At 52.3% G+C, this 125,576-nt stretch overlaps 2 protein-coding genes across 3 annotated transcripts; both read left to right on the top strand.

Moving 5' to 3' along the window:
* Positions 1-4,407: 4,407 nt before the first annotated feature.
* On the top strand, positions 4,408-19,350 carry Pdcd6 (programmed cell death 6). 2 transcript variants are annotated; one of them, XM_027943875.2, is made up of 6 exons: positions 4,408-4,573; positions 5,221-5,282; positions 8,933-8,977; positions 11,349-11,501; positions 16,037-16,146; positions 18,790-19,350. In XM_027943875.2, the coding sequence occupies exons 1-6, from the start codon at positions 4,473-4,475 to the stop codon at positions 18,886-18,888; spliced, it is 570 nt and encodes a 189-aa protein (XP_027799676.1). In that variant the 5' UTR covers positions 4,408-4,472; the 3' UTR covers positions 18,889-19,350. The 2 variants fall into 2 exon arrangements, with proteins under 2 accessions (XP_027799676.1, XP_027799675.1); XM_027943874.2 differs by having other exon boundaries at positions 4,409-4,573; positions 11,349-11,507.
* Positions 19,351-36,394: 17,044 nt separating this feature from the next.
* On the top strand, positions 36,395-117,467 carry Ahrr (aryl hydrocarbon receptor repressor). The gene is made up of 10 exons (XM_027943920.2): positions 36,395-36,462; positions 47,695-47,876; positions 67,621-67,718; positions 103,749-103,838; positions 109,132-109,258; positions 110,390-110,526; positions 111,870-112,069; positions 115,136-115,197; positions 115,437-115,578; positions 116,311-117,467. The coding sequence occupies exons 1-10, from the start codon at positions 36,398-36,400 to the stop codon at positions 117,296-117,298; spliced, it is 2,091 nt and encodes a 696-aa protein (XP_027799721.2). The 5' UTR covers positions 36,395-36,397; the 3' UTR covers positions 117,299-117,467.
* Positions 117,468-125,576: the final 8,109 nt, after the last annotated feature.

Raw genomic sequence — 125,576 nt, 5'->3', positions numbered from 1 at the left:
TAAGAAGTGAGCTGTTGGTATGCACGGCAGTGTGGATGAGTCCCAGTCATCTCTCCTGGGAGGAGCAGCTGGGAGAGTACACACTGTGTGATTCCATGGGCAGAAGTCTGGAGAATGCAAACTAGTATCTTGGCAGGAAGCAGTCCAGTGGTTGCCTGTAGACGTGGGATGGGCAAAGGAAACGTGAGTGGTGAATATGTTCATTATCTTCTGCTAATTATACCTCAATAAAGCTGATAAAAAGGCTGACCAAAAATAAAAGGCTATATTGAGGTAAAATTTCTCATCTCTGTGAATGGCAAACACCCAGATGTTTGCCTTCTTAATGTTTCCTGTGAAGTGGTGGGATGCAAGGATCCATGCATTGCTGGTGGGAAGGCAGAACCTTACAGTCATGGAAGAGAATAAAACTGCATGTATGTTTACTTGCTGAGTCAGTGACACAGCAGTTCTACTTAAAGGAGAAATGAAATGAAAAGACTGCACAATCCTTCATGGTGGCATTCTTAAAACTAGAAACAGCAAAATGCCCATTTCTAATGGAAGGTATATTTATCCCAGAGTGCAGCAGGTGCTGCAGCTGTGAGAAGGAAAGGAAAGGGAGCCCTGTTTAATAGGAAGCAAATACAGATCTGCTCACCTCTTTTTTATTTTTTTTTCCCTTAAGATACCTTAAAAGTAAAGTGAAGGATGAGGCCATGCAGGGGCAGGGCTAGAAGTGGGACCAAATAATGTTTTACATATTTCCAAATATGTAAATGTTTGAACACAGTGTTAGAACACGATGTTAGAATACAGCACGCTATACAGATTTAATGAACTATAGCACTATAGTTTAAAAACAAGTGAAGCCACTAAGTAATCCTAAATTCCATTCAGTAATCTCATTACTAGTTTTATCGGTATTAATCCTTTGAAATTATGTGCAGTGTGGATTAAAGCTAATAACTATCTTAATGTTAAAACTAAAGACAAGAATTAATTTATAAAAATCTGTAATCCAAAGTATATACAGATAATTGTTTAGACTGAGATGAATGAACTGAACTGCCTTGAATTGGATTCACAGAAGCCATGCCAAAGACAAGAATTTGGAGGGGCTGGGGTTTGGCTTAGCAGCTGAGTGCTTGCCTAGCACGTGCAAAAGCCCTGGGTTCAATCCTCACTAAAACTAAAAAATAAATACTAAAAAAAAATTTAGAAGTGATCTGGAGAAGCAGTTGAAAAGTAGGAGGTATGAGGCAGGGGAAGCACTGGTGTGTTGCAGAGCTGGTTCTCACTTTGGGCACCAGGTTTCAGGGGTCCAGCCTGTACCCAGGTGCTGCCACCCCAGAGCCTGTCCTCAAGCAGCTGCAGCGCTGGGCCTGGCTGACCTCATGGCATTAGCAGTGTGCAGCCCTCCCGCATCTTGACAGCGATGTTAGAACATGGCACGCTGTATAGATTTAATGAACTACAGCGCTATAGTTTAAAAACAAGTGAAGCCGCTAAGTAATCCTAAATTCCATTCAGTAATCTTATTACTAGTTTTATCGGAATGAATCCTTTGAAATTATGTGCAGTGTGGATTAAAGCTAATAACTATCTTAATGTTAAAACTAATTTTTTCCTGAGAAAAAGACAATAAAATCCAAGAATTAATTTATAAAAATCTGTAGTTCAAAGTATAGGAAATCTAGGTATGAATTCATCCTTATTCATTTAAAGAAATCCACATTTCCTAGTTATGCCCCAGGAGCAGTGGACAGTATCTGGATTGTGGTCTCTATTATCATTCGCCACTAAAAGGAACCAGCGCCGCTTCCTGAGTAAGGGCTAGAAATGGTGCCAGATGAACCCAGAACCGTATTCCAAGACAGAGCAAGGAAGTGCACGGGAGCCTTTGTGGAACAGGTTAAGCCTAAGTAAAATAAAGTGCTAGGTAGTTCTCTTTCATACTGAATTCTGAAAGAATAATGACTGAAGCCATGGGAGAAAGTGTCATCCTGAGAGAGGAAGGGGGTACTGGGCACATTCAGTTCTATCCCTAGAATCTACAGCCAGAGGCTATAAGGGGGGCAAGGGGAGTATCATCAGTATGCAGTGTCACAATCCAGCTATTAGAGAACCTGAGTAAGAAAATGAGCTAAAGTGGCTTAGAGCCACTTGTTAAATGTACATAAATGTGTGTGCATGGATGTCCTCAGGTATAAAGACAAAGGGCACATAACTACTTGGTGTCCACTCATTTGAGGGCCCGCTGTGCCAAAGCCAAGGTGAACAAGCAGGTGCACTGTAGAAAGCCTCAGAAACCCAGAACCTTAAGGAAAATGAGGCATGTTCTAACCAGCTTACAGAAATTAGGTCAGCCAGCTGTGGGGGGTGTGCACCTGTAAACATAGTGACTGAGGAGGCTGAATCAGTACCACAAGATCCAGCCAGCCTCGGCAACTTAGCATGACCGTGTCTCAATAAATAGGACTGGGGATGTGGTAAAGGGCCCTTGGGTTCAGTCTCCAGTACCAAAAAAGAAAAATTAGGCCAAAGACCCAAAATATCTGGGTACATGACATGATTATCATTAATGTAAGGAGAGTGTTATCTCTCGTTTAATTTCTTGACTTCTGGAAAGTTTAGACCAGACCTGGTTAGGAGGAATTGAATCCGAGATAGGTGAGGAGTTAGGTGTCTGCACCTGAGGAAATGGCCTGCCTCTTACTGTTGCAGAGGGCTTGGGTAGTGCCCAACCTTTATGGCAACACCCCACCTCCAAGTCACAGGGACTGTGGAGAGGACTTGTAAGGCATAGTAGCTTAGAGCAGCTCAGCCCAAGGGCTGGTGTGACTCAGCACAGTTCCTTTGTGAATGTGTCAGGGCAACATCTCTGTCCTGAACGATGCATCCTTTGTGCATTTATATGGGAACATGTCTTTAATCCTTAATTTCTTCCTGGTTAACTTCCCTTCTCAGTCAGCCTTGCCTTGCTGCTGCTGAGAGATACCAGAAAAGTACAGAGAATCTGGCCTTGAACCTCCTCTTTTGCTTGTTTGGCCTTGGGCAAGCCAGTAACTTCTCAGCCATACTTTTCTCAGGTGAAGTGTGGGCCAGGGTGAAGACAAAGTGATGTGAGCCTCTTCTCAGCATCTGCTTTCCCTTGAATGGATGAACTACCCAGACTGCAGAACAGCACTCCTTTGTGCCTCTTAGGATGGAAGACTGTAGTTGTGGCACTCCAGGCTGGTGAAGCCAGGAACCTGCTGGGTGGGGCTGAGGATTGCTGCTGGAAAACACATTCAGCCACAAAATTTTAGTTGTTAGTGTTTCGAGAAGAGAAAGGGAGGCCGAGATATGGGGGAGAGGATAAATATATATATTTCAGAAGAGAAAATTAGAAGCCACTTGAATTCAGTAAATGATGGGAAAAAAAAAAAAAAAAAAACTCACTTGCCGGTTAAGGTGAATGCCAAAGCCACAGGATAGGCTAATTTATTTTAAGTATTTGAAAAAATGTCTCAATAGATGCCTTGTAAACAAGCGAGAAAGGCAAAAGGCAAACAGGACAGGACGACAGTGTGGAAGCTGATGGGATCTATACCTGTGCCCTGTGTGCTGAATAATGGATCAAGGTCCACAGGGAATAAGTCTCAGGTGACAATAAAAGGCCTTGTCCTTGCAAGTGAGGTAAAAGCCCACGAGGAAAGCTTACCATCTCCGAGGGACGAATGCTCCCATTCGCTGGATCAGGAATTGAAGAGCTGGGTGGTCCTATGAAAGGAGTTCATTTAGACCCTGAACTGCATAAGACACAGGCCTGGGTGGGAGGTTCGTCTGACGGCATAAGCAGGAAGGACCCAGGAGAGTGACCCCCAAACTGCGCATTTCCCAATATGGAAATTCATGCTAAAGGCACACTTTAAGCTGCACTGCAGAGTTAGTACCCAGAGAGAAGGCCCCTTGTCTTGTGTTTAAGGACGCCGTCTAGGAGGCGCGGGTCAAGGGAGACCTTGATGCTCTTCCCTCCGAGACCCCGGACTCCTCCGCTGCCTTTCCGGCTAGCTGAAGTCACCTGTGCAAAGGCGGAGGCTCACGCTTCACCAACCTCCGGAAGGGGGCGGTGGAACTGAAAAGCGCGAGTACGTGGAAATTTGTATCCTTCCCTCCTGAGCTTTCAGCGTTGGCGTCCTTGGTTTTCGCGTTCACCCTTTTCTCTCTATCAACGTGATGTCATCAACTCAACAGAAGCCCTTGGGCATCACTTCCCATCCCGGGTCCGAGCGCGCTCCGGAAGCCCGGGTCCGGCTGGGCGGACGCCCCGGCGTTGCCTGGCAACGGGGTCGCGAAGGATTGGTCGCGTTGGGACACAGGACCCGAGGAACGACACTTCCGGCACTCCCGGAAGTGTCGTGCGCGGCGTGGGCGCCAGGCTCCGCCCCCAGCAGAGGCGGAAGTGGAGCCGCCCGAGTCTTGCCGCGTTGCCGCGGGTTCCAGGGTCCATGGCCGCCTACTCCTATCGCCCTGGCCCGGGTTCCGGCCCGGGCCCAGCTGCGGGCGCGGCGTTGCCGGACCAGAGCTTCCTGTGGAACGTCTTCCAGAGGTGAGACGGGGCCGCCCGGGCTTCGTTCTTCAGCCTCCTCCCTCACCTTCCTCGCCCTCCTCCCTCGACCTACCCGGGCTCCTCTCCTGTCACCCCCTCCTCCTTCGCCTCCTCCCCGGCCCCGCTCCCTCCTCGCCCCTCCGGGTGCGCTGGGCCCGTCACGAGATGCAGAGCAGAGGGCGCAGGGCGGCTCCTGCTCGGTTCAAGGAAGGCAGTAACAGGCCAGACCCTGCGCTGTGGAAGAGGGTAGCAGCCCAGCAAGGGCAGGTAGACCTGCGTCCCTGGAGCAGGTGACGGTTGGCAGCGTCCTAAGTCCCAGCTGTCCTTTTGAACAAATGACCGTAATTCGAGTGACTCATTGCCTAGGAATGATTTGACTGCCCCAGAGAATCTTTCAGCGTTTGTGAAAGACAAACTGGTGCAGGTGTGAATTCAGACCCGGAGGCCTGACACTTAGGGTCTTGGGGAAAATTTCTTAATCCCCCGCGGGCATGTGGTATGTGACATTCTGACAGCCAAGTGAAAGGTCTACCTGAGGAATGTCCCAGAACTGATGTAAAGTAATGGGACAGATAGTTTGTTTCTGCCATATTTTGCTTTTCCTGCACATTTCATCACCAACTTTCCTGGTCTTCTTGATTTTGTAGAGTTGATAAAGACAGGAGTGGGGTGATATCGGACAGTGAGCTTCAGCAGGCGCTATCCAATGGTGAGTCGAAGCCTGATCCTCTCACAGTAAGCAATTTCCCTTCTGGAATTTATTTTTCCAAGTACAGAGGAGTCATTCAGACTAAATTACTATAACCTATACATGGAAGAGGTGTTTCTGACTTGCCGGTTGGTGGCTTCCTGGTTTTCATCACTGCTTCTGCTCCGCACACCATCGAGTTGATGCAGGGGAGCATAGAGACAGGGTTTCTGGAAACAGCAGCCAGGGTGTTGCTTCTGAGTGAGGGGTGGGAAGTGTAGCTTTGTGCAACAGAAATCCTTCAGGTGTCTTGAAGGTCCTTGAATGTTCTCAGAATCTTAGTGACTCCTCTGGAAAGGGTCATCGAGAGTACTAGGTAATTATTGAAGAATTTGGAGATGGTCTACATAGCACTGTTGCTTAGGAATTGCTGAAACTCTAGGCCCAAATTGGGAAGTGAAGAAATTGGAGGCATTGGCAGCAGAATCATGACAGATGTTCTTAACTGTGTGGGGAATACTATGCATTTAGGGGCTGGGAGGATGGTGGCCCTTGTATAGGGTGTGTTGGGAACTCTGTGGAGTCATTCTTGATGGCTGAAGTGTGGTAGCTTTGGAGGCATTTTTCTTTGTTAACTGCCTTTCATAATTCCTCAGATACGGCCAACTTTTCTGATTAATATAGTTAAGGCTTGCTGTTATGGTTTAGATTTGGAATGTCCCCCAAAAGCTCATGTGTTAGTGCAGCAAATGTTCAGAGGTGCAATGATTGGATCATGAAGGCTGTGACCTCATCAATGCATTAATCCATGTGATGAATTAATAATTGGAATGGATTCCTGGGTGATGGTAAAAACTATAGGCAGGTGGGGGTAGCTGAAGGAAATAGGGTGCTGGTGTTGTGCCCTTCCCCACATCTGTCCCTGACCCTTTCCTCTCTCTCTTTGCTTCCCCTCTGCTATGAGCTGAGCGGCTTTCCTCCACCATGCATTTTCACATGATACTCTGCCTCATCTCAGACCCATAGCAATGGAGTCAGTCAACCATGGATTATAAACCTCTGAAACTTTCAGCTAAAATAAACCTTTCCTCCCCTAAGTTGTTCTTCCTGGTAGGTGTTTTGGTCACTGGTAACTAACACACTTGTCTTTCCAGAGGCATATAATTTAAGCTGGGTAAAGGGACAGTTTTAAGGTGTGACAAAAATGTCAAAAGGTCTGGCTTTGTTAGTAGGAAGCACTTCAGTGTTGTAGTTGGTTGGATGAGGGAGTGGGCAACACTAGGCTGCTGGACACTGCCTGGCAGCATTGAGGAGAAGCTCTTGCCACTGGCATGTGTCCGGTATTTAGTGTTCATTTCTGAGAACATGGGTTTCAGCGTGACACACTTACCTCAGAATGGCAGATGCCATAGACACCATTCCCCTGCATCCAGCCTATGTGGACCTCAGGCACTAGGTTATCATTTCACACACGTTTATTTAGATTGTTTGGGCAGCCGGATTGCATTATCTCTGCCCTGACTATTGTGCTTATTGATTTTTCTCTTCTCTGGTCATCATTAACCCCTTTCAACTGTGTTTGATGTCTCCAGTGCTCCTTCTACTCTGAGGAGAAGCAAGGCAGGGTTACTACTAGAAAGGCCTCAAGAGCATCTGCTATCTAGCAGGCCACACTTTAGCACATCTTGGCCTCAGACTTTCCAAGTGAGGAATGGATGGTTTTCTTCACAACATGCTGTGCATGTGTGGTGGAAGGCCATATGAGCCCTATTGAGGCGTGCATCAGAGACGACACTTTTTGTGGCCTCTTTACCAGGACTGGTAAAGGTTTATGGTCTCTTTTGTGTCTCTTTGTTTGTCTGTTCCAGAATACTGACCAAGATACAAGATCACTTTAGATCTTGTGTCTTGTGTGAACCTTTCACAGGTGTTGTTCACCCTCACTAGCAGGACAGCCTGTCTACCCTGGAGGGCTCAGTTGGGCCCTGGTGCTGCCTGGATCCACATCCTGCTCTCCCTGTTTCAGTAGTGTGAAGTTGAACAAGTATTTAACCTGCCAGCGTCAGTGTCCTCACAGCCTCTGGGAGAGCAAATCGAGGAAATACAGTCAAAGTGCCTCCCTCATGCTTGGAGACAAGAGCCAGCTAGAGTGTCGATGGGTGCCACCGCAGGACAGTGGCTGTGTCTCTGCTGCCACTATTGGCTTAGGAGCCAGCTCCAGTGGTGATAGACAACAGAGCTGCTGCAAGGGCTACCGCAGGGAGGGCTGTGGCCATGGGGCATGCAGCAGCACAGAGCAGGTGTTCTCTGGCCCTGTGAAACAGCTTGCCGCAGACTGTCCTGAGGGTAGTATGTGTTTTTTATTTCCACATTATTTCTTGGGATAATGAGAAATGAATTTTTCTCAAGCCCATTTTTTTGTGCTTTTGAAGTAAGTTTGTCTTAATATGACATTGTTATAATTTGAAGGAGCACTTTTTAACTGCTTGAAAGAAAAAAAAAAAACTTACCTTCTTTTAAGGACATTTTACCAAATAGCTTTCTAGTTCATCCTAAGAGAATTGAGATAATTTAGACCATACAAGCAGCAATTTCCTATAGAATAATTATCCATTCACATCACCGTTCTTCTCCAACAGAGGTCCCATTTCATGGGTGATGGAACAGAGGTCTACCTGTGCTTTGATCCCTGGGTAGGTAGGGTCAGCTCAGCAGACAGGCTACCCATGTTCCTAAGAAGAGCCTGTTGGGTGACTGGCCCTCATCTGTCTCCTGGGAACTGAGCTCCTAGAATGTTTGGGAAGAGTGCTTTGTCTCGCCAAGATCTGTGAACTGAGCTGTGCCTCTTGGCCTGGGTGGTTTGTACCAGGTTGCGATTTGTGGCAAACACCTGCTTTTGTCTCTAGGCAAATGGAGCTCAGTGACTGGCCCCAGGTAAGCCCTGAACCCCCAGGAGTATGTTCTGTTCATGTTGAACAGAATTTTCATGTTTTTTACCACCAGTTTTTCTACTCAAATATTTACCCAAGGACCTTATTCTGTAACCCAATGTGTGGAGGCCTATTCATGTATTCAAATATATCTGATCTGGGTATAAAATTTTTTAATGGGATTTTCTCTTTTAGACTCATCCAGGATGGTCAGAATTAATTATTGTCGTATATTTAAGACAATCTCTTTGCAGACTTCCAAGTAGATCATAATGGAACTACTTGTTAATTCTGTCTCCTTGGAGAAAGATGAAGTGCCCTGGACAGTGTCCTTGACAGTGGCCCTGTGGCAGCTCTCACAGGTGCAGTTGAGCAGGCTCTGGCTAGACTCTGGAGGCTCACATCTGGTTTCCCATCCACTTTTCCCTTGCTGCTTTTACTGTGTCTCCTCTGCGTAAGAAGCTGTGACCATGTGTCTTGTCTTAGAGAGTTGGTCAGCTGTGTCTATGAGCCCCAGAAACACTCTCAGCCAGAACTTCAGAGAGTTAGCGTCCAGCTTGGTGGTCATAAATAGCTTGCATGTCTGGCAGGACATGGGATATTGCCCACTCAGGGCTTGGGCTCCTCCTAGTTGTGACAACGGGAAGATCTTATGGTGCTCCTGAAGCCAGGCTCCTGCTGAGAGCTTCTTTAGGGGTAGGGGGAAGGCACTGGTTTAATTGTTGCTATGTTTGTTTGCAGGCACATGGACCCCGTTTAACCCAGTGACTGTCAGGTCAATCATTTGTAAGTATTACAGACAAGCTCCCCTGGGAACTGCCTAGATAAGCTTGTGCTTTCTGGAGTCTACTCAGGAGGTGCTGGCCCTTGTATGCCACATCCTGCCTCTGGACTTCTCACCTCTGTGTATACAGCTTTCGCAGTTTTTGGTTTTAATTTACGGTTTAACTGGCATTTTCAATTTTTGAATTCTAAAAGTAGTATGTGTATAAAATTTTTAAAGTTATTGGGCTGGGGATGTGGCTCAAGCGGTAGCGCACTTGCCTGGCATGCGTGCAGCCCAGGTTCGATCCTCAGCACCACATACAAACAAAGATGTTGTGTCCACCGAAAAACTAAAAAATAAATAAAAATTCTCTCTCTCTCTCTTAAAAAAATTTAAAGTTATTATATAGTTAATTTTTTATTATAATGAATTTTTAAAGTTATTATATAGTTATTAATAGTTAATTTTGATAGTCTCTTATTGCTGGTTTTTATGATTCTCTCTTTTATTTCTTTGAATATTGTATGTTATGGTCTCTTACATTTTAAATAAATGTTTTTATTGGAGAATTAAGTATTTGCCAGGCATGGTAGCACACATCTATAACTCCAGCTGCTCAAGAGACTGAAGCAGGAGGATTGCAAGTTTTGAGGCCAGCCTGGACAAGTTTGCAAGACTTGGCTTAACTATAAAAAGGGTTGGGGGTGAAGCCCAGTGGTAGAATACTTACTTGGCATGCTCAAAGCCCTGGGTTCAGTCCCCAGCACTGTGAGAGGGGGTTACTTGTTAAACTTGTCTACTTCACCATGTGTTCCTGACACTCCTGAATCCTTGAGAAGGTGATCCATGTCTGACTGTTATTCCTGCTGAACCTCATGCATGGCTAATTTCCTTAGTATTTTAGTATTTTTATTTGCTTTGTGGGTTCGTATGTGGCTGAACTCAATGTGTGTAAACCAAGCTTGATCTGGGAATACATCCTCCAGAAAAAAATTCATATTTCTGCAGCCAGGGTGTGGGTTTCTCAGTTTGAGTCTCCCTTGCTACAGAAGTAGCAGGAACTTGAGCTCCAGATCCAAGAGGGAAGGGTTCACTGTCACACAGTCTCAGGGAAAGTTCACTGTTCCACCAGTTTCTGGAGAAGATTTCCTGTTCTGAGAGATGATTTTTTTCTCTATTCTACTCTTCCAAAGATGTAGTTCCCTTTCTGGTTGCCTTTGACATGGAACCTTGGGTCCTGTGCCTCTCCTTCTGGGTTCCTCTCTGTCTGTGAGCTTAGTGCTGTATTGCAGGGTGCGTGGTGTAAGCCACAGGCACTGCATCTTGCTGTGGGTAAAGACATTGAGGTAACGCACGGGTGTGCTGGCAGGGATGCAGCCTTCCGCACGAGGAGAGATGGCGATGGAGCAGGGATGGGCATGTGCACCTCCCTGCCAGAGGCCGGCCTGGAAGCTGCTATTCTGCTCAGCCTCCGCTGGGTGGCTTTCGTTGGCATTGCCAGGTACAGAAGCAGGCTGCAGTGGCACGCACCAGCATGTCGCTACCACACCTCTGTGCAGTCCACGCTTGAGGCGGTGATGTTGAAAACAGCCCATCGTTACAAACATGCTCCTGCGCTGTGTGGAGGAATCTGAATGCTCAGTCCTCACATGTTCTTTGATGATGGGATGTGCTACTGACCTGAATGGACTTCTATATGATCCCGGAGCATTCTTCCTATAGTCTGGCCTTAGTCTCCTAAAACAACAGGCAATTTTATCATCTTCTCTATAGCAGCACTTCAGACTGACTTGTTTTATTTGTTAGCCATTTTGCAGTAACATGTAATTGTATTCAATGATTCTTATTATCTGGACCTGGAATTACACTGATTTTTTTTTTTTAATGAAAAATGTGGACTTATTTTTTTAAAAAATTAAATCCTAATGGGAGAGTAGGCTAGGTCTCTTTTTAACTAGAATAGATTCCCCTTGTCCCTGGAGGACTGTTTCTAGCTCCTGAGGGGTGCAGAGTTCACCGTCTTTTGGGACTGGGAGTCAGGAGCAGGGGCTCTTGGACCGCTGCACCTTGGTGCCCTCAGGTGAGGCGAGCACAAGCAGAAAGTCTGCTTTCCAGAGCCTACTTCAGTGGAAAGTGTCGTTTTGACTTTTACTGTGATTCCACCCACTGTCTGCCACACAGCTGTGTCTGCGTATTATTATTCTGGGACCAGGGCTGGGTGACTGTCCCCTAGGCCTCCACCAGGCAGGGCCCCATTCAGCCAAGTCCTGTTTGTGAGCTAGCACACAGTGATCTGCAGGCTGGCCCCACGCTGGCGTTCTGAAGGACAGCTCAGAGACCTGCCTGACACTGTTCCTGTCTCAGCACTGATACTCTGTCCCTCTGCCGTAGCTATGTTTGACCGGGAGAACAAGGCTGGCGTGAACTTCAGCGAGTTCACAGGCGTGTGGAAGTACATCACAGACTGGCAGAATGTCTTCCGCACCTATGACAGGGACAACTCTGGAATGATCGACAAGAACGAGCTCAAGCAAGCACTCTCAGGTTTTGGTAATTCACTTGTCTTGATTGTGTAGCATATTTCATTTTGGAACCTAGGAGCCCCTGAATTTTATTTTACTTTGTTCAACTTACAGATTTTTAACCCAGTCCATGTGAAATTTCTGTTTATGTTACATTGTACAGTGTCATATTTTGATAGTATTTATTGTATATATTTGACGTGTAGTCTTTTGTTCAGTTTTTCATCCAAAATGAGATAAGGGCTATGCAAACCTTCAGTTTTTTTTCCTATGGGGTGATTTGATGAACAAAATTGAGAATGGGGCTTTTGAAACAATTTCAAGTGGAAGTGATAAAGTGGTGTGGGACAGTTTATGCTTCCTGATGCATCAAAACACACAGTGATAAAATGACCCTAAGAGGCAATTCTGTAAGTTATCAGCTCTAACTCTCAGTCCTTCCAAACTGTGCCTCAATGGAGAGTTAGAGCACATGCCCATTCTCAAACGCGCTGTGTGTCTATGTGGCATGTGTCCACATGTGCACACATGTTGTGTGCAGGTATGTGACAGCATGCCATGCTTCTCTTGAGTGTTCAGAGTACTTGTCCAGAGCTCACCCAAGGGTTCCAGAACTGATCTTGGGCCTGAAAGGAAGCTGCGATTTTTACTTACAAAGAAAACACCAAGCTGTTTGGGACCAGCCCACAGCTGCTCATAGTTCCACCTAGAATTATCTAGAGCAATTTTGCTTAGTGCTGTCATCATCTGGTCTGTGTTACCAAACTCTTCTGTGCTCACTTACAAGTGCTCTTTAGGAAAAATGTGAAAGATTAGACCACAGTCCACAGTGCTGTGCTGTTGGAGTCTTGTGATGCTCAAGTTCGGTATTTCCTGTGGTTGCTAACATAGCTCTTGCACCTCTCCCCACTTCTTCTCCCAGCATGTGGCTCATGGCCATCTCCTCCCCCTCTCCCTTCTCACCTCATGAACTTGTCCACAGGGCTGATTTTAGGAAAGATTGAGAACTCACGGGTTGTGAGGCAGGATTTGGACAGGACAGCTCTGGGTTAGAATTTGGGATACACACAATCTTGTTGCATCTTTGTGTGGGGGCCTGGTGAAGTCCTGGCTGGCCTGTCTCCTGGCGTGGTGGAAGAAGGGTCTCCAGGCAGAGTGGCCGCATGGCTTAGAGAGCGCCACTGAAGGCACAGGAGGCCCAGCACAGCCCAGTGGGGCAAGTGCCGTATGGCGCTGGGGACAAAGCTGGCCCATGTGCAGTCTCAGTACCACAGAATGTCAGCCTGCCCCACATCTAGAGGCCTTGGAGCTTGTGCTCAGCACAGTGACCACTGGGTCATTGGAACTCAGTGGAAAAATTGATGTGAATGGTGCTCCTCAGCCTCTCAGACTCGCTGTGACCTGTTCAAGCCAAGGATGCTTTAGAACCTCTGTTTCTGTAGTCGTGGTGAGGGTGTGGCTGGTCAGGAGCACAGGCTGCCTCAGAGGCAGACCCAGAGTCCTCTGGCTTCCCGGGTGCTTTCTGGAGGAGCAGTGTCTTGTGTAGTACCTTTCTGGTGGTCCTGCCAGATTTCTTCTTGAGTTTGGTTTCTGGTTTTCCAGGGTTGTCCCCCCTTGTCTTCCATGAAAAGGAACATGGTCATCTTGTTTGCACAAGTCTGAGGCTCGTGTCCCCTGCATCCCTCGTTCTGCAGCTGGAGTAGGTGGATACCTGCCTAGGAGGTCAGTTACTTTGGAAGATTTTTGGTTGTAACTGTTAAGATTTGGCCTTAGAAGCAAAAATTCCTGCTCTGTTTTGACTCCTGAGAATGGGTGTGTTGCTCTCAGGTAACAGAGCAGCTCAACAGTGGGCGTCTCAGACCAGCCCAGGTGGCATTGTGTGACTCTGGTAGGACCACTCAGTGGATCTGATGACCCTTTCACTGTGTATTTAAACTTGTTAACATGGCCAGGTGTGGGCGTGACACCTTCCCCAGCGTGGCTGCTGGCAGGCTCTTCAGGTACAACGTGGTTGTTGCTGACTTGAAGTTTGGCTTACCTACATGAAGCTGTCCCTTCTGGTGGGCAGTGCATTCAGAACCCCTGCTCCCCCAGGATTCCCCTGGGCTCCCCTCCCCCACCCTGCCTCTGGCAACTTCTGCAGTTCAGTTTTTTATAATGAAAACTGTGGAAGTATAATCCACCTCCACTTTTCCGTCACTCATTTTCAGTCTTTTCTCTACATTTGCTCCTCCCCTTTGTGGCTAAAGCTTTCTGAGCAAGTTCGAGGCTCGTGTCCCATGCATCCCTCGTTCTGCAGCTGGAGTAGGTGGATACCTGCCTAGGAGGTCAGTGTGAGCAGTGCATCTTACGAGGTTAACAGCGTTTTTACGACCGTTGTGCCTGACCAGCAGCCCCATCTCCTTTCTCATGGCGTCGTCTGGTTGGTGCCATACTGGCCACCGATGGTTTAACTTTCCTCCTATTTCCTTGTCCACTGGTGATCACTGCTGTCTGTCCAGTTTCTCCCAGGTCATGTTGTGACTGCAGTGCTGCCGTGCTATTCCTGGTGGTGGGGCTGATGATGGGCAGGGGACTCTGGACTGGTGCTGACCATCTGACCCACAGGCTGCATGGCCTGGACCAGGAGTGTCCCCTGGGCAATTTCTGGTGGTATCTTCCTCATGTTAGTTCCTGGGTTGCTGCATCACCAATGGCTATTTGGAAGTAGACACAGGAGGCGTATTCCTATCCCCTCTCCAGGAGGCCACTATTGCCTTGGGGGCTCTAGGAGAGTGGGCTTGGCAGAGGTGAGAAGGACTGCCTCACTCAGACCCCGCAGCCCCTGCTTCACCTGGTCTGTCCAGAGAGGGTCCACACTTCCCAGTGGTGTGCCCCACTGGTATGGAATTGTCCTCCTGCTGCTTCTCACAGGCTGGGAGGCCTCAGGTGACCTTGCCCTTTTGGGTAGGGGCAGCTTAGCTGGAACCGGAATGGATGATGTATGTTGCAGTCAGAGCTGTTTGGTTCAAGAGCAGTGTTTCCAGAGTCAGCCCTCATCCTGTGGAGAGAAGGTACTCCCCAGGTGGGCAGCTGGGTCTGCAAGGTGGCCCTTGCCCCCACGTCTTGCTGGCCAGGCCTGACTGGGTGGTGGCCATGTGCAGAGTGCCTCCTGGCTCCCACACAACCAGGTTTGTCCTCCAGTTGAGCCTTTTTTCCTGGTCATTCTGTTCATTGCTTGCTCTTCCCATCTTTCTCTGTTCTTGCTTTCCCTGCAAGAGTGCCAGAGACCTGGAGTTGATTCCAGGATCTGTGGAGTTGTTTCTGGAAATTCAGTGTTCAGACTGCAAATTCTGTATCTTTGTTCCCATCTTATTGGCCTTCCCCAGCCCTGGCAGGAAATCAGCAATGGCTCTTGTCACCCCATCCACACCGTGGATCTGCAGTGCCCTGTGGCCGTGTTCCGGGCTCCATCCTCATCAGGTCAGGGCTCAGCCAGGGGTGCTGCCTCACCTGCCAGGTAATTGATAGGTGTAAGGAGATGAGTGCAACTGTTCCCTACTTGCTCTCTTTCTGATGACAGTTGGGGGTCCCACTCAACCTGCAGGGACTCATTTAGTGGTACTGTACTTAAATCCCAGCTCCCCCTGAGTGCTCTGGAAGGTACTATGAACATGTTTGTGTGTTTTGAGTCTTTATAGTGAAATGATGAATAAGTGTTCATACAGGTAATTAACTGTGAGATTCAATCAGACAATAGGTGTGCATATCCTTGCAAAGACCCCAACAAGACTGAAAACCGGTAAAAATATATTGGCACCTGGATCTTGTCTCCTGAATCAGTAAGGATACCATGGCCACACAGGTAGTGGGGGGTGAGGGAAGGAATCAGGTGAGCTGCAGGTAGTAGGGGGTGAAGAAGGAAGCATGTGAGCTGTGTCCTCCTGTGCCTCCGTCTACATCTGGTTCCTCCGCTTTCCTTCAGACCCTCTCTCCACTGGAGACCTTCTCCAAACATGCTCAGTAAATTGGAGAGGAATCAGGGCTCAGTGACCCTGGGGATTTTGAAATTGGTGAGGCCGACTTTCCTTGTGTCCTCAGTTCCCTGATGTCGTGTGCCCTGTCATTCCCCTTTCCTCATGTCTTCATTTGTTTCACTGGAACCCTCTGTGGTATTTTAGCTCTCGGAGCGCTCTCTGGTAATAAGCAGCCAGGGCAGCACGTCCTTCGGGGCTTCGATAGATTGGCAGACTAGTGAGGTGCTCCAGGGGCTCGGGTTGCCATGCCTGGCTGCCCTGTGGGGAGGGTGCAGTTAGCCAGCAGATGCTTGTGCTCAGGAGAGCAATAGGTTGTCCTACAGGGAGAGGGCACTGGTCTCTAGGTAAGTCACATCGTAGTCCTGGAAACTAAACGTGTTTTGGAATGATTGGTCAGGCAGTGTCTTTCCACTCTCAGGGTGCATTGAATGGAGTGGCAGTTTTTGCTGTGGGGAGGCTGGCGAGTAGGCAGGGGGCATGAGCATTGGTGCATTCCTCCTACCTCGTCTGCCCATCTTGACTCTGACTTTTCCTCTCCCAGGCTACCGGCTCTCTGACCAGTTCCACGACATCCTCATTCGGAAATTTGACAGACAAGGACGAGGGCAGATTGCCTTTGATGACTTCATCCAGGGCTGCATTGTCTTGCAGGTGACAGAGTGGCTCTGTGGGGGCTGGGCAGGAGCAGGGAAGGGTTCACACCAGAGCAGGATACCTGGCCTTCCATGAAATGTATAAGGCATGTATAGGAGTTTCTTTTTGCCTTTTTGTTTTGGGGTTTTTTTTAATTTATTTTAAAAGCATCATATTTATTTATAGTAGTTGGGTTCATTTTGACAAAATCACGCATGCATGGAATTTGATGAACTCCATTTCAGTCCTCTTTCCCTCTTCCCCCAGTTGGAGTCCAGACTGAGGGCACTCCTTGCTGACTCTGGAATCATTGAGAGACATTGATGGCATTGGGTTTTTAGACATAATGTAGAATTTTGGTAATTGTTCTTAATTTTTTTTCCCATTAAATGATAGATCAGTTAAAGTGTGTTGCCTTTGGTCAGCTAAGCGCAGCCTCCAGGTTCTTTAACAGGTTCTCACTGAGGGTCGGAGAAAGGTCTGCCGGCTCTCATGCCTCTGATCTTGGAGGGGGAAAGCCTTGCCTTTGCCTGCTACTCAGTGTTCCCTGATGTTGGGTTGTGCTTCCCATGTCCTCTGAACATCCAAGAAAGAGGTGCAATGTGAGCTGTCCTTTGGACTCTCTGAAGTGCTATGGGGTCAGGGTTTTAATTTGTTCTGTAAGTCAACATCTGGCCCTTCTGCTGCCTTGGTGAAGGTCTCCTTTGGGTTCTCAGCAACAGGGGTCCCGCTAGGACCCCGGCCCACTAGGAGTTCTCTGCCCCCAGACCCGTGTCCTGTAGCTCTGGGGGATGTTGTCAGTTCTGGGTCAACACTCACCGTGGAATGTTAGAAGGGGAGAATCTAAAAGCAAAAGCCATGTCCCATAAGTAAAAATTTTATCAGAATGATTTCCTTCATCTGCTTTTTTTTTTTTAAAGGCTTTTGAGGGCTGGGGATATAGCACAGTGGTGGAGTGCTTGCCCAGCATGCATAAGGCCCTGGGTTTTATCCTCAGCACTGCAAAAAAAAGAGTTTTTTGAAAATTAATTTAAAAAAAAAAATACAACATGAAAACTTATAGAAATCTTAGAAAAATACAAATAAAATTAAAAGGAAAATTACCTGTGTTCTTTGCATTTTGTTTTGTTGGGCGGTGCTGGGATGGAACCCAGGGCCTGAAACATGCTAGACAGACAGGTGCTCTGCCTCTCAGCTACAGGCCCAGGCTTCCCATTGTTCAGTCAGAGTTAGCTGTTGCTGGTGTTCTCTTGTACTGACAAACATCACTAAACAGAGAGACATGTTCTGAGCAATACACCATTGGAGGGCAGAGCCTGCTGCACGCCTAGGCTAGGTAGGTTAGCCACTGTGGCAGTCAGCTTTCTTTTATGTAACAAATATCTGAGATAAACCCACTTAAGAGGAAAGGTTTGTTTTTGCTTACAGTTTTGGAGGACTCAGGCCTTGTCTGCTTGTCTCTGTGGCTTTTGGGACTATGGGGAGGCAAGAGTGCATGGCAGAGGAATTATCTTGTGATGGCTGTGAAGCGAATGCAAGGGAAGGCAGGACTGGTATCCCCATGTCCCCTGCAAGGGGACACCCCAATCAGCCCATTTCCTCCCACTGGGCCCTATCTCCTGAAGGTTCCATCACCTCCCCATCTGGCCATGCCTGGGGGTCAAGCCTTCAACGCATGGACTTTTGTGAGACACTGGGTCCAAATTGTACCTGTTACCAACTCGGAGGACTGGCAGGAAGACCACAAGTTCAAGGCCAGCCTGGCAACTTAGCAAGGCCCGGTCTCAAAATAAAATAAGGACTGGGGCATGCTTCGCATTAGAGCACTCGCCTAGCATGTGTGCGGCCCTGGGTTCAGTTCTTAGGGCCACAGAACAGAAAAGAACCAAAGCAGCGTGGCCCTGGCCACATGTTGCACACTGTTGACTGGAGCCACCTGGTAGTGCATGACTGTCGCTTGTGTTGTGCTAGTAGTTCTCACATAGGAACTCGCAGTTGGTGTCCTGGAGATAGGACTGGCAGGCGTGGCTGACCCTCAGGGTGCTGGGGTTGTCAGGTTCTTTTGTCATACAGAATTCCCTTGTGCCTGTTTGTCCTGTCCTTGCATTCTTTAGAGTGTGTCGGGGCTGCTGAGTCCACCTCTGGAGTGGCACTCTCAGCCTGTCTTCAGGGTTGAGCCGTTGTCCCTCTGCTTCTGGCTGGCCTGGGCCCTCGGGCTGTTGGAGGGCAGGGGCAAGTCAAGCAGAAGATGGGGGGGCTAGAGGGGCTGGCCCTCCCCTGCTGGGCTTGGTTTCCAGGGTAGGAGCCCGTGTTAGGACTGTCTTCCCTGGCCCAGTTCACCACCAAGATGCGCCCTCGGGAGGAGCCACCCATGGGGATGCTTCTGAACTTTGATCAGCCCATGACCCAGAATGGGAGGAAGTACCCATTTGGAGTCTAGTGGGGCCAGGCCTGCGCTACCCTTCATCCCATGTCCTCAGGCTCCACTGCCCCGTAGACAGTGCTGAGACTGCTTCCACCTGTGCCTCTGGCATGGGTGTCCATCACCCATGTCCCTCTCAGGGATGAGGGACATGTGATTCTGAGGTTGTGTTTCTAGATGTCCCATTTTGTCCTTCTGTTCAGCACACACCAAGCTCTAAATGCCTGTTCTTTTCCCAGAGGTTGACGGACATATTCAGACGTTACGACACGGATCAAGATGGCTGGATTCAGGTGTCCTATGAGCAGTATCTCTCCATGGTCTTCAGCATTGTATAATGCACGCCTCGTGGACAGCAGCACATCATACGAGAAAAGACTGAAAATGCCAAATTCCTTCCCTGTAACAAATGGGGACCCAGATGCAGTTAGATGCTGTTCTTCCGTCGGATCTTGTGTGGTTAACACTTGGGGACCTGGCTGTACATATGTGGATGAGCTGACTAGGGCTTTGCAGTCGTAGCAGCCGCCATGTCAACCTAAGAAACACTGGGTTTGCTGGCCTGCTAATTGTGCCATGAGGCGAAACCTAATAATGGTTCAGGTATTCTGCTCCCAAAATGCATCATGTGCTTTCCTCGATCTCCAGTTCTGTAGTGGAAATGCTTTTATCAGCCAATAGAATTTTTAAGTGAAATGGAACTTGCACCGAGGCTTTCACGTGCCTTACTTTTCTAAAAGGAGTTTATTGTGTTCATGGGAACAGGCAACACAAGCAATAAAGTAAAGGTACACACTCGAGGCCTACTTGTAGCTCCTCATCAAACAGGGAAGAAATGTGCCCACTTCCCCAGCATCCATCATCTTAGACACACGTGCCTGAAGCTGCATCTGATGGGACCAGCAGGACAGGCATGAGACAGGGAGACGAGGTGTCCCACAGAGGTGAGGCCACTCCCAGCGGCCCCATGCCAACTGGAGGGCTTGGGCCCTTCACCTGTGAGCTTTGCATGAAGGAGATGGGTGGTGTAGTCAGACCTGTGGGGAGGACGTGAGGACATTTGGATTCTTGTGGGTGCCACCGATGAGAAACTGGGTGTCCATGGGGTCCACTGGGGCCTGTGCTGGCCTAGGATGGGACCTGGAGGGTGAGGGTTTCTTGTCTGGTATCTAGTTGTTGGGATCATTAGGGGCTGTGGTGGCAGAGTGGCATTGTAGATGTCACTAGCCAAGGGGCCTGTGGGGCTTTATGTGACTCCATTGTGGGGTTTCCTGGGGATCATGAAAATTTCTACTCACATCCATGATGGTTGCCTCCTGGACGTTGACAAGCTGTGACCGAGACCAGCAGCTGACCCCACCCCCGTCCAGTGAGGTCCACTTTCACACCTCAGACCCACGAGTTCAGTGTGCATTGCCCGCTTCTTCGTTTCATGGGCACCTGACTGCCATCTAGTTAAAGCCCCAGTCTCTGCACTTCCTCCAGGGTCCCAGCCCTACTGCCTTGCTGCTGGAGGAGCCTGTGGAGGGTGCTCCCTCCTCGTCTCAGCCCCACAGGCCCCATGATCAGCCTACTCGGCCTCATCTCCCTGCCCTTATGCCTGGGTACACCTCCACCGCACACCTGAGAGTCCCTGTGCTGCACACCTGAGAATGCAACACTACTTTCAGGAATTCACAATGGCTGGGGTAGAATGTTCAGCCAGTGGAGATGGTGGCCAGTGGCCTGGGGACTGAGGTGGGGCATCCACCACTGTTCCCTGGAAGTCCTGGGAAGGCAGGGGCTTACAGAGCCTACCTGAAGTGCAGTAGGGCCCCCAGCCCCACCCACCCTCTGCATACCCCTGAGCAGGCTCCTGGTGGGGTCTGAGCAGTAAGAACCAGGACACCTGGGAAATGCACCCAGTAAAATGCATCGCTGGCCGCCTCCCGCAGCACCCTCACAGCCAGTGGGACACCTACGGCCTTGGGCCACGTGGGGGCAGTATGGTCATGCCACAGAGGACCTGTCAGCTGCTGGGAGGGTGTTCACAGCAGCTGCAGAGGCTGAGGGCTGTTAGCATCCCCCAGTGCCGGGGTGGCTATGGGATGTGGCCAGGACGCTCTAGGCAGCTCGCTCTCCTGTTGTCCACTCAACTGGTCGTCAGGATGGAGTGAGTGTGGATGGATGGAGTGAGCCAGGGACAGTAATGGACAAGGCACTGGCCTGGAGAGGCCAGGCCTGCTGAGACCTGCAGCATGTCCTCTCCTGTGTCCTCAAGATCACACACCCTCCTGCCATGGATGATGTGTGCATGGGTTGGCACCTTGTCTGAGCACGGAAATGAAGAAACAAACCACTCTCCACCCTGGAGTTCCCACCAAACTTCAGAGGGCCCTTCCTGAGGGGAAACAGTCCACATAAAGCTAAGGCTCTCCCTCCTGTGCCATCACCTGGTCACCCCTGGAGCCCACTATCCAGATAGAGGTGGTGTTAGCAGGTGCAGGGAGGGGAACCGGGGTCAGGATGGGGAGATAAGGGATCCTGTCCCTGCCATGGGCTCATGCCAGATTCTTTGAGCTTCCACATCCTCTGACAACCAGGGGCCTCCCTGCTGCCTGGAGGGTGAGTAGCAAGGTCAGAGTTTGTCATCAGGGACCCTTTACCCTATGTGGCCTGATGACACGAAGGTCAAGGGCCAGCCACACTCCTGGCTTCTCAACATTAAGTGCAGCTCATGAGTTCACGTTGGCTCTCATGTGCCAGTGCATGTGACATTATCTGACTGGTGTCTGATTCCTCAGAGGCTCAAGAGGCTGCCCCTTGTGCCTCTGAGAGGCAGACCTTGCCTGGTGGACGGGTTGGTAAGGGGATTCTTGCCTATCTGCATATGTCTGGTACACATGAAGTTCATCATGCTTACCATTTCTGAGTACACAATCCAGTGGCATTAAGAATGTTCACTTTGCTGTGTGACTGTTGTCACCCGCCATCCCCAGAACTTTCCATCCTGCAAAACTGAAGCTTTGCCTGTATTAAATACCAGCTCCCTTCTCCTCCTCCCCTAATCTTGAAAACCCCTTCCACCTCTGTCTATGAATCCAACGACTCTGTGGACCTCGGCCGAGTGGAACTTTATAGCTCTTGTCCTGTTCAGGTGTACTTCCCTGAGCATAATGTCCTCCAGCTTCTCCCAAATTGTTTCAGGTGTCAGAATGTCCTTCCTTTTCAAGGCCGAGTAAATCAAGAAGGTGTGATGGCCTGTTATGTGGTCATCTATCAGTGGAAATGTGCAACCAAACCCAGGGGTCACTAAGCCACATTCCCCAGATCTTTTTATCTTTACTTTGAGACAGGGTCTCACTAAGCTGCCCAGGCTGGGCTGGTGCTTGGATCCTCCTGAGTCTGGGATCACAGCATGGCCATCGTGCCTGGCTCAGTCATTAATTTTTGGAGAAACTGCCCCACTGTTTCCACAGAAGCTGCACCTTTTACATTGCTGCCAACAGTGCTCAAGTGTTCCAGTTTCCCTGCATCATGGCCAACACAAACTTTCTGTTCCCCCTTTCTCTCCTCCTTTTCCTTTCTTTTTCCTTTTTTTGTCAGAAGTCATCCTAATGGGTATGAGATGGTATCTCATTGTGGTTTTTTTTTTTTGCATTTCCCTAATAATGGTTACTTTGTACATTTTTTCATGTGTTTATTGGCTACATATGTTTTTTTGAGAAATGTATTTTCAAGACCTTTGCCCATTTTAAAATTGGGTCACTAATCTTTTGTTGTTGAATTGTAGGAAATTTTTATATATTCTGGATACTGGAATATTTTCTCCCTTTTTGTAGGTTGCCTTTTATTCTGTTCATTGTGTTCTTTGATACAAAAAACAAGTTCCAAGTTTTTAGGTAGTCCAACTTATGTATTCATTTCTTTTCATCGTCTTCTTTTGGTGTCATAACCAAGATATCAGAGCCAAGGCTGTCATCAAGTGTTCTCCTTCAAAGGCAGTACAGTTCTAGCTTTTATGTAGAGGTCTTCGATTCAGTTTTAGTTAATTTTGCCTCTGATATGAAGTGAGGCTCTGACCTCATTGTCTTGCATGTGGACATCCAGTTGGCCCTACTGCATCATTGAAAGGCATTCCTTCCACATTGATTGGTCTTAGCACAAAGGTTGAAGCAAGAATTAAAGACAAGGAGTCAGTATAAGTAGGTAATTGGGTCGGATCATCTGCCGCAGTCTGGCTGGGCACAAATCAAGAGCCACTCAAGCAGGAACAAACTTTATTTCCGAACTACCCACACGGCCTTCCCCTGGGACACACCACACACCAACCGGAAATCCCTCCTCCGGCACTTCCCCAACCAACACGAACTCTACAACGCTAAAGTAGCCGGCTCCTGAGGCCGACAGCAGGGGTCTAATATACAATTGAACACACAGCTTAATATAACCATCATCATCTCAATGGCTTGCTGATGTCACCTCTCAACCACTCCCAAAAATGCCATTCGTCATTCCAACTCGGCTATGGCTCTCAGCAATCATCAGTAGTGAAAATGGAGGCCTATTTGGGTCTGGGAAGTTGGAGATTGCCCCTGGGAGACTAGGTGATGTTAGTGGCTGCTCTGGTCAAGGCTCCAGGGCTCAGGAAGGACCCTGATCTGCATCGTGCTGATTCAGGTGTCCTTGGTCGGTGGATCCCCTAGTCTATTTCCTGTTTGGACTCCTTACAGCATGTGACTTGAATGCAGTTTGGCCCCACTGGCCACACCTGTCCCTCCAAGATGGCTGCTGCTCCTTCCTGCCTGCTGGGTGGGCCCCCTGAGGATCTACAGATAGCATCTGGAACCCTGGTTGCTTGACCCTCCTGCTCTGCAGGTAGGGACTCTGGGACCCTCAGCTACCTGTGCAGATGGGACATGAAGGTGTGTCCAGCCCAACATTCCTTCCTCACCTTGCTGCCACCCAGAGCCACAGCACCTGCACACCCAGGTGGGAGAAGGTACCTAATGCTGTTGGACCAGCCAGCAGGACAGACGTCACAGTGACTGAATGGTGGGAACTTCCCAGTGGTCTTTAACAAAACGTCCAGGCCCTTCTCTGTCCTCTGAGAGAGTTTGGGGCCAGAAAACAGCCATAGCTGAGGGGTAAATGCTGTGAGGCACTAGTACTGCATGACATAGCTTTTAGGGAGCAGCCTGTACCAACTGGGTCCTGGCCTGGCCCCCGAGGAATCCACTCAGTCCTGCTGCCCTGAGAAGAGGCCCAGGAAGCTCCTGCCCAGTTCTCAAAAGGATGTGGAAAGGAGAGGGCAGGAGGCAGAGCCAGGAGCAGTGGGGGTCACCACCTCCCCATGCTCAGTACAGAGAGCAGCTGGGCCTTTCCACACTTCAGGGAGGCCAACTTGGGCCTCTTTGGGAGAGGTGGGGCTTAGAGCAGCCTTGGGCACCTGCAAGGCCACCCTTCAGATACTGCCACAAGAGCTTGCTTGAATGGCCACATTCCAGGGATGTGGTGTACCCTGGGCTGGGCATGGCATCTCTGTCTTTTCCATGCTGCCATCCCCACGTCTAGTAGGCAGAGTCCTGGGAGGTCTGAGTGGCCCCAAGGAAAGTATCAGTGCCCAGCTGGTGGAAGTCTGAGTAGGGGAGTGCTCAGAAGCACAGTGCTCTGATTCCAGCTGAGGGTCCTGATGGGAGGAGCGGACAGGGAGAGTTCTGGGGAGGACCTGCAACAGACCCCTGCACCTCAAGGCCGAAAGGGGATGCTGTGGGTGGGGGTCAGCTGATCATGACAGAACACAAGGCCCCCACACTTGTCTTAGTCAGAAGTCACGGAGGCAGACATGTCCTGTGCCTGGGAACTCTGCCTGGGAGACCAAGAGCTCTCTGGCTATGGTCCAGAGAGTCAGAGTTCTCCACATGGGACCTCAGGGGGCCTTAAGGGTCATGCCTCCTTTGGTAGAGAACTAAGGACTGTGGGGATGAGGGGCCTGTGCCTCTTGAGGGCAGTTTGAGGGGAAGAGGGGCAGGGACTGAGGTTCCTGCTACACCTATGTAGGCGGCTTCTGCTTCAAATCCCCAGGAACAGCAGTGAAGTCACTCCTTCCACTGGTTCTGGCTGGGGAGTGCCACTTGTGCCTGTCCTGAGATGTGGGGGCTGTCTCCCACGGAAGGCAAGTGTCAGCTCTACCTAGGAAGCTCCAAAGGTTTTGGGAGGGATTCTCAAGGCACCAGCCTTGACACAGCATACCCCTCCTCTCTGGCACTACAGAGAGTACCACCACATATGCCTATGGTCCTATGCTCCGCAGCAGTTCACAAAAGTGCACCATGATTCTTACAAAACGTACATGAATTATAGACATTTTGAAAAATAAAAAGAAATTAAAGTCAACAGGTTACCTCAGAGCTTTCCAGTTTCTTCCATGCATAGTTCACTTCACAAAAATTGGATCAAGATACAACTAATGGTTTTTTTTAAATTCAGCAATATTATTTCATATCAAAACCCACATAAAACCATCCGTTTTTTTTTGTTTTGTTTTTTGTAGTGGGGATTGAACTCACCACTGAGCCACATCCCCAGCCCTTTTTTTTTTTTTTTTTTTTGTATTTTATTTAGAGACAGGATCTTACTGAGTTGTTGAATGCCTCGCTTTTGCTAAGGTTGGCTTTGAACTCACAATCCTCCTGCCTCTGCCTCCCGAGCATTGTTGGGCCTCTGCCGTCCAGCAGACAGAGCTCTTGCCAGGGCAGAGAGGGACTGAGCAGTCCTCTGGACTCACCTGAGAGACGCACAAGCAGTAAGGAGACAGGCGCTTCCCGGGGCTGTGCACTCTGAAGGGAGGGGGGGCAGGGCATCTTCTGAGGTCCAGGAACAGCCGCCCAGAGCGTCTGGGGAAGAGCGCTCACAGCAGGCGGCCATGTGAGCCGCCAGAAAACTGGATTTTCCTCAGGCTTGTTGGGAGCCAGGAGTAGCACCTGGGGGCTGCGGGGAAAGCCTGCGCTGTCTATGGGGCTTTGATGTAGACCTGAGCCGATAGCGAGGAGCAGGCGAGGCGCCACCAAGGGACTATCCCACGCGACCCGGAGGGAGGTGGCGTGAGTAGAGGGGCAGGCCAGGAACCTTGGAAGTCCTTTAGGCGCTAGATAGAGACATGAGACGGTTCCCACGGGGCCAGAACTGTGCACCTGGTCAACCCACGCCCCAGGGTAAAATGGTGTCAAAATCACGATGTGTCCCAAGGAGGGAGGAGAGCAAGGGGGCTGAAAACCATCTGGGATGGGAAGAAAAGAAGGTGCGGCCCGAGGCCTTGGGCGACCTGGGGGCGCACCCGAGGATCTAGGGAGGTTCGGAAGGCGCAGGGGGCTGGGTTCCGGGGACCCTTGCGGGAGGACCCCGTGCAGGGCAGGGCAGCGCAGAGTCTGGATCTCCAGAGAGAAGCGGGCAGTGCACGTCCGTCCTGTAGGACCCTGAAACATTGAGGAGAGTACATCTCTCTAAGACATTAACGTGCTTGGTGCAGATCTCATTCCTGGGAAGTTCAGGGTCAAAAACTCACAAAAGTGTCATACTGACATTTTATACTTCGCAAAAACCTTTTGATTCTGGAAACAGCAGACAGGGCGGCACACGCTAGCCCCACATTGCCTATTCCGAGGCGCAGGTCTGGCCCCGGGCTGGTTAGCGGGTGGGAGGAGTCTGGGCCTCCTCACCCGCGCACCACCGTAGGATGCCAGTTCCGCCTTCCCAAGCGCAGGTGGGACCCGGCGCGTGGCGCTGGAGGAGGAGGGTCTGGGGCTCTGGTGGTGCGCACTCAGCGAGTTGCAGGGCGCGATCTCGCCCAGGCATGCAGACACTGGAGGACGTCGAGGCGCAGGATTCTATCCGAACCCAGCACGCGCAGACCTGGGGGTACCGCGGGTCCTCGAAGGGCGCAAGCGTCACCATGCCCAGACACCAGGACCCTGGCGGGACCGAAGCCTGGAGGGACCAGAATGCGGGGCGGCACCGGCCGGGATGAGGATGCCCGCGCGCGCCCCCTGCCGCCTCCCCCTTTCTGGCCGCTCCGGGGCGGGGCGGCTCGCGTGCCGGGGTGGGGCCGTCCTTTTGCGCCCGCCCTGCCGCCTGGTCCCCGAGATGCGAGCGCCGACAGCAGCACGGCCACAGCTCCCGGCCAGGGCGGCTCCCCGCGTGGTACCGCTGGAGCCTCCGAGCCCCGCCGGCCCCGGGTAAGTGCCCTGAGAGGGCTCTGCCGGCTTCCCCGCCTCCCCACCTCTGGCTGCTTTGGCCGCCCGGGACACAAGGGACCTCTGCTTCCACCCATCCTTGCGTCGCCCTGAGGCTGTTGGACGTGGCGGGCATTCTGGAGTCAGTGGGGGTTCCTCACTTACCACCTAGACCTTTGAAGGAAGCCAATCTACTTTCACCGCCCCGGGTCCTCAGTTTCCCCTGTCCAGGAATATTCTCAACCCCAGTCCCCTCCCCCGCTGCTGATGGACAGTAGCCACGCTAATTTGCCCTTTGCTCTCTGCGCAAGTTCTTTTAGACAGACCCTGGCAGGGGGCTCCCTCCAGGCCACCTGAGCCCTACCAGGGGCCAGTGACACAGTGGGCAGAGCCTTGTGAGGGTGGCAAAGTGGGCCTCTCGGTTGGGGTCAAACATTTCCAGGCAGGGCTCCTGCTTGGGAGGGAATTCCAGGGTTCCAGGAATTTGCTCTGTTAGTGGCAGTTTTGCTCCTAGAGTCTTCAGTGGCCGAAAATCCCAGATTGTGGATACTTTCAGAGAAGGACGAGGGACTAGGAAGCTGGTTTTTACTGGAAACTGAATGCACAGACCTGGGTGGGGAGGCCATCTGTGCAACTCGCTGGGAGGGGGCAGTCCACAGCTGTGACTGGCCCCGCAGGGCTCTACCTGCCAGGGCCCAGGCCTTGACAGTTCCAGCTCCTGTGTGTGGCTTCACAGGCCTGTTTCCTGGTTTGTTCCAGAGTTTGGGTCAAGTGGGTTGGTCTGGGATGGCCACCCCAGCTGTCCTGAGGAAGGTGGGGGCTTGCCTCCTTAGGACTGTGCGACCAGCAGCAGGCGGTGAGGGTCCTGCAGAGCGTGTGTGCCCACACATGTGTGCATGCATGTGCTCTGGGATGTCTGGCCCACAGAGTTGTGGGTACTGGACAGTGGGTGATGTCTTCTCCTGGCCTGGCCGAGTGATCCACAGCAGAGGATGCTCCAGGTAACAGAGGATGGGCCCACTTCTGAGCCCATACCCACCACTGGGGCCTCCTGCCTCACCCTGCAGATTCCCAGAGGGGTCTGGGACCGTGGGCTTTCATCAGGGGAACGGCTAAGTGGCCCTAACTCAGCCTCACGGCAGCCATGTAAGTTGATAGTTGTCACCCATTCACAGATGATGTCAAGGTGGCACCTAGGGCTCTGACCAAGTGTGGCTTCCCATCTCCAGCAAGATAGTACCTCCTTATGGTCCCAGAGCTGTTGAAAATGCAGGTGGATGAACTTGGGGACACCCGGCCTTGGACAGTGTAGATGGGCTGCCTGAGGGTGCGCTCTGTTTCTCTGTTCCTCTTCCTCTTGGTTTCTAAAATGAATGGGTACTGCTCTTGTAAACGATCAGGTTTCCTGGAGAAGCACATTCACCATTTTGTGGACAGGAGGCCCACAGGCTGCCCGTGGCAGGCCGCACTCGGCAGTGCAGGCTTACTTGTGAGAGGCACTTAGGGGTTTGCCACTGGGAAGGACCCTGTGCAGGCCACCAAGGTCCTTCCCCCATGACTGGGAGGCATCCCTGCCTGCCTCCAAAGCAGGGAAGGAGGCTGTTCCTGGCAGACCAACACAGCCCCACTAGGAGGGGTTCTGCTGGGAGTCTGGCTCAAGGGACAGAGGAGGGTACACAGCACCCCGTGGGAGGGGGCATCTGTGCAGTGACACCACCACCTTTGCCCAGGACCCTCAGACAGGCAGCAGGCATAGGGAGAAACCAAGTGGTGTCGGGTGAGGGTGGCTGTGTGGGATTCTTGCCCCCAGCCCTGTGCAGTGGGCTTCTGGATCAGTGCTGTCACTCTGGGTGTTTTGTGCCAGGACCGGCATTTTAGGCCGCGCCAGTGCCGAGTTGGACATCCAGGAGAAAGTGGCTTTGGGCATGTGGCAGCCACAGGGGTACCCAGTGAGTGGTGGGTAAGGCTGGGGAGGGCATCTTGGCTCCCACCTGGGTTCCTGCTGCTTGGAGGGAGTTTGAAATGTAGGTGAGTGAGGACTGTCTGCATGGGCCACCCGGCAGCAGCCTCTGCCCTCCTCCATCTTCCTGGTGTTCTGGCCCCTTCCGTGGCCCCAGAGCCCTTCCTACTCTGAGGATTGGGCCTCATTTTGGCATGAGGGTGGGTCAGGGTGGCAGTTCTGGGGTTGGGGTCTCTGGGGATATGTGGTCAGCCCATCCCCTTCACTGTTTCTGACTTGGAGGGTGGTCCGGGGGTTTGCTGCAAGCCCGGTCTTCTCAGGGTGCCGGTAAATGTCCCTGGCCTGTTCCCCCCAGGCTGGGCCAGGCCTGGGTGCGGCTTGGGAGTTTCCTGTCTGAGTTGAAAGACCTTGCCGTCCAGATGGGATGGCCTTGCATACTGGCCTCCCGCCTCCACATGCCCACTCTGGTTTCTTGGAGAAGTGTACTGGTCAGCCCTGGGCGGCTCCAAGGGTGAGACTGGAGTCCCACACCACTCCCAGGAAGGCTGCCCCTTCTGAAGGCCAGCCCCATACCCGTGCCCCTCCACTTCACTCAGCCACTGTGCCCCACCACCGCCCACCCTCCTGTCATCCAGAAGCCCGGACACCTCCTTCTCTGGGAGTCATCCCATTGGCTTGACTCCCTCAGGCCCTTCAGCTCCTAGCCCTCTCTGTGCCCTCCAGAGACCTACCTGTGCCCAGCCCAGGGAGTCCAGGTCTGTCCTGCCCTCAGGGTCCTTCTGAACACTTCAGAAGCTGTGTCCACAGATGTGTGTCAGTGCTTAACCTACGTCTTTTTCCTGAAGTACAGTGCACATCACTGAAGCTGACCGTGTATACTTGAGTTCTGTGGTGCTTGGCACATTCAAAGGTGTGTGATCCCTACCTGTGTCTGGTTCCCAGCGTCATCATTACTGAGTGGCCTTAGCCATTCAGCAGCCACGTCCACTGCCTGCATTCTGGGTGCTTGTGTGTGTAGAGTCAGGTGACCCTTGTCTGGCCTCCCTCAGTGCCACCCCCCCGGCTCAGCATGCTGCTGTGTCATGGCCCCATCCCTTCCTGTGGCTCTCCCATCGTGTGCACAGGCCACGACTTACCTATCTGTGTGGACACGTGGGCTGTGTGCCCTTCTTGGCTGCGGTGAGCAGGAGTGTGCATTCTGGTGCAGGTTCTGCTGGAACATGTACTTTCAGCTCTGCGACGTCCCTTGGAGTGGCCTTGCTGGCTCGTGGGGGACTCTGCCATGCACCATGGCGGCTCTGCAATATCCTGTTCCAGTCCCCACCCCTAACAAGACTGCCGTGCTGTTAGTATGAGTGCTGTTGGTGTGAGTGCTGGGGGCTCATTTCACGGGGTTCGATGTCCGTTTGCTCAACGTGCAGGAGGCTGGGCTCCATGCACTGACCACTCGTGTGGCGTTTGTAGAGAAGCTCAAGTCCTTTGTCCATATTTTAATTGTTTTCTTATCTTTTTGTTGTTGAGCTGCAAGAGTTCTATCTGTTCTGGATTTTAGGCCCTATCAGATGTGAGTTGTCAATTTCTGCTCGTTTTAGTCAGCTTCTTCAATACTGTGACTAACAGACTGGATAGGAACAATTTTAGTTTATTGAGGGGCTCACAGTTCCAGGGGTCTCAATCCATAAACAGCGGGCTCCATCTGGGGCTCAAGGTGAGGCAGGACAGCATGGCAGAAGAGTGGTGTGGGGAAGCAGCTCACATGATGATCAGGAAGCAAAGAGAGAGGAAGTGTTCACTCACCAGACACCCAATGTACACCCTAAAAGCTATGCTCCCAGGGACCAATCTCCTCCAGCTAGGCCCCACCCACCTCCAGTTACCACTCACTTGATCCTGCCAGGGGTTAATCCACTGATGGGGCTAAGACTCTCACGACCCAGTCATTTCTCTTCAAACCTTCTTACCTTGTCCCACACGTGAGCTTCTGGGGGGACCTCACATCCAACAGCACTGCTCCTGTTCTGTGGGTTGTCTTTCACTTCATGTTTTGTTTTCTTTCTAACTCGGGCCACACACTGCTGCCCAGGCTGATCCTGAGCTCCTGGGCTCAGGGGATCCTGCCTCCTCGGCCTCCCCACCTGCGTGTCCCTCACCCAGCTTTTTTTCTTGATAGGGTCCTATGAAGTATAGTTCTTGATTTTCACACAGTCCCATTTGTTCAGGTTTTTCTTTTGGTACTGTTTTTTGATGCCAGTTTTAATCATTGTCAGATCTAAGATTGTGAGGACTTATTCTTGTGTTTTAGTTTTAACTCTCCATTTAGGACTCTGTCAATGTCACATTATTTTCTCGTTTTGCATGAGGAAGGGTCCAGCTTTATTCTGCGGCATGTGGATATCCTGTTGGCTCTGCATTGTTGGTTGAAGCACTGCTCTTCCCTATGAGTAGCTGGGAATTCTGGTTGAGAATCAGTTGGCCATAGCATGGTTATTCTTGTGCCACATTTTCTCATTTTAATGCTTTTTAAAAAATACCTTTTTTTTTTTTTTTTGTGGTGCTGGGGATTGAACCCAGGGCCTTGTGCATGAAAGGCAAGCACTGTACCAGCCCCAAACCCGTTCTTTTTTTTTTTTTTTTTAATATTTTTTAGTTGTTGATGAACCTTTATTTATTTATTTGTATGTGCTGCTGAGGATTGAACCCAGTGCCTCACACCTGCTAGGCAAGTGCGCTACCACTGAGCCACAACCCCAGCCCCCCAAACCTGTTCTTTTAATGAAGGAACTTTTCAACTATTCCAGACAAGTGGAGAGAGGTGTACAATGAGCTCGGTTAATTTGCCAGTGAGCACAGGTGGTCAGTGATCACTGAACCTGGCTCTGCCACCCGGGCCCCTTGGCTCCACTGCCTTCCCACTCTGTGTCTGAATGAATCGCTGGCTCGCCACTTCCTTCCTGGGTGTTTTAGTGTGTATCTCTAAAGCATGGACTTTAACCAGACTTTCCTGTTTAATCTAAGTTTTTAATTCGAATTGAGAAACTTCAGTATTAAGAAATACTGACTACGGTAGTGGAGTGACTGCTACCAAGGCAGGCAGCAGGGAGCTCTCTGGGGCTGAGGGAGCCTCTGGAAGCTGGGTCCAGGCCTTGCTGGAGAAGGGTGATACAGCCCCTGGATGGCGGGTTCACTGAGCCTCCAGCCTCCCTGGTGCTGAGCAGGACCTAAGGTACCTCCCTTCTGCCAGGTTCCCCAGTGCCCTCTCCTGGCAGGCGAAGTAGTGCTCACGCTTCAGAGAGCTGCTCACAAGGTCCAGCTCCCTCCTGCAGAGCAGGCAAGGAAGGGGGAGGGGGAGGGTGACAGTCTCAGTGCTGCCCAGCACCTCCCCTGCTGGTCTTTGGTGTCCACGCAGGTGACAAACCCCATGGGACAGTCTACCATCCTCTATGTATTTGTGGAAAATGAGCGTCTTACCATGCTGTTGCCATTCTCTGTGCTCTCTGTCCAGGTGGCAGGCTCCTCTTGCCCCTGGAATCGGTTCCTTTGGCTTGAAGGCTTCCTTTAATACTGTCACAGCCCCTGCAAGGACCCTCAGCCTTTGTGTGTCTGAAAGTGTCCTCATTCACTTGTAAAGGGTGTTTCCACAGGGTGTAGAATTCTGGGGTTCAGGGTGTTTTTCTTTTAGAACATTAAAGATACAGATTCTCTCTTTCCCCTGCGTTGCTCTGACAAGGAGTCTGCTGTCCTGGTTTCTGCTTCTCTGTGCCCAGTGTAGTCTCTGACTTTTGAAATCATTCTGTTTGCTACTGGTTGTGAGCAGTTTGGTGACCATGTGCTTGGTTTGGTGATCACATACTCTTCCTTGGGTTTCTTGTGCTTGGGGTTCATTGGACTTCTTGGATCTGAGGTTACCAGTTTTCATTACATTTGGAAAATTTTCTGTGCACACACACACACACGTTGTGTTTGGACACGAATACTTATTTATTTATTTTTATGTGGTGCTGAGGATCGAACCCGACTCCTCACACAAATGCAATGATCACCATGGACTGGGGCGTAGGGCCTCATTCAAGGCCTCAGAGCAAGGTCCATTCATTGTAGGTGAGATGCTGGCTTCAGGCTTTTTTGTAGATGTCCTTTATCAAGTCAATTACATTCCTTTCTGTCCCTAGTTTGGTGTAAGGTTTTATTTTTTAGTTATAGGTGGACAAAATATCTTTATTTTATTTATTTATATGTGGTGCTGAGGATCGAACCCAGGGCCTCACACATGCTCGGTGAGCACTGAGCCACAACCCCAGCCCTGCCTTGATGCAAGGTTTCAAATTAGCATATGGATTTGGATTTTGTCAAGTGATTTTTCTGCATGTATTAAGATGGTCAAATCTCTTTTCTTTAGTTTGTTGATAGAGTGAATGCAGTGATTGGTTCTTGGGTGTTGCAGCAACCCTGGATTCCTCTATGATCCCACATAGGTGGAATGTATTATCTTCTTTATATATTGATAGGTCCATGTGCTAACATTTCACTGAGAATTTTAAAAAACTATTTTAGTTGTAGATGGAAACAATACCTTTATTATATTTATTTTTTTATGTGGTGCTGAGGATTGAACCCAGCGTTTCCCACATGTGAGGCAAGCACTCTACCAGTAAGTTACAACCCCAACCCCTCATTGAGGATTTTTATGTCTATGTTCATGAGGAATGTAGACCTGTAATTTCCTTTTCATGGGATGTCTTCATTTAAAATGAGGGTAATGATTAACTCATACATGAGTTAAATGTATAAATCTTTCATTGGTTTTCTGCCAAAGATGGTAGAGAATTGGAATTGCTCTTTCTTGAAACTGGTAAAATATACCAGTGAAGCCATTCGGCCAAGATTTGCCTTCTTGTAATAGACAGAGTACTATCCAGGTTATATGTTTCTTTGTGGGAATCAATAGAGTACTCTCTGGGTTATCAATTTATTTATGGAATACACAGAGTAATACCTGAATTATCTATGTCCTTGTTGGAGTTGACAGACGACTCTCTGGGGTATCTGAGTCTTTGTTGGCATAAATAGAGGACTCTCTAGGTTATCTCTGGTGTGTTGGGGTAGACAGAGGACTCTCTGGAGTATCTGTGTCTTGTTGGAGTAGACAGAGGACTCTCTGGGGTATCTGAGTCTTTGTTGGCATAAATAGAGGACTCTCTAGGTTATCTCTGGTGTGTTGGAGTAGACAGAGGACTCTCTGGGGTATCTATAGTGTGTTGGAGTAGATAGAGGACTCTCTGGTGTATCTGTTTCTTGTTGGGGTAGACAGAGGACTCTCTGGGATATCTTTGGTTTGTTGGAGTAGACAGAGATGGTCTGGGGTATCTATGGTGTGTTGGAGTAGTCAGAGGACTCTTTGGGATATCTGTATCTTTGTTAGAGTAGACAGAGGACTCTCTGGTGTATCTGTGTCTTGTTGGAGTAGACAGAGGACTCTCTGGAGTATCTGTATCTTGATGGAGTAGACAGAGGACTCGTTGGGGGTATCTATGGTGTGTTGGAGTAGATAGAGGACTCTCTGGGGTATCTGTGGTGTGTTGGAGGAGACAAAGGACTCTCTAGGGTATCTGTTTCTTATTAGAGTAGACAGAGGACTCGTTGGGGGTATCTATGGTGTGTTGGAGTAGACTGAGGACGGTCTGGGGTATCTCTGGTTTGTTGGAGTAGACAGAGGACTCTCTGGTGTATCTATTTTTTTAAAGTGATCTGTGGGTTTTGTGTCTCTCCTATTTCACCTAAATGTCTGAATAACGAAGAGTGTCTGTCTTAGTTGCTGGGTGCCATAACAAAATACTGCAGACTGAATGCTTTGCATAAGGACCGGTCCCAGGATTCTTCAGGAGGTCAGTTGAGGATCAAGCTACATCAGGACTTGGTTTTGGGTGGGCAACTTCTGGTTAGCAGGTGGCCTTGTTCTCACAGGGTGGGACAGGAGCTCAGAGTGTCTCACCCCGCCCTGTGGTGCCAGCCCTGTGGGAGCAAGGCTCTATCCAGTAACCTGGTGTGACCCTATCATCTTGCAGGCCCTGGCTTCAATACTGTCCTGGGAAGCATTAGGGTCAGCATAGGATTTTGGGAGGACACAATTCAGTCCATAACAGTATTCTCTTACATTCCTTTTGGTGTCTGTGGGATCTGTAGTGATGTTTTCTCTTTCTTTCCTGTAAATCATGACCTTATTTCTTTGATGTGTCTGGCAAGAGGTTCTTCAATTTTGCTGATGTTTTAAGGAACACCTGGAGGTTTTTGTCCTTTACCCTTAGGCTGCAAGTCCCACTGCCTCCTCTTTATTGTTGACATCCTTCTTGATTGGGGTCCATTCTGTCTTCCAGTTGCTTACATTTGAAGCGTAGATTGTTCCGAGATGGTTCATTTTTCCAGTGAGCATTTGATGCATAGATTTCTGTCGGTGCTCATAACTGGGTCCTGTGCCACTGGATGCACTTATGTTTTCGTTTTTGTTCCATTTATAAGAGTACTCCTAAAATTTCTTTGATGCCTCTCTTTGGCCGGGTTATTTTGAAGTGTGTTGCTTTCCAGGGACTTGGTGTTTTCCCGCTGCCTTTCTGGTTCAGTTCTGTGGTCTGTGATTGCTGATGTCCAGGCACCATCTCTCCTGGACAGTGTTCTGCTGTCATTGGACAGCGTGTTCTGCGCGTTCCGTGAGCTCCATCTGCTGCTGTTTGGACATCTGCACCCTTGCTGATGTCCACTATCCTTGTCCTGCTGACCACTGAGAGAGGCATGGCCATGTCTCCAATGTCTCCCTTCAGTTTAGGCACCTTGGTTTTGTGTGCTTGGAAGCCCTGCTGCTGGGTGTGGACACATTTAGGGTGCCATGTCCTCTGGGAGAGGCAACTACTATGCGATGCTGCTTTGTCCCTGGTGATGCTCCTTGTTCTGCAGGCCACCTGATCGGCACCTCATGCGGCTGCCGGTGTCTTCAATTGGCATCTGTGGGGTGGCCCTTCTGTCCCTTTACTCAGCTTACCTCTGTCTTTAGTTCCCAGGGTCCAGCACACATTTCTGGTGTTTTCATGACCACTCCTGGTGCAGTTGGGTGTGTGTCTGTCTCCTCCTCCAAACAGCATGTGCCTGAGGTCAGATGAGGGCGTCTCAGCACCCCCAAGGCCCGGAGCCTGGGCCACTGCTGTTGTCTGAGGAAGTCTAATTAGGGCTTTGATACCCTAACTGCTTGGTAAATCAAGACCCTCTAGGTGAATGGGGCTGTTTCCCTCAGGTGGGGGCAGGTGAACTGGCCGGCCCAGCTGGAGGCCAGAGTGGAGCCGAGCACACAGAGTCAAGCAGAGGCTTTCCACAGCAGAGGGGAGGCCATGAAGAGAGACCCTTCACAGCGCGGCTCCTGAAGGTGGCTCCTGGGCCTAGGCCCTCCTCCCCAGTGCCTGTGAGGAGCTTTGCTCAGACCAGCGGCGGACCAGTGGCTCTGCTGCAGTCTGATAACCATGCCTAGCTGCCCTGCACTGGGGTCAGGACAGTGTGGACCCCCAGAGCAGAGTGGCCTCAGCTGACCTTCCTGATGCTGGTGGCTTTGGGACATCGTGGTGGACTCTGGAGGGATACCTGGGGTCCTCTGGTGCTTCCAACTTGATTTGCCCTTTTTCATTTTCAGGCCCAGAGATGATGATCCCACCGGGGGAGTGCACCTACGCGGGCAGGAAGAGGAGGAAGCCGGTTCAGAAGCAGTGAGTGTGACGTCTTCTGCCCGGCGGCTGCCACTGGGGACCTGTGCTTTCACTGAGAAAGGGAGTTCAGGGAGGTGGGCGCAGTGGGGCTGGGCCCGCTGGTTGCCATGCGCGGGTCGCCTCTGCTGCTGGCCCTCTGCAGAGGGTGCCAGAAGGGTTCTAGAACCTCATGCCCTTCAACACCTGGGAGGCCCTATGGGGAGGACGCCCAGAGCCATCTTGCAGGTGGTGCCCACGTGGTGAGGAGACTCCCTGGGCTTTTCCTGCCTGAGGGTGTGGGGGATATAGTCAGCACTAGATGGGACCCGGGACTCCTGTGCCCAGGGACACAGACACCTCTGTCCTGGCCCCTCCACCTGCCAGGAGGGATGCAGGGGCACGCCTCCTCAGGAGGCCCAGAGGCCGTCGCCAGCCGAAACTGTGTGTGACAGTGTGGACTGTGGTCCAGTGTGTGATGCCATGTGCGGCTGAGGGCCTCTGTGATGGAGCAGACCTCCTCCGTGAAGTCATAGTGGGTTCAAGTCCCCTGCCCACGCCAAGGCTGGTGAAGCTTCCATTGACCTGTTGGGGGCTGGATTTGGGGAGGCAGCTTCTCCCTGGTGGCATGTGGAGCTGGAGCCTCCTGGGCTGCAGGCCTGGAGAGGGTCTGTGTGCCGCAGTCTGGCTGGGCACGATTCAGGAGCCACTTGTCAAAAGAAACGAACTTTATTTTTAGAACCACACACACCAAACAAAACAGCTCCTCAGGAAAAACCTCAGAGCCCAACTGCCACAACCGGCTTCCCACAAGCCTCTCCACCTCCCACAATCCTCCTGCTCTTGAGGCCGATTGGCTGGGTCATGTGGGCGGAGCCAAAAAAGTCCCCCAATGAGCAGCTCCGTGGTCTGAAAGGGCAGGGAAACAGCACAATGAGCATCACCACAGAGGAGCCAATCAGCTAGATGTTGCTGGGGCTGCTGTGAGCCAATCATCAGCTGGCAGTCTGAAAGGGCGGGGAAACAGCCCAATGAGCATCACCGCAGAGGAGCCAATCAGCTAGATGTTGCTGGGGCTGCTGTGAGCCAATCATCAGCTGGCAGTCTGAAGTTTGCTGGCAGCTGGAAGTTTGCTGGGGCCCCTTCAGCTGTGGCTCTCAACATCTCCCCCTCTCTGTTTAAACAACAAGCATGTGGCTTAGGGACCGTGCCTGCCTTAGGTTGTCCAATATTACATATGATCCTTACCCGTTAGGTTGGTACCATTGCAATTGGATCTTACCCGTCACTGACTACCGGTCCAGTATACAGCCACACCTGTGGAGAGGTCTTTGTACCAGCGGGGGGCGGGGGGTGAGGTTCTTTGCCTCACCTCTGTTCGCCCCCAAATTTTAGCTGAACGACCATGACAAGCAGAAGGGAGGAAGATACACCAAGCCAATTGATGGCTCCTTTTGGAAAAATTGTACCACCGATGACATCATCAGTAAAAATACCCCAACACTACCACAAGTCGCTGCACCAACAGATAGTTCACAATGCATCACAATGCATACAAGTGATACATAGTCCAGGCAAGTTCTGCAAGCAGTTCAGTGATGGCTCCTTTTGGAAAAATTGTACCACCGATGACACACCATCAGCATAAATACCCCAACACTACCACAAGTCGCTGCACCAACAGATAGTTCACAATGCATACAAGTGAGTTCACAATGCAAGAAAACAATTTTCTTTTCTTTTTTTTTAGAAAACAATTTTCTTAACAATGTACCTTATCTTCAACAGAATTATTAAATATAATGGAAAAGAAAGGTGAAAGTAAACAAACAGATCTGTTAACCTCCTTTTTTGTTCATATATTAAAACAATCCTCAACAGCTGTTTACCCAATTTAAATTAAGCCATTTAAATCACTTGAAAAAAAAATATTTGGATCCATTTTTTCATGAGCGCTCATCATATATGATATATGGACATACGTACATTCAAACATATAACACAAAACACAAATGTGCACACATAATATAATACATACAACACATAACATAATAGTAAAGGCCTTATAACTTTTTACAGGTGAAATGTCCATTGCAATGTTTAAAAACTCTATAGTCAAAAAAATAGAACTGATCAGCAAAACATTAACCTAGGTCTGTATGAGCTCAAAAAACAAAATAGAACTTCATGATATGGCAAAGGGCAATAATAAAATAGATATTGAAAAAAGCATCCTGGTTCTGTCACAGATGTAAGAATAGCCAAACTGGAGTTTTGGATATCAGTTGTTATGGATTTGAGCCAAATCATCTTCTTTTTGGTCTGTAGAAATCGCTTTAGTTAATCTCTCTGGAATCCAAATCGGCTGCTGTTCTCCCTGTGGAAACACACAAACAGACCCCCGACTCCAGACAATTACTGGGTCAGGACCTTTCCATTGTCCTGTTAGAATATCTTTCCAAAGTACCTTAGGCTTATGTACATTTTTTGGACACATATGTCTTTCCGCAGCACTAAGTCCTGATGAATCCAAATTTTAAAAGTTTAGAGTAAAAAAGGGTTATTTTAAGTTTATCTTTGGGGAACATATACCCCTTCCCAATTCCTTCTTTTTGCTTTAATAAGTACATTTTAATAGTTTGATGAGCTCTTTCAACTATGCCTTGTCCCTGTGGATTGTATGGGATTCCTGTTATATGAGTAATGCCAAATGTTGAGAAAAATTGTTTAAAAGAGGTAGAAGTATAACCAGGGGCATTATCTGTTTTTAACTGTTTTGGAACACCCACAGTGGCAAAATTTTGTAAGCAATGAGCTATAACATCTTTAATTTTTTCTCCAGCATGAAGGGAGCCCATCAAAAATCCAGAAGAAGTATCAACTGTAACATGCAAATATTTTAATTTTCCAAATTCTGGCAAGTGTGTGATGTCCATCTGCCAAATATGGTTAGGTATCAATCCTCTAGGATTGACTCCAAGATTAACTTGTGGTAAAAAGGTCACACAATTTTGACATTGTTTTATTATTTGTCTAGCTTGTTCCTTAGTTATTTTAAAATGCTTTTGTAAAGTATTAGCATTGACATGGAACTTTTTATGAAAATTTATAGCTTCTTCTAGTGTAGAGAAAATATGTATGTCATGTGTAGTTTTATCTGCTAAATCATTGCCCAAACTAAGGGCTCCAGGCAATCCTGTATGTGCCCTGATATGTCCTATAAAGAATGGATCTTTTCTGTCCCAGATTAGACTTTGTATAGTGGAAAGCAAAGAGAAAACAGTAGAGGAAGGGGAAATCCTACCAGCATCTTCAAGGGATACTATAGCATTAACTATATACTGACTATCGGAAAATAAATTAAATACAGAATCTTTAAACATCACAAAAGCTTGTAATACTGCATTAAGCTCTACCTTTTGAGCTGATTGTTTGGGTACTAAAAATGTAAAAGTTTGATCAGGGGTAACTACTGCTGCTGTACCATTATTTGACCCATCAGTGAATATATTTGGAGCATTCATGATAGGTGTTTTTCTTGTCATTTTTGGAAAAATTACAGGATGCAATGACCAAAAAGACAATAAAGGGTTAGATGGTAAGTGGTTATCAAATGAAACATTAGATTTGCACATGATTATTGCCCAAGTATTTAACTCATTAGCTAACTCATCAATTTGATCTATAGTATATGGAGTAATAATTTTATTGGGAGAAATTCCAAACACTCCCTTTGCTGCTTTTATTCCTTTGAGTATTAATTGTCCTACAGCCTCAGGATACCTAGTAAGAATAGTGTTAGGAGAATAAGATAAATGTATCCATAATAATGGACCTTCTTGCCAAAATACTCCTGTAGGAATATTTTTTGTTGGTAGTACAATAAATAATAAAGGCAAACTTATATCAATTCTATCCAAATGCATATTTTCCATATATGTTTCAATGATTTTTAATGCCTTTCTTGCTTCAGGCGTTAACATGCGAGGTGAATTTGGATCTGATGGACCTTTTAGGATATCAAATAAAGGTCCCAACTCTCCTGTTGGTATACCTAGATAAGGCCTTATCCAATTTATGTCTCCTAATAACTTTTGAAAGTCATTAACTGATTTGAGTTGATCTACTCGTATTTGAATTTTTGGTGGACGGACCATGGTTGAGGATAATAGAACTCCTAAATAATTAATTGGAAAATTTAATTGTACTTTATCTATTGCTATCTCTAGATTATAATTTTTTAATAAGTTTGTAAGTATGGCATAACATTCTAGCAATGTGTTTTATCTTTGTGTGCTAATAATACATCATCCATATAGTGAAATATTTGTAGTTCAGGATTTTTATTTCTAAGTGGCTGGATTACTTTGTTAATATAAATTTGACACATAGTTGGGCTGTTAGCCATCCCTTGAGGGAGTACTTTCCATTCATATCTCTGATCAGGACCTTCATGATTCAGTGCAGGGATAGTAAATGCAAAATGTGGACTATCCTCGGGATGAATTGGAATTGAAAAAAAAAACAATCTTTAATATCTATAACTAAAACATACCAGGTTTTTGGCAAAGCAGACAACTGAGGAATCCCTGATTGAGCAGGTCCCATAATAACCATCTCATTATTAATGGCTCTTAAATCTTGCAATAATCTCCATTTACCAGATTTCTTTTTGATGACAAAAATGGGAGTATTATGGGGAGATAGGGAAGGTTGTATATGTCCTTCCGCTAATTGTTGTTTGACCAGGTCATGGGCTGCTTGTATCTTTTCTTTAATCAGGGGCCACTGAGGAACCCATACTGGTCTTTCTGATTTCCAAGTAATTTTTATTGTCTCAGTGGCCCTTTCTGAAAATCCAACCCATGTCTGTCTGTTCCTTGATCTATTTGTATTGGTGCTGCTATACCTTGTTCTTGTTTTTCTAATCTTTTTCCTTTCCTAAAACCTTGTCTAGCCCTAATAGTGGGTGCATTTTTGTTGATGTTATTTGTTAATGTCAAACCTAATTGATCTAGGACATCTCGTCCCCATAAATTTATAGGAAGATGATCCAATACATATGGCTGTATAGTTCCTTCACATCCTTCAGGATCCTTCCAATCTAATACCATTGCACTTCTATGGGGATTAGTCGCCACTCCTAGGCCTCAAAGCGTTTGAGTGGCTTGTTGTAATGGCCAATGTTTTGGCCATTCTTGACGAGAGATGATGCTAAGGTCTGCACCTGTATCCAGTAGCCCATTAAATTCATGTCCTTGAATATTTAGTTTTAGCATGGGGCGAGAATCTAAATTTAAAGAAAGCATAGCCCAGTCTATACCTGTGGAGCCTAATCCCTTGGAACCTCTTTCTACAGCACGACTGGAAAATTTATCATGTAGGCTGGGTATTATTAGTAACTGTGCTATTCTATCTCCTGGTGAAATTACTGATATACCCTTTGGAGAACTGGCTATAATTTTTATTTCACCTTCATAATCGGGATCAATTACCCCAGGACTTATCATAAGTCCTTTTAGAGTAGAAGAACTGTGTCCCAATAATAAGCCTACTGTTCCTTTGGGAAGAGGTCCTTTTACTCCTGTGGGAATGATCTGAACTTCCATCTTTGGAGTTAGTACTGCTCTGGCGGAGGCGCAGATGTCCAACCCTGCGCTCCCTCTGGTTTGTCTGATGAGGGATCTGATGGACAATGTGTCCTGGGCACTACCCTGATGGGGTTGCTGGGTTTCTCCAGTGCTCCATATATTTGTGGTTTTGGGCCCCGGAGCATTGGGCCTCCCTGTCCATTTTTTGGCAACGGAGCCCGATGCCTTTCTCCACGATATCGTGGATAAACACCTGGTCCTTGTTCGTTTTTTGATAATGGAGTACCCTCTATGGTGGTTTGAGAACGGCATTCATTAGCCCAATGTCTCCCTCTACGGCATCATTGGCAAATACCCGGTATTCTACTCCTTTGATACCTAGTTTTGTGAAACCCTCCTCCTATGGGGCAATTCCTTTTAAAATGTCCTGTTTGTTCACAATTGTAGCATGTTCTTGGCCTGGCATCTAAAGCCTGTTTTACTGCAGCTGCCACAATTTGCCCTTGTTCATTAATGTCTCTGGCATCTAAAGCCTGTTTTACTGCAGCTGCCACGACTTGCTCTTGTTCATTAATGTCTCTACATAATTTAATATATGTGTTTAAATCTTCATGTTTCCATGGTCTAATGATATCTCTGCACCAACGATTCGCTTGCTCATAAGCCAGTTGTTTTATTAATGGCATTGCTTATTCTGTATTCCCAAAAACTCTGGTAGCTGTTTGAATAAGCCTATCTACAAATTCAGTGTAAGATTCATTAGCTCCTTGTATTACCTTAGATAATTGACCTTGTAAACCTCCATGTCCTTGTAAAGTCTTCCATGCCTTAACTGCATCTACAGCAATTTGTGCGTATACACCAGGATCATATGCAATTTGTTGCTGCTGATCCTCATAAGGTCCTTTTCCTAACAACATATCTAGATTTCTCTGAGGATAACCAGCTGCTGCATTTCGCCTAGCCGTCTCCTTGCGAAATTCCTCATTGGCAACCTTCCATAACAGGTATTGTCCTCCATTTAGCACAGCTTTACACATATTAGCCCAATCTGCTGGCGTCATGTTCAAGTTGTTAATGGATTCGACCATGCTTACAGTGAAGGGTGCTTGAGGACCATAGGTTGTTACAGCCTCTTTTAGCTGCTTCACTGTTTTGAAATTTAAAGCATAGTGAATTCGCTGCCCTCCTGCCTCAAATACAGGGCATGTTAATATTTGAGATCTTGTCTCAGAATCCCAACTATCAACTGCGGGGGTTGGGGACCTCCCAGCATATGGAGGCGGCCTTGTTAGTTGGACACTTACGTCCTCTGGTGATAGAAAGGTGTTAGTAGCAGTCTCCTGTAGAGGTGGTGCTGTTGGTTGGACACTTACACCCTCTGGTGATAGAAAGGTGTTAGTAGCAGTTTCCTGTTGTAACTTTCCCCCTGATGGCTTTTTCTGCTTTACACTTTCTTTCTCTGTCTGACTAGCTTGAGAGGCCTTCTCTTTTACTTGAATTTTTACCTCTGACTAGTTTGAGAGACCTTCTCTTTTAATTGAATTTTTTCCTCTGTCTGACTAGCTCGAGAGACCTTCTTTTTTTTTTTTTTATAAAATGTCACTTTATTCTTTAAACTGTAATATTATATGCATTCTTTTTTTTTTTTTTTTTTTTTTTTTGCTGAGAGACCTTCTTTTTTACGTGAATTTTTTTCTCTGTCTGACTAGCTCGAGAGACCTTCTCTTTTACTTGAATATTTCTACTATAACTATAATACAACCCAACAAGATAACACCAAACAAAACTGAAACAGAGTGAAACAAAAGTGGAACAACAGAAAATCATTATAATAGCTTTTCTATCCTCCTGAAATGTCCATCCATCCTTTCTCCCTATCTATTCCTCAGATGTGAGCGGTTTTTCTTCCGTCTCACTCATCTCCAGGGACAGGCAACTTAAAACAAAAGTGAAGCAAAACAAAAGAGGAATCTTAAAATGGCTACCCATCCTCTCGCCCTGCCCTCAGGGGCGAGCAGTTTACCTTGTCACTTACCCTCAGTTGCTCCCCGTGCAAGCCACCAAATGCCGCAGTCTGGCTGGGCACGATTCAGGAGCCACTTGTCAAAAGAAACTAACTTTATTTTTAGAACCACACACACCAAACAAAACAGCTCCTCAGGAAGTCCCTCAGAGCCCAACTGCCACCACCGGCTTCCCACAAGCCTCTCAACCTCCCACACAATCCTCCTGCTCTTGAGGCTGATTGGCTGGGTCGCGTGACTATCGATCGGCACAGGTCCTCAGGGGCTGAGCTGGACACACTAAGGAGGAGCTGGGGTGTGGAAGCATGCTCCGAGGGTGGGGCAGAAGGAACGTAATGGCCACCCAGCTGAAGTGCAGAGCTTGGGCAGTCCGGGGCAGCAGAGCTGAGCTCCCTGCCTGTCGGGCAGAGTGTGAGTGAGCCCTCAGGCATGTGCTTCTACCTGCCCATGTTCTGGACAGGTGAGCCCCTCACCTGGTTGGGACCCCAGGGGACGGCTGGTCTCCGCAGTTGGTCCCCTCCCCGAGGCACCTGAGTGTAGCTGCTTCTCATGAATCCTCCTGAGGTGTGTGTGGGTAGACCAGCACAGGCTTCCCTCTTCCTGCGAGTGAGGCGCTGCGGTGGAGCCGGCTGGTGTGTGGCTGAGCAGCGCCGTGCCCTGCCAGCCCTGCTCTGTCATCGGCCTGTGAGTCTGCAGCTGCAGGTTCCTGGGCTGTAGCACAGATATGCTGTGCAAGTGATGCCCACCCAGGCCTCCCACATGTCCCTGTGGGATGGGGACGTGGGTGAAGGACACACCAGCTGCTGCTGCTCACCCTGCCGCAAGCTCAAGGGCTTTATCCCATTAGGGTCTTCTGTCCCCATTGCCACCCAGACCTGGTATGGGGCTGCAGCAGGCAAATCAGACCCCAGGCCTGGTGCCAATGTCGGGGGTTGGCGGGGCTGCTGGTCGGCGGCAAGGGCCGGGATCTGGTGGTGTCACCCTCACTAGCATCAGAGCTGGTGCAGTTTAGGCTTCCTACCCCTAGCCAGGAGCTTGTGATGCAGTCTCCCTTCCTTGGCCTAGAGTGCCATGTCACCTCCTCGGCCAGGCCTAGATCCACTGTGTCGCCTCCTCCGCCAGACCTAGACCTGCCGCATCTCCTCCCCAGCCAGACTAGAGTTGGCGCATCTCTTCCTCAGCCGGACCTAGAGCTGCCATGTCTCTTCCTGGGCCAAGTCTAGAGCTGCCGCGTCTCTTCCCTGGCCAGATGGCATCTTCCCCTCGGCCAAGCCTAGAGCTGCTGTCTCATCCCTGGCCGGACCTAGAGCTGCCACGTCTCTTCTGGGCCAAGTCTAGAGCTGCTCTGTCTCCTCTGCTGTGAACTCTGGGTGGAAACCCGTGCTCATTTTCCTGAGAGACGATTCATGTTTTTGTGCTTCTTACTGTGGCAGCCTGCTGGGCATCGGGGACCCTCCTGTCCTCTCTAGGGGTGTCTACTTTCCCCAGTTCCCACTTCACTTGTGGAATCTTTGTCATGCAGAAAACTTGAACTTCTGTGGAGCTGAGTTTGTCATCTTTCCTTTGTGGGTGATTAAACTTTACATCTGATGACGAAGAGCTTCTGTGTTTCCAGTTAAGAGGATTTTCCTGTTTTATCTTCTAACACACACACACTTTTTAAAAAAAAATTTAGACCTTTAAGCAGTTGGACTCTCGCTGAATGGCTTTACTGACTAGCCAGTTTTCACACTGACCTGAGGGGGTGCTGGGCAATGTGGAATTGTGGTTTGAGGGGTAATGTGGACAGTCACTGTGTGAGTCTGCTCTCTTTTACTGAAACAAAGTGCCTCCGCTGGGTACTGTATAGAGAATGAAGGTTGGTGCGGCTCACATTTTGAGGCTGGGAGTCCAAGGCGTGGTTCTGGCTCTGGGAGGCCCCTCAGCTGCCTGGCAGGATGGGTCATGGTGGAGGCATGAGTGGGAGGGGGAAGGACTCCATCAAGCCCTTGGAGAGTGTCACCTTAGGACCTCCCCCGGCCCCGAGGTCCCACATTGAGGCCCAGTGCCTCAGTGGAGACCACGCCTCCAGCAGGGAGCTCTGGGGCTCTGAGCTCGGCAACTGCTCATGCTCACACACTTTCAGGCTACTGTGCAGCGAGGAGGCTGAGGCCAGCTGCTCTGGGGTGGGCGTCCCCGTGAAGGTGGCTGGGTCCATCCTGTGGGAGACCGATTCTGGGAAAGAGCTGCACTTGGCTCTGTCGTTGGCGTCCAGAGAGCCCCTCCTGCAGCCCCTGCTGGTGCTGGCTGCCACATCTGCAGGGGCTCTGGCCTCCTTGCCAGGGCTGAGGGCTGTGGCTAGGTGTGGCCTGGCATCCTGGTCTGCACGTGGGTGGGCTCAGGTCTGCCTGTGCCGTCTCCTCCCGGAAGGGGCAGGTGGTGAGGTGTGGAGTGTCGGGCTGGCACACAGCCACAGAGGGACGTGTGGAGATTCCTGGGCACTGGCACGGGGCCACAGCAGCTCCTGAGCACCCCCAGGCACAGGGTGCAGGGAGCACTGGCCCTGGGGGGCCATGTGATTCTCCGTCGCAACGACTGGTAGCGTGCTCCTCCCTCCACCTCCCGTCCTCTGGGGTGGCTGAGCCTCCCCGGGGACAGTGTCGAAGCTCGGAGCAGCCTGGAAGTTGCTGCTTCCCTCTTCACTGGGATGTGACTGAGGCACACGTTTCAGTTCAGCGGGTGAAGTGAATGGGCTGACGGAGCCTTGCTGACGAAGCCATTTTCGAATCAAGATCACGAACATTTCCATCACTCCAGGTTTCCCGGTGCCCCTTGGGGACCCCTCCACCTCTGCCCCAAGCAGCCTCTGGGCGGCTTCCTGCTGCTGTGGATGAGTTTGCATTTCCTGGCATGTTGTGCAGATGGGATCGTGTGTTGTGCGTTGGGCTCCTCTGCTGGTGCGGTGGGTCTGGGATCGTTGTCCTTCTGACGGCCAGTGGTATCTGGCCACATGGCTGTCCCGAGGGTGTTACGTGCTGGTTCTTCCCAGGTGGGGCAGTCCCTGTGAGCACAGACCTCTGGTGCTGCCGAGGAGCGCGCCCAAGGTGGTTAGAGATGCCCAGGGGTGGGTCTGGGCTCACCACCTGGGGGGACTCCCTTTCTCCTGGAATGCATCAGCCTTGTCAGGCAACAGGGACCCCTGCAGGAGGTGGCGTGAACACAGGGTTTCCATGCACCAGCCTGGGCCAGGCGTCCTTGTCCTGCTGGGCTGTGGCACAGGGAGGTGAAGAGCATGTGACCCTCCTGTCCTCTGCAGCTGGTCTTTTTTTTTTTTTAATATTTTAATTGTAGATGGACACCAGACCTTTATTTTATTTACTTACTTTTTATGTGGTGCTGAGGATCAAACCCAGTGCCTCACATGTGCGAGGCAAGCGCTCTGCCACTGAGCTACGACCCCAGCCCTGCGCTGGTCTTTGTCCCCAAGCTGCAGCCTGAGGCGTTGGGCACTGGCTTCCTGTGCGTCTTCAGGAAGGGGTTTCAGTTCTCGTCAGCACTTGCGGCTCCTCTGCTCATGTTCCTAGCAAGGCAATTCCAGAGACCAGGTTTCCCGCCCCTGAGGCCAGAGGCTCCTGCCTAATGTGGTCTTTTTCCCACAGGAGGCCTGCCCTGGGGGCCGAGAAGTCAAACCCTTCCAAGAGGCACCGGGACCGCCTGAATGCAGAGCTGGACCACCTGGCCAGCCTGCTGCCCTTTCCCCCCGACATCATCGCCAAGCTGGATAAGCTCTCTGTCCTGCGCCTCAGTGTGAGCTACTTGAGGGTGAAGAGCTTCTTCCAAGGTAGGACTCACCGCAGCCACCTGGACCTCATCTGACCCCACCTGTGTCCACCTGAGTGCAATGGGTCTCACCTGGGCCCAACTGTGACCGGGAGAGTGTGGTGTGCGGTGCATGTGCATCTCCTCCTCCCGCCTCCCCAGACTGCCTTGCTCAGCCCATGCTCAGGCCATAGGCTTTCTCTGGGGCCAGGTTACAGGGCGCTGGCTGCTCCTCCACACTCCTAGGCAGGGCCTTTCCACCACCTTGATAGGACGGCCCTAGGTGCACTGAGCACTGGGAGCCAGGGTAGCTCTGAGGAGGCCTGGATAGACCTAGCCCTGGGCTCCCACACCAGGGACTCCAGAGGGGCAAGGGGTCTACTTTATGAAGGAGCAGGCTCAGCCATGGTCAGAGGTAGGTGTCTACTGTTAATTGTGTGATTTGCCCTGGGCACCGTGGGTGCTGCAGCTGCTGGGGTGCATACCCCCTGTCTACACTCCAGGTCAGACCCCCTGCCCTGGGCACTGTGGCTGCTACAGCTGCTGGGGTGCATACCCCTGTCTACACTCCAGGTCAGGCTCCCTGCCCTGGGCACTGTGGCTGCTACAGCTGCTGGGGTGCATACCCCTGTCTACACTCCAGGTCAGGCTCCCTGCCCTGGGCACTGTGGATGCTACAGCTGCTGGGGTGCATACCCCTGTCCACACTCCAGGTCTGGCCCCCTGCCCTGGGCCCTGTGGGTGCTGCAGCTGCTGGGGTGTACCCCACCTCACCCACAGTCCAGGTCAGGCCCCTCCCCAGCTGCACTGGCTCCAGGCACCCTGGGCGGCAGGGTTAGTGCCCTTCCCCAGCGGGTTGGGCCTTTGTTCTGTCCATCTCTGTCCACCAGGCTTCTGCTTTCTGTCATACTTAGAACTGTACCTAGTTTCTCCTTAGCATATGACGTAGGTGATGGCCAGGTTCTGTCTTGCCCTCCTGCTTTCTTAGACTTCCAGCTCTGGGTGGTCCTGGGCCGGGATCTCAGATGGCCTCGAGAAGACTACACGTGTGGACTGGGGGCTTTATGCTGCGGGAGGGTTTGGGGAGGCTCCGGCAGCCTCTGCTCTGTGCCTACGGGTTTGCATTAGGCAGGGTGGGTGGGGCCGTGGATGCTGTGGGGCATGGAGAGGAACATGGAGAGGAAGGCTCAGCACTGACATCTGAGGCAGCTGTCCTGCTCTGGTCTTCTGTGGTCCTCTGCCCAGTCCTCTTACCCTCACCCCAATCCCCACAGGAACTGTGTCCCAAGGCACTTGCAGAGCTTGTCCCAAGTGGAAAGGTGACGGCACACTGTGGTTCTTCTCTGGGTTTCCAATTTCTTGTGGAAATGCCCTGGCTTTACCGTTTCTCCACCCAGACCAGGTTCCTCCCACCCAGCTCTGCCTGGGTTGCCTGCGGCCGGGTCAGTGCCCACAGTTTGCACATCTTCTCCAGGAGGGTCTGTGTGTACAGAAGGGTGTGTGTGTCGTCTGACCTTGCCACCTGTGGGCAGCTGGAGTGGACTCTGCCCTCCAGATCAGATCCGCTCTCCTTGGAGCTCCTTTTTATTAATGAACCATGTGAGCTGGGCACAGTGGGGCACACCTGTGATCCCAGAGACTCAGGAGGCTGAAGCAGGAGGGCTGCAAGTTCAAGGCCAGCCTAGGCAATGTAGTGAGACCCTGTCTCAAAATAAAATAAAAAGGGCTGGGTGTGTAGGTCAGTGGTAGAGGGTTCATTCCACAGAAGTGCTAAAAAATGTATATATGAAAATAAATAAGCCAAATGGGCTAAGTGAATCCCAGATGCCATGGGGATAGTTAGCAAACATCAAGGACAGGAGGGGCAGCCTCCGTGTCTGGGCAGCTTGAGGTGTGGTCACTTCACCTTCCTGGCACTGACACACACAGACTCAACCTCTGGCTCAGATTGGGCTTCCTCGCTGGATGGATGAAAAGAGCCCCAGTTCTGCTGCCTCTGGCTGGTCCCCCCTGAACCTCCACACTGAGCGAACAGACAAAATGAATCCCTGACTCACACCTAGCTCCAGAGCTCGTGACGTGAACTGCAGGAATCCTGGGTCGCTGTGCGTGGACTGTGCTGAGAAAGCCCATCCTTGCGGACACAGGCTTCGTAGGAGCCTTGCCACTCTTACCATTAGCTCAGTTTATGCCCGCCTTGGTTCCTCCGCCATCCAGTCTCCACCAAGGATCCTGCACATGATCCTGCCTGGTCCCCTCACGAGGTTCATTAATAAGAAGGACTCCACTTGAACAGATCTGGAGGGCAGACTTGAAGGGGACTGGTAAATTTCGAGACTCTCCTGAATTCGTGTGCAGTGTGTGCTTACAAGAGAGTCAAGCTGCAGAGATTGGATCTTCATCTGTGCTTCCTGACTGAGAAGTGGACAGGCTAATTTCATTAAGACTTTATGAAAAGTCACCTTTGGGAAGGACTTGACCTGGAAAGTTCCAGCCTCGGAGGGTAAAGACAACCTGGAGCTGTGACAACGCGTGGGCACAGGCTGAGAGCTTTTGTTTTTATTTACTTGGTTTCTTATAGAGCACTTTCAAGTTGCACAACCCTGTGCTGCTGCCGCCTTCTGTGGGCAACTGTCAGGCTGGGATTTTCCACCCTTGTAAACTTCATCATCCACAGAAGGGGAAATTCAGGGTGAAGACAACAGTGGGGGAGGTGATGTGGAGGAGGCGGTCACATCCTGTCCTGGGGCAGGAGCAGAGCTGGGCCCCTTCCAGGCCTGAGCTGGAAGTGGGACCTATGGCCCTGGGCACTGACTGGGAGGACCTGAGAGGCCCCAGGCCTGCCATGGGGACGGCATCCTCTAGATGACTCAGGAGGACAGGGGCATCGATCAGAGGTACATTCTGTGGAGATACTGGCCAGAGAGAGAACCGCCCGGAGCAGCCAGCAGAAGGGGAGGCTCAGCCGGGACCCGGGAGGACCTGGAGACGTGGTGGAGTCTCGGGTGTGTGCTGGGAGGCCTGGGGGCTGCCGTGGGGGCTGCCGTGGGGGTGTGGCTGCTGGAGGCGGCTCTGGGAAGGGCCGCTGCTCCGGGTTCAGCCTGCGGCACCCATGCCTGGGCCCCTCCTGGAGCTCCTGCCTGGGGTCCCCATGGTCTGCACTCACCCGGTCTGTGCGGGCATGTCTGCTGCACTGTGACCCTGGGACAGAAGGTCCCTGACACCAGGAAGGTGTGTCCTGGGCCCTGAGTTCAGGGATGTGCCTGAGCAAGTGCTTGAGACCAGCACGAGGTTTCAGGCCGTGGATGGAAGCAGCAGCTTTAAACTGAGACACTGATCTCAGCTCTCCCGACAGCGTGGTCCTTCTCAGCCCAGTGTGGTGGCGCTTCCTGCTCACGGAAGGCTGAGGCGGAGGACTCCTTGCCCAGGAGTTCCAGACCAGCCCGGGCAGCACAGTGAGACTCATCTCACTGTAGCAGTCACCCCTCTCCCGACAATCCATCTTCGTCATGGACTGTGCGCTGGGTCCCCAGCCCAGGTTCCGGAGCCGCCTGGTGGCATTTGGAGATGAGGTCTCTCAGGAAGCCGTTCAGATCAAATAAGGCCCTGGGGGGGATTTTCACCTCATGGGAGGAGACAGACCCGAGGCTCGCCAGGCGTGCGCACCACAGAGGAGCACCACCCTTGAAGGCAGCCGTCGCCAACACCCAGATCAGGGTGCCTCTGCGGTGCCTCCAGCCCTGGGTCTGGGTGGTGGCGTTGTGTTACAAGCAGCCTGCGCAGTCTAAGATCTGGGCACTGAACTGGGGGCGGCGGCAGGAGCACCAGGTGTGTGCTGGGAGGCTGTCGGGCTGCGGTGGAAGACTGGCTGCTGGAGGCAGCTCTGGGAAGGTCGCAGCTGGCCCCCGTGGTGCTAGAGATCACCTGCCCTCACCACAGCAGGGAGGTCAGATGCAGCATGAGCCGTGATTCTGGTGAGGACTCAGAATGGGTGCATGGCTGGGGACCAGAGGGGAGGGCACACTCCTCAGAAAGTGACAGAGCTTGCTTCATGGTGTTCGTGCTTGGGCAGTAGAACCTGCACGGGATGAGGCTGGATCTTCAGCCGAGTGTCCTCAGCAGGGTGTTGGGGACTGATGCCTCTGCTATGGTAAAACGTGTGAGGGGAGACACATGGTAGGAATCGCTAAACGGAACCAGACCTTGAAGATTTGGAAAGTTCCTGGCCTACTCATGCCCAGCCATTTGCTAAGGCCCCTGTGGGTGTGGACCACAGCCCTAAGTGTCCCAGTAGGACCCAGGGGAGCTGGTTGCACCAGCAGACACTGCCCGCGTGGACGGCAGGAGCAGGATGGACAACAGGACACAGGTGCTCCCTGTTGCTCTGGTGGCAGGGCTGGGGCTGGTCACTGGGCCTGCGGTGCGAGTAGGGGAGTCCTCCTGGGCGCGCCTGGCCTCCTGTAGCCTGAGTTCCCCTGCTTGGCTCTCAGCTGGAGGGAGCATTGCCGGAAGGAGCCTCCTCAGGTCCCATCTAGGCTGATGTCTAGACAGCTGGCCTGGAGTGGGTGCTGGAGGGAGGTGAGGTGCGGCAGCTCCTGGGCTGGAGTGGACCCTGCACCGTGGTCGTCGTGGGGTGCTCTTGGTGGTCTCCTGGGCTGGTCTTGTTTTCCTTCCTCTCCCAGCTGCTTCCAGGAGGTGAGCCTGGCCCTGGAGAGAGAGACTTGTTCCTTCCCTCCTTGCGGAGCTGGCTCTCCCCAGGACCCAGGGAGGAGCTGGCCTCAAGTCTGTGCTTCCCTGGCACTGCCCAGCAGTCTGCTCCGTGGCTGGTTCTCCCAGCCTGGGAGTGTCCAGACACCCCCAGGCATCACCAACCTTCCAGCAGATGTACAGCACCTTTGGTCAGGTGGCCCCGGCAGGCTACTTGAGCATAAGGGTCGGTCTAGTGACATGTTAAAAATTGAGCTGTCTCAGGTGAGGCCATGGGGCTGCTGTGGGTAGGATACTGGGAGCCAGGTAGACTGCTTATCCCTCGTCCCCTGCACTGGTAGCTGTAGTTCCTGGGTGGGAGCAGCAGGAGAGGAAACAGGCCAGGAACCGTCCCATGAGGCTGGCGTGGCTGTGAGTGGGACCCAGGGGGCTCTCAGGTGTCTTGGGCACGTGGGAGACCACCACGTGTCTCTGTACAGCCTGGTGTGGGTGGCACCCTGCAGTTGGTCCCTGGCATTTCCCTCCTTAGCCTGGCCCTTGGTGTCATCTCCAGGCACCTCGGGCAGCATTTGGACCCCCAGCCTAGGGAGCCGCAGTGTGGCCTACCAGGTCCAGGGCTGTGCCTTCCAGCTGCCAAGGTGGCAGGATCCCCACCTGCAGCCCGTGCCCGTGGAGAGCTCCAGGCACATTTGCCCCTTGGATCAGCGTCAGAGGGGTGGTGGCCTCGGGGCCCTCACCAGCCCTAGGAGACAGACCACTGAGCGGCCTGGGGAGAAGCTGCTGCTCTCATAGTGCAGGAGGGGGAGTGACTCACAGGATCCTCTGAGGACACCCTCCTGTTCACTCTGGATGTGCCTCCTCTGCCCAACTTTCTTTGGGAGAGTGGTATCTGCTGTCCTGGGGCCTCTGCTAAGACTCATACTAAAAGAACCCCTTCTTCTTCATGCATGTGGACTTAAATGCACAGTCCTTGCCCCCCTGGGATTCAAAAGTCTCATCTCTTCCATTTCCAGCAAGCAACCAATTCATCCTTCTGCTGACGGCAGCCAAAAATGCAAGATAAAGCAGGCTAACCCTTTCAACATTGATGGATGAGCTGGCAAGAAATTAAGGCGTACTCAGAGATTAAAAACAAGGAAGCTGAGAACACAGAGAGAGCTTAGAAGGAATATCAGGGTGTACCTCAGGCAGAAGGACGGGAGTTCCAGGTGAGGATTTGTGATGCACAAGTGACAAGGAGTGGCAAGGTGGTCACTCGGAGAGAAGCAACCTGAACCCAACTGTGCAAAGCTGTAGCAACAACATAGTGAGAGCAGAACAGGAATAAAGGTGTGGCCATATGGTGTGTGGCTCTGAGGATGGCGATTCAGGTCAGAGCATTCTCAGGTCCTGGTATTGACCCTGGAGGCTGATTCTCTAACTTCCATATGGAAGTGGACTTTAATTTTCAAACTAATGGAAAGGAAAAAATGAGAAGGAGATAATGTGGTCCGAAGGAAAAGACAAGAAAGTAGGGGAAAAGCACTACAGGGGTGGAACAGATAGGCAGCACAACAATAAACGTGAATGGACTAAGCCTGCCATGTAAAAGGTAGAGATCGTTGGCGTAGATCACACACGCTGTTCACAGAAAGCCCATCTGATACTCCAGGGTGCAGGAAGGGCAGAAATAAATGACAGGAAAGGTACTGCAAGAAGTCTGATGAGAGTATGCTTCTTTCAAAACATTGATTTTGGTCTAAAATGTTTATTGGAGTTAGAGCTGACGGGAGAGATTTTTCAACATAATTATTAAACAGTTAATCTCATCAAGTGGATAAAATAATTCTAAATTAGTACACTTCTAATATCTCAAAATGTATCAAGCAAACATTGACAGAACTATAAAAAAGAATACATAAATTCATCATTAGAAAGATTACAAATAGCTCATATTTAGTAAGACATATAAAGAATAAAAATTATAGATTTGACAAATGCAAAAAATATAATGGCTATATCCCAAAACAAAATTATATATATATATATCCCAAAACAAATTTATAAATGAATTTTCTAAGTGCATTGAACCATTTTGGCCAATAAAACAAATCTTAATAAGTTTCAAAAGTCACAATCAAGCTGGGCACCATGGCACAGCCCTGTCATCCCAGCTTATTTTGCATTTGAGGTCCCACCATGATTTCTTTATGACTGTGACTTTGTGGGGGTGGTAACAGGAATTGAACTCAGGGTCACTTTACCACTGCGCCACATCCCCAGACCTTTTTAATTTTTAATTTGAGACACTAAGTTGCTTAGGGCCTGGCTAAGTTGCTGAGGCTGGTTTTAAATTTGTAATCCTCCTGCCTCAGCTTCCTGATCACTGGGATCACAGGCTTGTGCTATAATACTCAGCTCAATTAGTTTTGGTAAGGAACAGTATGATAAAATAGAGCCAAAGAAAGGAAATAATACAAAATAATATGTTGATTGAAATAGAAAAACATTAGAACATTAAAATGATCAACTTTATAAATTCTGGTGAGATTGATCAAGGAAAAAAGTGACCAGTATTAGGGGGCTTGGGGATAAGCACAGTTGATGGAGGGCTGGCCTCACATGCACAAGGCCCTAGGTTCAATCCCCAGCACCACAAAACAAACAAACAAACAAAAAACAGTATTAGGAACACAAAGAATATACACACAATAATATATAAAGCAATATATATACAGTATTAGGAATATAGATGCATCTGTGTAGATTTGAAAGATAACTTCAGGCTGTTAGGAACAAATAAATGCTAATAAATTTGAAGACAAATGAAAAATTCCTAGGAAACAAAGCTTCCTAAAACTGATTCAAGATGAAACAGAAAACCTGAATAGTCATGATACCATTAAAGAGAGTGAGTCATTAGTTTAAGTCTCTCCAGAGAAATCTCCACACAATATATAAGGGGAAATAATTTCACTGTGTACTGAATCTGCAGTTTTGAATTAGAATTGGAGGTACTGGTGTGAACTCAGGATTTTCAGTGTATACTGAAAATATAGTGTACAGAGAAATGCAGTATACAGAGAGATGGAGACATGCATATGTATATAAAGAGTGTATGATTCACACCTGTCTACTGAGGGGCCTGGGGAGAGTGACACCCCAGGAGCAGTGAACACACCTGACATCCTGTTATGACTTGGATATGAAGTGTCCCCCAGAAGCTCATGTGAGAGAATATTCAGAAATGAATACTCAGAATTGAAATATTCAGGAATATTCAGAAATGAAATGACTAGATCATGAGAGCTGTAACCGAATCAGTGGATTAATCCACTTGCATGGATTAACTGGGTGATATCTAAAGGCAGGCAGGGTGTGGCTGGAGAACGTAGGTCACAGGGGACATGCCTGTGGGGCTTATATTTTGTCCTTGGCACATCTCTCTCTCTCTCACCATCTCTCTCTTTCTCTCTCTGCTTCCTGGCCGCCATGTCCTGAGCTGCTTTCCTTCACCACACCCTTCCACCACGATGTTCTGCTATGGAGGTGGCTGACCATGGACTGAACCTCTGAAACCGTGAGCCACAAATAAACTTTTCCTCGGCTAAGTTGTTTTTGTCCAGACTTCTGCTCACAGCAACAAAGCTGACTACCACACATGCAGATCTTCCTTTCTAAAGACCCCACACTAGTAAAAGCAACAAGAGCTTTTGGGCTCCTACCAAAGATGGATTGGGAAAATACAAGATGACCTCAGAAGTGCATTCACCAGAGGGCCAGGTGGACTCAGAGTGGTAGAGTGTCATTGTGAAGGGGCCACTGTCAGGCCAGGGTGGACTCCGGAATCACAGTGAATCACAGTAGCAATGGCTGACAACCCAGTAAATAAGTTGGGACTCCGTCAGTCCACACTGACACAAACGAACGTAGAATGACCAGGAGCTCCTCCTCACAGTGCACTGCCAATGAACAAATCCAGGAGAGAGGATGTTAGAGAGGAGAGGTCACTTGAGCTGGTCACTTGTTGACCCCTGCAGTGAAACTCAGGCAAAATCATGCACAGGTGCTGAGATTAGTGGTGAAAGTGGGTGAGAAATGAGATCTTTGGTCGTCATGAACAAAGTGTCTGTTAATGGCCTTAATCACCAAGGGGAAACCCAGCATTCGTTGTTCTGGGGTCTCACTTCACCCTGCCAGAGTGGATGTCCACACTGTGCCACTGCATGACCTTCTGGGGTGATTGCGAGCAGTCTGCAGAGTGTCCTGGAGTTCATGACAGCCAGGAGCACTGGGCAGAGGGCAGAGGGGCAGGGCCAGCCCAGCAGGCTGGTGCAACCCCAGCCTCTGCTGAAGGATGTTGGCCTGGCTGTGAAGAACCGTGGCATGTCTGGGAAGGGTATTTGGCTGCTTCGTATTGTTCTGATAACTTGGTGCTGTCTCTAAATAAAATAAGCCAATGGAGGAGCAAAAGCCTGAGAAGTTGTGAGGAAGTCACCAGGGTCCTCCACTGTGATGACACCCAGCCTGGCTCGAGGGGAAGAGGCCTTCCCCAGGGAGCCGTGAGGGCATGCAGAGCTGTGGTCCTCGAGACTGTGGCATGCACATGCATCCCGAGGGGGGGTGTGGGGTCTGCAGGAGCAGGGCTGGGTGGGGTGTGAGGAGGCTCTCCAGGGCCTGGGGGTTGTGTGCTGATGAGAGGGCCCCTGTAGCTCTCCTGCCCGTCCCCAGCCTTCATGAGGCCTTCTGGTGCCTGCTGAGCATGTGAGATCTGTCCTATCGATGGGTACCAGTACACCTGCCTGCAGGAGTGTGACGTCTGTGGTGCCGTCAGAGCCACAGGGCTCCAGCTCCTCCAGAACCCTCTCTGGTTGTCTGAGTGAAGAGGACAGTCCCCACCTCCCCACCTGCCCTGTGGTCTGCTTGCTCTCTGCCACGCCCACCATGCCTCTTTCCCAGAGGGCAGCATTTCAGCTTTCACACGTGGAAGAGGACACGTGGCGTCTGGTGCTCAGTGCTCGGCTTTTCACCGACAGCACCCTCTGGTTCAGCCCGTGTTGCGCCAGTGACAGGTGGTGTCCTGTTGGAGGCTGTGTAGTGTGCCCTCGTGTTCACGGCTCGTCTTCTCAATCCCGTCACCCTCTGCAGCCGTCTCCGCCGTGTCGTTCTGGTCCTTGCCATAGTGAGAGGACCCTCTGCAAGCACACTCGGTGGGTGGCCAGTGCAGAGCTGCAGGAGCCTCCTATGTCTCCATGGTGGACATCGCTCTGCACTCCCACCAGCAGGGGCGAGAAGACCCACTCTCCACTCCCTGCACAGTGATTGTTGCCTTTCTGACAGGTCCTCCTTACTGGGTGGGGGATAGCTCTGGGGGCTTGACTTGCCTTTCCCTGTTCCACACTGCTGCACATTTTTTCATGTGCTTTTGGCTTTTATAGGTCTTCTTTTGAGCAATGTCTGTATGGATCATCGGCCCACAGAGAAGCATGTGGAGTGATTTGTGAATTTCCTATTCTGCTTCTTTGGTCTGTCTTATTTCTCTGCCAGCACCATGCTGAGTTGGCCATCGTAGCTCTGTATTACTGGGATGGTGAGCTGTCCATCACTCTGACTATGAGGCCAGACCTAAGCTACTTAAAGGAGGCAAAGATCTGTTTGGGCTCATGATTTTAGAGCGTTCAGTTCATGGTCAGCAGACTCCATGGCTTTGGGACTGAGTGAAGCAGACATCATGGCACAAGGTCTTGGTGGAGGATGGCTGCTGGGCTCCTGCATCTGGAGGCAGAGCTGGGACAAGATACCCTTCCAGGGAACACCCAGACCACTTTCTTCAGCCACACTGCACCTCTTAGAGTCTCACCACCTTCCAGTTGTCCGTGCAGCTATCAGTGGATCGAGTCACTGCTGAGGTCCGAGCCTGATGATCCGGTCACCAAAGCCCCAGCGCTGTATACTCCCGCCCAGGGACCAGGTCTTGCACACGTGAGCCTTGGGGGGCCTCCAGAGCCACCTTAGCGAGGGTGATCTGAAGGCAGGTTGTGCTGCCTGCAGCTGGTTCTCCTCTCTTGGGGTTGCTTTGACGACTCTGGGTCTTGTAGGTCCATATGGCATTCACGAGTGTTTTTCTAGTTGGGTGAACGATGTCATTGGTACTTTGATGGGAATTGAATCTGTAGGTTGCTTTTGGTTGTGTATAAAAAACAACAATGTTAGTTCTTCCAATTCAGAATGGAATCCTCCCATTTTTTGTTTTCTTTATAATTTTTTAAAATTAATGCTTAATAATTTTCACCGTTGAGATCTTTTACTTCCTTAGCAATATTCATTCCTATGTGTTTTGCTTATTTTGTGATATTGTGAGAGGGATTACTTTTTGATTTCTCTTTGAGCAGTCTCTTATTGAAAACGCTGTTGTTTCTTGTGTGCTGATTTTGGGTCCTGCAGCTTGATTTGCTGATCGACTATTTGGTGGAGTGTGTAGGATTCTCATTCCTGAGATGGCATCATCTGCAGTGGGATGATTCCACTTCCTCCCCTCCAGTGTGGGTGCCCGTGTCCCCTCTCTTGCCCGACTGCTCTGCTCAGACTGCTAGCACTGTGTTGGGTGGGACTGGTGAGTGACACCCTTGTTGTGTTCCAGATCTTGGCGGAAACACTTTCGGCTTTTCCCCTGCATGACACACACAGTGTGACGGTGGCTGTGGGTTGTCATTTGTCGCTTTGTCATGTTGAGGGGTCCCTTCCATTCCTAATTTGTTGAGGGTTTGATTTGTCTTCCTTTCCTGTTCCTTGTGCTGATTGTCAGGCTGTTTACCTGTGATCTTTTGTTTTTCCGTGAGTGCTCCTCACTGTAGACTCCCCTTGTAGAATGGCTTCTGCTGTTTCCCGTAGGTCTTTGTTATGCTGTTTCCATGTTTACTGTTTCAAGAGATTTTAAAATCTCTCTATGCATTCACCAGCATGCTGTTTAATCTCCATGTATTCAGGCAATTCATAAAATTCCTTTTGTTGAATTCTAGTTTTATCCCATTGTGGTCAGAGAAGATAACATGATATGATTCTTATGTTTTTGAAAATTTGAGGCTAGTTTTGTGGCCTAACATATGACCTGTCCTGGAGAATGTTCCACGCACTGAGGAGAAGAATGTGTGTTCTGCAGCTGTGTGGTGAAGGGCTCTGTAAACGTGTGTTCCGTCAGTTTGGCCCATGGTCTAGCTCCGCTGTTTTTTGTTTTCTGTTTTAACCATCTGGATAGTCTGTCCACTGATGAAAGTGAGGAGTCATACAACCACAACAGCTTTGGAGCCTTCTCTCCCTCTAGATCTAATAATGTCTGCTTTCTATAGTTTGGTGTCTCAGCATGGGTGTATATGTGTTTATTTATTTATTTATTTATTTTAAGAAATTAACATTGGTATAGTATTATTATTTTTAAAGAGAGAGAGAGAGAGAATTTTAATATTTATTTTTTAGTTTTCAGCGAACACAACATCTTTGTTTGCATGTGGTGCTGAGGATCGAACCCGGGTCGCACACATGCCAGGCGAGCGCGCTACCACTTGAGCCACATCCCCAGTCCCTGTATATGTGCTTATGATTGTGATTTCCTCTTGTTGAATTGTTCCCTTTATCTTCCTTTTCTCTTTTTACAGTTTTTGGCTTGAAGTCTATTTTATCTGAAACGAGCAGCTGTTCCTGCTTACTTTTGGGGATCATCTACTTGGAATATGTTTTCCAACCCTTCAGTTCCAGTCTGTGTGTGTCTTTACTAGTGAAGTGAGTGTCCTGTAGGCAGTATATAGCTGGGTCTTTTCTTAATGTATTCAGGCACTCTCCGTCTTTTGACTCGGGAATTTAATCTGTTTACACTCAAGGTTTTAGTGATAAGGATTTATTCCTGCCCTTGTTTTCTGGTTGTTTGTCCATTCTTTGTCCCTTTGCATCTCTCTTGTTGTTCATATTTGTGGTTTTCTGCAGTGGTGAGGTTTAGTTCTTTTTGTTCCTTTTTCCTTTGCATCTATCCTTTGCTTTCCTGCACTCGCTAGCTCGCTCGCTCTCTTGCATTCCTTTCTTCTGTGTGTGTATATCCAGTTTTCCCATTTTTTGAAGAGGCTGTCCCCTGGGGCACCATGGATTCCCTGACAGAGGCTCCATTCTCAAGATGGTGCTGTGGCATCTTGAGCAAGCTCCTCTAAAGCAGAGCTGCCCTGTGTGCTCCAGGCAGTCCCCAGTCCCTGGTGTCTGCTGGGGCTGGGGGCACCACTGACACGTGCCCCATCCCCCTCTCTCTGCCTCCTTCCACGACTCTGGTCCTGCCAGGCTCCCACCCCTCCATGCTGAGTTCTGGCACTCTCCCTTAGCCACTTACTTTGAAAGGCAGTGTTTTATTTGTTGGGTTCTCTGGGGCTGGGTGAGCATGGGCACCTCTGACCAGCCATCTCAGGGCCTCCTCCTTAAGTCTCTACTCAGCCCACATTCAGCAGCCACCTCAGCCATGCGCTCAGCCTCACGCCACCCAGAAGACCTGAAAGAACCTCTCACCCTCCCTGCTCCCCTCTCTTCACACGTGGCCTTAAAGTGGCTGGATTCTGTCACTAATTCCCTGCTAATCCCAAGATGGGGGCTGGCCATGATGCTGAGGAAATGAGCCAGGGCCTGGGTGGATGAGTGACCATGTCCCTAGGAGGTCCAGGCACTGGCAGCATCAGGCCCCAGAACATTCTTCTCCCCCAGGCCGTATCTCCCCATGGTGACATTGTGAAACTCTTATGGCTGCTGGAGGCCCACAGTGACGGGTGATGGGAGGAAGCAAAGACCTGGATGATCACAGGCAGGCCAGCTCTTCATCAGTGTTATTGGAAAGTTTGTGGTTATATAACTTTATGAATTGACTCATAAGTTCATTATAAAGAAATCGGTTGCTCTCTCTGGCCCCTGAGCTGGACCATCGTCATGGACATGGAAGTTTACAGGTGGGGCAGGGTCTGCACATGTGAGGTGGGCTAGCGTCCTCGCCTGCAGAGTAACCTCGCTGTGAAGCGAGGCTCTATCCTGCGGAAGCCTCAGGACGGCTCTCGGCCGCGGGGCAGTGCCCATGCACGTTCCTCTGCACACCTCAGAACTGTGCTTTATTAATGGAGTAAGTATTGGATTTTGGAAGATCTGATTTCAGCAGGCACTTTTTTGTTTTGTCATGTTTTGTTTTACAAAACTTCTCTTGACTTTTACTGACCCTGATGTACTTTCTCTTGATATGTCTTGCTGAAACTTGCATTTCTTGTTGAAACTTAACAAGAATGACCAAATGATTAGCTTAAAACAGATGTTTCACATCAGGAAGAAACATGGGTCTACATTGTGTATACATAATGCTCTTTTTCCCCCCAAAGAGCTATTTTTGGTTGCATCTTTCAGAACTTCTCAGGGCTTGGAGCAAGGGTGCATTTCTTCTGCAGGACACCCTGCAGCTCTGGCTTGTGTGACTTGAGAAAGTGGTTAATAGGAGATGGTGTGGGCACTGCAGGCTGCTGTTCCCCGGTCCTCGGTGCCTCAGAGGAAGTGCATCTTTTGTGGTTCTTTTTGATCTGTGTGGAAGTGAGAAATCTCTAAAACTCACTGGTGCATTTTGAAAAATCTGGAACTTCTTTCTACAGAAAATGCAGCAGGTTGATGCAGTGCCCATCTCGGACTGTGCTCCTGCCTTCTAGGCATTGCCCTTGTGTGAAGGGAGTGTGTGCATTTATATTCCGGGTGCTTTTCTTGCCCCAGAGAATCCAGGCTTCTGATGCTCTTTCTAACCTCTTCCCCACAAGCTGTAGCTGGGCACCTTGGAAGGCCTCGTGCCTTTTCCCTCCTGGCACAGCTGCGGGGATCACCTGCAGGCACCTCCACGCACTCTCATGCTGCCACTCATGCCCTGCCATGAGCCAGCCATGCCCACAACTGGGCTTACCCTCCTCAGACCCTCCCTTCCCGTTCATTCTTACACCCAACAGAGTTCCCACACACCCTTGCCATGTTCACACGCACCCAATAAGTAATTGCACTCAAACACACACACGCTCACACTGCTAACACCAAGTGTCCACACACCTTCGTACACTGTGCTCACAGGTGGACACACACCCTCACACTGTCACACCCTCACACACCATCTACAGTGCTCACAGGTGCACACACACACCCTCACACGCCCATAGCATTCATTACCCACACTAGCATGCAGCATTTACACACACCCTCACACACATCATCTCACTCACATGTGCACACACTCATTTCCACTCTCACACTCTCATTGGCACCTGCCATCACATTTATGGTCACTCTAGGACATAGCCATGGCCTCCAAGGTGACAAGTGGTGGCCTTGCCACCTCCTGGCCCCCAGTCTACAGCAGGCAAGGTTCCTGGACAGGAGGTGTCAGCGGAGGCTGTCAGCAGGCTCAGGTGATGGGGGCACATCCCCATCACACTTGTCTGATCTCCCCATGTGGTGGGAGGAAGAACTGACCCAGAGGTCACCTGCCCAGCGTGTGGCATAAGAGATTAGATGCAGCACCAGGTCCCAGGCTCTTGGCCAGTGCTGAAATATTGGCATCTTGCTGCAGGGAGAACTCTTCCTTTCCCACACTGTGTTCTCCTCAGGCTCTCCATGGTTGGATAGTGTCCACCCACCCTGGGGAAGCTGCACCTCCTGTATTAGACACAGTTCAGACTCCTCCAGAAACTCCCTCTAAGACACACCAGGGAAGTTCCTATGTGGGCGCCCATGCTTCCTCGGGTTGGCATATAACCATGGCACTGGGCACGGTCCTTATCTAATAAGGGCCTCTGTGGACATGGACCTCTTTCCCAAGAGCTGCAGCTGACCAGAATTGGGAGTGGGGCCCTGGCTTCTCTTCTGAATCCATGAGACCCTGTGTCTCAGTTTCAGAAGGTGCAGCAGGGGCTTGGCAGGACCTGTTGACCCAAATGTCCTGAACGACAAGGTGGCTCTTGCTGTGGTGATCCTTTCTGCAGTGGGGGTCCCCAGGGTGGCTCTGGTGGCTGGGCAAACCTCAGGAAGCTTTATGAGAGGGAGTCACATCTTCCCTGGTCACTCTACTCCTGTAGAACCTGTCCCTGTAAGCCATGGTTCTTGGAACTGTTGTCCTACTAAGTGAGGGTGGACAGTGGAAGTGGGGTCTTGGGCTTTCCTCCTGTTTGGCTGCTTCTGCCCTGGGACACTGCTGTGTATGCTAGGTACAAGCACAGCCGGCTGGGTCCCATGGGCCTTTGGGTGCACCTGTCCCTACACCTCAGCCTCCCTCACAGGTTTGGGCTGGTGAAACCTTGATGCATGGCATGGCCTCAGCATGGAGCTGTTACCACCCACCACCGCTGTCCACCTGCCCTCGTCCCTAGACCTGGGCAGTGGGTCCATCTGCCTTTCCTGCACAGGGGGTTGTGGAGCGGTGTGCAGAGCCTCTGTGGATGAGCAGCTAGGGCTCTTTACAGCCTGAAGCCTGCCTGAAGTTCCAGCCAGACCCCTCTCTGGTGCAGATGGAGGAGAGGCCAGATCATGCAGGGAAAGTCTCCAGTGCAAATGGGGGCAGAGCCGACCCCCCATTTCTGTTCTGGGTCTGTCTGCCTTTCTTGGCTGCTGTCTCGTTTCCTACCTTCTTTTTCAGGACCCCCTGCTCTGCCTGCGCCCTCCTCTCTATCTGTAGAAGATCTAAAATAAACATTATTCAGTCCTATAAACAATTAGGAAACTTCAACTGCCAATCTGGAACATCTCTGCTCCAGCTGGCTTGTCCAGCCTTATCCCTGACCATGGGGAAGGGTGACCACAGGACTGTCTGACCCACACTGCTCTGAGGTCAAGGAGCTGGTTTCACTGGAGCCTGGAGCAAGGAGGCTGCCACTTTCCTGGGATCACAATGCTGTCCAGAAGCAGAGATGGCTTTGTCTTTACAATTCTCCTTCACTAAGAACACTTGGCCAGGCTGAGTCACAGGACTCCTCTGTAGCCACTGGTGGGGGATGGTCCCCATGGCACAGTATCCTTGGTATGTCTCCTGGGTATGGAGAAAGCGTCTCACAGCAAGGAGGTAGGAAGGGTGGGACACCTTCAGGACTGGGTGGCCCAGTCCAGGTCACAACCCTCCCTGCCTTGCTGCAGGTTCAGCTGTTTCAACTGTCTCCATGGTAACTCCTATTCCAAATGAGCCTCTTTGGGATGCAAAAAATCAACTTAGTGAGAACTGTTCCAGTTGATTCTGCACCAGCTGGAGGGCTGCTTGGGGTGTCCCTGGGAATCTCCAGCACCCAACATGGCTGAAGTTCCTGGGGTCGGTCGTTGGCAGACCTACCCGCTGCGTTTTAGAATGGGGAGGAGGTGGGCTGGTATTCAGGCCGTGCTGAACAGCAGGGACTTGGGAATCCTGCTTGTTTCCAGGGCGGCCCCGATTGCGCCTCTCTTGCCTGGGAATGCAGCCTTGGGGCTCAGAAAGAGGGCTGCCCACTCTTTCACTGCGGTGGCCCACGAGGCCGTCCTCTCCCTGCGGCCCTGCCCGGGATCCGCGGACAGCGAGGATGGCAGTGGGCAGAGGCGGTTAACTGGGGTCACAGAGACCCTCGGCACCTTCGCTGGCTCCCAGAAGGGACACCTGCTCTTAGGAGCCGCCGGCGCAGGCTGGGCTCGCTGGGCGGTGCCGCGTCCGGCCCGGCAGCTCCACGCTCCGCTCGCACGCGATCAGCCGCCCTCGCGTGACGCGGCCGTGGCCGCAGGAGGAAGCGGCGGCGCCCGGGGCACGCGATGGGCGGCGGCAGCGGCTGGGGCGCGAGGGGCGTGGGCGGCGGCAGCTCCTGGCGCGCCGCCTGCGGCAGAGCTGGCCCCGCCCAGGCCCCGCCCCTCGCCCCAGGCCCCGCCCCTCGCCCCCCCCCCCCCCCCTCCGCGAGCCCCGTGCTGCCGGGGCTGGCGGCCTCTGGACTCGCGCGGGCGTCCCCTGCGTCTCAGTGATACCAGGGCCTCGGCTGTCTTCCGGTGCCCCGTTCTGCCTACTCTGCGCTGAGGGAGAAAAAACTTATGGTTTATTAAGGGATTAAAAGTAAAGTGGCTTGGTACTTAGTGCAGTGAACAGAAATCCAGTGCTTATTAGCTGTAGGAGACTCGGGCGCTGGAGCCAAGGCTTCTGAGAAAGGGAAGGCCGCAATGCAGCCATCATGTCACCATCTCCTGGGCTCGGCCACCGGAGGGCCTCACCTCGAGGCGGTTCTGCGCCTGGCACCAGAGGGTCTGACATTTCCCCCAGCGTGGCTTCTGGGGGGAGTGGAGGTTGCCAGCCCAGTTTAGGCAGAGAGAGGGCTCGTTCTGTCCTCAATGCTCCAGCCCATCCTGAGGCCAGGCCCAGATCTAATGGGGAGGCCTGTCAAACAGCATCTGGACCCCAGAGTGTGCAGGTGGGCCTGGGGCTGGAGCCTGCGCTTCTAACTAGCTCAGAGCATGCCCATGTGCTGGTCCCTGGACACCAGAGTGCTGAGAACCCAAGGGAGATGGTCAGTGTGTTCCGCATGGACATTGGACAGAGGTCTAGGGGGAATCACCTGGGAGTGGGAGGCATGGCACTGAATGTCTGTAGCCTGAACCTCACAGTGGGCAAGTGGCAGAACCACCCCACTTGCTCTAGAATGGGGGAGAAGCCCAGCCCAGCCTGAGTGGGAGGTGAGGCAAACTTCATTGAAGCACCACTTTTATTTCTTAGCAGCAGCATAGCCCACTGCAGCCTCTCCAGAACAAGGTGGGCTCTGGACAGGCAGTGGGTCTCTCCTGAAGGTGCGGGTCCCGTGCTGGCTTGTTTTTGTTTGGGCTGGGCTCCCTGGGTAGTGGGGGTGGAGTCAGCCAGCAGCCCACCTTCATGGGAACCTGGCTCCAGGCAGGAACAAGGGGCTTCGGGTGCTGCTTTGGAATCAGAGCTCTGTGATGTCCCTGACAAGCGAGAGTGGGCAGATCTGATGAGAGTGGCACCAGATGAGACAGTCCTTCCCGGGACCAGTCCCCAAATGCAAGATTCCCCAGTTGCCCTTTTGGAAAAGGAGCATGATTCAGGTGCCCATGTTACCAGTTTATTTTATCTTAAGACCAGAACAAGTACCTGGGGTCACATCTGTCTGAGAGGACAGGACTCCCTCGAATGAGGGGCAGCTCTCCTCCTCAAGTCTGAGGGGCAAAGGAGGCTGCTTCCCGTCCCAGCCTTTCTACAAGGCCAAAAGTGGTGGCCACCTGTGATCCGCCCTCTGAGCACCTGGCCAGCTCCTTACTGGGCCCCTCTGGCCCCTCTGGCCCCTCAGAAACCAGGTGGAGACTCCTGATGGCAGCGAAGATGCTTGCTGTGGAGTTAGAGGCCAGAGCAGTGTCCCAAGATGAGCACTTGGTCAACAGGGCTGTGAAGGAGTCTGAGTCCCCTCAGACATCACCCCAAAGCGATCGGGGCACCCCCGGACTGCTCTTCCACCCCCCAGGCCCCATCCTCGGGCTTCCTTTCCCACCATGTCTTGTCTGGCCTGTGTCTTGGTCCTGCTCAGGCCAGGTGAGGGGAAGAGAGAATATGCAGGGCACAGGGGGACAAAGGGGCTTTGCCCAGCCTGGGAGGGGCATGGGCAGGGCCATGTTGGGGTCTACCAAGGCTTGAGTCTCAAGAAGGAGCTGTGAGGACCCTGTGAACTGGGTTGTAGACAGGACGTAGCAGACACTGGACTTCATCCGGGGTGCTGGAGTCAGGGGCAGACTGAGAGCAGCTTCTGGAGAGCAGAGCTGGCAGGTGGTCCTGAGGGACCACTTCCCACCTGGGCTCTGTCCCCCATGCTGCCTGGGGCCTGGTCCCTGTTCCTGCTGCCCCCACCCCCCAGAACTGTAGGGCTTTCCAGAGCTGCTGGACAACTCTGTGTGTCCTGTACAGGGTGGCAGCACAGCCCAGACTGGAGGTCCAGCAAGAACCCTGGGGTGAATGCTGGGTAAACCAGAAAAGTGTTGCTTAAGAGGATCCACAGCTGGCCTGGGGTCTCACGGAGGGCTCACTGTCTGCTCTTCTCTGACAGCCGTGCAGGAGACACACGTGCAGTCGGCCGGGGCCTCCTCACCTGGAGACGGTCCACACAGAGGGTCCCCCGTGCAGGAGGGACGGCTGCTGTTGGAGGTGAGTGCCCACTGAACGGTGGCCCTGTGCAGCCTGGGTATGCAGGAGGCCCTTTGAGTAACAAGGAGCTGAAGTCCCCAACATTCACTCTTGCACAGCGCCTGAGACTGTCTCCAGGTGGCTTAGGCTGGGGTCTGCAGGTGGTGCGCAGCTTCTTGGGGCAAGGCCCCCAGGCTGGAACAGAGCCACCCTGGCCTCATGGCCCACCTGCTGGATCAGGACTGCTCCTCATTCTTCCTTGTCTGGTCACTTGTCACTGAGATAGAACCTAATAAAAAAATAAGACATGTATTTTCCAAGTTAAGCATCCAGAAAAGTCAGCACCAAGCTTCTCCATGCGGGTTCCCCCTGGGCTGGCAGTAGAGCCAGGTGGGGCCATTCTTGTTTCACCAGAAGTTGGGCTTTTCTCCTCCTGGAGGGAGTGCTGAGCCCCGGGTGCTGGCTCTCCCTGGGCCAGTCCTGCCAGGTCTGTGACCCCTTCAAGGAGCAGGAGAGAACAGCCTGTGGGGGCTGAGGCCTACCACAGGGTCCTGCAGGAGCTGGCAGGAGGGATCTTGGGTCTGACGTGGAGCAGAGCCATGGGGTGGCCTCAGGGCCAGTGGGCAGTATCCGTCTGTCCCCCACATTTGCTGGGCCAGCCTGGGCTGTGCCCCAAGGTAACTGTGCAGATGGAAGGTGTGGGCAGATCTCTGCTTTCCCATCTCTGTGGGGGGCTCCTTGTGGGCTCTGCTGACCCCTGGACCCTCTGCAGCTCCCTGCACCCTTTGTAGCTGGATCTGGGGGAGTGGGCTGTGGGAAGGCACTGGCCATCTGATCACCCATCACCAGTGCCCAGGCGTCAGGTCCACCCTGTCCTCAAGTGCCCTGAGGGAGAAGCTCGGTCTTCAGAGCCACCCACAGACAGGCCAGCACCCTCAGGCGAGGCTGCACCTACTGGCCTCGTCTCCTTCACTCGTGGCTTTTCTTGAAGTTTGAAACTTGCACAAAGCAGAGAGGAGAGGGCTGTGGAGGGCCGGGTGCCAGTCTCAGACTTGGCGAGGGTCAGCCTGTGCCCCTTGTTCAGGTGTCCTCACTACTGTGCTGGCCCTACCCCTTCAAGTCTTGCCTGCGAGGTTCATTGGAGCCCTCTGACCTGTGTCTGTAGTTTCTTGACCTTCCCAGTGCCAAGGGGTGCCCAGAACACAGCAGGCCCAGAAGGGGATCTGAGACGTGGGGTGGCGGTTTCTCCGAGGTCTCTGGCCTCTGCCGAGGGAATTCTCTGACTTACAAATCACATTCTCTGCAATGTCAAGTGCCGCAGTCTGGCTGGGCACAATCAGGAGCCACTTGTCAAAAGAAACTAACTTTATTTTTAGAACCACACACCAAACAAAACAGCTCCTCAGGAAAAACCCCTCAGAGCCTCAACTGCCACCACCGGCTTTCCACAAGCCTCTCTCTCCCACACAAGCTTCTCCCCACCTCCCACAATCCTCCTGCTCTTGAGGCCGATTGGCTGGGTCACGTGGGCAGAGCCAAAAAGTCCCCCAATGAGCAGCTCCGTGGTCTGAAAGGGCAGGGAAACAGTCCAATGAGCATCACCGCAGAGGAGCCAATCAGCTAGATGTTGCTGGGGCCGAGGAGCCAATCAGCTAGATGTTGCTGGGGCCGCTGTGAGCCAATCATCAGCCGGCAGCTGGATTGCTGGCAGCTGGAAGTTTGCTGGGGCCCCTTCGGCTGTGGCTCTCAACATCTCCCCTTCTCTGTTTAAACAACAAGCATGTGGCTTAGGGACCGTGCCTGTTAGGCAGTCCAATTCAACATATGGTCCTTACCCGTCATCGGATGAACTGACCTCTAGGCGTCAGCCTCCTGTCTTAGGTTGGTACCACTGCAATTGGATCATACCCGTCACTGACTACCGGTCCAGCATACAGCTGTACTTGTGGATAGGCCTTTGCACCAGTGGGGGGGTGAGGTTCTTTGCCTCACCTCTGTTGGCCCCCAAATTTTAGACCATCACTAGTAGAGGAGGATGCAAAATGCCATGACATTAAGCCAATTGAGGGCTCCTTTGAAAAATTGTACCACCGGTGACATCATCAGCAAAAATACCCCAACACTACCACAAGTCGCTGCACCAACAGATAGTTCAAAATGCATACAGGTGAGCTCACAATGTGTCCAGGCAAGTTCTGCAAGCAGTTCAGTGATGGCTATTGTAGAAGCTGTAGATTGGTTTTATCCTTGACTTCACCAGCACTGGGATGAAGATAGGAATTCTGGCAATAATGGCTAAAGAAAAAATTATGTAACATTACAGAAGGCACTAAAAGAAAACAATTTTCTTAACAATTTACATTGTCTTCACCGGCACTGGGATGAAGATAGGAATTCTGGCAATAATGGCTAAAGAAAAAATTATGTAACATTACAGAAGGCACTAAAAGAAAACAATTTTCTTAACAATTTACATTATCTTTAAGAGAATTATTAAATATAATGAAAAGGAAAGGTGAAAGTAAACAAACAGATCTGTTAACCTTCTTTTTTGTTTACATATTAAAACAATCCTCAACAGTTGTTTACCCAATTTAAATTAAACCATATAAATCACGTGAAAAAAAAATATTTGGATCCATTTTATCATGAGCGCTCATCATATATGATATATGGACATACATACATTCAAACATATAACACAAAACACAAGTGTGCACACATAATATAATACATACAACACATAACATTATAGTAAAGGCCTTATAACTTTTTACAGGTGAAATCTCCATTGCAATGTTTAAAAACTCTATAGTCAAAAAATAGAACTGATCAGCAAAACATTAACCTAGGTCTGTATGAGCTCAAAAAACAAAATAGAACTTCATGATATGGCAAAGGGCAATAATAAAATAGATATTGAAAAAAGCATCCTGGTTCTGTTGCAGATGCAGCCAAACTGGAGTTTTGGATATCAGTTGTTATGGATTTGAGCCAAATCATCTTCTTTTTGGTCTGTAGAAATCGCTTTAGTTAATCTTTCTGGAATCCAAATCGGCTGCTGTTCTCCCTGTGGAAACACATAAACAGACCCCCGACTCCAGACAATCACTGGGTCAGGACCTTGGTTAATCTCTCTGGAATCCAAATCGGCTGCTGTTCTCCCTGTGGAAACACACAAACAGACCCCCGACTCCAGACAATTACTGGGTCAGGACCTTTCCATTGTCCTGTTAGAATATCCTTCCAAAGTACCTTGGGCTTATGTACATTTTTTGGACACATATGCCTTTCCACAGCACTAAGTCCTGATGAATCCAAATTTAAAAAGTTTAGAGTAAAAAGGGTTATTTTAAGTTTATCTTTGGGGAATATATACCCCTTCCCAATTCCTTCTTTTTGCTTTAATAAGTACATTTTAATAGTTTGATGAGCTCTTTCAACTATGCCTTGTCCCTGTGGATTGTATGGGATTCCTGTTATATGAGTAATGCCAAATGTTGAGCAAAATTGTTTAAAAGAGGTAGAAGTATAACCAGGGGCATTATCTGTTTTTAACTGTTTTGGAACACCCACAGTGGCAAAATTTTGTAAGCAATGAGCTATAACATCTTTAGTTTTTTCTCCGGCATGAAGGGAGCCCATCAAAAATCCAGAAGAAGTATCAACTGTAACATGCAAATATTTTAATTTTCCAAATTCTGGCAAGTGTGTGACGTCCATCTGCCAAATATGGTTAGGTATCAATCCTCTAGGATTGACTCCAAGATTAACTTGTGGTAAAAAGGTCACACAATTTTGACATTGTTTTATTATTTGTCTAGCTTGTTCCTTAGTTATTTTAAAACGCTTTTGTAAAGTATTAGCATTGACATGGAACTTTTTATGAAAATTTATAGCTTCTTCTAGTGTAGAGAAAATATGTATGTCATGTGTAGTTTTATCTGCTAAATCATTGCCCAAACTAAGGGCTCCAGGCAATCCTGTATGTGCCCTGATATGTCCTATAAAGAATGGATCTTTTCTGTCCCAGATTAGACTTTGTATAGTGGAAAGCAAAGAGAAAACAGTAGAAGAAGGGGAAATCCTACCAGCATCTTCAAGAGATACTATAGCATTAACTACATACTGACTATCAGAAAATAAATTAAATACAGAATCTTTAAACATCACAAAAGCTTGTAAAACTGCATTAAGCTCTACCTTTTGAGCTGATTGTTTGGGTACTAAAAATGTAAAAGTTTGATCAGGGGTAACTACTGCTGCTGTACCATTATTTGACCCATCAGTGAATATATTTGGAGCATTCATGATAGGTATTTTTCTTGTCATTTTTGGAAAAACTACAGGATGCAATGACCAAAAAGACAATAAAGGATTAGATGGTAATCCTTTATTGTGGTTATCAAATGAAACATTAGATTTGCACATGATTATTGCCCAAGTATTTAACTCATTAGCTAACTCATCAATTTGATTCATATTATATGGAGTAATAATTTTATTGGGAGAAATTCCAAACACTCCCTTTGCTGCTTTTATTCCTTTGAGTATTAATTGTCCTACAGCCTCAGGATACCTAGTAAGAATAGTGTTAGGAGAATAAGATAAATGTATCCATAATAATGGGCCTTCTTGCCAAAATACTCCTGTAGGAATATTTTTTGTTGGTAGTACAATAAATAATAAAGGCAAACTTATATCAATTCTATCCAAATGCATATTTTCCATATATGTTTCAATGATTTTTAATGCCTTTCTTGCTTCAGGCGTTAACATTCGGGGTGAATTTGGATCTGATGGACCTTTTAGGATATCAAATAAAGGTCCCAACTCTCCTGTTGGTATACCTAAATAAGGCCTTATCCAATTTATGTCTCCTAATAACTTTTGAAAGTCATTAAGTGATTTGAGTTGATCTACTCGTATTTGAATTTTTGGTGGACGGACCATGGTTGAGGATAATAGAACTCCTAAATAATTAATTGGAAAATTTAATTGTACTTTATCTATTGCTATCTCTAGATTATAATTTTTCAATAAGTTTGTAAGTGTGGCATAACATTCTAGCAATGTGTTTTTATCTTTGTGTGCTAATAATACATCATCCATATAGTGAAATATTTGTAGTTCAGGATTTTGATTTCTAAGTGGCTGGATTGCTTTGTTAACATAAATTTGACACATAGTTGGGCTGTTAGCCATCCCTTGAGGGAGTACTTTCCATTCATATCTCTGATCAGGACCTTCATGATTCAGTGCAGGGATAGTAAATGCAAAACGTGGACTATCCTCAGGATGAATTGGAATTGAAAAAAAACAATCTTTAATATCTATAACTAAAACATACCAGGTTTTTGGCAAAGCAGACAACTGAGGAATCCCTGATTGAGCAGGTCCCATAATAACCATCTCATTATTAATGGCTCTTAAATCTTGCAATAATCTCCATTTACCAGATTTCTTTTTGATGACAAAAATGGGAGTATTATGGGGAGATACAGAAGGTTGTATATGTCCTTCTGCTAATTGTTGTTTGACCAGGTCATGGGCTGCTTGTATCTTTTCTTTAGTCAGGGGCCACTGAGGAACCCATACTGGTCTTTCTGATTTCCAAGTAATTTTTATTGTCTCAGTGGCCCTTTCTGAAAATCCAACCCATGTCTGTCTGTTCCTTGATCTATTTGTATTGGTGCTGCTATACCTTGTTCTTGTTTTTCTAATCTTTTTCCTTTCCTAAAACCTTGTCTAGTCATAATAGTGGGTGCATTTTGGTTGATGTTATTTGTTAATGTCAAACCTAATTGATCTAGGACATCTCGTCCCCATAAATTTACGGGAAGATGATCCAATACATATGGCTGTATAGTTCCTTCACATCCTTCAGGATCCTTCCAATCTAATACCATTGCACTTTTATGGGGATTAGTCGCCACTCCTAGGCCTCGAAGCGTTTGAGTGGCTTGTTGTAATGGCCAATGTTTTGGCCATTCTTGACGAGAGATGATGCTAAGGTCTGCACCTGTATCCAGTAGCCCATTAAATTCATGTCCTTGAATATTTAGTTTTAGCATGGGGCGAGAATCTAAATTTAAAGAAAGCATAGCCCAGTCTACACCTGTGGAGCCTAATCCCTTGGAACCTCTTTCTACAGTGCGACTGGAAAATTTATCATGTAGGCTGGGTATTATTAGTAACTGTGCTATTCTATCTCCTGGTGAAATTACTGATATACCCTTTGGAGAACTGGCTATAATTTTTATTTCACCTTCATAATCGGGATCAATTACCCCAGGACTTATCATAAGTCCTTTTAGAGTAGAAGAGCTGCGTCCCAATAATAAGCCTACTGTTCCTTTGGGAAGAGGTCCTTTCACCCCTGTGGGAATGATTTGAACTCCCATCTCTGGAGTTAGTACTGCTCTGGCGGAGGCGCAGATGTCCAACCCTGCGCTCCCTCTGGTTTGTCTGATGAGGGATATGATGGACAATGTGTCCTGGGCACTACCCTGATGGGGTTGTTGGGTTCCTCCAGTGCTCCGTATATTTGTGGTTTTGGGCCCCGGAGCATTGGGCCCCCTTGTCCATTTTTTGGCAATGGAGCCTGATGCCTTTCTCCACGATATCGTGGATAAACACCTGGTCCTTGTTCATTTTTTGATAATGGAGTACCCTCTATGGTGGTTTGAGAACGGCATTCATTAGCCCAATGTCTCCCTCTACGGCATCGTGGGCAAATACCTGGTATTCTACTCCTTGGATACCTAGTTTTGTTAAACCCTCCTCCAATGGGGCAATTCCTTTTAAAATGTCCTGTTTGTTCACAATTGTAGCATGTTCTTGGCCTGGCATCTAAAGCCTGTTTTACTGCAGCTGCCACAATTTGCCCTTGTTCATTAATGTCTCTGGCATCTAAAGCCTGTTTTACTGCAGCTGCCACGACTTGCTCTTGTTCATTAATGTCTCTACATAATTTAATATATGTGTTTAAATCTTCATGTTTCCATGGTCTAATGATATCTCTGCACCAACGATTCGCTTGCTCATAAGCCAGGTGTTTTAGTAATGGCATTGCTTGTTCTGTATTCCCAAAAACTCTGGTAGCTGTTTGAATAAGCCTATCTACAAATTCAGCATAAGGTTCATTAGCTCCTTGTATTACCTTAGATAATTGACCTTGTAAACCTCCATGTCCTTGTAAAGTCTTCCATGCCTTAACTGCATCTACAACAATTTATGCGTATACACCAGGATCATATGCAATTTGTTGCTGCTGATCCTCATAAGGTCCCTTTCCTAACAACATATCTAGATTTCTCTGAGGATAACCAGCTGCTGCATTTCGCCTAGCCGTCTCCTTGCAAAATTCCTCATTGGCAACCTTCCATAACAGGTATTGTCCTCCATTTAGCACAGCTTTACACATATTAGCCCAATCTGCTGGCGTCATGTTCAAGTTGTTAATGGATTCGACCAAGCTTACAGTGAAGGGTGCTTGAGGACCATAGGTTGTTACAGCCTCTTTTAGCTGCTTCACTGTTTTGAAATTTAAAACTTGGTAAAATCGCTGCCCTCCTGCCTCAAATACAGGGCATGTTAATATTTGAGATCTTGTCTCAGGATCCCAACTATCAACTGCGGGGGTTGGGGACCTCCCAGCATTTGGAGGTGGCCTTGTTAGTTGGACACTTACGTCCTCTGGTGATAGAAAGGTGTTAGTAGCAGTCTCCTGTAGAGGTGGTGCTGTTGGTTGGACACTTACACCCTCTGGTGATAGAAAGGTGTTAGTAGCAATCTCCTGTTGTAACTTTCCCCCTGATGGCTTTTTCTGTTTTACACTTTCTTTCTCTGTCTGACTAACTTGAGAGGCCTTCTCTTTTACTTGAATCTTTTCCTCTGTCTGACTAACTTGAGAGACCTTCTCTTTTACTTGAATCATTATGTCTTCTCCTTCCTCTACCATTGTCTGAACTGAAGGCTTTGGACTAAGCAAACAAGATATGAACGTCCACAATGGCAATGTGCCAACTGGCAGAGTCCCTGGGCTTTTCTTTTCTATTCTTTTTAAATCTTCACCATGATGGTTCCATTGTGATATATTTAACAACTCCTCCTTAAAAAGCCATGGGCTACATTTTTGTATTGTATCAACGTATGCCCTGACTGTTCTTGATTTTACTGAGATGCCTCCTTCCTCTAACAATTTACTTAACACTCTTTCAGTTTGTTTTTTACTAATTTCTGATCCCGTATTTCTACTATAATACAACCCAACAAGATGACGCCAAACAAAACCGAGACAGAATGAAATAAAAAGGGAACAACAAAAAGTCATTATAGCCTTTCTATCCTCCTGACATGTGCATCCGTCCTTTCTCCCTATCTGTTCCTCAGACGTAAATAGTTTTTCCTCAGATGTGAGCGGTTTTTCTTCCGTCTCACTCATCTCCAGGGACAGGCAACTTAAAACAAAAGTGAAACAAAATAACAAAAGAAGAATCTTAAAATGGCTACCCATCCTCTCGCCCTGCCCTCAGGGGTGAACAGTTTCACTTACCCTCAGTCGCTCCCCGTGCGAGCCACCAGATGCCGCAGTCTGGCTGGGCACAATCAGGAGCCACTTGTCAAAAGAAACTAACTTTATTTTTAGAACCACACACCAAACAAAACAGCTCCTCAGGAAAAACCCCTCAGAGCCTCAACTGCCACCACCGGCTTTCCACAAGCCTGTCTCTCCCCCCCACAAGCTTCTCTCCACCTCCCACAATCCTCCTGCTCTTGAGGCCGATTGGCTGGGTCACGTGGGCAGAGCCAAAAAGTCCCCCAATGAGCAGCTCCGTGGTCTGAAAGGGCAGGGAAACAGTCCAATGAGCATCACCGCAGAGGAGCCAATCAGCTAGATGTTGCTGGGGCCGAGGAGCCAATCAGCTAGATGTTGCTGGGGCCGCTGTGAGCCAATCATCAGCCGGCAGCTGGATTGCTGGCAGCTGGAAGTTTGCTGGGGCCCCTTCGGCTGTGGCTCTCAACAGTCAAGCACATGAAGGAGCCGCGTCCTCCCAGTTCCCAGGGTTCCTCTCCGTGGGCATCTGTGGAAGCTCAGCCACACTTTTCCTGAGCCTCCATAAGCCCTGGACCTGAAAGCCAGGCGCCTCGAGGTGGGAGGCAGGCCTCGCTGGCTTCTGTGCTGCTGCCCAGCAGCCTGAGGGCATGCTCGGAGCCTCCTTCTGGGAGGCTTTCCCAAGGAAAGCGGTGGACGGGGCCCCAAGGTTGGAGGTCACCTGATCCCTGGAGCCCTCAGAAGCCCACCCACCCTCCATCGCCAGCCAGGTCAGAACCGGTTCCCCCACTCTGCTTTGCAGAAGGCAATTCAACAGTTACTGGAGAAGGCAGAGAACAAGTTCCCGTTCTACCTTGTTGGGCCATGTCTCTGACTGGAACTGGGTGGGTGGATCCTCCTCCTCCCATTTCTAGTGCAGGGACTCTCAAATGTTGGGGCCAGAGGTACTTTCTGAAACTTAAGAATATTCCCAAACAGCAAAGTAAGTGAATGAAGCAACAAAAACGCCAACATCACTCTTCCACCTGACCCTCCACCTCTGAGAGACACTGGGAAGGAGGGCTCCTGGCAGGGGTGGTGACTCCAGGCTGCCTAGCTGGCAGGGGCAGTGTGAAGAGCCTGTCGATTTAAGACCGAGACTCAGCCTGTCCAGGGTTCCATGGGCTGGGCCTGGCCTGCCTATTTGGTCCCCATTCTTTAGGCTCTTGGGCCCAAGTCCTGGGCTCCTCCAAGGCCAGCGCCAGAGGCCACCCCAGTGTGTACCTGGACACAGGTGCTGAGTGGGGACGGGCAGAGGAGGGAGATTGGGAGGGACATAGGATGGGAAGGGCTGGGGCCGGAGCCTCCACAGCCCTGTGAGCCCCTGTAGTCAGGGCCATAGGTTCTCAGTTCTGTTCTGGGTGGGCCCAGGGCTACTCAGTCAGAGCCGGGACTTGCCTTTTGAGGGCCGGGGGCTTCCATGCCAGCTTGGCTCTGGTGGGATTGTAGTGGTTGGTTGGTTTTGTGGCACTGGGCCTGAAACCCAGGATCTGGCCTTGGCTGGGAAAGTGCTGAACCACTCATCTCCTCTCCGGCCCTGTCAGGGTTCTGTGTTTTCAGCACAAAAGGCCTGTGTGTTTCTGCTAGCTTTACACCTGAGTGTTTTGCATTTTTGTTGCTACTATTAATGGACTGTTTTTAAATTTTAAGTTTCTGTAATTTATTGCTAGCATCCAGAAAATCAATTTCTATCTCTTTTTTAACAATCTCTGTCTCTTAATTGTTACATTCCAAGCATTTTTATTAGAATGACCGTTGGTGTCATTGGACTCCAGGCCGCATTTTATTTTTGCTCTCCCGATTTCATCAGTTATGTGCCTTTTTGGTATGGGAATATTTTTTAGTGTTCCACTTTATCTAGTGGCTTTTGAGTGTATGTTTTATTTTATTATTTCTTAAGTGCTCTAAGGATTATAGTATATGGCCAACCTGACATTTAGAGGTAAGATTCTGGCACTTCAAGTAAAACCTAAACACCTCATGCCAGGTACACCCTTTGCCCTTTCCCTTATGTGATGTTTGCCATAAGCATCACGTCTACATACATGAAAACCTTCAGATAATATGATTGTTTCTTTCTATAGTCATACTTTAAGAAACGTAAGAGGTGAGATGAGCCTGTCCTGCTGCTGCAGGTGGTCTCCATGTCTGATGCGCTCCCTCACCCTGGGGAAGTCCGTGGAGCACTGTTAAAGTGTAAGTTGCTGGTGATGAGCTCTTTGTCTCTTTGGTAGTTTTGCTGGGTATAGAATTCTGGTCAGGTAGTTCTTTTCTTTCAGCACTTTAAAGATGTCTATTCTCTTTTGTTCTCCATGGTTTCTGATGAGAAATAGAGTCATTCAGATTATTGTCCCCTGTAAATGATGTTTCCTTTTTCTCTAGTTGCCATTAGAGCTATTTCCTTTTCTTTGGTTTTAATTTTAATGCTTACTTATGATGCATCTTGTTTAAATATTAGAGATTGTTCTGTTTTAGGTTCCCTCATCTTTTTAAACCTATAAGTTTATTTCTTTCACCAAATTTGTGGAAATTTCAGCTATTTTTCTTCAAAAAAAATTTCCGTGCCATCTCTTTGTCTTCCATTTCAGGAACTCAGCTGAAACAGATGTTAACTCTTTCTGTATTTCCTCATGGGTTCCCGATGCTCTGTTCTTTTTCTCTAATATTTTCTTTCTCAGAATGGATAATTTTTATTGAATTGTTTTTAACTTTATAGATTCTTTTCTCTCTCATCTTCATTCTATTATTGAGTTCATCTAGTGAAGTGTTTATTTCATATTTCTATGAGTTCTAAAATTCCCATTTGATTCTTTTTTATAGTCTCTTTCTCTGTAGAGACTTAATTTTTTTTCTGTTTGCTTGTCTCAGGAATATTTACCTTTACCTTGTGGAATGTGATGATATTTGCTATTTTAGAATTCTTTCCTGATAATCTCACCTTTGTGTCACCCCAGAGTTAGCTTCTGCTAATTGTCCTTTCCCTTGAGTTCCTTATTCTACTTCTTAGGATATTCACAATTTGTACTGGATGTCAGCACACCAGTAACTCCAAAGGTGTCCGCGTCCCGATTCCCAGAGCCTGTGGGATTGATTCGTCTGGTACGAAGGATGGTGCCGTGTGACTAGGGGGAGACCTTGAGGTGGGAGATGGCGCACAGGAGTCCTGAGAAGGGCAGGACCTTTCTCCCCTGCGTCCTTCACAAACAGAAGAAGGTCAGAGACGTCATCCTGCTGATTTTGCAGGTGGAAGAAGAAGGAGTGGGCCGGGGAACGTGGCAGCCCCCAGAAACAGAAAGGCCAGGAAACGGGTTTCCTGAAGCCTCCACAAGATCGGCCGCCTGTTGGCACCCGATTCTAGTCCAGTGCTGTGGCATGAATGTGGCTTATGGTTCAGTTGTGTCCCCCAAGGATCCCTGGTGTTTGAGGGCTGGGTTCCCAGGGTGGCACTGTTGGGAGGTCCTTAGGTCATTCTGAGCGTGTTCTTGGAGGGGACTGTGGAACCCTGGTCTCAAGTGGGGCCAGGTGAGAGGCCCAAGGGCCAAGAAGCCCCAGTACCTCTGGCATAAACAGAAGGCAGGCTGCACTGCCCACATCTGGGGTCCTCCTAGGGCACCAGGTTACACCCACGAGTCACATGGTCCCATAGGCAGCAACTGCTGGCCTGGGATGTCTTTGCTCCAGTGAACCCTGGGATAGCTGACAGTGCTGGCAAGACAGTGACAGAGGAATCTGGGGGCTGGGGACATAGGGGGCCAGCCAAGGTGGACATGGGGGACCGAGGATGGGTGACCAGGTGACAGGTGGGTCACCAGCAGACCAGGCCAAGGAGATCCTTTTAAGGGAGGAAGTATTCCATGTTCTCCGTGGTTTTTACACATGGTCCTTGGCCACGGAGAAAGCCACAGGAGTCACTAAGCATGGTGGCCCCAGGTACTGGTTCCTCAAAGGAAGCTGTCACCAAGCAACACCAGGAGCCCACCACCTGAGAGCCTCGCTCAACCCTGGGCACTGGGAGCCCGGGCCAAACACTGCCGAAAACAGTTACCAGGCCCACCACTCTGCTGAGGGAGGGGGAGGGGTGTGCCACTGCTGGGCGGTACCTGACCCCCTGGTCAGTGGAGCGCTGGACCCCAAGCCCAGGCCACCTGCTCCAGAGCCCTGACCTGTGCCCCTCCAGGCACTGTGGGGAGTTTCTCCACCCAGAAAAAGAGCACAGGGCACCAACACAGCAGCAGACTGCCGTGGGAGGCTTCCGAGATCAGAGTAGCTCAACGGTTGAAAGTGTGAAAGCAAGACTCAAGGTCCTGAGGGTCCAGGAGGGAGGGAAGGAGAATCAAGGAGGCAGCCCCTTGCTGTGTGTGTGCACTCACTCTGGGGCAGCTTCTCCATCGACTGTCCTTTGCACGGTGCTCTAGATTCCACCGTGGGCCCATTTCCCAGCTTGGTGCCCGGAGTGCCTTCTGCCACCCTCAGCCCTGGAGGCTCATAGCCCTCATCCCTCCTGCTGTCCTTATTTTGGGGAGCCAGAATGGTCCAGTCATTGTTCCTCCATGTTCCTCCTGGGGCTGCCCTCGTGGACCATCCCATGGCACCACAGCTTGATGCTGGGTCCTGTAATCGCCCCTGGTGCCTCCTGTCCCTGTCTTGCCGATACCTCCTCATGTCCTGAGGTTATTTATTTAGAGGCATGCTTGTGTTGGCCTGTTGGTCTCTGTATTAGTCAGCGTCTGTGTCACTGTGACCAAGAGACCTGATGAGGACAATGTGCAGGAAGAAAAGTTTATCTGGCTCACAGCTTCAGGCCATGGTCAGCCCTCTCCGTGCTCTGGGCCCGAAGGTGAGGAGAAGACCATGGCAGCAGGGCTGGGTGAAGGAAGCAGCTCGGGACATGGCCCCAGGAAGCAGAGAGAGCTCCGCTCATCAGGGACAAACAAACCCAAAGGCACTCCTCCTGCCGCACCCCACCTGCCACCATGTCCAGGAATTAACCCGTGGACTAGGCTGCACCTCTCATAGTCTGATCCCTTCTCCTCTGAGCCTTCTTGCATTTCTCACCCAGGGGCTTTGGAGCACCTCATATCTAAATCACAACGGTCTGATCTGATGCTACCCCACACGGTGTCTCCGTGGCTCCTGGGCTCCTGCTGTGGGGCACCAGACACACTTGTGCTTCCCTACCTCAGTCTGGCCCTTGGACCCAGCCCTATGTCACTGGTCACACCTGGCAGGGACAGTCTCCTGTGCTTGGAGAGGAGCCTGAGCAGAGTGGAGATACTTTTCTTCCACTTCTTCTTTGGCTAATCCCCAAGATGCCCGGACCTGGGCAGTGGCCCAGGCTCCTCCACACTCTGGCCTTTCTGGATCACAAGGAGATCCAGCCTCACTTCCCCACATGTGGCTGCCCAGGTGGGTCATGGGGTCACCAGGTAGTCATAAGCCAGCAGTCACAGTTTTGCTACTCTAGTTTTACTTACTTGTATCTATGACTCTCAAGTCACCCATGACACAGTGACATAGAAGAGCTAGAAAGTGTGAAGGCAGCCACCGTGGCTCAGGAGGCTACACCAGGAGCAAAGGCATATAGGAATGCAGTCCCTGCAAGTTGTCAGAGCTTCAGGGGCAGAGCTGTCGAAGCACAGGAACTACTCTAGGCCTAAGTCCACAAATGTCAGCTGGAGATGTCGGTATGGAGTCGGCTGGGTCTGGTCCTCTAGGAGGAACCGTGCTCTGCTGAAGCCACAGGACAGTCAGGGGTCGTCGCATTGGTGACTTTCCAGGGCAAGGATCATGACAAGTGACCAGGTGCCAGGGTCAGCATGCACCGTGTCCAGTCTTGGGGTGATCCTCCATTTGTGCACTTTAGGGGAGGGGCTGCATTGGGGGTTTGGTGTGTTCCATGAGCTCACGGGCATGATATTTTCCCATATGGGTTTGGCACACACGTGCATCCGTGTGCTTCTGATTAATTCAGGAAGTCCACAGGTAGTCATTCTTATTAGCACAATTAATTTACTTACCAGATTGTGTGTTATGGTGGTGCCAGGCAGACGGACGCTGTTGACTTGTAAACACAACGTGTGGAGTCCTTCCACCAGCACTCAATCTGAAAATGGAGTAAGTTAGGGAAAAGCACTGCTTTCACAAGGTAGAGTCACTGAGGGCAGCTACAACCTGAGGACTGCTGTTTCACACACTATGGAGTCACCCAGGGCAGGCGCAGCCTGAGGACTGCTGTTCTACACACCATGGAGTCACTAGGGCAGGCACAGCCTGAGGACTGCTGTTCCACACACCATGGAGTCACTAGGGCAGGCACAGCCTGAGGACTGCTGTTCCACACACCATGGAGTCTCCAGGGCAGGCACAGCCTGAGGACTGCTGTTCTACACACCATGGAGTCACTAGGGCAGGCACAGCCTGAGGACTGCTGTTCTACACACCATGAAGTCACAAGGGCAGGCACAGCCTGAGGACTGCTGTTCTACACACCATGGAGTCACTAGGACAGGCACAGCCTGAGGACTGCTGTTCTACACACCATGGAGTCACTAGGGCAGGCACAGCCTGAGGACTGCTGTTCCACACACCATGGAGTCACTAGGGCAGGCACAGCCTGAGGACTGCTGTTCCACACACCATGGAGTCTCCAGGGCAGGCACAGCCTGAGGACTGCTGTTCTACACACCATGGAGTCACTAGGGCAGGCACAGCCTGAGGACTGCTGTTCTACACACCATGAAGTCACAAGGGCAGGCACAGCCTGAGGACTGCTGTTCTACACACCATGGAGTCACTAGGGCAGGTACAGCCTGAGGACTGCTGTCCTACACACCATGGAGTCACTAGGGCAGGCACAGCCTGAGAGCTGCTGTTCTACACACCATGGAGTCACTAGGGCAGGCACAGCCTGAGGACTGCTGTTCCACACACCATGGAGTCTCCAGGGCAGGCACAGCCTGAGGACTGCTGTTCTACACACCATGGAGTCACTAGGGCAGGCACAGCCTGAGGACAGCTGTTCTACACACCATGGAGTCACTCAGGGCAGGTGCAGCCTGAGGACTGCTGTTCTACACACCATGGAGTCACTAGGGCAGGCGCAGCCTGAGGACTGCTGTTCTACACACCATGGAGTCACTAGGGCAGGCACAGCCTGAGGACTGCTGTCCTACACACCATGGAGTCACTCAGGGCAGGCGCAGCCTGAGGACTGCTGTCCTACACACCATGAAGTCACAAGGGCAGGCACAGCCTGAGGACTGCTGTCCTACACACCATGGAGTCACTAGGGCAGGCACAGCCTGAGGACTGCTGTCCTACACACCATGGAGTCACTCAGGGCAGGCACAGCCTGAGGACTGCTGTCCTACACACCATGGAGTCACTAGGGCAGGCACAGCCTGAGGACTGCTGTCCTACACACCATGGAGTCACTCAGGGCAGGCGCAGCCTGAGGACTGCTGTCCTACACACCATGAAGTCACAAGGGCAGGCACAGCCTGAGGACTGCTGTCCTACACACCATGGAGTCACTAGGGCAGGCACAGCCTGAGGACTGCTGTCCTACACACCATGAAGTCACAAGGGCAGGCACAGCCTGAGGACTGCTGTCCTACACACCATGGAGTCACTAGGGCAGGCACAGCCTGAGGACTGCTGTCCTACACACCATGGAGTCACTCAGGGCAGGCGCAGCCTGAGGACTGCTGTCCTACACACCATGAAGTCACAAGGGCAGGCGCAGCCTGAGGACTGCTGTCCTACACACCATGGAGTCACTAGGGCAGGCACAGCCTGAGGACTGCTGTCCTACACACCATGGAGTCACTAGGGCAGGCACAGCCTGAGAGCTGCTGTTCTACACACCATGGAGTCACTAGGGCAGGCACAGCCTGAGGACTGCTGTTCCACACACCATGGAGTCTCCAGGGCAGGCACAGCCTGAGGACTGCTGTTCTACACACCATGGATTCACTAGGGCAGGCACAGCCTGAGGACAGCTGTTCTACACACCATGGAGTCACTCAGGGCAGGTGCAGCCTGAGGACTGCTGTTCTACACACCATGGAGTCACTAGGGCAGGCGCAGCCTGAGGACTGCTGTCCTACACACCATGGAGTCACTCAGGGCAGGTGCAGCCTGAGGACTGCTGTTCTACACACCATGGAGTCACTAGGGCAGGCACAGCCTGAGGACTGCTGTTCTACACACCATGGAGTCACTAGGGCAGGCACAGCCTGAGGACTGCTGTCCTACACACCATGGAGTCACTAGGGCAGGTGCAGCCTGAGGACTGCTGTTCTACACACCATGGAGTCACTAGGGCAGGCACAGCCTGAGGACTGCTGTCCTACACACCATGGAGTCACCAGGGCAGGCACAGCCTGAGGACTGCTGTTCTACACACCATGGAGTCACCAGGGCAGGTGTAGGCTGAGGACTGCTGTTCTACACACCATGGAGTCACTAGGGCAGGCGCAGCCTGAGGACTGCTGTCCTACACACCATGGAGTCACCAGGGCAGGTACAGCCTGAGGACTGCTGTTCTACACACCATGGAGTCACCAGGGCAGGTACAGCCTGAGGACTGCTGTTCTACACACCATGGAGTCACCAGGGCAGGTACAGCCTGAGGACTGCTGTTCTACACACCATGGAGTCACCAGGGCAGGTGTAGGCTGAGGACTGCTGTTCTACACACCATGGAGTCACTAGGGCAGGCGCAGCCTGAGGACTGCTGTCCTACACACCATGGAGTCACTAGGGCAGGCGCAGCCTGAGGACTGCTGTCCTACACACCATGGAGTCACCAGGGCAGGTACAGCCTGAGGACTGCTGTTCTACACACCATGGAGTCACCAGGGCAGGTACAGCCTGAGGACTGCTGTCCTACACACCATGGAGTCACTAGGGCAGGCACAGCCTGAGGACTGCTGTCCTACACACCATGGAGTCACCAGGGCAGGTACAGCCTGAGGACTGCTGTTCTACACACCATGGAGTCACCAGGGCAGGTACAGCCTGAGGACTGCTGTCCTACACACCATGGAGTCACCAGGGCAGGCACAGCCTGAGGACTGCTGTCCTACACACCATGGAGTCACCAGGGCAGGTACAGCCTGAGGACTGCTGTCCTACACACCATGGAGTCACCAGGGCAGGCACAGCCTGAGGACTGCTGTTCTACACACCATGGAGTCACCAGGGCAGGCACAGCCTGAGGACTGCTGTCCTACACACCATGGAGTCACCAGGGCAGGTACAGCCTGAGGACTGCTGTCCTACACACCATGGAGTCACCAGGGCAGGCACAGCCTGAGGACTGCTGTTCTACACACCATGGAGTCACTAGGGCAGGCACAGCCTGAGGACTGCTGTTCTACACACCATGGAGTCACTAGGGCAGGCACAGCCTGAGGACTGCTGTTCTACACACCATGGAGTCACCAGGGCAGGCACAGCCTGAGGACTGCTGTCCTACACACCTTGGAGTCACTAGGGCAGGCACAGCCTGAGGACTGCTGTCCTACACACCATGGAGTCACTAGGGCAGGCGCAGCCTGAGGACTGCTGTCCCACACACCATGGAGTCACTAGGGCAGGCACAGCCTGAGGACTGCTGTTCTACACACCATGGAGTCACTAGGGCAGGCGCAGCCTGAGGACTGCTGTTCCACACACCATGGAGTCACTAGGGCAGGTGCAGCCTGAGGACTGCTGTCCTACACACCATGGAGTCACTAGGGCAGGCACAGCCTGAGGACTGCTGTCCTACACACCATGGTGTCACTAGGGCAGGCACAGCCTGAGAGCTGCTGTCCTACACACCATGGAGTCACTAGGGCAGGCGCAGACTGAGGACTGCTGTTCTACACACCATGGAGTCACCAGGGCAGGCGCAGCCTGAGGACTGCTGTTCTACACACCATGGAGTCACTAGGGCAGGCACAGCCTGAGAGCTGCTGTCCTACACACCATGGAGTCACTAGGGCAGGCGCAGCCTGAGGACTGCTGTTCTACACACCATGGAGTCACCAGGGCAGGCGCAGCCTGAGGACTGCTGTTCTACACACCATGGAGTCACCAGGGCAGGCACAGCCTGAGGACTGCTGTTCTACACACCATGGAGTCACTAGGGCAGGCACAGCCTGAGAGCTGCTGTCCTACACACCATGGAGTCACTAGGGCAGGCGCAGCCTGAGGACTGCTGTTCTACACACCATGGAGTCACCAGGGCAGGCGCAGCCTGAGGACTGCTGTTCTAAACACCATGGAGTCACTAGGGCAGGCGCAGCCTGAGGACTGCTGTTCTACACACCATGGAGTCACCAGGGCAGGCACAGCCTGAGGACTGCTGTTCTACACACCATGGAGTCACTAGGGCAGGCACAGCCTGAGGACTGCTGTCCTACACACCATGGAGTCACTAGGGCAGGCACAGCCTGAGGACTGCTGTTCTACACACCATGGAGTCACTAGGGCAGGCACAGCCTGAGGACTGCTGTCCTACACACCATGGAGTCACCAGGGCAGGCACAGCCTGAGGACTGCTGTCCTACACACCATGGAGTCACTAGGGCAGGCACAGCCTGAGGACTGCTGTTCTACACACCATGGAGTCACTCAGGGCAGGCACAGCCTGAGGACTGCTGTCCTACACACTGTGGAGTCACTAGGGCAGGCACAGCCTGAGGACTGCTGTTCCACACACCATGGAGTCACTAGGGCAGGCGCAGCCTGAGGACTGCTGTTCTACACACCATGGAGTCACTCAGGGCAGGCACAGCCTGAGGACTGCTGTCCTACACACCATGGAGTCACTAGGGCAGGCACAGCCTGAGGACTGCTGTTCCACACACCATGGAGTCACTAGGGCAGGCGCAGCCTGAGGACTGCTGTTCTACACACCATGGAGTCACTAGGGCAGGCGCAGCCTGAGGACTGCTGTTCTACACACCATGGAGTCACCAGGGCAGGCACAGCCTGAGGACTGCTGTTCTACACACCATGGAGTCACTAGGGCAGGCACAGCCTGAGGACTGCTGTTCCACACACCATGGAGTCACTAGGGCAGGCGCAGCCTGAGGACTGCTGTTCTACACACCATGGAGTCACTAGGGCAGGCGCAGCCTGAGGACTGCTGTTCCACACACCATGGAGTCACTAGGGCAGGCACAGAATGAGGACTGCTGTCCTACACACCTTGGAGTCACTCAGGGCAGGCACAGCCTGAGGACTGCTGTTCTACACACCATGGAGTCACTAGGGCAGGTGCAGCCTGAGGACTGCTGTTCCACACACCATGGAGTCACTAGGGCAGGTGCAGCCTGAGGACTGCTGTTCTACACACCATGGAGTCACTAGGGCAGGCACAGCCTGAGGACTGCTGTTCCACACACCATGGAGTCACTAGGGCAGGCGCAGCCTGAGGACTGCTGTTCCACACACCATGGAGTCAGTAGGGCAGGCACAGCCTGAGGACTGCTGTTCTACACACCATGGAGTCACTCAGGGCAGGTGCAGCCTGAGGACTGCTGTTCTACACACCATGGAGTCACTAGGGCAGGCACAGCCTGAGGACTGCTGTCCTACACACCATGGAGTCACTAGGGCAGGCGCAGCCTGAGGACTGCTGTTCCACACACCGTGGAGTCACCAGGGCAGGCACAGCCTGAGGACTGCTGTTCCACACACCATGGAGTCACTAGGGCAGGCACAGCCTGAGAGCTGCTGTCCTATACACCATGGAGTCACTAGGGCAGGCACAGCCTGAGGACTGCTGTTCTACACACCATGGAGTCACTAGGGCAGGCGCAGCCTGAGGACTGCTGTTCTACACACCATGGAGTCACCAGGGCAGGCGCAGCCTGAGGACTGCTGTTCTAAACACCATGGAGTCACTAGGGCAGGCGCAGCCTGAGGACTGCTGTTCTACACACCATGGAGTCACCAGGGCAGGCACAGCCTGAGGACTGCTGTTCTACACACCATGGAGTCACTAGGGCAGGCGCAGCCTGAGGACTGCTGTTCTACACACCATGGAGTCACTAGGGCAGGCACAGAATGAGGACTGCTGTCCTACACACCTTGGAGTCACTCAGGGCAGGCACAGCCTGAGGACTGCTGTTCTACACACCATGGAGTCACTAGGGCAGGTGCAGCCTGAGGACTGCTGTTCCACACACCATGGAGTCACTAGGGCAGGTGCAGCCTGAGGACTGCTATTCCACACACCGTGGAGTCACTAGGGCAGGCACAGCCTGAGGACTGCTGTTCTACACACCATGGAGTCACTAGGGCAGGTGCAGCCTGAGGACTGCTGTTCTACACACCGTGGAGTCACCAGGGCAGGTGCAGCCTGAGGACTGCTATTCCACACACCATGGAGTCACTAGGGCAGGCACAGCCTGAGGACTGCTGTTCCACACACCATGGAGTCACTAGGGCAGGCACAGCCTGAGGACTGCTGTTCTACACACCATGGAGTCACTAGGGCAGGTGCAGCCTGAGGACTGCTGTTCTACACACCGTGGAGTCACCAGGGCAGGTGCAGCCTGAGGACTGCTGTTCCACACACCATGGAGTCACTAGGGCAGGCACAGCCTGAGGACTGCTGTCCTACACACCATGGAGTCACTAGGGCAGGCACAGCCTGAGGACTGCTATTCCACACACCATGGAGTCACTAGGGCAGGCACAGCCTGAGGACTGCTGTTCCACACACCATGGAGTCACTAGGGCAGGCACAGCCTGAGGACTGCTGTCCTACACACCGTGGAGTCACCAGGGCAGGCGCAGCCTGAGAACCGCTGTCCTACGCACTGTGATGTTACTCGGAGTAGGGCATAGCTTGCTCTCCACCAAAGTCCTATGATATGAGGCAGGTTGTAAACAGGAAGATTTGCTGAGTCACTTCCCAGATGGAGGGAATTTCTCTAGTTCTCTGAAAGCAGCATGTCCAGTTGAGCAGATAGGGTGGCTCCTGCCAACCTGGGTCCCCTGCTCCTTCCAGCTCCCTCTGCCAGTGGCACCCACAGGCCCAGTGGGGACAGCCTTATGGATGACCTGCATGTTGGAGTTGGGCCTTCTGGTCATGTAGTAGCAGACAGTCACCGAGTCATTCTGTTGCTCTTATGTGGTTTCAGAAAAACCACCCGGGTTCCTGAGCAGTTCCCAGGAGCCATGTGCCTCCCATACTTAAGTGTGCAGAATGCGGGGCTGTGTTTGCTGACAAGCTGTTCTAAAGAGACACCTGGAAACTCACCTTCCCAGATGGGACCTCACAGGCAGGGAGATGCCCAGAGCCTCAGTAGCTGGACTGACATCTGGCCACGCTCCGTGTGGGGTCATTGTGCTGGCCTGTGAAGAGGATGGAGCTATTGGGGGTGTGCAGTGGAGCAGCAGGGGGAACCTCCCTCCCTCCACCTCCACTCCAGGGGTATCAGGTAGTTTGGTACAAGGTCAGGAGGCCATGTATCCTCCAGAACCTCAGGTCAAAGGAAGCCTGACGCCCCAGAGATCTCGCCACCAGCACTCAGGGCTGCAGGGCACAGAGCAGGGGACTCTGTAGGAATTGGCCCAAGAGGGCAGAGTGGTGCCATCAGGATCAGGGACCATGCAGCCAGAAGCAGGGGACCAGGTGCCTGGGTGGGGCTGGCACTGGGACACAGGGGCTCTGGGATGAGGCGTGTCCTTCTGGCCAGGGCCGCAGCAGGAATGTGCTTTGCCAACATCCTGGCCTGGTGTCTTTGGTTTCAGTCGGGGGCACAGGGCCTGGCAGAGTCACCGGTATGGGAGCCACTGGGCAGGGACAACACCCCACCCCTCCTCTGTCCCTGACTTTTGGAGGGATGAGGGTGGGGATAAAGTCCCAGGGCTGGGAACCAGGAGACGGCACCTGGGCATGGCTAGGATCTGTTTTTCTGGGATACCCTGGCTCCTGTCCAGCTCCCCTGGAAAGGACTCTCTGCTGCCCCAGGCCTGCTCCATGCTCAGTTCTGAGGACTCCCCAGTAAGGAGGCTGCAGAACATGCCGTCCATCCCCTGGTCCAGGGCTTCCTGCTTCCTCTGGGATTTTCTGCCGCAGAAGCCCATGTTATTACCATGTGTCATGACTGCTGGGCCTATTGTTCCAAAATGCCTTTGAAGTGGCTTTCCCTTGAGGGTTCAGCAGATACAGATAAGTGTGTAAGCAGGTTTCAGCCAGAGGGACGGCACTGGCCTGTGGCTGTCCTGTGAGTGATGTGGAGGCTAAGGCAAGACCAGGTGACAGGTGGTCCAGCAATGCATAGGGGCGTCCAAGCCTGCCCAGGGCCATGCCTGCTAGAAGTGCCCTCTCACACATTCCAGTGAGGTTGTGCAGCCTCCCAGCTCAGCTGACCCTCACAGGTGTCCCTGCTGTGGTGAGGCCAGCTGGGCAGAGCCCCTGGCTCCTACCCCTACCCCAGAGGGCAGTTCAGGTGTCTGGGACTGGGCCTGGCCTCTCTGTGACTTTTAGACCCCCAGGACTCTCCACCAGCAGCCCCTGACTATCCATCATTAGCCTCTGATTGTCCATCATCTGTCCCCTCACTGTCCACCATTAGCCTCTGACCATTGGCACTCACTGGGCAGTGGTGGTCGCCTGGCCCCTGCCCTGTTCTTGCATGCTCCAGGCCACTGGCCCTTGGTTCTGAGTGCCGTGTCCATTGTGCTCACATCGCTGGGGCAGGTTGTAAGCTGGACACTTGCTGAGGAGATGCAGTAGAGTTGTCCTGCCGTACCCCCATGGGCTCCAGGAAAGCCTGCACTTTCCAGGTCCTTCTGCCCCAGCCTTGGGCCCTTCGAGTCCCATGCTCCAGGGAAGTGGTGGATGCAGAGCTGGGCACCCATGCTCCCACTGGTCCTGGCACAGACTCAGCCTCTCCAGGACGCCATGCACTGTTGTGTGAGGCTCCCAGGAGGCAGCAGCCCATCCTCACGGCCATGCTCCATACAGAGGGCCTAATCCCAACCTCTCTTTTCTGGCCTCTTCAGCTGGAGCAGGATGGCCCTGGGCTCTCCTGGGAAAGGCCTGGAAACTTGTCTGGGGCAGATCTGACCCTGAAGCTCTTCTAGACTGAAGCTACTGGTACAGGACCTACCTGGAGAGGGTGTCCCGGGTCTCAGGGGCAGCAAAATGCAGCCTCTGCTCCAGGACCCTGAGCAGGAGGGCCTTTTCCTGGGTGGAGGGTCATGGTACCCTGTGCCATCAGCACAGCTGGTCTCGCCCTCTGTAGCTGGGCTCTTGGTGCTGAACTTGCCTCCTGCAGGTGTCTGCACACAGAGATGGGCCTAGGAGTGGTCGGTTTGGTCCTGGGGATTGAACCCAGCTCTACCACTGAGCCACATCCGCAGCTGTCTTTATTTTAAAATTTGAGTCAGGACCTCATTAAGCTGCCCAGACTGGCCTGGAACTTGTCCTCCTCCTGCCTCAGCCTCCCTCGTGGCTGGGATTACAGATGTGTGCCGGGTCTTCCTGAGATTTATTCTCTAGGAGATGACGTTGGCCTTTGGTATGGCCTCAGAGTTCAGCCCAGAGCTCCCGTCCTGAGGACGTGTGGGTGGATGTGGGTCCTGTGCTGGCCCTCACAGGTGTCCCTGCTGTGGTGAGCCAGACAGGTTGCTTCATGTGCTGGGCCCACATGTTTTAAGGGACTTGGAGCCCCTGAGGTCCCTGCCCCAGCCTTTGAAGGAGGCAGCCTTCTGCCAAGGTCGGTGAAGCCTGCCTGGTGTCCCTGTCCAGCATCTCTGACCCCCAGTGCCTGTGCTGCAGCCAGCCACTCATCTGAAGGAGAGACAGAAGCAGGTGAGTTGGGCTGGGCCTGACAGCCAAACAGCAGCTCCCTGTGGCCCCACCTGCCTGGGCTCGCAGCCGCAGCACACCTCTGGGTCTGTTTCTCAGGCTGCGCCTGCTTCATGGAAGTGGTTCAAGGCCAAGTTGACTGTTTGTGGGGTCTGTAAACAGCCAGGCATTCCCCTCCCCAGTGAGAATGCTGCTCACACGCACGCGAGCCCCATGTGGCGCCCCGCGAGTGATCTGGCTCCAGGAGGCCGCGCCAGCTGCCAGCCGCCTGCCGGTGCCGCCCGCTCGCGTGACTGGCCGGCCTGTTGCTGCTCGGTCGCCTTGGCAACAGCTCTCAGGGGAGGACAGGCTCCCAACTTCCCCTCTGCCAAGGAGGAGCACGCAGGGGGCTGTTTAGAATTGTTCCTTTTTCCCTCTTCTTTCCCTTTGCGTGACCTTGACAAAAATAATCTTTGAAGTACTTGCTATTTTTCTGCCTGGGGCTGGAAGAAATCAGGATATTCCAAGAGTTTGCCAAAGGAAGTCCAGATGCTTGAAGCTCTGGCCTCTCTGCCTGCAGTGGCCCTGGCCAGTGGGCCTTGCTGTTGCCCACCTTCCCAAGCGTCAGGTGCAGCGTGCCGTGGCTTTTGGTAATTGAGCAGAGACCTGACTTTTCCCCTTAGAAATAATGCAACCTTTGGGCCTAATCCTTTTTCCACTTGGAAAAGTTACCTCATTTTCCATGTGCCATGTTTGAAAAAAAACCAAAACACTCTTGCAGGATTAAAAAGAGAGAGGGAAAGAAAACAAACACTCACAAGGCATATTTGGGAGATGGCTCCACATGTGTACAACTACTTGGCGTGACAATTTTGGACCAGAAAGTCAGTCTGATATTGAATCCATATGATTCCACAAACAGCATTTTATGGTCTTTAAAAAAAAATTCTGCCTTGTGAGTTAAAATTAAGATTGTTTTTTCTTGTGACTAATCTCATAAAGTCTTTTTTAAGAAGACATTTTATATACTCAAGCCTTGAAAGTCTCTTTGGTCTTTGAACTATTATTAGTAGGATAGCGTCAGTGCGTGCAGTGGCGGCACTGGTGGAGCTGGCAGGCACAGCCCAGGGACAGCGTGGGCTCTCATGCCTCCTGGGGGGCGCCCTGCTGAGGACCACACCTGCCTGGCTGAGCCAGGCCTCCGTGGTGGTACTGGACCCTGCGACTGCCCTTGTAGCTAACTCCACCCCTAGCTCCTGGGCTCACACATGAGCAGATGGCAGAGTAACAGGTGGTCACTGGAAGTGACCCCTGGCTTCCTGCCTGCCTCGGGGCACCCCAGCACCCCATCTCTGCCTGAGTCCCCCAAGCAGGGGCTGCCAGGGCCCAAAGGTGGGCACCAGATGGCCACCTGTACCGCCAGCCTCAGCAGTCTAGGTCTCCCTGTTCTGGGACATGGCCTCAGGCTCCTGACTGAAGCCAGCCACTGCAGGGATGGTGGCCCATCCAGTGAGACTGGTGGGGCCAGTGCTGGGCTGGGCTTCCCAGGTGGTCCTACCTTGCTCCTGTCATGCTTGGAGGGGGTAGTAGCAGACTGTCCTTCCTGCTGTGGCCCTGCAGCCCACACCACTGTCTGCAATAGCCCTGTCCATCCTGTGTCAGCCTTCCAAGTCACTAGGGTCACAGTCAGGCCACTGTGCCGGCCACAGTTCCAAGAGCAGCAGGAGCTGTCCACACTCCTGAGCCTTCCCTCATCCCATGGGTGCTGCAAGGACCTGTGAACCCTCACCCTTGCATCTTCTCGAAGCTGTCCTGGCTGCCTGCACACCTGTTCCCACCAGCATTACTCACCAGGCCAGTCAAGGGAGCCACCAGTGTCCATGAGAGAGGAAAAGAAGAGCAGGACAGATGGACAGGATCACCTCCCACACAGAAGAGGAAAGGGCCAACCCAGGAGGAGACGTGTGTGAACCATCCTCTGATGCCGGCCGCAGTCAGATACAGGACCCGACTGCAACCAGAAGGCAGCCTGAGCAGAAGTGTGCAAAGCCAGGTGTGCAGTGGTCGCACCTGTGATCCCAGCGGCTGGGGAGGCTGAGGCCGAGGTTCACAAGTTCAGACCAGCCTCAGTAACTTACAAGGCCCTGAGCAACTCAGCAAGACCCTGTGTCAAATCAAAAGGGCTGAGGATGTGGTGTGGTGGTTAAGCGCCCCTGGGTTCGAGACCCAGAACCAAACACAAAGTGCAAAAGACTGGAAGACATTTCTCAAAAGAAAACACAAAGGTCCAATAGGCACATGAAAATATGCTCAGCCTTCCTAATCTTCAGGGTCAGCAATCAGAACCACAGTTAGGCAGCACTCCCCAGGAAGAACCACAGCGGCCAGAACACTGTGGGTGAGGACGTTGGTGGGCATGTGAGGAAGGTATGGAAAGCTCAGATATTAAACAGAACTAGTGCAGGATCCGTCTGCATCCCCAAGCCCACTGCAGCACTGCTCACAACAGGTGCGGCATGCAGACGACCAGATGCGTGTCACCTGGTGAGTGGGTGAGGGACATGTGCTATGTTCTTTGTGTGCACAAAGATTCAAATATTATTCAGCATTAAAATGTAGTAAGTCTAGGCCTTTGCAGTAGCACAGAGGGAGCAGAGGGACTGTCTGCTCTGAAGCCAACATGATCTCACTCATGTGGAAGCTGCAGAAGTGGCACTCAGGACGGAAGGAAGGACGTGACACACACTGCGACACGGATGGCCTAGAAGACGCCGTGCCGTGGGCAGCAGGCCGATCACAGAAGGACGAGGGCTGCGCCCTTCCACTTACAGGAGGTCAGATGCACAGAGAAGGCTGCATGGAGATCCCGGGGGGCTGGCTGGGGAGGTGCTCACAGGTGCAGGCCACAAGGGTGACGCAGTGAAGCTATGCACTCAGAAGTGGTCACAACGGTGGGCCTCACATCCATGTATTTTGTCACATCTCTGAAGAGTTGGAAACAAACTCTGTCTTGACCAGTGGCACAAGGGACACAGCAGTCTGGCTTCAGTGGGTTGCAGCCTCAACACAAGTGCTAACACTAAAGGTGCTTTCGGAGAACCTTCCGGAAACATTTCTCTGAGCTGTAGGAGGACTGGCTGGGGTTTTGAGGTTAAGTGACTCTGGAGTGACCCAGAGGTGGTGAGAGACCCTCTACACCTGCTGTCTGCAGGTGGGCTCCGGCCACTGGCACTCTCCAATAAGCCCCTGACCACAGGAGACAGACCTGAGGAGAGGTCTCTCACGCCCTCTTTGTGCAGCCCCAGCCCCAGGAGGAAGAGCTGTGTCCTTCTGCAGGTCAGTGGTGAGGCAGGCTTGGCCTCCCGTTTGGTGACATCAGCAGATCCCAAATGTTCCAGGTCCCCAAGGAGGACTGAGCCTCGTGGGGGAGAGTGGGCCATGCTGAGGGTTAGGGTTAGGGTTAGCGCACCCTCCATGCTCTCCTCGCCAGCCCGGCGCAACGCACAAGGCTGTCTGCATTAATTCCTTACAAACTTCCAGGGGGTGACCAGGGCTGCAACAGCCCCCCAGGCGAGAAGGCAGCAGGCCGGTGGCAAGGCACGGCCCCCTGAGGGTTTCCCGGGGTCTGGTCTTGCAGTGCCCACGCCTGAGACGCCTGCTCCCCGGTGCTGCCGCGGGTTTGTCCCTGCTTCTCTCCCTTCAGCTCCGGGAATGTCCGGCTGCGTGGGAACCAGGACCTTTCCTGGTTGAGAACAACACTGCAGGGGGACCAGGCAGAGGTTCCGGCTCACGCACTGGTGTCTGTCACCAAGGGGCTCCCTGCGTCTGGCCTAACGAGGCAGGAAATCCACGGCAGAGCTAATTGGGGTGAATCAGGGAGAACTGCAGAGACAGGCAGAGGGAGGAAGGAGCCCTCTGCAGTGTGGCCCAGCCCTGCTTGGCGCCCCCGAGAGGTCCTGGCACTGCAGGGCCTCCACCCAGAGGGGTCCCCATTCCTGCCATCGCCCACTGCTCTTCCTGCTGGACAGTGCCAGGGCGCGGCCCAGCGGCTCCCTTCAGGAAGTGGATTTCTGCGCTGGTTCTGCCTCATGACCAGACTGCCCCGTGTGGGAGCTGGGGACCTTCTAAGTAGGGTGTACCCTGAACAGTCGTCACAGCGCTGGAAGGGAGAACGGGAAGTCTCAGGATCAGGGGAGGCTGGGATCTGGGCAGCTGGTGTTTAGAGGCAGGCTCTGGGAAACCTTTCAGAAACAGCAAATACCCCAGCTGTGTGAGCCCCCCAGCATGGAGCGGGGAGACCACCAGCCATGGGAGCCAGACTGAGACCTCTGAAACCACAACTCTTCCCCCTCTAAGCCGATTTTCTCAGGTACTTTGTCCCAGCTGTGAGCAGCTGACTGGCCACGGATATTGCCGTGTGTTCCCAGGTTCACCAGGGAAGACGGTGCTGACTGACCTCCCGTGCCCCTGGGGAATCTTCCATTTGTTCAGATACAATTGGTGACTCTGGAGATGCTCTGAAGTTCTCTTCATGTGGGTTTTGCACACTTTGTGTCAGGTTTATTTGCACGTCGTTAGCTTCCTCGGTGTCTCTGTAAGTGGGTTTCGTCTGCTGTTGCGTCCCCTGGTTTGGCCAGTTTTCTAGTACGCAGAGGTCATTGGTAAGGTGGGCTCATTCCTCACGGTCCCTTCATTGGCTGTTTCCTCATCGACTTGCCAGGGCTCCGGGCTGCTCTGAAGCAGAGAGGAGCTTTGCTCTCTCCCATTTCCTAGGCCCCAGTCAGTCGCTCACATCTGCTCCTCTGATGAGCTTCGTATTGCGGGACCGGGCAGCACCTCTTCTTTAAGGGCCCGATGGAAAGTCCTTTGGGCTTTGTGGGTGTACTGTGTGTCTCGACCACCCAGCTTGGCCACGGCAGTGCAGCTACAGGCACAAGTTGAGAGCTGGTGTGGCGTGTCCCAGTGACGGTCATGTGTGGACAGTTTGCCCACCGCTGGAGTGGGCAGCAGGGACACTTTGCCTCATTTCTTGATCTTACTGGAGATGCCTTGAATGTTTCTCTGTCAAAAAAGTCGCTATCTCAGGAGTAAAACACACACACATATGTTACGACCGCATCAACGATTCCTGTTCTTTCAGTGTCTTTCTTTTATCAAGAGTGAGTGTTGGACTCTGTGGAAGACTTTTTCACGTCTATGGAGAACAGTGAAGATACTTCTTAGGTCAATAATGTGGTATATTGTATTAATAGATTCCCAAGGTTACCGACCTTGCATTCCTGGAACAATTTCCCTTGTCATTGATATATTGTTTTATTCATGTGAAATCAGTTGAAGTCTGTTGGTATTTTGTTTAGCACATTTATGTCCATGTTCAAAGGTGGTGTTGGTCAATAATTTTCCATATCCAAGTGAAGTACCAGTGCCATACTTAAAGGGGTTGGAAGTTTCCCTTCGCTTTCTATGCTCCGAGACAGTTTATGGGGCATTGATGTTATCTGATCTTTGAAAATTTGATAGAATTCCGTGTAAAAACCATCTGGTGCATTTGGGTGGGGTAGTTAGTTCCTTGATAACTTTCTCTATTTCTTCTGCTGATATTGATCTTGTAAGCTTGTACTCTAATAGGGTCAATATTGTTAATTATATTTTATTAGGAAAATACATACTTAATTTGGGTTCTCAAATTATTTGTATAGAGAACTTTCTTCCACTTTTATTCAGTCCGCCCGCCTGCCCCAGGGAACCACTTTCTGCTACTTCTCGCTGTCCATTCATGTGGCCTGTTCTTGGACTTCCTACAAACAGACTGTGCACATGCCTCTGGGTCCGCTTCCTTGACTTGACATGATGATTCTGAGATTCATCTGTGCTCATGCACCATCACTAGTGTTTTAAATCTGCTTCTTACTGTGTAATAATATTCCAGGATAGGACTCTTCCTACAGTGGGTGGTCACCGGGTTGTTTCCAGCTTCCGATTTTGATGGACATGGCTGCCATGAAGAGCCTTTATCAGGTTTTCTGTGAACCCCCCCGGTCTCTTGGGTCAGCACTGGGTGTGGATCCTCGTGGACATGACCAGTGTGCATGTTTCATGTGTGGGGCACGGTGTGGTGATCTGATGTGTTCGTGCAGTGGTGATGATAAGTCAGGGTGATCAGCACTCCATTCTTTAAACATCTTCCCCATGTTTGGTGTTGGGAACATGTGAACTCCTCATCCAGAGCTGTATAGACCAGAGCTTTTGCTTTGTGGACAACTGTCACCCTACTACGTGGCTGTGTTTGGTGCCTGCACCCCTCAGCTCCCCCCACCCAGTGACCTCTGCTCCGTCCCCCACCTCTAGGAAACCAGCTTTCTTAGCTTCCATCGCCTGGCAGTGTTCACTCTGAGACCTCCGCCAGCTCCACCCTGTTGCTGCAGATGGCAGGATCTCCTTATTCTTTGTGGCTGACTAGGGGTTCCGGGTGCACACGATCCAGGTTTCTTCGCCCATCTCTCTGCCGATGGACACGAGCGTGGTGCCCGGCCTTGGCAGCTTCATTTTCCCAGGACGAACCTGGCCTGGGCCTGGTGACCTCCAGCTGCTCTGTGGGCACGGTGGGTGGCATTCCCTCCAGCGGGGCGCGAGGGCCCCCCCGTGCATCGTCTCCAGCACTGCTGCCACTTATCTTTTTGATGAAGACCATCACCCAGGGGCAGGTGGTCGCTCATCTGTGAGTCTGACTGGCCCGGCCTGCGGTTGCTATGCCCGGTGTTTCTGGGTGCGGTTAGCATTTGCGTGTCTTCCTGGCAGGAGTGTCTCTGCGGGCCAGCTGCCCTTTCCATTGGGCACTTGCCACTGTGTTCTGATGCGGTGCCTCTGCTGAGGGTGGCCTGCAGGCCCCTCCCGAGGTCTCCTCTGCCCCGACGTCTCCACGCCGAGCTCATCTTCTTGGTCCGCCAGGCACCCATTTTTGCTTTTGTTGCCTGTGCTTTTGGGATCTCACCCCAAAGTCTCCCCCTATGCCAGTGTCTTAAAGTGCCTCCCAAAAACCAAGGAAGGAGAATGAACATTTAAAAACAAAACAAAACAAAATATGGGGGCATAGTCATGTGACCAAGTGCTACTAAGTCATTTTAAAATTTTAATAAAAGAGAAATAAGTTATTTATAAAAAATACCAGAGTGGAATTTCCGGGCACCTAGTGATGTAGGACCACTTTTATGAGGAACTGAGAACAGTTTCCCAAGCAGCCACGTCCCACCGTGATGCTCCGTGACCTCCAGCGGTCCTGCTGCCAGCCGCTCTCACAGAACTGTCCCGGTGTGTGAAACGGTGTCCTCACGGAGTTTAAGTCTGCACTCCCCAGTGACTGACGGTACAGAGCATGTTTCATTTCTTTTCCTTTGGAAAAGTATCTGTTTAAGTGTTTTGTCCATTTTTCCAAAATTGGGTTGTGCATCTCTTATGGTTGATTTGTAGAGGCTCTTTGTATATGCTGGATAGAGACCTTCATCAGTGTGCTCTAGGTGGTCTTCTCCAGTCAGGGCCTCCTGTACTGTCCAGATCCACCTGCCTCAAGCTCACGGCGGTGCTCCCTGTGTCCTCTGGGAGCTCCATGGCTCTACTGTGTATCTTGAATTAATGTTGGTGCGTGCAGAGAGACAGGACTTGGGCTCATTTTTCCTGCACAATGGACCATCGTCCCAGCCGTGACCATCTGCTGCTCTATCCCTGTTGGATGGAGCCTCATGCCATGACTGAAGGTCGGTCTTGCCCTCACCCCAGGGCAGTGTTTCCTGGGGACTATGGCTGGCCCTGGTGCCTGTCCTCTAAGTTCTGCTACTCTGCTTTTCCTCAAGAAGAGCTCCTGGGTCCCTTGGGGGTCCACCCGCTTTAGAATCAGCTTGTTATTCCCACAGGAGCCAGTGCACTGTGCTCTGGTCGGGTCGCACTGCGTCTGCAGAGGTGCGTCTCTCCGCTGGGGACACGGGTGTCCCTTGGCCTCTGAGGCCTCTCGGCAGCGTCCACAGCTTCCCATGAAGGCCTCACATGCTGTCTTTTAGGCCTGCTCCCAGGTGGTTGTGCTTTCTGATTTGGGCCTACCGTTCTCTCTGTGGGAAGCTATTGATTACAAATTCAGTGTTTTCAATAGATACTAGGCAGAGCCGGGCTGTGGCTCAGCAGTGGGCCTTTTCTGGGTTCCAGTGCAGTACTGCTAATGAATGCATGAATGAGCAAGAGGAAGAGGAAGTTCCTTATTACCCTTTTACTTTTTGAAGGAGCTGTGAATTCCTGGTGTGGTCTGTATTTTTCTTGAGGATTCTTCTTGAGAGTTTATTAATAAACATAGTAAAGAACAAACCCTCCTGCCGCAGTCCGGCTGCAGCAAAATAACCGGGGGGTGACGAGCAACTTGTGTACGTTGATACAGCAGGAGTGGGAGCCGTTTATTGCAGGACAGGAGCGGTATATATACATTCCACACAGCTTATCTAATTAGCATAAACTCGATACAGCAGTCAACCAATCAGGAATCTCCACACTTAATGGCTCGCTGGCGTTACTTCACAAACCACTCCCTCTGGCAGAATGCCAGGTGCCATCCTGACTGTTTACAGACCCTAACACCCTCCCTTGCTGGTGATCTCTGCCGGCTCGAGCCTTTCCACTGGCTCTTCGCTCCTAGTTCTGCTCATTCCTCCTCCGCGGGTGGAGCAGTTGTTCTTCTCCTGACGGATCTTGAGGGCCCTGCGTTCTCCCCTGGGGCACCTGGGCCTGACTCCTTGGTCCTTGATCCGACCTCTGCCTGTGGGTTGGATGTCTGCCGTGCTCTGCTCTGCTGCTGACCAAGGCTGGCTCCCTGCATCTTGTCCTCCCTCATCTTCCATGGTGAGTGGGGACTTGGGTGTAGGTGCAGCCCTTATCTGCCACCTATGGGTCTTCAATACCAACATTTCACAAACTCTTGGAAATGGATATGTAAAATCCCAGCAGAAAAATCAGCACATGACCCACACAGGCAAGTCGCCGTGCAAGAGAAGCATGTCCCCGTGAATTTGGATCATCTCTTCAGTAATCCAAGAAAGGAAACCGTGGTGGGAAATTAAGTCTTCACTTAGCAGATTAGCAAAGTTCAAAATAAAATGGGGAAAAACATCTAATGTGTTCAGGAACTAAGGGGTTTGAACTATGGAAAAAATAATTAAGGGAAATGAGTCAATGTTCTGCCAGTTGCAGAGACTTCTCAGATGCTGCAGGCTCTGACTGTCTGGGTCTCACAGGAACAACTGAGCCATCTATGAACAGTGCTGTCCAGGGGGCCAAAGCCCTCGCACCAGCTGTTGCACTGCCCAAGTGGACTCATGACCAGTCCAAACTCACAAGGGTCTTCCACTTAGCATGGTCGTGCTCACTAGGGCTCCCTGGGCATGCTGATGGACAGATGAGAGAGAAAGAGAGATGTTGTCAGGATGATGGACAGATGGAGAGGTAGATACATGATGATACGTGGTAGGTAATACATGACCGAGACGATGGATAGACAGATAGATGATACATAAATATGATTATACTGATGGATGATAGAGGTGATCGATAGATGGATAGACACATGGTCAATAAATGATTATCATAATAGATGAAAGATGTTATCATGAAAGATAAATAGGTGGGATAGATAAGTAGGTGATAGAGATTCATCCAATGAATGGATGATAGGTAATAAGTAGAGATGAATGATAGGTAATTGATAGATGATAAGAGAGATGACAGATAAATAGATCATATATGATAATAGAGATGAAGGATTGCCGCAGTCTGGCTGGGCACAAATCATGAGCCACTGAAGCAGGAACAAACTTTATTTCTGAACTGCAGGAAAACACTTCACACAGCTCCCGGGGAATCCTCCCGAACACCACGCGGCTCGTCCAGGAACCCCCAGCCGGAAATATCTCTCCCGGAAATCCCTCCTCCTGCACTTCCCCAACCAATGGGAACTCTCGGGGAATCCCCGCGAGAACTCAAAAGTAGCGGCAGAGGCGGATAGTAATGCCTCGCCTGTCAATCAATACTGTTGGCAAAATGCCAGGGGCCATACAGACTCGGCCGTGGCTCTCAGCAAAGGATGAATAGATAGTAGATGATAATAGAGACGATGGATGGATAGATAATAGGTAAATGTGATGGACAGATGATAGGCGATAATAGAGATGATGGATGGACACGTGATATACATTAGGTAGATGTGATGGATGGATGACAGTAGAGATGATGGATGGATACGTGATAGGACACAGGTAGAAGTGATGGATGGATGACAGTAGAGATGATGGATGGATATGTGATAGGACACAGGTAGAAGTGATGGATGGATGACAGTAGAGATGATGGATGGACACGTGATAGGATACAGGTAGAAGTGATAGCTAGATGATTGATGATGATACATGGACGACAGAGACAGGCTGGCATGATGGATGGGAGGATGGGTGGCAGTCACCATGGATGGGTGATGGATAGGCACACAGGTGGGTAGGTAGGTAGGTGACAGATAGATGGTCTCTAGAACACTCACTGGTCATTGTTAGGGGCTCTGGTATCTTGTGCATCCTCACTGGCTGTGGCTCTGGGAAGCCACCACAGGACAGAGTGTAGGACTTGCTTTGTGAGTAAAGGTAGGCTGTGAAGTCCAGCACAGCACAGTGATGTGCCTTAAACCCGCACCCCCCCCCCCCGTTGGGGGCCAGGGTTATAGCTCAGCGGTAGAGCACTTGGCTCGCACTTGTGAGGTACTGGTTCGTCCTCAGCACAGAAAATAAAGAAAGAAAGAAAGAAAGATATTGTGTCCATTAAAAAAGATCTTTTAAAAAAAGAAAAACCCACGATTGTGAGCATACCTAACAGTCATAAGGAGTGCTGTACATAATAAGCATGGGTGAATTTTAAAGTCATGCTTGATGGTGGTGTTCTGGGGAAACGGTGGCTATGAGGAGGATAAACACCTGCACACGCTGACATCGCACACATCAATGTGGTGTGGAAGTGCACTGCGTCACCAGCGTCTCCCCCGGGGCCAAGCCAGATGAAGGTGAGGAGACCCAGTCCCTCTGGGAACATGGGCCCTGTCCTGCATGAGTGGCCTGGGAGAGAGCAAGGGTGGGGCCTCTCATGACCCCCTTGCTTGACACCACACTGAGGGGAAAGTGCTGACCAGTGTTACTGCACAGAACGCTCCTGCAGGAGAACGCAAGGGCGCGTCCACGCAGGGGTCACCAGCAATGCAGGCTGCCTGTCAGGAAGACAAGGAAGAGCCCAGGAGGTTTCAGCAGATACAGGAAACACTTGATGGAGCTCCGTGTCTGTTGAAAGCTTAGAGACCCCAGGAACTTCCTTAAGAGTGGGCAGCAGCGGGGAGGCCGGCAGAGGGCAGCGGCATGCCCTGTTCTGCCTGGGTCTGTGGTTTGTATCGCCAAGAGCACGTTGGCTCCCAGCAGAGAAAGGAGAAGTGACTCTTGGCCTCTGCTGGGGACCTGGCAGGACGCACTAAGGTCAAAGGGTGCTCCTGGAGGCGTGGGTTTGAAGGCGCAGCAGAGGGAGGGTGGAGACTCACGCAGGAGTCTTTCTCCCTCTGAGGTGGCCGACTGGGCGCTCTTGTCTTTTCCAGTCTCTCAATGGCTTTGCCCTGGTTGTGAGTGCCGATGGGATGATCTTCTACGCCTCGCCCACCATTGTGGACTACCTGGGCTTCCACCAGGTACGTGAAGCCAGCCGCGGCGCCTGCTAGGTGCTGGGCTGTCACCTTTGCCCTGCACAGCGTAGGAAACAGCAGAGACCAGCCTTCACAGGCCGAGCCTTGGCAGGTGGGTCCCACACGCTTTGCCTAGGGGGTGTTTCTCCCCCTCAGTCTGCAGGAGGCTCCAGATGCTCAGCAGCCATTGTCTACTGCCGTGGCTCCTCCTGGATCTCCTCACCAGCCTGGGTTGGGGTTTCCAGACCTGGACAGAGAGCTGGGCTGGGCTGAGGGGCCTGGAACACTAGTTTGGAGGGTGACATCCCAGGAAAGGGTACCACACAGAAGGCCCCCTCTGAGGCCCAGAAAGGACAGGGAGCTTTTGTTGTTGTTGTTTGGAGTCTGGAGGGAAATAAAAGTCCGATGGGAACTCAAAAGGTCAAGCAGAGAATCCACGTTTCCCCCATGGACTTGCTGGGTACTCAGAAGCATATCTGGGGCCCTTTAGTGCGTTGAGCAGGCCACCCCACAGAGACGTCCCCTCTGGAGAGAAGGGACACAGTTCTGGAGCAGGAAAAGCCATGGACGGAGGGGAAGAACCTGGGACACAGACACCCCTGCAGCTGGGGAATCAGCAGTCGGAAGGAGTCAAGGGCTGAGGAGACAGCTCTGAGTAGGAGACCGCAGTGACCCCCCAGGAGCAGCAGCCATGTGAAGACAGCCCCCGGGCCGCAGAGGGAGCTCACAGATACCCCACCCAGCTGAGAGGCCCTGGCCCAGGTTGGCGGAGGGCACTAAGGGTCAAGGGCTGGCCAGAAGCAGGCCTGTTTGCAGGGGGGCTGCCCTGGAGGAGGCCCCTGGTGGCTGGGCTGCCCAGCTGAGCCTGTGGGGCAGGACGGCTGGCTCCTGCCTCTGCCAGCATGGAGGGACGTGAGGGGTGGCGACAGTGTGTGGAGTGATCAAGACCAGCACCTCTGTCAGGCAGAAAACCAGGCCTGCACAGAGCCAGGATCCGAGCGTGGGGGTCCCCAACACGTTAAAACTCAAGTCTGCCTGGGGCTCCTGAGGCCAGCATGTCTTTTACCTAATTTCCAAGAAAAACCTAATTTCAAATGGTTTCCCAGAACCGAAATAGCTATAGCAGTTCCTTGCCCCCACCTCTGAATTCACCTTCCTGCCGCCTGAGTCCAAGGCCAGGCTCCCTGCAAACCACAGGGATCTGGTGACCACCAGGCCTTGTCCCGTTGTATTCCTTTCCTGTTCTAAGCCCCGGGGAAGCTGTGTGGAGGACAGGCACACTCACTTACACCCTGGGGCACCTCTCTCCCAGGACACAACCACGCGTGTTGGTCGCCCCTCTGGACACACCCATCACTAGACCTGGGGCAGTCCTACAGCCCTGTGTAGGACCCGACGGGGGGACTATGTGCTGGACCTGCGGGCTTCACAGCAGCTGGGGGGACACAGCACAGGGGAGGCCGGCTGTGCAGCTCAACAGTCACCTGTCTGCTCCGAGCTTCATTTCCTGTTCATGGACTGGGCAGTGTCCACCTCTGCCTGCTCCTAGGAGCCATGAGGGGCCCTGGGCCCTGGCAAAGGCCCTCGCACCTCAGGGGGAGGGGCCAGCCTTTCTGTCTGCTCTTGCTGGCCTGGGGTGCCTTGGACCTGCCCTGTACTGTCCCCAGGGTCTGCTGCTGGGAGTTTTCCATCTTCTGGTGATGCACCAGATCTCCAGGGACTAAAGTGGCAGCAGAGTCCCTCATCCCTCAGGTGACACCAACCCCTGAGCAGTCTGAGGGTGTCTGCCACTCAGGCTCAGATCCTCAGATGTCACTCTCACAGTGGGAAGCAGAGAAGTGTCTGTCAGGCGGTCAGCTGTGACTTGATGCCTCCCTCACTGTGGGGTCCCAGTGCTCTTCACAGCACAGAGCTTGAGGACATGGACAGGTGGGGACATAGCCCTGGATATGGGCCCTTTGGGTGCCTGTGCAGGGTCTGAGTTGGCGCTGGGCCCCTGCCTGCCTTCTTCATGCTCAGAGGGACCTCACCTCTTTCCCAGGGCCTTCCCCCAGCAGTCCTTGAGCTCCACAGCACCCAGGAGCCGACTCCCAGGAGTGTCTCACATAGGATCTGGCTCTGGAGACAAAGGGAGGTGCAGGAGGGTGGCATTGATTCCCAGTTGGAACCTGATCTTGGGATTATTGTTCCCTTGGAGCTTCATTATCCGCGCCCCCCGCCCCAGTGTTAGAGGTGGAAAACAGCTTTCCTTTATTTTAAAGAAATTGTTCCCAAATGCCATGAAACCAGGCTTTGCAAAATTGTCATGAGATGCCACACCAGCTTGTGCTCTTGAAAACATCTCATGCAGAGCACTTTGCCAGAAGCCAGGACCCGTTCCTTCTGTGGCAGCCCGAATGCTCTGTCCCTTGTGTCTCGTGCCCAGCCTGTGACGAGCAGGGGGGGTTTAGATTCCTGACACTCAGGAAGCTGCCAACCCCTCCTGGTCACTGTGGCAGCTGTCCCCAAGTGAGCCATCACAGATAATACCAGCTCGGTGACCCCTGCAGCTACTACTCTGCAGCCAGGGTCATGCTTATACAGAGAGGTGGAAAGGACAGACTGCAGGAAGGAGTCATGTGTCCGAGCTAGGAGCTGGTTTCACGGCGCTAGCTTAGAGCTGGAGGCTGGCTGCCCTGGACGGCAGCACCCATGCTGCACTGCTGAGCAGTGGTGTCCTTCTCTCACTCCTTGAATTTATTCTCTGGACACTGCCTTGTGGACCTGCTCGGGAGGTCAGGTGGGACATGGGCAGTCAGATGTGCCCAGCTAGTTGTGAAAACAGAGCTCTGTCTGTGCCCTGTCTGCAGGCTTGCCTTAGCTGGCTGTGCTGGGCCTCTCCCGGGTCTGTCTGTCCCCAAGTGGTTAACTGCAGACCCCACACACCCCTTTTCTTATGAGAGAGACTGGGGTGGCCTGAGAGTGTTGGGGATAAGCACCCTCCAGTGGTTCTGTGAAGCTCAGTGTCACCCACACACCGTGGGAGAGTCTAGTGTGAGTCATGGGCCCACTTTTCACCTGCCTGCATCACGCCTGCCTGCTGCTGGGGGTCAGCACCCCACTTCCTCCAATACGAACTAGAGGGAAAACACCATGACAACAGGATTTGAAACGCCACCTTCCAAGGAACAACCCATCAACAATACACAGTAGTTCCTCCATTCAGAAGGTATAAAGCATTAGGCCAATCAGGTACCACAAGAGCTATACCATATTTATGGGTTGGAGACATGACATAGCTATTAAGATGTCATTTTTGTGCAAACCAAGTTGCAGAATTGATGAAATTATAACAAAAACTTGACAACTTTTTGGTAGGCATTGACACACTAATTCTAAAATTTCCATGGAAATGCAGAGGTTAAGAATATCCAAAGTATCCAGAAGAAGGAGGAGAAGGGAGAAGGAGAGGATGACTGTTGGGGACTTGTACTCCTGGGGACACAGCTTCACAGGCTATAGGCCACGTGGATTGCACTAGGTCACACAGACCCACAAGCAGCAGTATTCTGAGGCAGAGGGCCTGGGCTGGTGGTGAACGCTTAGTGCTGCTGTTGGCAGGAGGAAAGGGCTCTCTGTTCAGGAGAGATGCAGTGCCAGCCAGACCCGATGGAAGGAAGAGGGATCTCATCTCCTCCTTCACACCACATGCAGACCATGGAGGCACACATTCCCGGAAGGCACACAGCAGGGCAGAGTTAGGAGATCTGTGAGGAAAGATCTCTTAAGCAAGACCAAAAGGCAGGAGTCGGACTGTGCATTCCCTGCAGAGTTGAGTCAGCCAGGGGCACGCAGCCCAGGCCCAGGAGGAAGAGGCAGATTGGATGGTGACCACGAGAAGGACAGTCTGGCAGCACACACCTGCATGTGTCCATGCCTCCACATGCAGCACACGGCACGCATACATCTGAAGACCAGTAAGTACATGCAAAGACCCTCAGTCTGGATGACACACGAGTTGCCGCAAACAGGAGGCCCGTCCACCTTGGTGGCTGTACTGGGACAGACTGAGCTCCAGGTGTCACTGAGGGGGTGTGTTCTGGAACCTGCTCACCTCTACCATGGAACCTCCTCTCCCCGGGACACCATGGCCACCTGTGGCTGTCCCCATGGACCTGTGGCATCCTTTGCGCTGGCCAGTGTGAAGCAGCCAAGCGTTTACTGCAGGAGAACAGCCCAGCTGGAGTGTGGTCACACAGCCTGAAAGTGAGAACCTGCCACCACGCCTGAGCCAGCCTCGGTGCTGCTGTGGGCAGGACTGACCACGAGGACGTAGCTCCCCACTGCTGAGCCTTGGAAGATGGCAGAGCTCCTGAGGTGGGGCCCAGACCACGACTGGGATAGAGGGGCCTTGAAAGGCCAGACCCTGTCCCCTCACCTGGCAATGTCCCCTCACCTGGCCCCATCCACTCACCTGGCCCTGTCCACTCGCCAGGCTCTGTCCCCTCACCTGGCCCTGGCCCTGGCCCCATACTTGGCCTTGGACCCTCACCTGGCCCTGGACTCTCACATGGCCCTGTCCCCTCACCTGGACCTGTCTCCTCACCTGAGTCTGGCCCCTCACCTGACCCTGTCCACTCACCTGTCCCTGGCCCCTCACCTGGACCTGTCCCCTCAGCTGGCCCTCTTCACTTAACTGGCCCTGGTCCCTCACTTGGCCCTGGACCCTCAGCTGGTGGTCACACGGGAGTTCTCTGCCGGCCCAGAGCTGCCTGTACCATATGGCCCACCAGCCTGCACACTGCTCATTCACAGAGCTCCTGAAGAAGCACAGAGCCACCAGCTCTTCAGGGAGGCCTCCGGGGGCCACTTCCACCATGAGGAGTCTCTGCCCATGGCCCCAGGCTACCCTCCCCAGAGCCCTGACTTGGACAACACTGATCAAGGACAGCGGCACATCTGGGCTTCTCTCTGCCCCTTCTCTGCGAAACCCTGTAGCCTGTGGGCGATTGAATCTACCTCTCAGTCATGGCCACAGTCACAGCCAGGCACCCTTGCCACCCACCCCTCCAAGTCAGGGCCACAGGTCTTAGCACAGAGTTGCTGGACCCCTGGGAGAGACGGCGGAGCTCACCCACTCTGCGTGAGTTTATTAGTTACATTCATAACAGGGAGCTCCTTCCAGGGGACCTTCTCTTCATAAATGTGGCTTGCTTTTACAGGTGGTCGTAGGGGTTTTTCAGTTTAACAACTGGAATAAGAGTCCCTGGAGTAAGTGCCAGTTCAGCTTAAGGCCGACATGACTTTTTCCATGTTTCAGACGGATGTGATGCACCAAAACATTTATGACTACATCCATGTAGAGGACCGCCAGGACTTCTGCCGGCAGCTGCACTGGGCCATGGACCCCCCCCAGGGGCTCGGCCAGCCCCCGCGCCCAGACACAGGTGGGTAGGCAGCTCGGTGCACTGTGCACACAGCTGACACCTCTTTTTCCTCTGCCACCATGTGGGACTCCACACTGGATCCTGCCTTCCCCAGAGACCTCCCCACCCAGCAATCCTACAGTGGGCTTGTCACATGGCACCGTGAGTGGCTCCCGAGGGTGTTTGTGCCCTGGCTGCTCTGCTGTGCTCTGTAGCCAGGCCTAGGACACCCTTTGTGGTTGGCCCTCCACCCCTATGACAAGAACTGGAGGTGACCAATTTATAAAGAAGGAAGGTTTCTTTAGCTCAGATTTGGTGCTTCATCATGGTTGTGGGATCACTGCTTTCAGACCTAGGGGGGCAGCACATCGTGGTGGGGGCTGCTGGAGGAGCAAAACTGCTAACCTCCTGGCCGTGATGTGAAGAGGGAGAGGGAGGCTGGTGTCCCACTGCCCTTCAAGGACACGACCCAGCGACTGACACCAAGGCCCCGGCTCTTAGAGCTACGTCACCTTGCAGTGGTACCACGAGCTGGGGTCTGAGCATGTGTTCCTGGGACCCTTGGGCCACAGACTGCAGGCACCCTGCGGGCTGGAGACCCAGTCCTTACCGCCTCTTGGAGTTGCGTAGTCTCTTGCCTCACAAACTCCCTCAGGCTCCTGTCTGCCAGGAAGTTTCTTGGCCCAGTTTACAAGATCTGAAAAAGCCTCCGGAAATGTTGGCTCTTTAGGGCTGGTGCTCCTTACCTACTGGGAACAGGTGATGGTGGACTTGGAGGGGACAGGGCAGGGGTCCTGGGGTGGGTGGCATCTCCCTGGGATCCCTTTCACTGCATCTTTCACACACACACACTGATAATTCCAGGAAAGGTCTCCAGCTCAGCCTCATGCAGCAGCATGATTCAGCTTGCAGAGTTGGATGAAAAGACCAACCTCAGGCTTCTAGAGTAGTGAGGGTTTACAGATATGGTAAAGGCAGGGGACCGTGAAGGTAGACCCCCGTTGCCGCGGTCTCTCCAGGACTGCAGGGAGTCAGGGCCACGTGGAGGGCTGGATGGCTCCCACACAGTGTGAAAGCCCGTCTTGGGCACATGTGGCTCTCTCTTGGCCAACGTCTCCCAGCCTCACCACCACTCCCCGGGCTGTCCTGCAGGAGATGACAGTGTGCTGCGGAGGCTGCTCAGGGCCCAGGAAGGAGGCTCTGGCTCTCCCACCGAGTACTCAGCCTTCCTGACCCGGTGCTTCGTCTGCCGCGTGCGCTGCCTGCTGGATAGCACCTCTGGCTTTCTGGTGAGTGGGTGGGACCTGAGCGGGACCTGACCTGCAGCCTGCTCTGGCTCCCTGACACCTGGGTCCATCCTGCCCTGGTGTCGAGGGGACCCAGCCTCCTTGGACAGAGAGGATGAGCCCTGGTTGGGTCTCCAGAGGCTCCGCGTGTCCCCTTGACACCACCAGGTGTGAAGGACTGGCGAGGGGGGCAAGTGGGACACACTGCAGGTCACAGGCAAAGCCCTTGGAAATGGAGGTCACTTTGTGTTTGAGGGGAATGGTGCCTTACCTAAAGCCGTTCCTGACACAGCCTAGCCTTCAGCAGAGTCTGCTGGGACCCCAGTAGTCCTGCCCAAGCCTCTGGTTGCCGCCTCTTCCTTCACAGACTTGCTCTTGGGGTTTCCACTTCTTGACCCATTGTGTCCTCTTCCAGCTCCTCACTGAAAGGGAGGCGTCCTTCTCCTGGGAGTAGCTGAGCAAGGGTCCTCCAGCCCACGCCCACCCCGCAGGCCCCCCAGCGCTGGCCTCTGTAGAGCCTGCACCTGGGTCCCTGCACCTGCCAACTCCCTTGGTTCATGCTGTGCTGAGAGCCATAGGGCCCTGCCCTCCTCCCAGGCAGCCACCAATCAGCACCTGCAGGTCTCTCACCCGAGCCCTGGCTGCACAGGACCTTGGGGCTCAACTTCCAGGCCTGTGCCAGGACCCATGACCATGGACTCCTGTGACCACTGCATGTCACACCCTAATAGGACCGAGGGCTGGGGGTCCCACCTCCCTGGGCTCTGGGGTGTCCTGTCTCCCTGGACTGTGGGCTCTGGGGAATCCTATCTCCCCATTCCTCACCTGGACATTTGGCTCTGGGGGTCTCTTCTCCCTGACTTTGAGCTCTAGGGGTTCCCCTCTCCCCATCTGGACTGTGGGCTCTGGGGATCTCTTCTCCTCTACTGGACCCTGGACTCTGGTATGGTCCTGATAATTTAGAAATGGAACATTTAAGCTGAAATAGCCCTCAGAGAACCACCACAATTGCTACTGGGCAGGCAGCTGGTGGCTTAGGCTCTCATCGATGGCAGCCTAAGCAAATGCACTGGTGCCACGTGTGTGCATGCACACAGCCATGAGCGCTCACACAAGAACACCCTCGTCCCTGCAAGGCTACACCAGTCACAGAGCGACCAAGGTCACCCTGAAGGCCTGGGTGGGGCTGGTCTGCAGGAGGCAGACCTGCATGTGGGCGGGGCCCAAGGCTCCAGAGCCCAGCGTCCTCCACACCCTCCCAAGCCATGCTTCAGCTGTCCTCACACGCTGAGCCGGCTTCCTTCTGCGGCTGTGAACGCCCCTTTCCTCCTGCTTTCACATGCCAGATGATGCAGTTTCAAGGGAAACTAAAATTCTTGCTGGGACAGAAGAAGAAGGCACCATCAGGAAGCATCCTGCCCCCGCGGCTCTCCCTGTTCTGCACCGTGGCACCTGTCCTCCTGCCAGCCTTGGCAGAGGTGAAGATGAAGGGTGCGTTTCTGAGGGCCAAGCACAGGGTGGACACCATGGCCACAGTGGACCCCAGGTGAGCAGGAGTCATTGCAGCACAAAGCACCTGCGCATGTAGCGTGCCTGGTATCTTCTTTGTTCATTTCTGTCCAGGAGTATGTCACCATGTAGGTGACAACCATTAGGAAAAACTGTTTCAAACCCTCACCTGCAGACACTAGCTTCCAACCCTGCCCATCCTGATTGACCCACGCTGGCCTGCCACAGAACCACTCAACACGAGGACGGTGCCTTGGCCTGCTGCCTCTGGGCCTTCTTCCTCGCACGCCTCGCGTCAGTGGCCATCCAGGGTCAGTGGCTGTGCTGGTGCAGGGCCCTGGTCCATCGAGCCTGCTCCTGCCAGGCTTTCTGAGCTGCTCAGAAGTGGAAAACACCCAGGGCTAGGTCTTCTGGGGCATACTGTCTGCTGTGTCTTAGAATGGGCCCACCTGTGTTTCCTGGGAGCAACTTAAAATGCTGTGCACAAGAATGGGTTTTCCCATTCACCTTTCCCCCGAGCGTGGGAGATGACTCCTTGGAATCCCACGTGGGGGCTCTGTGTTGGAAGGTCCCCAGTCCCCAGCCCCTCCTCCAGCCTCAGTGAGCTGCAGAATACTCCCAGAGCACACCCAGAGCCAGGGCCACAGAGCATCACCACAGCCAGTGTGGCTTGGAGAAAATGGTGCCAGAGGCGGGGAGGCTCTCCAGCACGGTCTCCGATAGGCACCCCAGTTCTAGCCAAACCACCTGGCCTCCCCCTCGCAGGAGCTGTCCAGCTGCAGGGTGCTCAGGGAACAAGGGCCCTGGCATCTCCTCCTAGAGGCCTTGTCCCTCCTCAGGGCAGTCGGGCCTGTGGACAGCACTCCTGGGCCTCCTCAGAGCTGTCCTCCTTGCCCCTCTTGTTGGATGGGCCTCACAGAACTGGGCTGGCCCCCCTGCAGGTCCTCAGGTGAAGGCCAGAGACCTGGTCTCTGTCACGAGTCAACCTCTGCTGTGCTCAGCCCTGGCCCTCGGCCTGTCCCTTCAGCCTGCAGCTGCTCTCAGAAGTCACTTGTGGTTTCTGTCTGGGGTTCTCCACTTCGAAGGGCAGCAAGGGCCAGCAGGAAGGAGACTTTAGCAGGCCTCTGACTTGGCACACTGATGGGGTGGGTGTGAGCCTGCTGCAGCTCCCAGGAGCCATCAGCTAGGGCTCTGCTCACACACGACAAGCCTGCGGTTCTGGAGAAACTGCCCACTCCTCCCTGGCATTGCCGGAAATCCTGCCCCATCGTTCTGCCCTTCACCCTCTAGCTGCAAGTCCTCCGGCTTCCCCTTGGACAGGAGCAGTGTGCTGAGCTGTTCACAGGGACCCCGCGATGCAGACTGGGTGGCACTGCTCCTCAGACCTGCCGGCGGAGCTGTTCTTCCTCATCTGGCCGTGGGCCTACCTGTGTTCCTCAGCTCTCCTGACATTCATCTAGATGGGCCCAAGAGCCTACGAGGGCTCAGGCCTGGGACTCCACAACACCAGCACCTGCCTGCCCAGCAACTCAGACGACTGTCCTCAGTCCTCGTGCACGGAAATGGGACTCAGCTTGGTCAGGGTTGGCCCACTGAACCCCACAAAGTTGTGGGTGCCTCATCGCGGGCCCTGTCCAGATGCCAAGGCTGGAGGCCAGGGCCCAAGGTCTGTCCTTCTGCAGGGCCTCACTCACCTCCAGTCCCTCGAGGCTCTCAGTGAGGAGATCTGGTGGCATCAGTGTTTCCCCCCGCACCTGGGTCCCATGTTCCTCCTCCTCATTCTGTCGTGTGCAGGGCGGATGAGGGGTGGCTTCCAGGACATGCTCCAGCCTGGGCACACCAGGTCCCCTTTTGTTCTGCCTGTCTGACAGGCCTGTGCCCATCCTCACTGCTAAGGATGAGAGATGGAAGCCCCTAGGGAGGGCCACCCCACGGTGGGGAAGGTGCGAAGACTGTGATGAGGCCAGGCCAGAACCCGGCTCTGCACAGGCGGACGGGGGGGGGGGGGGGGGCAGCCTGGTTCCTGGGGCCCCCTCTGAGGAGCCCCAGCTGCATGCACCACGTTCTCCTGCTCCCTGAGTTGAGCTGGGCCTGACGCCGGGTCTCAGGATGAGCTTTCTCTCTCCTGTTTTCAGCCCTGAAATAGCCCAGGACTCAGCATAGGCGCCTCTGGATCTGACCTGCAGAGCAGCACCCCTGCCCCTTGGAGCCCAAACAGAGGGTGCAGGTGTGGGGTCCCTGTGTCAGCAGCAGCCCTGTGGTACACGATCAGGCAAGGGGAGGCACCTCGGGGGACCCCACACTCACGGCCCTGTTGAAACCCAGGAGGGTGAGGGACGGCCACCGGAGAACACAAACCCACCAGTCTTCCCCTCGAAGGCTACTCTGGGGCAGACAGGCCTGCAGCCAGATGACACATGTTGTCCCCCGTAGCCTTTCCTGACAGGTTTGGTGACAGGCTGTTGGCCCTCTCCACACTTGGAGCCACTGTGCGATTCTCTTCCTCACTAATATTCATTTCTGATAGAGTGGACACTTGCTGCACTTTGTGACCATAGACTCACAGTGATGAAAATGTGCTTCCCAGGAAGTGCACGCTCCCCTCAGAAACCCTGCCCCTCTGGCCTCAGCTCCCCACAGGAAGGGAGACTCAGCCAGGTCTGGGCCGGAAGCCCTCCGGTATCTTCTCACTAGAAGCTCCAGGCTCTCACCTCCTCCTCTAAAAAGAAAACAGACTATTAGGAGGAGATTGTGGCTGTCACCACACACCTCCCCCAGAGCCGCGGCCGGTGGTCTCAATCTGCTCATACTGACTCTTAGAGAACTTTGTCCCTGGAGTCCACTGTTCTCCCTGTGGCCTTCCAAGAAGACGTCCGAGCCCTAAATCAAACGCATTGTGTGGGCATATCTACCTCCAGAGCAAATTCCTTGTCCTGGCTCAAAAAATGACGTGTCTCAGATTGTCTGGAATCTGTCCCTGATGAAGAAACTGGCAGTTGGTGGGAGTCAGCGAGTGGGAGCTCTGGCCCCCCCCTCGGGTGACAGTGCCACCGTGTGCCTGCCCCATCTGCACACTCATGCCGCTCGGCTCTTGTCTCCACAGGGCCCAGGCCACCACAGCTCTGTGTGGACCAGACCCACGTGCAAAGCCCAGCTTCACTGCAGGTACTTCTGGAAGTCCTCTGACGCCCTTCCCGCCTGGGCGAGACACGGCGAGTCCCCTGGAGCGCTGGCTCCCTCACCCTGGGGATCTGTGGGAATGCCACTTCTGAGGGTGGTGGGTGGCACGCAGGGACAGTTGCCCTGTTGCTCCCGTCCTCCGGCTCAGGACCTGGGGGCCACATTGCACCTAGACCAGGGCCCTCCAGGAGCCCAGTGACAGGCTTTCCCTCTGACCCCCGCAGGAAGCAGCACTGGTGAAACCTGCGCTCCCCTGTTCAGGGCACAGATGGACACTGGCCACTGGACCCGGGCTCCCAGCAGGGCCCTGTGCCTGTGCCTCAGGGGTGGCCCTGAACTCATCCTGGACCCCACCGGGGCTGCAGGGTAAGTGGTGCAGGCCACCCCACCCCGCCCCTGTCACCATGGAGGCCAAAGAGAGAGGTGTGGAGAGGAGCCAACGGTGGCCTTGACGGCTGGGAGAGGACCCACTAGGCCTGGCCATGGGTGCTGTCCACACAGCTCTCAGCCTGGACAGTGTCCACATGCAGGGACAGTAGGGAGGAGTGGGCTTTGCTTGGAAACCCTCTGCATTCCCCATCCCGTCCACACCACCCGGCTGCCCCTACCTGCCACTCTGCCCTGACCAGTGGGTCTGCCTTCCCAGACTGACCACCATGTGTCACCCTCAGCCAGTCTCCTGTGATGCAGGTGTGGTCCCTGTCACACCTGGCCTGGCCACAGAGGCGGCTTTTCAGTCTGACAGCCTTCCCACCATGGCAGACCTGACCGGCGGCTGCTGCTGGACTGGCACATGTCCCAGAGAAGTGCCTCCTGCGGCACAGGGTGGGAAGCAGGCCGGGCCTGGCACCAGCCTGCCCCCCTTGAGCCTTCCTGGACTTGGGGCTGCGGGAGCTGAGGTGAAGGACAGGAGGGGGCAGGCCTGCGGGCTGCTGGGTGGCTGTCAGGGACCACATGGCCTGAGGCCTGGCCTGCAGCTGCCCCTGCACACTGAGCTGGGGTTTAACAGTACAGATTCACTTCAGCACCCTTCCAAAGAGGTCGACCCCAGGGGAGGCCCATCAGCTGTCCATAGCCCCACACTGTCTTGCTCTGCAGCAACGGGGAAGACGCAGAGCAGGAGAGAGTGCTGAGCGGCTGTGCTGCAGGGAGAGGCCGGCGGGAGACACAGGCACACAACTGCAGCTGGGAGACGCCAGCACCCATGAGGCACCCCAGCTGGACGGCAGACAAGCGAGACAAGCCGAAGCCACAGCCCACCAGGATCGAGCGGCCATCCATGTGCGGCGTGTCCCACGTCTCCTGCATGCCTTACCCAGAAGCCCAGGGCGCGCTCGGTACCAGTGGCGCAACCACCTTCAGAAGTTCACCCCTCTCGCCCCTGCCAGGCTCTCCCCACAGTGCCTACTGCAGCAGGCCAAGCAGACCCCTACGGGACCTCCAGCAGGAACAGGGGCATCCTCCCTGCCACACCCTGCAGAGCGGTCTGGAGAAGAGGCTCCCTGTGCCCGGAGCACAGTGCTTCCCAGCTGGGGGCTACTCTACTGAGGATGCCACGTTGCCTGGCCTGCTGGTGTCCCCAGAGGCCCCACGCAGTCCAGCACTGTTGCTTGAAGTGCCAATCAAGATGGAAAATGACTCTGGGTCTGAGGACGCAGTGGACATCTGCACCCCCAGCCAGGTGTGGCTGGGGGCCAGCAACATGGCCAAGAGACAGCTGGTCACTTTTCCTACCAGGATGCACCTGAAGACAGAGTTGGACTGCAGGCACCAGGTCCACACCCCGCACCTCGTGCATGGTGTGGTAGGGGCTCACCCCCACAGCCAGGCCACCACTGAAGCCAGCCGGGAACTTGTTCCCTTCTTCCCTTCACACTGCGCCTGCCTGGAGCCAGAGCCTCCCCTCCACCTCTGCACACCCAGCTGCCCCGAGCACCAGCACCTGGCTCGGGGCTGTGACTGCAGAGCTCCCAGGGCTGCTGCTGTGGTCAAGCGCGAGCCCCTGGACTCACCCCCATGGGCTGCTCCCAGCCAGGGAGCCGTGCCCAGGTTGTTTCCCAAAAGCACCTCAGCCTTCCTGCCCTAACTGGCTCTCCAGCAGGCCAGTCGGTCCACACTCAGTCCACCCTGGCTGCCTCCCCCAGGTGGGGTGTGACTGGAGCCAGTTCAAGTGATGCTCTGGACAGTGCTGCCCCATGCACCTCCAGCCCAGGGTGGTGCCTGTGCTGCAGGGCCTTCTGGAGTTTGTGAAGTATCCCAGGAAATCATACATGCAAGCTTGAGTCTCTTCAAGCAGGATGGTGTTTCTCTTTGAGAAGTCAAAATGTGTAAGGGAATGGCCAACATCCCTTGCCCCCAAGGCCACCATCAGAAGCTTCCAGTGATGTCTCATGGCCTCCTGAGCTCCCACCCCTGCACCTCCTGTCTGTGTGGACATCTGAGGCACACAGACTCCCTGTGCAGCAGGCCTCACTGGGGGAGGCTGAGCCCAGCCATGGGCAGGATCTGGAGGTTGTGGGCACCAGGTCCTCTGCAACTCCAAGCCAGGGCTCCAGGCCACGCCTGGCATGGAGGTGGATGGGTCCCTTCCAGGAACCTCCCAGTGTTCTCCGTGGGGCCCTGAGGACCGTCGACTCCTCAGGCCTGGGTGTCTGGCAGTACCCACGCAGCCAGACTGGGAGGCGCAGGCAGGCTGAGGAAGTTGTGCCCTCCAGGGTGTCCAGTGTTCCTAGATGCTGCAGTCAGCATGCTTGAGGACTCGTATGGTGTCCACTCTAGGAATTCGGAAAGGGAAGGTCTCCATAGCCCAGTTTTGCCTGTGTGGCCCCCTCTTCCTCAGGGACCATGGGTCCTCTGAATGGCCTGCCCCGGATCTCGGGAGTGCTAAAGTCTGCTGGGCCTGCACCCAGGCTCCACCTCCTAGGTGTCCTCATTGGTGGCCTGGGGTCAGTATTCAGCTCCAGCTTAGAGCAGAGGCTGTTGGGATGCACATCTCCTTTGTCAAAACTCGGGTTTGTTCTGCAAGATGGGTCTCCTGCCCAGCCCCTGGTCTTCCTGGTGTGTAAGGAGAATTTGCCTGGGGCAGGAATGGGGCTGAGAGTGTCCCACTCACCCACCCAAGCCAGGGTTGAGAGTGGCCACTTACAGCCTCTCCCTCTCTGCCCAACCCTCAGCGGCCTTTCAAAAGGTGACATGGGTGCTGCTCTGTCATGGCAACCGGAGGACTCCTGGCCTCCACTCCTGCCACCTGGCACAGAAACCAGGACGGGGAGCCCAGCTTCTGCTTCCCTGCTCAGTCCACTGGCCCAGTGTCCCAGTGTTACCCAGTTCTGCCCAACACAGCTCACCCCTGCTCTCTGGGAATTTATGGATTTAGTCTTAAGAGTACAAGTAGATCCAGAATTTTCACTTTCTTCTCTAACCTAATGCCCAGCTCCTGACTGTGGAGATCCCTTTCCCATCAAGGTGACAGAATGCTCCCGTCAATGGCCATGCCACCCTTGCATGCCCAGAGGGCTTGGCCCAGCCAGGTCCCCCTCATCTCCCCGCCCTTCACCTGAGGGCTGCTTGCCTCCCAGAGAGGAACCAGCTCTTCTGCAAGGGCTGACAGAGGGCAGAGAGCGCTGCAGACAATCAACACCTCCTGTGTCCTAGAGCCAGGGAAACCTGAAACAATGAGATCAAGAAGATGGAGCAAGGGAAGTCTCACGTTTGCCAACAGTAGCCAGACACCCCTTCTCCCCTGCACCTCGTACCTACCAAGAGCTGTGGATGCCCGAGGCCTGGACAGCCCTGCGCAGAGGGCCATTCGACCCGTATTCCCTCTGAGAGGACCAACAGAAGTCAGGCGAGGGCCACCTGGAAGGCCATGCTTTGTGGACAGAGCTCAGCATCCACTCCTCCACTCTGCAGGCTTGATATGTGGGGACACCACGTGTGCTGTGGGCCTTGGATACGTGGGGCCCACGCTGTGCCTGGGCAGCACCTCCCCCTGCCCTCCGGTCAGAAGTTTTATAGCTCAGTCACCACGTGCCTCCTGAGAACCGGTGAGGGCGTGTGACACTGAGCCGCAGATGAAACGCCCTCAGAACCTAGAGTGCCTGGCCACTCCTTAATGTTCGCCGGGCCCTGCGGTGCACTTTGTGCGGTGCACTTTGTGCGGCCCAGGGTCTCGAGAGCGCTCAGCCGTGTCTCGCACACTGCCTCTGTCACACTTTTGCAAAATCTGTGTAAAAAGTTGCAGGTGCATGTGCGCGTCCAGTGTCAGTGGAGCCTAGATTTCCAGACAGAGCCACTGTTTCCTGCCACGCAGGGGTTGAGTTTACACTGGCACTCTCCCCAGGTGGAAACGCTGGAGTTCAGGGCACAGGAAACACCGCACCCTCACCAGGCCCTCCCCTGCGTCCCTGAGGGTGGGGGACCCTCTGGGGCCTCAGACCCCCAGACTTGGGCTGTCCTGTAAGGGCAGAGCTAAGGGACCCTGTCACAGGACACGGGTGACAGGTGTGTGGGAGGGGCAGGGACCTGGGAGCTAGGCTTTCACTCCCTCTGCTCCAAGAGCACCCCTGATTGAAGAGTTTCCGGACCCCTGGGCAGAGTGGTGGTCACCACAGGCCTCGCCACCTCTCCCCCAGGGAGACTAGCCAGGCCCCTCTGCTGGGATGGCTCGGCCATTTGCAGGACCCCAGATGCACTTCCACCTTCCCAGCAACGGCAGGTGGACCTGAGGGGTTGCTCCACTGGCCCAGGCACTGCTCCAGGTGGAGACTGTGGCTGGGAGACAGGGCGACATCCCTTCACCAGGCACCATGGGGGCCCCTCCCATGGCAGCACCCTGGCGCTGTGGCTTCTGGAGGGTGAGTGGGCAGCCACTTCACAGGCACTTGTCCCTCTCACTCCTTCTGTTGTCACTGTGGAGACCCTGCTAAAAACCAGAGGGGCTGTGCCAGGTGCCCGGGATCCATGCAGGAGGAGCACAGGGCCCAGTGCCTGGTGTCCTGCTGGTGCCCTGCTGGCAGTGTGGGCAGCTGATGGCGGCCACAGGAAACACTCGAGCTCTGTGCTGGTGGCAGAGCACAGGTGCTCTACAGACAGAGTGGTGGGGTGGCACATTCTCACGGGTGGCTGCACGTGGGGAGGCTAGAGCTAAGGGCAGGAGAGGCAGGCCTGGGTGCGGGGTGCAGGCCCAGCCTGTGAGCCAGTCTTCCCAGACCAGGGGAGCCACGCTGCCGGGGGCAAAGGCTGGGGACCCAGGCCTCCCTCCAGCAGGCTGAGAGAGGCAGGGTCCTGGCCTCTCCACCCGGGGCTGTGTCCTCCCACCCTTGTCACGCTTGGGTCACTTGCAGTGTCATTCTCCCACCTAGCAACCTCTGCTCAGTTACAAACACCCAACGGTTTCTCTCTGCTCTACCTTGTCTTTTCCTTGAAGGGTGTTTTCCTCATATCATACAGCCATTTAGCATTTTCACACAGAATCTGGTGTCTTCATGGCTTTCTGTGTCTTTGTTACTGTCTCTGGCTGTGGCTTCTGACAGAACCCACGCTGTCTGATGCTAACGTCACCCCGAAAACTTCCTCAGGCCTTACTGGCTGGCATGCCAAAGCCCCTTCACTCGGAGCCTTGTTCTTCATGTGTACATACCCGTTTCACTGTCTTTGACCCATTAACCTATGACCTACGTCCAGATGATTAATGATTTTGAGCATTTCCCCCCTCTTTCAGTTCAATTTCCCTTGACCTGGTCCCCTTCCTAGCCTTCTCTGGAATCCCTCGCACTCTCCTCCCTCTCCCACCTCCACTTGTTTGGAAGCTGCAATTCTGTCTCCTTAATGGCTATCCCTGACAACATGGGATGAAGCAAGATCTCTGTCCTCCCAGAACCAGGCCCAGACCTCAGACACCTCAGTACTCTCCCTCTGGCTCCCGAGCAGCCCCCGGGGGGTTGAGGAAGCCTCCCTGGCTTTCCTCTGCCCAGGGTGAGGAGGGGAGTCCAAGCTCAGTGCTCTCTGGGCCTTCCCCACTCCTAGTCCAGCAGTCAGGCAGGCCAGGAGGGGGCCCTGGTCCTGCACTGACGATGCTCCACTGAGGACGCTCCACTGCGGGAGCCAGAGCCCTGCCCCGCTCTGCCCTGTGTGGGTACAGAAGCCCAAGCCTGGGTTGTAGGCCATTCACATGCTCACGGGGGGCAGAGCCTCTGCTCAAGCACCCCCTTCTCCCTTCTTGTTTCTGCCGCGTCCTCCTGCGCTTGCCCATGACTCAGCCTACTGCACAAGGACACTTGCTGTGCTCACCTAACATCCCTGGGTGTGGGGAGGTTTCTCTTGTATTTCATCTGCTAAACACCCAAGAAAGGTTTTTTTTAAATGCCTTTATGTAGCATTTATTTTAGGTAATACTGAATTCTCAACGAGTCTTAGACTTTTTCCAACCTGAAGGCAGATTTAAACTATCTCCATCTTGCAATATGTCCCAAGAATTAGAGACACGATTACAACCACATCAGTTCCGGTAAAAAGAAGAAAGTAGGAACATCAGATTGTCATGACTTAAAAATTCATAGGCTTGAAGGTAACTGCTGCCCTTGAGAAGAGGGAAGGAGATGATCTCAATCATGGAGGGCTCGGACAGAGAGGGAACACAGCTCCCACACTCAGCCATTGGTTGTTCATGAAGTCCCTTAATGTTGTTCGTGTCTTCTGCTTAAAAAGAAGGGGGGCTGGCCAATCTGCCTTCCAGGCTCACTTCTGCCTAGAGTCAGGGAAAGCACACAAAGACAAGTGTTTCCTAGGTATCGCAGACCACAGGCTGGAGGAGTGGGGCTCCAGGCGCCGCACCCGGCCATCTTTCCAAGATGGTCAGATGCAACATGATGCTCAGCCAGGTGGGTGAAACCACCTGAGCCACGCTGTCGCCATGCCAGGGTCCTGTGACCTGCAGGTTCCCACAGCATTTAAAGATGTGTGACAGATTAAACCAAAGTTCACCAGAATTCCTATCCAGGGTGTCAGACACCGTGTAGAACTTCCTCTTGGTAAGTACCTCCTCCACACCGAGGTGTGCTCTCCATGCAGAGGTTCACCTCAGGACCACAGCGCTCAGGAGGCACTCTCACGGCTTGACAGTGACAAGACGGTCACTTTATGTGGAGTGAGACTAGTCTGTGTGCTAAGAGCCAGTGGACTTCAGAGACCCTAAGTAAAAACCCAGGCATGCTGAGCCTCGGGTCCAACACTCGAAGATCGTCCAGTAAAAACCAAACACACGCCCTCAGGGGCTAAGCTGTAGACTGAGCACCTCTAATTTCCCTAGAGCACATGCCCTCATCCTTCCTGGACAGGCCTCATCAGTGGACAGACCCACCCACCATCTGAGAAATGAGTGTGAAGACTGTTTCCCACCCTAGAGGCAAATGCACAAAAGGACCGGCACTGCTGAGATACAGCTGTGCATGCTCGGGTCCCCACGCTCCTGTAAGGTGCAGCTAAGATCGGCTGGCCTCTTCAACCTGAAGCAGGGACACCACACATCGTCAACACTAAGTGCCATGGAAGGAAGAGCAGAGAAGGTGTGTGGGCGTCTCTAATGGTGTCTTTCCCTGTCCCCACCCCACGGGCCAATCTCAGTCCATTCCACGTGATTCCAGGTCATGAGTTCTACATGTCCTGCCAGCTGCTGTGGAAGAGGCTAGAGTCCACAGCCTGTAACGGTGGCCAGCTGTACCTTATGTGTTCTGAAGAGGGGTGAGCTGGCTCACAGCGACTGCATCATCACCTAGCCACAGTGGCCACGCCGTGTCTACTAGAATGTGTGTGGCTATTAAACTGCAGAGGGAGCACCCCAGAGACCATCCAGAGAAGCTGGGCCTGGCCAGCCCAATCCTTGAACACATGACCCACGTGAAGATGGTGTGAGCTGAAACACAAGCACCTCTGTACCTGCAGTAGCCACCACAGCCCTGCTTCACCACAGATGGACACTAGGTCACGGGGAGTGCTTCTTGCTTGGTACTCTCTCACAAAGAAAACTACATGCACCAGTAAACTGAGTCTCATGCAGGATGGGGACCTCACCAATGTGGAGTTGGAGCCTCTACAATGAGTGACACAGTCCACCTGTGCCACCAGAGAGGAGCGGAAGCCTCTTAGCTCTTTAAAGGCATCTGGTGTCAGCACCTCAAAGAAGAGATGTTCTGAAACAACTCTTACAAGAATACCAGGGGCCTGTGGGCTTGTCTTCATGAGTAACCCAGTGTCCATGGCTTCAACCTTCTGTCCTACTGTGGGGGTAGGTGACAAGATTCATCAACACAACAGCCTCTAGGTGTTCTCTGAGAAGCTTGCGTGTTCGAGGTCTTGGCCCATGCCCCAGTTCACAGACAGTCTTGCCCCTTGGGGAGCTCTTCAGGACAGGCATGGGTCTGGGTGCTTGCTGAATAGCAGCACATGTACTGTCACCCAGGGATTTCGGTGGAGGAGCCCTCGCTGTCCTGCTCTTGTCCACCTCCACAGAGTGCACAGGCTGCCTCTGCAGGTGCTGGGAGTCTTCTGTCTTCCAGTCTTTCTCCCCCCAGCATTTTAAGAGTGAATGGGTGCTTGTTTTTTGTTTTGTTTTTGTTTTTTACTGGATGATCTCTGGGGTCTTGTAACTTCTTTCCTGTTTCCTCTGGCAAATAAGGCATTTGATTGCTATTGAGGACAGAAAACTTGTCCTTTCATTCTGGTTTGCTGTTCAGGTTTTTCTTCTACATCTTTCGCTGGCAATGCTGGCTGTGCTGCATCCTGCTCCTCCCAAGCCTCCGTGCCCTGCTCCCCAGCAGGCCACTGGGACTCCTCCAGCACTGAGGCCTCTGTGGCTTCTGTGAGCACGCACCAGGGTATGGGGCTGACATCGCTGAGAGGCCACATTGTCCTAGGGCAGTACTGTCACCAGGCGTTCAGAGCCAGGGAGCACATGCCTGCTCCGGCAGCATGCTGTAGCACTGCGCATACTTCCAGAACAGCTCCTAGTAGTGCTTCATGTACTGGCTCTTTACCCCACTGCCCAGAGGCATGGTGCGGTCCTCCACTGGGGTCTATTCCAACCCCATACCTGTGGGAACCCATGACACAGAGAAAGAGTTTTAATTAATATTTTTTGGCAGCAAGGAAGAATTCAAACTTGCAGTAAGACAACCCATCTCTAAGCATCCTGGTTAACTGAGGAAGGTGTGAGAGCTGTAAATCCAAATCCTACCAGACCAAGAGAGAATGGTTATGCACTAAATGTCTGTTTTGAAGTAACTGTCCTAAGGCTTTGGTCATTCTGGCAAATTTTCTCTTAATCTCAAAACATATTTACAATTATATTTTCAAATATAATAGAGGCATTTTATTTACATTTATTCATTGTTCAACTAGTTGGTGTTTTCTGAAGTTAGTAGATAAAGAAAGTGAAATCATAAAGTGAGGTTAGCTGTCAGCTGGCATGCCACTATGGTGCTGCTGCCTGCTGGTCAGCTGGCACAGGCTGTGGTTGTAGTTGTGGTGGTACTTGGGGTACCTCCTCTCCCTGCCATCTTCGGACTCTTCCATTTGAACTACCTTGGCTGGTCTTCAAGAAGTGCCATGCTGTCTAGCAGCTGGTAACACAGTAGAAGATTGCCTCCTGCTGGCGGGTTAAGGCAAGTAGTGTCCCCATCAGCCCAATCAATTCTGAAATCCTGGTGGCTAGCACACACTGTTCCTGCTAAGGGAAGGTGCAGCCCTGGCTGGTGGACCTTTCCTCCATGTAGGAACTCAGACCTGCCTGCCTGGACTCCTGTACTCTGCACAGCTTCCCCAGCTATGTCCTTCCCATAGGCTTCCCTGCCACTCCTGTCAAGGATCAGTGTTGCTTCCAAGACCCAACGACCGTCCTGAAGCTTCCCTGACTCAACCCCACGGTTGCCCCTACTGGGTTTCTGATCTGTTGTGTTCCTCCAGGGGCTGAGTTCATTTTTGATTTCAGGAGTAACAGGGCAGTTCCCTAAACAGCTGCCCAGTTGTCTCTGGGTGGCAGTCATGACCAATGTGATGAGCTACCACCTGTTACACATGTTGTCTGCCCAATACCATACACTGGGCTACAGCAAAGGAGACAGCTCTGCCACCTTGAAGTGGGGGCAACAATGGGACATGAACACATGAAGAAAAAAACAGGACAAAGAGCTGGTGCAGGGGGTAGGCAGGAGGTTAAGGAGAGGAGCTGCGGGCACTGGAGCTGGAGGATGAATCCTGAGAAGGGAAACCAGAGGAGTGCGCAAGCCTGTGGGAGCCCTTGCAGACAACAGGCTGGAGGGCAGTGGGAAGGGCCAGAGTGCTGGAGGGGCCGGGTCAGGCCAGCAGTC

Source organism: Marmota flaviventris, chromosome 5 (assembly GCF_047511675.1).
Source record: "Marmota flaviventris isolate mMarFla1 chromosome 5, mMarFla1.hap1, whole genome shotgun sequence".
NCBI classification, from domain to species: domain Eukaryota; kingdom Metazoa; phylum Chordata; class Mammalia; order Rodentia; family Sciuridae; genus Marmota; species Marmota flaviventris.
The sequence above is the reverse complement of the archived record's forward strand: the minus strand, read 5'-3'. Positions and strand labels throughout refer to the sequence as shown.

Bases quoted from the DNA above. Each gene is read 5' to 3' on its own strand.
- Pdcd6 (XM_027943874.2), top strand. From the start codon at position 4,473: ATGGCCGCCTACTCCTATCGCCCTGGCCCGGGTTCCGGCCCGGGCCCA. The intron at 4,574-5,220 runs GTGAGACGGGGC...TTGATTTTGTAG, and splicing joins CTGTGGAACGTCTTCCAGAG to AGTTGATAAAGACAGGAGTG. The intron at 5,283-8,932 runs GTGAGTCGAAGC...GTTTGTTTGCAG, and splicing joins TCAGCAGGCGCTATCCAATG to GCACATGGACCCCGTTTAAC.
- Ahrr (XM_027943920.2), top strand. From the start codon at position 36,398: ATGATGATCCCACCGGGGGAGTGCACCTACGCGGGCAGGAAGAGGAGG. The intron at 103,839-109,131 runs GTACGTGAAGCC...TCCATGTTTCAG, and splicing joins ACTACCTGGGCTTCCACCAG to ACGGATGTGATGCACCAAAA. The intron at 109,259-110,389 runs GTGGGTAGGCAG...GCTGTCCTGCAG, and splicing joins GCCCCCGCGCCCAGACACAG to GAGATGACAGTGTGCTGCGG.